Source organism: Rhinolophus sinicus, chromosome 7 (assembly GCF_057876585.1).
Source record: "Rhinolophus sinicus isolate RSI-liver-muscle chromosome 7, RSI-T2T, whole genome shotgun sequence".
Taxonomy (NCBI): Eukaryota; Metazoa; Chordata; class Mammalia; order Chiroptera; family Rhinolophidae; genus Rhinolophus; species Rhinolophus sinicus.
The window spans coordinates 47,308,266-47,425,610 of record NC_142507.1 but is presented as its reverse complement, the minus strand read 5'-3'; the positions used below and the strand labels follow the sequence as shown (position 1 = coordinate 47,425,610).

General features: G+C 41.6%; 1 protein-coding gene across 2 annotated transcripts; it reads right to left on the bottom strand.

Annotated features, from left to right (window-relative positions):
* Nucleotides 1-2,772: 2,772 nt before the first annotated feature.
* SLC22A15 (solute carrier family 22 member 15) lies at nt 2,773-69,513 on the bottom strand. 2 transcript variants are annotated; one of them, XR_012491608.2, is made up of 12 exons: nt 69,106-69,513; nt 55,347-55,559; nt 35,492-35,624; nt 34,657-34,821; nt 28,148-28,277; nt 24,110-24,325; nt 20,107-20,247; nt 18,153-18,238; nt 9,505-9,625; nt 7,993-8,069; nt 5,795-5,983; nt 2,773-5,453 (listed from the first exon to the last, which is right to left on the bottom strand). XR_012491608.2 is itself a non-coding variant. In XM_019730336.3 (12 exons), exons 1-12 carry the CDS (start codon nt 69,190-69,192, stop codon nt 5,364-5,366), a joined length of 1,644 nt encoding a protein of 547 aa, XP_019585895.1. In that variant the 5' UTR covers nt 69,193-69,505; the 3' UTR covers nt 2,773-5,363. The 2 variants fall into 2 exon arrangements, 1 of the variants encoding a protein (XP_019585895.1); XM_019730336.3 differs by having other exon boundaries at nt 7,997-8,069; nt 69,106-69,505.
* Nucleotides 69,514-117,345: the final 47,832 nt, after the last annotated feature.

Sequence of the window (117,345 nt, the reverse complement as noted above, 5' to 3'; positions counted from 1 at the left end):
GTCATCCCGTCTTTAAAAAATGCCAAGTTGTTTTATACGCTTGGTCTTGTTCTGCTTCTGTTATGTTCTATTGATTACTTGTCTATTGCCGCACCAATACTATAGCTTCAGAAATTTAGACATCTAGGAATTCAAGTCCCTTCTGTTTGCTCTTAGCTTTCAGGATTATCTTGACTAGTTTTCAATCCTTACTTTTCCATATTAACACTAGAATTATTTCGTTGGGCTTCTATGCAGAAATCTCGTTCTAGCCATGTTCTATCTTGTTCTATGTCCCAGCTAAAGTCTTGTGAAGATTTAAATCGCCCCGAACTGTCGATATCTGGGCTGAAACTGCCTCAGCAAACCGAATGCCTCCCCCACTGTGGACCCAATAGAAGAAAGCCGATGTGTCTGCTCTACCTCACTCCCACCTCCCAAATTCCATCCGTATCTGATGGAAACTAAATTGTGCCTAGAAGCCTAGCTGGAAGGGACTTTGGGAAATGTACATTTTAGCTTGAAAGCATCTGCAGCACAGCGTAGTGAAGAGTGGATTTCAAACTGTGGGCTGTAACCTATTAGTGGGTCATGAAATCAAGTTAGTGGGTCACAAATGGCATTTTAAAAATGAACTAGAACAGAATATAAGTTGTCAGTATGCCTAGCAAGAATAAGTATTGTTTCATGAAAGTTTTATAAATGTGTATGTTTACACACACACACACACACACACACACACACACATGAACATTTTAAACATACAATCATGTATGACATGTTTCAGTCAACGACAGTGGTCCCATAAGAGTATAATGGAGCTGAAAAATTCCTATCGCCTAGTGACATCACACCATCATTAACAGAGAGGAATGTTCAATGGGTATTAGCTGCTTAGAAGCAAATCTATGATGAAAACAAGCAAACCACCATGGACACATTTCGGAAAAGAGTGACACCTCCTCAAGGAGTGCCTCACGCAGGTCCTTAGGACGAATTCCAGAAGAAGGCATTGCTGTCATAGAGGACAGCTCCCTGCCAGTCATTGCCCCTGAAGACCTTCCAGTGGGACAGGACATAGAGGGGGGGAGACAGGACACTGATGACCGGGCCCTGTGTAGGTCTAGCCAGTGAGTGTGTGTGTGTCTTTGAAGTTTTTAACAAAAATTTTTAGAAAGTGAAAAAAGTTTTTTAATAGAAAAAAAAAGCTTACAGAATAAAGAGATAAAGAAAGAAAAGCTTTTTGTACAGCTGTACAATGTGTTTGTGTTATTACAAGAGTCAAAAAGTTAAAACAATTTAAAGTTTATAAAGTTACAGTAAGCTGTGGTTAATTTAACACTGTGGCCCAAGTGTACGTGTTTATAAAGTCTGCAGGAGCGTGCAGTCATGTCCTTCCCATCCACTCACCCCTCCTCACTGACTCACCAGAGCAACTTCCGGTCCTGCCAGCTCCGTTCATGGTACGTGCCCTGCACAGGTGTACCACTGTCTATCTTTATACCACATCTTTACTGTCCCTTTTCTATGTTCAGATATGTTAGATACACAATTACTTACCGTTGTGTTACAGTACTCAGTGCAATAACATGTAAGGTTTGCAGCCTAAGGAGCAATGGGCTGTACCCTACAGCCTGGGTGTGCAGGAGGCTGTACTGTCTAGGGGTGTAAGTGCATTGTGATGTTTGCACAACATGAAATCGCCTACGGGGCATTTCTCAGAATGTATCCCTGTTGTTAAGTGATGCATGACTGTATAACTCTCTCTCTCTATATATAATATATATAACATATGTATCGTTTACATATATAATATATATTTACATTACATATGTTTGTAAGGGGAGGAGAGAGGGAGACTATATATATATATATACATATATATACACACACACACACACACACACACACATATATATATATGTCCCCCCCCCCCCATTGTGGGTCATGATAAAAAAACTTTGAAGGCTGAAGTACCAGGAAGGTGAAGAGACACTATTTGCCAATTCACCCATATGTACCACAATATCCCTTATTTTGCTAAGGAAATTTCCCTCTTATTCCTCGTCTGCTAATAGCTTTTATTTTGAGTAGGTGCTGAATTTTGCCAAATACTCTTTATGTATCTATTCAGGGAATCATAAGGTCTTTCTCTTTCAATGTACTGCATTATAGAAAACTGTCCAACACGCATTATTGCTGCATTTTTCTAGTTCTGAGAATATTTTTATAGTTATTTATTGTGTCCACGACTCCCTAACTTCGTCCCTGTCCCACATAGCACTCTAAACTTCTTGCAGAGTCTATATTTGCCCAATTTGTCAAAGATGCTACTATACATCCTGCCACATTCTGTGTGAACAAAAGGCCTACATTTTGTGATTCTTTATTAAATTCATAAGAAGCCAAAACACCTATACTTTATTTAGTTAAAAAGGTCCTTTATAGTTATGTTTCGAATTTAAGAACCAATAACCTAATAAGAATTTACAGCTATTGGAAAGCTATATTTTAATCCTGATACAATAATGTTAAGTATTTCAATGTTTTTGTTAAGACTATAACTCTACTAAAAGGATCTTCATCAATTTGACCTCCATAAAAATACCCGTCCAGATTATATTCATTTAAGCAGCGCCCCAGAAACTTTCACTGGCTTCTTATTTATGTGCTATATTTTGTTTATTTACTCATGTTTAAATACTAAAGCACATCTGTATTGCTTGAAAGCAGCCACATGACAAATTTTGCATTTTCAATGGGCAGTGGCTTCCACTCACCAAATCAGGAAACTACAACACAGTTTCTTTTAATATGTCCACTGGTGCAAAGGTTCTTGAGAAGCTGTTACAAGACCTTTGACCTTGGAAACCCGGGAGTTTCTTGGGCGTCTTACATTTTTCTTGCTGCGTTTTAGGAGAAAAGAAATTTAATTTTGAATACAGTAAAACAATTTTTAAAAAGAATACCTTTTACAAATCATTTGCACAAACAAAAAACATGTTACCTATAAGTTAAAAGCCTTTCAATAATTTAATCAACACAAATATACACAGGTACACATTCTCTACAATCGTTATACTTTAACAGTTAATATCAAAAGGGAAACAATCTGTTTTTATAAAAGGAAGGGGAATGAAAAAGCTGTAATTACCATATTACACTTTGCCAAAAGACCATCTAGAAAGAAACAAAATTCTGTGACACATCTGACATGAGTGGCTGATAGCACATCTAGCCTTACTAAGCAACATGTGCTCAAACTGTGTATCTCTCCCTCTTTTCTTCCATCCCATAGCTGGGAAAAGAGGATACCCAGGGACAAAACTAATGGAATCCTCATATATTTAGCCAGGGGCAGAGGGAACTCCCGTGCCAACAGACAGATAAATTCCCAACTGGAAATTCCCAACAAAGCCTCAACACTGGTTGTCTCTGGGTGTTGGGACTTGTGGTGATAAATTAACTTCTAGTCTCCAAATTTTCTATAATGGGATGTATTGCTCTTACAACACAAAGAGAGTTCCCACCAACCCCAAATCACAGGTATGCTAGTATGTTGTTTTACTGTGAATGCTCCAACCATTGAAGAAGAACTTCGAAGGGTCCTTGTAAGTTCTCCCTTTCTTCCTCTCCTGGTGGTGGGCAGAGTCTCCGTTTTCCAGAGAAAGAGAAGCAGGATTACACAGTCTGGGGGTTGGGGTCAGATCTGCCCAGGCTTTACAAAAATGATGCTGGGAGGAATTCCACAATTTCCCTGATGGCTAGAAACCAGGATACTTACTAACCCTTGCTGTGTCTAGGCCCATGTTCTGGGCACAACAGAGGGAGATAAAAAGTAATGGAGCCGGCCCCTATCTAGGAAGAGCACAATCCATAAACAAGGGCATAAAGAACATAGGAATAGTTTAACCTATACACAGGTCCAGGCTGATACAGCGCAAACTACAAGGAAGAAGGTGGGAGAGTATTGGAGCCAACTGGGAGTGACGCCTCCAAGATTTCCAGAAGCGGTCACAGTGATGTCTTCTCCTTACCGCTAATGCAATTTCTTTTTTCTCGACGAGATTAACAGAAATGGAAATTCTGAAAACACAGGAATTTTTCCAGTTGGGGAAAGCGACCCAAAGCAATGCTGCCCAAGCTCATTGATTGCCGGTTAATACTCAGGGTTGAGGTTACATTCAAGTTTCACGGTAAAACACATATTTTCAGCACATGATTTTAAGAAACTAGGGGTACGATTTATTTGAAAGTTGGTAGTCCTTAATGAAAAGCCAAATTTTCCTATGACGTTACTGTGCCTTCTGCATTTGACTGGACAGGCAGGGGCTGATCTTGGATAAAAAGAGTTCAAGTTCTTAAGTGTTGCCTAAGTCCCTCATGGCACAATCCTGAAAACAACTGAAATAAAACACCGTGGAAGATAGTTTTCTTCCTTATTCAAAATGGCACCTCCCCTCCCCGCCTTCTAACGTCCAAGTGCTCACCATGTCACTTTGTGCCTTCCCTCCACCATCATCAAACTGCATCATATACTGGGCACGATTCTGAAGTTATTGCTGGTACTAGGGCCTGAGATGGAAATTCTTTTGGAGGTGCGCCCAAGTGGGGAACTGAAGAGATTATGCAATTGGAGTGGCGAAGGGAGCTAACAGGGAGTTGCAGTCACACCTCTGACGCTGAGAAAGTTGCTTTGGTACAATTGGCTTTTCCTAGAGGATCATCTGTGAGAATAAAGGCACAGGTTGCTCAAGCCACTCATGAGGCTGGGAACCAAGCTGAGGACCCAAATGTCATCAGTTCCACTGAAGCTGGAGGGCCTTGGGCCACACAGATGACCTCTCGGTGCTTTTCCTCTGGCACAAAAAGAAAACGCTCACACCAACCTGCCTCAGAAGATTCCTGGTGAGGAGCCACTGATGAGGGTAGATGTCAAATATGGTATGAACATGAATCTTAAGGACCTAAAGATGAAATCTTAAGGGTGTTTATCTCAGCCCACTAAATTAGCGGGAAGAAAGTTTACATACATGCTTTTAGATCACGATGAAGGACAAGCAACATGATGAAACTTCTAGAAACAAATCAGCTTGCCACGCTGGCATGTAGGTTTGAGCTGTCTGGCCAGAGGTCGTGATTCTGCGCTAAACCTGAATTCTGGACATTTAACAACTATTCCCTCAAGACAGTGACGGCCTCTCCCACGAAATCTCTTCTCTGACTTGCTCTGTGCCTGGAAAAAAAAAATCAGTCTCCATGCGGAGTACCTCCCATGTCGGCTCCAGCCTGTCTTCCTATAAGTCTCTTCAGTTTCCTGGGAGGACCTGCCTTAGCCAGAGGCACAAAACATGATCTGCTTCCGAGGAGGATTCTGGGGTTCTTCACTTAATCATCTGAGTCTCTTCATCTGCGTCGTAAAATTCTTCCTCTTCCTCACTCTCACTCCCGACAGCACTCTCCTTGTCCGCAGACTGAAAACAAGAAAGGAGAACAGGGCAGCGAAAGGACAGCATGACATTTCTAAAATGAAAATTACTATCCAACGTTCATTCCACGGACAACTGTCTTTTGATGGCATCGAGTCCCTAAGAATTAGCTCCGAAGGTGTTCTAAGAAAGCGAATGAATCATCGAGTATCTTGATTTCTCTGAAAAGCAGCGGCTACTAGATCCCACCTTTGTTTCCAAGCAGTTTTGCTGGGTTCTATTTAATCTAACCAGACATACTTCTCCCACTCCCACCCCCACCCCCACCCCCACCCCATCATCATCTAAGTGGTAAATCTCAATGGTTAGGACTAATACTTCCATACCTGTGAGGGATCCAAGGTCTGTAAAGACAGAGCTTCCTCCCCGAGCCTCCGATACGAATATACCCGGAGGTCAGAAACTGTCTCCAGCAACGGAGTATTAAGGGTTTCTGGCAGTAATAAACTCAGGAGGCCGGAGGTCAGGCCCGTGGCTCCAAAGACAATGAAGGGTAAAGACCACTGCACGTATTTCTGTAGGGGCGGGGAGAGGAATGGAAACCAACAAAAACTCAGTATTAGTTTCCTTGGAGACGACATCCGCAGACTTATGACTGAGCGACTGTCCTGTTTACTATCCAGTTCGTATGTTCCCACTCGACTGCACTGTCACCCACTTCTTTCCCCATAGAGAATTACCCTGGGAATTCAGTGATTCCTCAGGCACCCAGAGATAGGTGCGAGTAAATCACATAGCCCTGGTTTGTGGATCAGAAGCAGCAGACAGTTTTGTGTGGAGGGTGGCGATTGTGGGAGTAGCAGCCAAGCCTCTGTGGCCTGAGTCTGTCAGGAATCAGGGGCTCAGGTTCTATACCTCCCAGGCATGTAGCTTCTAACGCAGCGATCTCCCCATACTCTTCCCTTAGGAGACACCCCAGATATTGGCTGGTGATCAACTTGAAAGTTCTCAGCCCTGGAATCAACCAAACAGTCCCACAAATGCTCGCTGATTCGCTTAGTACCATAAATGAGAGGCATGGGGGGCGGTTAAAAGTGTAAACGCCCTGAGAAGAAAAGGAGAAACCCAAAGAACCCTACACATACAAAGGGTTGGAAACTACCTGAACTGAACATGACAAGAGGCCAGTGACACAAGCACTTGCTTTGGAGATCCAAAAAATATTCTCAGGAAAATTGAAATCGTGTTTTTTACACACAAACAGGTTCAAAGATAACACCACAGAAAAACAGACAGACAAACAAAAAATGGTCCTTGCAGGATGGTGCCCTGGGGCCTGAGCTGATAATAACTTTCTTGAATTCCTGCACAGGAGTTGCTCAGTATTATCTCCTTGTTTGGGCTTCCAAATTCTGTGAGTAGGACCACTACCGGTTAGGCTGTCCCCTCAGGTAATAGTGTGCTGATTTTTCAAAAGAGAAGAGATGATGGTGGAGGAGAACCTCTGACCTTAGGCCATTTACATGCAGACACATGTCCAGCATTGCGAGTGCTGTTGTTGAATAAAAGGGAACAGAACACTTTCACCTCTCCTCAATTTAGTAAGAAATCAGTAGAAACACAGTGCTGGGTATGACAGTGTTTTAGGCTAGCCATCCAAAGGTGGGTGTCTTTCATGATAGACCCCTCCTGTGAGACACATTTTGCAGAATGGAACTAATGACTCCTTCATAAGGGTCCTAGAACCTACCATTAAGCACGAGACCTGGAGAGAGAGCCTCAGAAAGAGGAAGTGTATCACAACTCAAAAACAGAAAAAGCTACCATGGCATTTCAGAGATACCCTGTCCTAGGAGGTGGTGAGTCAAGTTGCCTGAGTAACGAACAGGTTCAAAGTGCCACACCAGGTCTAGTCACCCTTCGAGGAGTCTTGGCTGGGAAAGTCACAGAGCACACCAAGCAGAGACACGTGTAGGTTCTGTCACAGAACCTGAACATTTCACGACTGGAAGGATGGCAGGGCTGTCATTTAAGTCGAGCGCCTTTGTTTTGACTATAAAATTTAGAAAATGGCAACAAGTATGAAGAAACACACGTATTTCTCTTCTCGTTTTCTTTTCCAAGAGGTGTGCCTTTGGGGAAGGCAGCTGACGCCTTTTTGCCATCCGCTCATCTGTAACACAGGGTAACAACAATGCCTACCTCATATGGTTACTATGAAGATGGCCTAAGATGGTATATGTAAGGAGCTTAGCACAGAGCCCAGCACACAGCGGAAACTTAATAAATATTCACTAATGGACTAACTTGTGAATGGGGACAGAAAGGGGGTGAGCTGGCATTAACTCCCCAATGAATACAGACAAACAAAACATCAGAGCCGTGGGGGTGAAAGCATCCTCGGTAAGAGTACATGCGATCGGACTGATATTTAATCTAAAAGGATCTTTAATCTAAAAGGCACAGGTTCACATGTGTGGTCGGGCTGATCCTAAATAGCCACTGTTCATTATCTCTTTCTACTCAAAAGCACAAGCATTTCCAAAGCAGAGAATCAAGAAAAACAAAACCAGGAGGTACAAACCAACCAGTGAGGGGACGAAGGGAGCGATAATCCCACCAACTCGGGAGAACATGGAACAAGTCCCAAGCCCCACATTCCTGAAAGGCAAAAGAAACAGTTAAAGAAAAATCAGTAAGTTCTACGGGGACATTTAAAGACCCTGGGGATAGTGGGCCTAGGATAATATATCCCAAAGTAGAAGCACAGGCTCCTATGTAGCAGAGCTGACTACCAGGACTTTCTGTGGTGGGGCAAATGCTCTATGATTGCGCTGTCCGACGTGAACGTCTCTGCAAGCTAGACACAGGCAGCGACTGAGCGCTCAAAAGGACTACAAACGGGGAAATGAATGTTTAACATTTCATCTTAATTCATTTAAATTTAAACAGTCACATGAGGCTAACAACTACCACATTGGACAGTGCGGCTCTGAGCACGTGAGTATTTCTTGCCCAACGTGCTCATGGGTTTTTTATGTTTTAGGTCTCCAGTCAGTTAACACAGCCATAGGGGAGCCAGGGCTTTGTGGCCTGAAACACCTGCCCATTTATTGAAACTCAACTAATTAACGATGAAAGGGTCAGGCTTATACATAGGAGTTGACTGAGCTCATATTCTTAGGGAACCAAGAACATTATCTTCTTGGGAAGTGTGGGTATGAAAAAAGTGGGAGGAAGCGAGAATGGTAATGGTTATAAGTAGGGTGACCATGCATCACCCCACCACCCCAGACTAATTGCTAATTGCTAATAGCACCCACATTCCAGAAAGCAGGTTATGGGCACAAGTAGGAAATGACTAGCCAATTGCAGAAATATGATCTCTTACTAGGAAAAAGGTGAAAAAAACCCATTGGGCTTCCTGTGTGGATAAGGGAAAGAGAAGGGTCCATTTGGAATGAGCCTCAAAAAAAACTGCTCACCGAGGGAATACTGGCCTAGCCCACGGAGGCAGTTCTGGGAACCCCTGCCCTACAAATTTTGGGGTGTTTTGTTTTCAGACCTATTTTCTGAGGGGAAATTTAGGACAAAATATGTTCTTTTTTATAAAAGCAGGTCCTACTCATTAAAAACCACTTTTAAGAACTAATGTGTAAATTGAATCGTCACGCATTACCATGTGGAATTATCTTCTTTAAAATGTGTATGTTTTGTGCTCACGTGTAGGCTCGGTGAGAACAGGGACTTCGTCTCTTTGTCTGCCGTGTGCCTGACACAGGATGGGTGACTGAATAAATGAGGTCCACCGAAATACAATGACATCCGAGCACTATTTGGGCGACAGGATAGGTTTGGAGCAGAGCACTTTGCTCACCATTTACAGGGGGCCTCCAGCTCCAGCTCCAGCTCATTTTCCTCAGCCCAACGAGCAAAGAGCGGTCTACACAGACAGCTTACAACTGCTTGCTGAATTGTTGCTGGCCCGTACTGACTCAGCTCCAGGTGAAGTAGGAACTGTCACCTCCGTTGATGCAAGCACCCACACCAACATGCGGGGTGTGTGAGGGAGAAGGTGGCTGTGTGTGAGACGTACCTGATGACCGTAGGGTAAAGCTCAGAGGTGTAGATATACACGATGTTGAAAGCAGCACTGATGGTCAGCTTCCCCAGCAGAGACAAGGAATGGCTGTTCACCACTGCAAACACCCCTGTGTCTGAGGAGGACAAGGGCCACACCTGTGAGGGCCTTAGTGGAACGAATCTTTTTTTCAATGATACATTTAATTCGGAAGGAGTAAGAGGCATTCAGGGTGATCTCAAACAGCAAAGAGGGAAGATGACTGAATACACATACAGAAGGTTTCGGGATCACATCCTACACACGTGCGAACATGTTCGCAATGCTCTGGCTAGCCCCACGACATCGTAGATAGTGGCGGTTGGTAAGGGTGATTAAACTTGCACTCACCGCTGCATGACAAAGCCCCCCTGAAAACTTTTCTACTGCAGTAAAATGAGTTTCAGGGAAATCTTTTTTTTTTTTCTTTTTTTTTAATTTATCGGGGTGACAATTGTTAGTAAAATTACATAGATTTCAGGTGTACAATTCTGTATTACATGATCTATAAATCCCATTGTGTGTTCATCACCCAGAGTCAGTTCTCCTTCCATCACCATATATTCGATCCCCCTTACGCTCATCTCCCACCCCCCAAGGGAAATCTTAAGTTTCAGCTACCAAGGGTGTTACTTGCCTCTCCTTTCTTCCCAACCTTGCTCAACAATCAATGATGTACAGTGGCGGTCAGCATGACAAGCCCTGGCTTATGAGGGGCGTTAAGTCTGATAGACAAGGGAAGCAGAGCTGAGGGCCAGAAAAACTCCTACCTTCGCTTTGCATTTCTTGGTGTTCCGTTGGAAAGACAAGAAATAATCCCATGAAATTACTCCCAGAAGACACAAAACATCAATGTTCATTCAAGAACAAGACTTAAATATGGGAACTCTTGTTCATCCTTCTTCCTCCCCAACTTCTTATCTGACTTACTAATCAATAATGACAGTTGACGGTCTTAATGCAACGTTTTTACGGAAAATGCAAAAATACATTTTAGGCCAGTTCATTGCCCTATCAAAAACATTATCAATTATCCTGTGGTTCTTTTTCGAATGTATTTAACCTCTCCTACTATCCTCTGCCTTCAAAATAACAATTCTCTTCTGAGGGAAACATAAAATGGTCCTCAACTCTGTAGTAGTTTCCTGGCTTCGTTGTCAAACATCTCCAATGAGTGACGTGCCCTTCACTTCCTTACGTGCAAACGCCCCGTAAGTCACCACGACCTGGCTCCCAATGCAATGCCATCCTCTCCTGAAACTACTACTCTTCTAGGTCAACAGTGATGTCTGATTCACCAAAGTAATTGCCTCTCATTCTCCCTGACATTTCTGCCAAATAGAACACGCCTGTCCCCTCTCTTGGGGACAATACCCGCTCCTTCCTTTGACCTTCACTGCCTCTATCTCCTGATCCATTCAACTGGCTCACTCCAGACACTCTCCTGCAGTTGCTGACGTTCCCATCTTGTCTGCCCACAGTCTATTTCGAGTTACCTCAGGCTGAGGCTGGCATCTTGTTTGTATCCCTGTCCCTCCCAGCACCTCCCATAGCTCGATGCGCAGTGGTACTCATTAAATATCGGTGGAACAAATCAGCAGAAGGAGTACGATAGGGATTAATTTAGTGAAAAGAACCTGTGTTCGTGCTCGCTCAGCTTCTCAGGAAGGAGGCACGTGATACACTCCATTCTAAAATATGTTTCACCTCCCCTGCTTGACAATGACATAAATCTTCATCAACTTTAAAGATGGCGTCATGAACACAGTGGCCCAGGCACTGCCAAACTCGACCATCTGGGGCTTTCTCCTCTTCTGCCAGGCTATTTGGAAGAAGATGCTAGCCATTTTAAGTGCTGAATATGTTATTTTACACCATGAGGTGCTTCTGGAAAAAGAATCCCACCTGTCAGCATTGACCCCTGAAATATGTGTCTGGACTTTACCACTTCAATTAATAATAATGAGGAACATTCAATTCACCAATTATTTTCCAGAAAAGTGAGTGAGTCAGGAAAAGGTATGGAGTGGCATGGAAGCAAACAGAAATGTGCACATCTGCTTGACTGCAAATAGTCTCCGGGACTGTTTTCAACCCGAACAAGATGGCATCTTTCAGAATTGAATGGAGACACGCTAAAACATCCTTAACAACAGGTTACGGATGGCCATCCTGAAAATTGAACTCAAATGGCACATCATAGAAGGCTTGTCATCTAAACACCCACAAGATCCAAGGCTAGAATAAGTCTCCCATGTAGGGCTCAGGACACGTCCAGCTGTGGCCCATCTGGGGAAGCCGGGACCAGCCCCGTGACCTCAGTGTGCTCCCATCAGCCTAACACCTCATCTGATGCTTGAAACTTCTCTCCAGTGTTCTTGCCAACAGAGTCTGCAGTCACCACTTAAACTTGGAGGAATTCACTTTTGCCCAAGTTAGTCCATGTAAATTTCAGACAGCTCTGTTTATTAGATAATTATTTCCCATTCTTTTTGAGACTCCTGCCTGTGGAACTGCTGGGCGTTGGTCATCCTGAGTTAACGTTTAGGAAGGCTTTGCAGCCACTGGGCTGGTTCCCTGCATTCCTGACCTTTGGTTCTTTACCAAAAAATCAGATATTATTGGCTATTACCAATGAATGTTCACAGCAACTGTTTAGAAAAAAGCGCGACTTAAAAGGGAAAATTTAACTCAATTATCTTTGCAAAAAAACAGAATTCTCAAAATACTTGTCTCCTTCAAAGTACTGAACTCATGAGGTTGTATGTTTATTCCTATGATGCAGTTATTAAGGTCATAATTTTTGGAACTAATTATCTGGAAGTTTTCTCAGAGCTGATTTGGCCTCAGCAGGACAAAATGTCTCTCAGTATGTTACAGTCACATTTCACTGACCCAAAATACTAAAAATTCAACTTAATCATCCACTTCATTCACTGGGTGACTATAGCAAATGTTTTATTGTTTGTGCATACAGTGTTTCCCCGAAAATAAGACCGGGTCTTATATTCATTTTTGCTCCAAAAGACGCATTAGGGCTTATGTTCAGGGGATGTCATCCTGAAAAATCATGCTAGGGCTTATTTTCTGGTTAGGTCTTATTTTGGGGGAAACACGGTAGGTAAAAAAATCTTTAAAACAGGGGGTGGCCAGTGAGCTCAGTTGGTTAGAACATGGTGCTAATAACACCAAGGTTGCAGGTTCAATCCCTGCATGGGCCACTGTGAGCTGCGCCATCCTTAAAAATGAATGAATGAATGAATAAATAAAAAATATTTTTTTTAAAAATCTTTAAGACAGTGGTAGGTCCTCTATTATGATACATAGGTTAGGCCAAAAAACACAATTATTTTGCTTCCCTTTGGCTTTTTTTTTTTTTTTTTTTTTTTTTTTTAATATCACATATGCACACAGTTCTGTCACTAGAGAATCACCATTTCTAGAATTTCACATGAATAATTGTTTGTAGACTTTTGTGTCTGGCTTCTTTTAGTTAGTATAACACTTCTGAAAGGTATCTCTATTCTTATGTGTATCAGTAGGTTTTAGATCATTCCTTTTTGCTGGTTGAGTAATATTTCATTGTATGGACATACCACAAGTTGTTTATCCATTCTTCAGCTGATGGGCATTTGGTTTTCTTCCAATTTGGGGCTATTACTAATAAAGCTACTATTTGCATCAAAGTCTGTGTGGATCTGTGTTGCTGCTTCTCTTGGATAAAGTTGAATCATATAGTAAGTGTATGTTTCACTTTAAAATAAGCTGCTAATGTTTTCCAAAGTATCTGTACAATTTTGCATTTCTATTGGCAGTATATAAGTGTTCCAGTTCCTCCTGTTATCATTGTCAGCATTTGGTATGGCCAGTATTTTTCATTTTAGTCATACTAAGAGGTGTGTAGTGGTGTCTCAGCATGGTTTTAATTTCTATTTCCCTAATGTCTAATGAGATTGAACATCTTTTACCATGCTTATTTGCAATTTTTATATCCTTTTAGATAAGTGTCTGTTCAAATCTTTTGCCCATGTTTTCCTCATTACTGAATTGTAAGATTCTATATTCTGGATACAAGTCCTTTATCAGGCATGTAGTTTGCAAATATCTTTCCCATTCTGCACCTTACTTTTCATTTCATTAATAATGTTTTTTAAAAAACAAAAGTTTTTAATTTTGATGAAGTCTTAAGGTGAATTTCTTTTTCCTTTCTGTGTCTTCTGTGTCCTTTATAAGAAATCTTTGCCTAACCTAAAGTCAACAAGATTTTCTCCTATGTTCTCTTTTGGAGGTTGAATAGATTTAGCCTTTACATTTAGGTCTACTATCAACTGTGAGTTAGTTACTGCATACAATATAACATGGTTGAAGTTAAATTTTTGCATATGGATATCCAATTATTCCAGCATAATTTGTTGAAAACATTGTCTTTTCCTCATTTAACTGACCTATCTTTGTTAAAAAATCAATTGACCGTGTGCATTTTTCTCTATATATGTTATGACTGAATAAAACATTTATAATAGGTGAGTAAAAATCTCATCCCCTCCTCACAAAATAAAAATCAATTGACCATATAGGTGGGTCTATTTCCTACTCAATTCTGTTCCACTACCTATCTCTACAACCGTTTCTATGCTAATATCACACTGTCTTGAATGTAACTTTGTAGTAAGTTTTAAAATCAGGTAGGGTAAGCCCTCCAACTTTGTTTTCCTTGATAAACATTACTTTGGATCTTCTAGATCCTTTGCATTTCTATACAATTTTAGGTTTCAACTTGTCAACATCTATCAATAAAAAGAAGCCTGCTGGAAATTTTGTTGGGATTGTGCTGATGATAGATCAATTTGGGGAGAACGGACATTTTAAACAACATTTTCTGATCCTTTCGTATGGTAATCTCTTCATTGGTTTTATTATTATTACTATTACCACCAATGCGTTTATTTGGTCTTTAATTTCTCTCATCAGCGCTTTATATTTTATAGTTTTCTATATTTTGTAAAATTTATCCCTACATATTATGTGTTTTTAATTTTACTACAGTGTCGTATTACTTTATTTCAATTTTAAATTACTGTGTTAATACACAGAAATAACATTGCATGTCACATGACTCTGCTAAACTCATTTATTAATTCTAGTAGATTTTTTTGGTATGTTCCTTAGGATTTTCAATGGAGATAATCACGTGGTCTTGTAAATAAAGTTTTACTTCTTTCTTTCCAATTTGGATCCCTTCAATTTCTTTTTACTGCCTCATTGTAGTCTCTTGTAATTTCAGTACCATGCTCTACAGAAGGTGTAAGAATGGACATCTTTGCTCTCGTCCTGGTCTTAGGGTGCAAAAAGGCCAGGTACGAGGTCTTGTTTATGAACAGTATTCTGTTTAGAGCAGGCACTAGAGAAGTCAGCTGAATAAAAAATGGGCAGGCCGAGACTGACAAAAGAAATGAGACACAAAGGCTCCACTAGAGCTGAGTCTGAGCACACGCCCTTCAACTATGAAACTTGTTCATCTAGTCACGTGCTGGGACTTCCCAGTATTCAGATTCTCTGGCAGGACCACCACTGCCAGAAACCTCCTTGCCAACCTCCTTCCCTGGTGCCACCCTTACAACCCAGGTTCTTGAACCCTAGACAATTCCCATCAGGCCTGTCCACTGAAGACTATGAACTGGCCAGCGTTAATCCTCTAACACCACAGCTTCACCATTTGCAATGAATACTTTGGTTCTAAAATTCTAAGAAGGCAAAACAGCATTTCGCAACCAACACTGACTTAAGAGTCATAAAGACCTGAAATCTGACTCCCAGGTGTGCTACTTACTTGCTGTGCAACTTTGGACAAGTTGCTCGACCTATCTGAGCTTTAGTTTCCTTATAAAATGGAGATAATATGTAATACCTTCTATATGTGAAAGGACCCAGCACATAGTTCTCTTGTCTTTATTAAGACACTTAATAAATGGTAGCCAGGAGTGTAAGCTTAATTAGGGTCCTTCAAGCAAGATAAAATGTATGATGACCAATCTGTGGAAAAACTTAGTGGCTACCTGGTAACATTATCCCCAGAGGGAGAACACTCATCTGGAGGCCAGCCAGTGTGCAAATATGAACTGGACAGAGCACTTTGTCTAATAATTATAAACCACAGGCTAAGAAACACCAAATAATCTATTTTCTAGCTGTCTGGCTGTCTCTTCTAGTTATAGCTCTATGTCTGTGCCTCAGACATAGAGAACCACAGTTATATATAGATACTAAAAAAAGGCTGGTAGGTAGAGGGACACCTGAGTTGGCAGAAAGGAGAGAATTAATGCATGTTTGCTGAGGGGAAAAGAGAGGGGGAAATGAGCATAAAAAGCTGTGAGTGGTCTCCAAGCTCACACAAGATGCTAACAGAATTTTTCAAACTACGAAGCGTTGTTTTAAATATGTGTTTATCAGAACTTTCACAACATGTAGCTTACAGCTCAGAACCTTTAAAAAACTGAGATTTCAAAGAAAGCCATGGAAATCTGTTAAAGAGTAACTATGAGAGGTTCAAAGAAAGTTTAAAAAACAAATGTTTCTGAGCTCAAAAAAGAGAAGATTCAGGATCAGCTAGACGGCTCTCTGCAAGTGTAGAAAGGATTATGCGAAAAAAGTAAAAGGGTGGCCATCTGTTCTCTGTCTCCAGTGAAGAATAAAATGAAAGGAAATGGGCTCAATTGTCGTGGAAGAGCATCATTCTAACATTCTAATGGCTATCAAAAATAGAAACAATTTTGCTAAAGGACATTACTGAATTTCTTTCCCTGGAAATCTTCAAAAATAGACTAGATGTCCACTTTTCCAACTATCAGAGAGTATCACGTTCCTAAGGCACGTGGAGTGTACACGACACTCAGCTATGTTACGTTTCTTACACTCTGCTATGCTAGGTGTCCACCAAGGGGCACAATTGATAAAGGATTGAAGCTGCTCTCTTAAAACAGGCTGCAAGTGAGCAGAGTAAGGCCAGGTCTAGATCCGCTTCACTGTGGGTTTTTGTAGAAAGGGCCATGTGCAGAGCCCTAGGCTATAGGTTACCTGCCGTGTACAGGTTTGTGGAAGGGAGGAAAGGCACTGATGGGCCTGGCTTGCATAGGTGTGACAGATTACAGGTATGCTGATAGTAACAATAAAAAGTTTCTTTCTAGAAGGTGACATACAGAACCCTGGAGTACTATAGGTAGAAAACAACTGAATTTCCAAGTTGTCTATGAAAAGCAAAATCTGCCGAACCGAAAGCTACAATGATCTGAAGCCCACGGCTGTCTTGTCCCAGACAAACAGAAGTGGGCACTTAGTCCCACAAGCCCCCGTTGGCGCAGCAGCTCAGGAGTCCCTCTTCCCTGGCACTAGCAAAGAAAAGAATTCGCTTAGAGAATAAGAAACAGCCAAACTTACTGAATTCTCTAGGTTCCATGAGTCCATAGAAAACACCAGAAGTCTGTTCTAAATGTTGGGTAAAATCCTAACGCGTGAAACAAATGCGCCCAGATTCAAAGCAAAGAACTGCAGCGGGCAACGGAGAGCATGGCAGGTGTACTGGAGGTTACAGAACTGGAGCGCGTGGCCCTGGCATCTTCCACGACATATCGGCACAACTGAACCGCAAGGCGAAGCAACTGCCAAAGGAGCGTGAATATGGGAAACGCTCTGATGGGAAACGAATTCTCAGCTGCATTTCCAGTAGTTCTCAAACCTGGACATTCAACCGTCTCATGATTCCCACGGGCAGTACAAGCTCTGAGATGGAACTCGATGAAAACCGAAATGCCCCCCAAACAGGGCTTTTGTTGAACCATATGCCTCAGCAGCAGAGTTTGTTATCCCTCACTCCTTATCACTGAACATCACTGCCAAAACCACAGTTCCTGATGTGACCGGTAACTTGTATGCCTCAGGTGTGCCAGTCCAAAAAACAAGCGAGAACCCATGCTATCTACAGAAGTGCCATACAGGGGCAGGTAATATTAGATGAGGAGGACAAAAGGGACCTTTTTGGAAGCTATGTTTGCATAGCAAAGCTATAAATATATGAAAATACCAAAGTTCCCTACGGATGTTTTATTCACACTTTATATAAGACTGAGAAAATGTCAGTTTGCACCAACCACGAATATTCTTCTTATTGCTGCTGCTATTATTATTGGGAATATTGATAGACTGGGAATATTGAGGGGTGCCAAAGCCACCTTTCACAGCCAGTGACACTGATCTCCCTCCCATCTTGTGATTGGCTGGAATGACAAGTACAATCTGTAGCCTTGGCTGGGGTTTCTTTCTGTGCAGCACTAAACGGTCCTCCTCATCATCAAATAAACAACTCTAACAGCACCAGTACTGCAGCCCAGACACCCCAGATGGTAGCTTAATCGCCTGAAAGAATTAATAGTGCACCTCTAAGCACATTATTCAGCCAGAGAACAGTTTAGGCAATGGAAAGAATCTGGCCCATTATACCCCACACAATTGCTAAATAATATGCAATCATAGAAATGAAGCATGGCATATGGTAATCTCTCCACGATATTGAGATTCATTGTAATAAAAGTGCTGTTCAAAACCCTCATGGAGAAATTCGAAAGGCATACCTTTCTTTTCTGGAAGAAACATTACAATGAGACAAGCCAGTCCTCCTAGGCATAGAAATGCTGCCAATGTCCGCTTCCGACCAAACCTAAATAAGAGAAAGAAATTACGCATTTCTCTTGAGAATCTTACCAACTCATCTGCTTCTTCCTCCAACTGTCCTTTTTAAGTGTCCTCAGTTTCATTATACATGTTCGTCTTTTCTTAAGGAGTGCATGGCACATGTGACTGACCAGGGCGTGAAATAAATAACCATTGAAAAACAAGGGGAAACCTTGCTGGATGGCAGGATTAAATAACGTGTGCGGGGGGGAAAAAATCATTCTCTCTATTTCTGTGAGTATTTACTATGTTCCAGGCATTGCTTCAAATGCTTTCTATTATCTTACTTAAGCCTAATAACAAACCGTACTGCTATATTCTCTCCACATTCCAGAGAATGAAGCTGAAACGTAGAGAATGGAGCCTTCTAGCTCATTTTTTAAGTTTCGGTGACTTGATCTTAAGCAGTTAAACATTTTAAACACTGTAAAACAAGCCCCTCTCTTAAAAATACAAACAGAACAATTTTCTTGTTAGTAGGTCAGAATTAAGTGAAATTTATTGCACGCTTTCTTGAGGGGGGCAATTTTCAAATCAGAGCTCTAGACTTGGAAGAAAGATATTAACATTCATAAGACCCCCTTTCCAGGGGACTGCAACTCACTAGGTCCTCGTTAGGAACTTCAAAGTGACTTGTAATTTTGATGCCAATTTTGCTAGGGGAATGTTATAATCCCTAGTTTAAGGAGGAGTACATGGAGGCTTAAAGGTAACTGGTCAAAGTCACAAAACTAACACATGGCTGAGACGAGATCTGAATTCAGGTCTGTTTGATCCCAAAAGCAGTATTCCTTCCTTCTGCTTCAGATTGTAATCCTAACTCGGGGGGGGGGGGGGGGGGGGCGGGAGACCAGAGATGACTTGAGTTCTGCAGGTCATTTTGCTTAATTTAACAGTACGTATCGAATGCCTTCCACGTGACAGGTCCCATGCTAGGCAGGGCCCAGGGATGCAAGGACATATAGGATACTCCCATGGGCAGTGTCCTATAACACTTTCGGTGGTGGTGAGACATGTACCCCGGAAGCTGTAACTGCACAAAGGAGGGGTGTCTGGCACACTGCGGATGGTGGGGACAGACTTCTGAATATACCGCCTAACCTAGCTCTTAGACCATGATGAGAGGGGTCAGCAGAGGCAACTGGGAGCCTCCCCTCCCCGCCCCCCAAGAAAAACCCTTCAACTGAACAGAATCCAAACCTACCCTTCAAAATGTGCCATGGTCACGATAACAGCTCCAAGTGTAAGGCTAAAGGAATGCTGGTTTCTAGAGAACAAGAACTGGCACAATTCAGCCGATTCCTGGCTCACATAGAATGGGATTTTTAGTTGCCCTGGTCATGGCTCAAGAACAGAAGGGAGCTGAGAAAACTGAAGAAAGGGTGCTCTACAGCACTTTTAAAAAGTATTTCAGAACTGTGCCCACTGACAATGAGCAGCGAAACAGGATCTATTCTTCCCCTCCACCAAGTCGAGCGAGTCTTAAGAGGTAAGAAACGTCTTTCTCGTTCGTCCAGTTCTTTGTCCGGTGTACGCACTTCTAAATGACAGTTACTGGCTCTGTGGGGCCCCACTACATGGAGCCAATAATCCCATTTGTGGGGACTAACGAATTATGCACAGATGACTCAAACGCCTTTCAATATTGGATTGAAAGCCCCCAGAAAAACTCGTAAACGTGAAACCCAAGAAACACTGTGCTAAAAAATGAATTCTGTGTTTGGTCTGAAAAGAATTCTAATCACTGTGGAGTAATTGGCAGATATCGAATATGGTCAACGGCGGTGATATTTAGGTATTTACATATGTGAGAGTGTATGTATATGGTACACTCCAATATTCATCTATACTCACCATTTTTGGTTAATCAAGTAGATGCAGAGGGGGTAAGATGGAATCTCTATGAGGCCAGACAGGGCCAGATTGACATAAATATTTCCTCCTAGGTCACCTGCACTCAGAGTTAGGCCATAATACACCAAGCTGCACACAAACCTGCAATTGGGGGTGGGGATGGGGTTAAAGACAAGAAGGACAACGGAAAAAGCGCATAAGAATTTGCCAGAGAAGATTCAAATACTGGTTCAATATAATGCAATCTGTTTCAAGCAACAAGCTTGACTCTCCCACTAATTAGGACTTCTATCCTAATCTAAATTCCTATCGGAGGAAAAACACCAAAAAAAATAAAGGGGCCTTGGGAATCATTTGTTGAGATGTTAGATGAAGGAAATCAGTGGCCAGCTGCTGAAAAAGACACTGTGCTTTCATCAAGCATTTCTGCATTTCCTAGAAGACAATGACTCTATTCTGACTTTATTTAATACAATTTATAGGACAGTTGCCCGAGGCAATTGTTGTGACATTGTCAAAATGACTCTAGCAAAGAACTCGCATGGAGAAAGCCAAGAGAACAGGAGCTGAGAAGTGACTGTGCCATCAGTGGGTCACCTGAAGGCCAGAAATGACTGGCACTCCAAGCCCCAACCAGGTTCTCACCCCCATCCAGCATTCCCCAGGTGCCTATGCTGCAGATGGCCAAAGCAGGCAAGAAAAGACAAAGGTGATGGCAGAGGCAGGATCCTCCAGGACAATCAACTAGGGAAGGGCCCTTCATTTATTTAGTTCTGCAAGCCATTGCCGAGACACTTAGGGAGCGCCCCCTAGTGGGCCGGCATGTGCCTGCCGCTGAGCCTACCTCCCACAGGGCAGGAACTAAGGAGCCCAGGAGCTAAGCCAAACAAAGTGCCATCTTGAAGCTGCAAGGTGGGGCTTCCTCAGACAGAGTGAAAGGAATAATAGCAACTTGTTGTGTCTAGGAAATTGCATCATTAAAAACAAAACAAAATAGGACTGAACAAACAAACATAAAACCCTGAAACTAGGCTTTACTAGTCTATGCCTCCATTTCTGGAAACCGTAAATCCCTACATAACACTTGGGCTTTGGCAGTTCGCCAGTTTTTATGTTTTTGCAACTCACTTTGACAAGTGTTTATGAGGAGGAAGTTCTCATTTAGAAGTCCTTCTAGTTTTCCTTAGAAAAAGTCCAGGGAGCTCTGGCTATGATGAAGTCAAATGGGAAAATTTTCTGTCCATCTCTGCCAAAATAAGTAAGTGTGCCCAGTGCCCTGAGCTATTAACAATGGGCTACAGTAACCAAGGAGAGAGGTGGGGGGGAGGGAAGAGGGACCCCTGGAGCTGGACTGCTTAGTGTTCATCCATCTCCAGCAAATGAGCCAGGGGCAGCGGCTACTTCACATTACTTCTCACTGGGTCGAGCTGTCACTCATCTACTAAGGACAATGAGCAGCATTGTAGTCAGGACGTCACATGTAAGGATGCAAGGTGCCACCGAGTTGTCTCTTTTCCCTGTCCCCTAGCGCCTTACCTGTAAGCAGCGGGTGAAACAAATTTAAACCCATGCAGTTTTCTAAACTATTTTAAAAGTCCTTTCTACCTGCCGTAGAGACCCTGCTCTGACATAACTCTATTCCTGATGTCTTGCATGTGTTAGTGTGTGTCTACTCTGTATGGAAAATAGAAATCCCAGGGAAGTAATGCCAGCCATGGAAACACACACATCTATTTACACCAAGCTGTGATGGTAGCAACCAGAGCCAGTTTTGAATAAACAAAGCCAGTTCAGGATACTTGAGAAAGGTAGTTACCAGCTGGTGGTGAGAGAGAATGAGAGAACCCGGGTAAGGAAAGGAAAGCACATGGTCCCAAGGTGGAGACTCTGCCTGCAAGTTTCGTTGATGGCAGAGCTGGTCATTGAGATGAGCGACTACAGCAATTAAAATCATTTCAATGCTCTTTATGGGCCCCAAACAAAATTTAAAATGCTTGCATAATATTTAACAGTATATTTAGGGCACCAAAGAACTATTTAAAAAGGCACTACAGTGGGAAATAATCAAAGGAACAGATGTTAAACACAGAGGTATAATTTTACTCCCCAGGTAAGGCTTTCTTCAATGACAGATCCACAGAGAAGACTTTAGAATTTTATAGCATCTTCAAAAAGAACAGCAGTATGTGAAATGACATCGTCTCTATTACCGTGTATTTTAACACTCTGAGCCCGGGGGGAAAGAAGTTATTTGAGAAGAATTCCTTTGGATGTCTGTATACAATAGAAAACAAGCAGGGACATTCTCCCCGATTCTAAGTTTAGTTTATTTGTTCATTTGTTGTTGTTTTTTTATCTCCTGAAGGTCAGAACCCCAAAATGAATATGCCTCAAAAATATGAAAAATAAAAGAGGGGCGGCCAGATGGCTCAGTTGGTTAGAGTGTGAGCTCTCAACAAGGTTGCCAGTTCAATTCCCACATGGGATGGTGAGCTGCTCCCCCTGCGACTAAAGATTGAAAACGGCAACTGGACTTGGAGCTGAGCTGCGCCCTCCACAACTAGATTGAAGGACAACGACTTGGAGCTGATGGGCTCTGAAGAAGCACACTGTTCCCCAATATTCCCCAATAAAATTTATTTAAAAATAAAAAACTTAAAAACAAGAAGTAGGGGCGTCCTTCAAGGCAGAGGGTTTGACTGTCTGCATGGTATGCAAATGCAGAGTTTTACGAAGCCCAAGGCACCTGAACATAGTTTGTAAGTATTTACTTTACCATAGGTAGGAACTCAAATTAGCTCTTATGCTGTGTTGTCAGGTGTGGCTTTAAAAGGGTCCCTTAATCTCCATGCCTTCAAGCTTGTGTCCTCAGTTCAACATTTATTATACCACCTGTGATATTCCAGCACTGTGCAGGCTCCCTGAGGAAGGCAGCAGGTGGTGTGACCTGGCCCTTGACCATCCAGGCGGCAGCCAGGGCTTGATTGCGTAAGCAAAGAGAATCACGATACAAAAAAAACATCTTTGCAGCTTCTTCTTCTCCATGTACTGTTTGTCTCAGCTTTATACATAAATCACTTTCATATAAAATTGCTCTCCTTCATCTCCACGTGATAATATAGGTTTCCACGTAGGCTTCATGGCAAATACATACAAACTACAGCACAACAGTCCCTTAGGCCCGTAAATATGATGTTCACAGCCAACACTGGACCAAATAACACCTCTGGTACCCTAGCAGAATAGGCCATGTTAAGACACAGGTGCACTTCACAAACTGTATGTACTGCCCACCCATGTCTCCTCTTTCCACAACTTCATTCTTTCAATAGAACCATCTGGAACCATTTAATGCAATTTACATGAATGCCAAGAGCACTTTGAGAGACAGTATGTAATAAGCTAAACTTGAAAATCAGGTTCACAGAGTGTTAATCCAGTCATTCCCTGATTTGCCTGTGTGGTGTTGAGTCCAGTCACTTCACACTCCCAGGACCCCATTTGTCCAAGGAATAACATTTAGCCATCCGAGTGGGTGAGTGGGAATGCCACACAAAATACAGCCCAGGGCATTGCGATTACAATGTGCTATCCAAGTGCTTGATGCCAAAATCACAGGTACATTGTTAAAGTCCTATTTAGAAACGGTTCTGTTTCTGCTATGCTAGCTTCTTGCTTTCCTTCTTTTGGGAGGGGGGACGAAAAGGGGGATGTAAATATTTATACCAGATACCTCAGGAGCAAAGATGTGTTTCTGACATTTGTTTACTAACGTTCAGCAAACCTGTGCCAGGCACCACCATTTCCTCCTTGAGAGAGAGGATGCGAAAACAAAGGGAAGCACAAAGCCAGGCACTCAGGGACCGGGGTGGGGGGTGGAGGGTGGGGATTCCTTCTGTGAAAATAGCCTCATGCTGACAGAAGTGGTAAAATTCAGATTATCAATAAACCTTTAGCAACCCGAGTCAAAGATGAACTGTCACCCAGTAGGTAGAATAATTACCAGATGAACATCAGGGTCAGCGTGTGACCCAAGAGGACCCGGTACCGGAACAGGTCCAGGAAACTTCCGGTCTCCCTGTGGCTCCTGCTGGCCGGATATGTCAGTGAGAATGTACACTTGAGCTTGCGGTTCCTCTTGGCAATGAAGTACAGAGCAGCTTCCGCCTCACTCAGGCGACCCTGGGAGTATAACCAACGAGGGGATTCAGGAATGAATCTGAAAGAGACGTCATTAAAGGCTGTATATTCATATAGGGACGCGTACAAAGAAAGGAGACAATTCACCTACGGTGGGTGGTCTGTGTTGGGTCTAAAGCCTGACTCTCCCACTGGCATAGGGAAGAGAGAGAGGGCCCATTTACAACAGCATGCCAGCGTTAAATGGCGTCTGCTGGATGAATGGAAACCAAGGACACGCTTCCAAAGTGACAGTAAACATGGTCAACAGTATGCATTTACTTTTAAGCAAATGTTTACATACGGATGGTAAGTTAAGTCTACCACACTAATAATACAAAGCACAGGTCAGCGATATGGCTGTAATTCACACCCAAGCGTTGTTAGAATAATACTGCACAGATAGTCAGTTTTTTGAGTTCTGAAAAAGCTTCACAAAGAAGATAAAAAATCTTTACCTGTCAAAAAAATAACGATTTTTTAAAAAAGTGCTTTTAACATAGTGATATGTTACTAAGAAGGTAAAGATTATTTTATATGACACATAAAAATTAAACAGGGTTTATCACAAGTGAGCTGCTTTTGAGAATTTACTGCTTCAAAATAATTGAATCAGCTGACACATCTTATGTACTATGTCGTGAGGATATTTCCTGATCCTCCAAGACCTTAAAGAATAAAAGTTACCTTTTGGTTGACTTCCATTTACAAAGCAATAGTAACTCTCTGCTACAACTACAGAGTATTATTGAAGATTTATATCTTCCAACAGTTTCAAGACTCAGACACCACAGGTATCTTCTCTTCAGTTCTGCAATACGCTTTTAGAGGACTTTTCAAAGACAAAACTGTGGCAGGAACATGGAACCCTTGTTTGCTAAACACAACCTCAAGTACCTTTGGATCTAATTTGACATTACTGACCTAAAATGAAACTTGTATAAATAATATTGGCTATTTGAAGTGCCTCTTAGAATTCGCCATGCTTTTCAGTACGGATAGTGAACTGACAACAAACACCACAGAATTTGGGATTTCATAGACAGCCAGTCCGTCAATAACCCTTTACTGGGCACTTTCGTTTTGTATGGAGCAGTGTAATAGGTGCAGAGAGGAAAGAAAATAGAAACAAAAAGGCAGGAATGTTCCCAGGAGTTTTGCTACTGAGAGCCCATTCACATACCACATTTAATCGTCAAAAAAAGCAGGAACAAATGCCTTCTGCAACATCCTGAAAAATCCTTTTACTTACTTCCCCATTGCCATTTGATTAGTATCACTGATACACAAGTAAATAATCAAGTAAAATATTGTTCTGTTGGAAGTCAGGTCTGCTGATCAGCCATTGGATCAACGGACCCTCGCCACAGGGCCATCCGAGGTGCCATGCAAATTTTGTTTGTTTAACTACAAACAAAAAGAATAACAGAAAACTACTGGCATGACTACAGAGAGTATACTCAGAGTGGAAAAATAAGTGGAATACTAAAAAATATCTGATAATAATTAAAACTGAGGAGTGAGAAAGAACCAGCACGAATAGCCAAAAAAGTGACAGGCATTATCTTTGGGTAATTTAAGTTATTTTTCCCTCCCCTTAAACTTCTCTGTGTTTTCAGAATCGTTTAAAAACAACAACAAAAATTTTTTTTAAGACTTTATAAATCATTTTTAAAGATGACTGTTGAGAGAGATTCAGACTTTAGAAATTTAACTCTGAGTTAATAAAACTATACAGGGTGCCAAAAAATGTATACACATTTTAAGAAAGGAAAAATCTGTGTTAAAATTGTAATAATATATACTGATAACAAAAGATGAACATAAGTCATGTGTATACATTTTTTTGGCACCCCCCTGTATTTCTACTTGGGAAAGTTGGTCTTGATTATGCAAACTTAGGACCTCAGATTTCTCCACAGTTTGAGAAGCCAACCAGCTTCTCAGTAACAAAGGCTCACCTAGTTGCCCATGGCCAGATTTGGGACTATGATTTCCAACACATGGAGATTATGCAGACCAAATAGTAAGACGTGTTTCTACAAGAAAAAGCAGGACTTTGAACACGCTACTCTTTACACAGCCCTGGTGCCACCTTCAGAAGCTACGGCGCTAATTTAACAGTGTTGCTTCTGCTCAAAAGTGTTCTGTGAACTTCTTAAAAAGTGAAAAAAAAAAAAAATTTGCAAATGTTTTTAAAAATAAAACTATTCAACTTCAAGCATTGTTAAAATTAGGAACTTTGAAGCTAAGTAATAATGGTTTTAGTAAGACAAACAAACAAGGTATGACACTAAAATAACGTGACTTTGTCTTATATTGCTGATGGTTAATTCCAAATGTGTTTATGCCGACATTGGCCCAGTGGATACGAAGGAATCTACTGTGTGGAAGGCCCTGCGCTTTGGTGCTTGGGGAAATGGAACCTGGCAAAGAGCCTGCTGCAGTCAGGGAGCTCCAGGTGTGTATCTTGGGAAAAACAAGCAGCTCAGTGTGCCTGGAACAGAGTGTGGGAAATGGAACAGAAAATTAGGAAAGATAACTTGGAGGCCGATTGTGGGAAGCCTTCCATTCCAGGCCCAAGGGAATAAATATACTTCAATTTCACGTGTTCTTTTCTCTCTGTTTCCTATTTTCTATGACCCAAATTCATTTCCCAATGAAGAGATGTCCCCCGCTAGCACTAAGCAGTAAGAAAGTCAGACTACACACTCAGAAAAGAAAGGCAGAATGGCTGTCATCCATCAAAGTCACTCCACTAAGGAAGGAGAGGTGAGGGCCGGATTGGACTGAGAAATATGAGATTTTTAAATACTTCAAAAGAAAATTCGTTTATTTACCAATATTTACATGAATTCTTATTACTTCAAGGACTATACTAGGCACCCATATATTCCCAAAACGTGTAATACACAAGCTAATAAAATATTGTTAGTCTCCCTTCCTGATACAATTATCTCACTCCAGTTTACACAACTGAATGTATTTAATAAATTTTCCTTGTTAAATATAGGTTAGCTATTTCTACCATATGCATTTTTGCACTTAACAACTCTCTTACGTTCCAACCTGAACAAAGAACAACTAAATTAAAGATCTGAATGAACATTCTACTACAGGTATCCCTCGCTTTCTGGCACAGGAAAAAGCTGGTACCACCGGCTGAGAAACTGTCTTTATCCCAAAGATTTTAATGATTAAAATCAGAGGTCTGCTACCTCGGGAGAAAACCTTTCAGAAGCACATTAAAACTTCATAAGCACATTACAACAGCCCTACGTTGGTGGCTCGCCTTTTAGCATTTAGAGCACCACAGTGGGACCCTTTGGGTGAGTCATTCATAAACCCTGCCCTGACCAGGAAATTGTCCTTTTACTGAGGTGAGCCCACGCACACTAAGGGTTTCTCCCGTGTCTGAAAATCTTCCCAAGGCCACAACTCGAGGCCCTGAAATGACACTCGTCTGTAGGATGAGGCTATTATACTACGTATTCAATACGAACAGAGTGTTCTACAAAATCAGACCTCAGTCTCATATTTAGCACATGATCTGATCCAGCCTGAAGATCTTGAAGCTTGAGGCAGTAGGTTAAAAAAGAAACGGGTACCCTAGGTCACCATTTGAAGGATAAAATGCAGTCTACTGAGAGGTTACTGTAAACAAGGGATACCTGCAATCTGAATTATTTAGCATCTCTCTTCCCAGTTGCTGCCAAGCTTTGGAGCGCTTGCAGAATTTAGTTCTTCACCCCAGTCAGTTCAGGTAAACTCCTGAAAGGGAATAACGTTGCTCATTGACCCATCGTCGGAAGACACTCCTTCTGCTTGTTGAATTAAAACTACACGAGGAAAAAGTACTTACAGAGATAAGAGAAAGACCACTGTTCCCTCCAGGTTAACCAGCACGGCCAGGGTTCTCCAGGAGCGGATGAAGTACCCCAACAGGGCGTACTGGGCAATGCCAACTGCGAAGAAGAGGCCGCCAATCGACCCTAATTCGGGGAAAAGAGACTGTTATTGAAGAGGCACCATCTTCAGACCATTTCCAACCCAAGTCACAGAGCAAATTCCTTCCTTGTGAGATGCCATCAGAAAAGAAAAACCTATACAACTACTGAGCATCAGATGATACAATAGAAGAGAGAGCACCAAAGGAGGGGACTAGGAGGAAGGAGAGATGACAAATACAAACCACCTGTGGTCAGGATGCATTTGAAGGGTGTGCCATGTGCTTTCTGCACTGCACATTGTACTGACCTCTGCCCGGGCCCATGGCTCAGGCTTGGAAATATGGCTTGTTATCTGGCGATAAGGATTTTAGGCCATGAGATTATTGCAATACTGGGACTGCATCTTTGTCACAGAAGTTGTCCCTGAAATCCTTATTTTAAATCACAACCTACCTCTCAGTTCTCCCTATTTCCCTTCCCTACTAATCACCACGAGATAGATAACGTTTTATATTTATTTGTTTCTTGTCTGTCTCTCCCAAAGTAGAATATTAGCTCCACGAAGCATGGATTTTTGTCAGCACACTGATAGGAAAAAACAAAATCAACCATGGGATTGTTAAGAATCCTGTGTCTTTTGAAATAAATGCTGAGATGGGTATTAAACCCACTGGCTTGCCCAATATACTTGCAAATTCTTTACCACTGTCACACTTTCTATAACTGCTACTATCACTACTAGTAAAAATAACTACTATTTATTTATAGAATAGCAACTATTTATTGAGCATTAAGCCTTTTACATACTGTGTTTCCCCGAAAATAAGACCTAGCCGGACCATCAGCTCTAATGCGTGTTTCGAAGCAAAAATTAATATAAGACCCGGTCTTATTTTAATGTAAGACTGGGTATAATATAATATAATATAATATAATATAATATAATATAATATAATACCAGGTCTTATTTTAATATAAGACCAGGTCTATATAATATAACGTAATATAATATAATATAATACCGAGTCTTATTTTAATATAAGACCAGGCATAATATAATATAATATAATATAATATAATATAATATAATATAATATAATACTGGGTCTTATTTTAATATAAGACCAGGTCTTATATAAGACACAATCTTATTTTAATATAACACAAGACTGGGTATCATATAATATAAATACCTCTTATATTAATTTTTGCTCCAAAAGATGCATTACAGCTGATGGTCCAGCTAGGTCTTATTTTTGAGGAAACGAAGCACATTGTCCTGTAAAGCAGTTGCCACTATTCGCCATATACGGAGGGAGAAAATAGCTCAGAGAGGTTAGGTACCGCCATCTAAGGACACGGAGCTGTGTGTGGAGTGACTGGGGCTCGTACCCTGGTTGGTCTGACCAGAGAGACTGCATTCTGTTACATTCCTCACTCAGAGCCCCCTTAGAGGGGAAGGCAGGCTTCTGTGGGCATCCCACGGCAACAGAACTTTGTTAATCCTATTATAAAACTTTTCTACGACAATCCTGCCAAACAAATGTTTTCTTTTATTCTTGTTCATAGATTCCCAACCTACAACTAGAAATAATAATAACTTGTGTACTGTTTACTTAGTGAGGCAAAAGGGACAGCTGACACGACAGCATGTTCAGCGGTTCTCGGAACACCAACTCAGAACGCGTGGTCCGGTAAGTAAGGGAATGGGGACACTGTGATTTAAGACAAGCGGTAGCTATTCCAGGTTCATTACAGTGCATCAGATAACACCTGGTTTCCAAGAATAAGGCATTTTGTCCTTGCTCAGAACAGTTCTGAGCGCTCAGTAGCCACCGACAACAATGCAGACAAAAAAGAAGCGAGTCCATGGGATGGGACCTTTTCAGAGGGACCAAGTTCAGATCCTACTTCTGTTCCATGCTGCTGTGTGACGATGGGCAAATCACTAAATGTCTCTGAGCTTCAGTTCCCTCATCAGTGAAAAAGAAGCAATGCCTACTACGAAGGGTACTTGTTAGTTTCAGGTAAAATGATGCATGCTATACAAATGTCAGTTATATTGTCCTACTATAATATGGATAGAGCCCAGTATATCTAGTAACCTCCCCCCGAAAGCTACCTGAAAGCCTCCTGTGGTGAGTGTCTATTACAAAATATTGTCTATCTAGCACCCCTAATCCTAAGCACACCCCTTGGTTGTCTTGGAGAGCTGACCTCCCCTTACTTCATCCCTGCAGTTCGAGAGGGGGGTACCAATCAGAGCTCCCCTAGCTGCACGGGTGACCCCCAGCCTGGCCAATCAGAGCTTTTATCCAGGATTTTAAATACTGGGCGTGGTGGTGAAACCTGGGAGCTGCTGGGCACCATCCCTGACTGAGCAGAGGAAGCTTCTTAGACAGGACGGGGAACAGAGAGGGGAAGCTTCTGACTTCCAGGTTCTGGCCATCTCCAAGGACAGGCTCTTCTGGGTTCCATCATGTTAACCAAATGATTTCCCTTTATCCATAGATTCATCAGAGTTGAATCTCTGTCACAATCAGTAAGATCTGCTATCAGTTGGATCTGATGGGCGAGAAGAAATGATTCAAAGGTTCTAGTTTGATGATTTTAAATTCTGTAATGACTTTACCATAGACAGAGATCCCAGAAGATAATGGAGATTTTTTCAGATGAAAGAAAGCAACTCTTTTTATTTCAGGAGCCAACAGACGTTCCTATCTAATGTCCAGCAAGAGGTTGCACATGTATGCCTGGAAATGATAACAGGGATAAAGTGTGGAGATGTAGAGATGGGAAGGTTCTAGGATATATGGTTAACAAATTTAATTTAAAAAAATGAACATTTCAAATTACCACTTTTGCACACTGTAATTCTGGAACACTACAGATGGTCCTGTTAACTGTTTACGGGCCTTCGGATATTTTTGCTTGTTTTTCAGATGTTTGCTTATTTTAAATTAATTTCAAGTCTGTGGCTTCCTGCTCAGCGTGCACTACTCAAAGTCACATGTCAGCAGGTTAGAAAATAATGCATGGTGATGACTTTATTTTAGTAAAGGGCACCAATGATCCATCCAGTTTTCAAGCATAAGCCACGAATTCTCCTTGATTCCTCTTCCTCTTGCCCTCTCTGCTGATTCTTTAGCAAGTCACGTTCCCACCCAAAACCAGCTCAAATGCACCCTCTTTCCTCCTCCCCCAGGACTCCCACCTTGTCTCAGCCACCATCGGGTTTTGGGGCCAAGCACCACAGCTTCCTGAATGACCTCTCAATTTCTGCTCTTGCTATAATCCATTCTTCACACACGTACCGGGTGATCTCTCTGTATGTAACATCCTATCTCCTCTCGTTCCTCTACTTAACTTGCCCAGTGGCTTCCCACTGCACTTTGCGTAAAGAAACAAATTCCCCATTTGGCCCACCATGGGCCTTACATCATCTAGTCCCTTCAATACGAGCTTACTCCAATCTCCTTCTGCCTCTCCACACTGCAGCTGCAGGCGTCTTTTCAGGTCCTCAGAGAAGCTCATTCCTACCACAGGACCTTGGTCCTTGCCATTCCATCTGGCTGGAATGCTCTCTCAGAATGTCACACGACTAAGTCACCTCCTTACTCACGTCTTAGATCAAACACCTACATCAAGGTTTTCTCCAACGATCCCATTTAATGTAACTATCCCCCGCAATCCCTGTCTAGGCACTTACGCTGTTACATTTTCCTCATTGTACTTACAATTTTCTGATATTACCTCATATTTGTTTGATTACCTGATTAAAACGTAACCTCCATGAGAGCAAGGACCTTCCCCCACCCACCCCTATTTTGTCCACCGTTTTATCCTACGTGCCTAAAACAGCGGAGTCTGGTCTGTGGCAGGGTCTGTTTGATAAATGAATGCTGTGGAACAGATATGCAAAGGAAAAGCTCTGGCTGGATACATAGCAATATATTAATCATTGTGGGGAGGACTGGATATATTCTTTATACTTCACTTGTACTTATTTCTGGATTTCATTTCATAGTGGACATCAATTCCTTTTGTGGTAAGATATTAATATAAGGACAAAGCAAATAAATATATTAACGGAAAATTTTTCATAGCTTTAGTATTTTATTGTTTAATTCCCAATAATTTTCAATTACCCTCATTCTTATTAAGCGCTACACTGCAAATTGGTTAAAATGGATATTTTCAGTTTATACGTATACTTTTCTACTCGTATACATACTTTACTTAGTATTTCATACAAACTGCAAATATTATTTCGTAATCAAGCATAAGCTTCCAAATTCCTTTGTTTACTGCTAAACAATTAGGCTACTTCCAATTAATCCCCTCTTGCTAAACATTTAGCCCCACCCCCACCCCCACCCCCACCCAACTTCTTACAGTTCATTAGCATATTTGAAGCCACAGGAGCATATAAGACTGTGCTGGAGAGAACCAAAACCAAGGCCGAGGACAGCAGTCTGCGGAAGACCCCGGAATGTGGGGGAGAGAAGGAAACCTCACACACAAGAGTTCCAGGTATCGTCAGAAGCATCCTCCCATCCTGGGAGCAGGTCAGTGCACTGGCCTTCCGGGAGCTCTCTCAGAATCACTGTAATTTCACATTGAAATTTGCAACCAACTGGTTCCACAGCTGCAGGTTTTTTTCCCTTTCTCCCTTTTTTCTTAGTTACAGACATTTTAATCGCCTCATCGTAACCCAGCTTCAAGGGCAAGAATGGGAGGTTAAAATAGTTTCAGAGGAATCCTCAATGGCTTTAGGAAACTGGCAAGGGTACAAACGACCAGGAGGTTTTTCTTCTTTTTTTACCAAAGCATGAAACCGGGCAGGAATAATCCTAGATGATCTGGAAGGGAGGGGGCGGCGTACGTGTTTTATAAAACAGCGTCTTCTTCAGGGAACAACTAAAGCCAAATGTGAATATTCTAAGAGAGGAATGTGCTAGGTAGGTACTGGAAACAGCACCCGGGACGTAGGTACTCGTGACGTCCTACGTGAGCACAATTTCGGACTCAGGAACACCCTAAGCACAGGACGGAGTGCCTTTGTGTCTTCCCTGGATGACGTGGAAGGTCACCATCATTACTAATCTCTTGGAAAGTCCCAGCAAGTCTGACTCCATGTCTCGAAAAACTGCCATTCAAGTCTCAGTGCTAACTGACAACTCAGAGGAAGTTTTCTCACTGGTCCTAGTTGAGGAGCTGGGCTGGGGAAGAAAGCAGCCTATTTTCAAGGGCTTTGGGGGCTGCTCTAGATGCAGTGAGTCATACAGCACCTACCGTGCAGGCACTGTCCAGCTGGGATGCAGCTGGTGTCTCCTGCTCGCCAGCCTGCTTCTAACTTGTCCAGCCCTCTGTGTACTTCAGCTTGGACAGCAGTTCAGTGGTTATACTGAAGTTCCAAGAAGAGAGTCCTTGGGGAACAGCGGGACGACCTGAGCCTGGGTGTCAACCAGCCCCAGGTGACCATCCTGGCCCTATCAGTCATGAGCATATCACCTCACCTTCCAGAGGCTCAGTTTCCTCATCCATGAGATGCAGGGAGAAATTCTTAACTTGTAAGCTCTGGGAACATTACAGATCTGTGTCAAGTGCCTAGTGTGGTAGCTGGCATGTAGCTGGCTCAGCAAATGGCAGCTGGCACTCTCTCATCTATGCCCTCACTCAGACACACGTCTGTAAATGACACGATCAACTTGTGTCCCATATCGGTCCAAGACCCTCAATGGGGCTCAATAAGTGTCAAATGAATGAAAAGCAACACAAACAAAAAGTTACCATGGCAAACCTACAGTCCACAAAGTGGAGTCTCAGATGCAGACACTGTCCCAAGACATTATTCTAAGTCAAAGAAACTTTTAAAATCAGTTATTTTACTACACTGAGAAGATGATGGGAGAGTTAAAAATAATACAGACTGTGGCCTCAATTTTGAAACTTAAACATCTGTGCAGAAATGCTCCAGTCGTACTGTCTGCTGACTTGAAGAGAACAGTAAAAACGAGAAAGGCCTATGAGACTAGGATTAAATAAAAAAACCAAGAAGGCTCTGAGAAAGAGTTTCTAGTATTGCCTATCTCTGAACTATTTTTCAGTTTAAGGTAAAAAGCAGTTAGGCCCTTCTGAGGACATCGGCACTCACCATGATATGCAGACAATCGGTGAAGCTCAGGGGCCAGCTCTCCATCTATGAGGCAGACCCAGGGGAGACTTTCCAGAGGAATACAAATAAAGTGACTCACTCAAGGGCATACAGAACAAAGTCAGGAAAGCAAATCTATTATTCTTAGTTGGATAGAGCATCTTAAGTCCAAATGCACTTTTAGACTCTAGGGTTAAATCGGTTCCCTACAAGGTTTTGGGGAGCAGCTCCGCGTCTCCGTAACTGCAGAGATTGAAGCAGTACCTGCGAGAGCCCAGTAGGCGGTGCCCACACATTCGTTCAGCAGGACGAACGCCACCAGCGACATGCCTCCATTCATCACGCCCACCAGGAAGCGGGTTATTACAAAGAACTCGTATGAGGGGGAAAACCCATTTGCAATCGCGAATAAGATATCAAGGGCAAATCCTAGAAAGAGAGGAACGGCATTCAATACTCCGGAGGCAAAACAGCATTTGGGGAAAGTAATCAATTATATCCATTAGTTTATAAAGATAAATCTCTGTAAACTTCACTTTTCTGAGCTATGGTTGTTTTTTTGTTGTTTTTGTTTTTTTAATGGCTTCTTTTAAAAATTATAAATAACAACTACGGTTTTCTTTCTTTGCTACAAGTTAACATCTGTCAATCACGCCATTTTCAATTATTCACAATAATGCTGGAAATTTAAAAATCCTAGCTCTCACCCAGCTTGTCAAGAGAACTATACTGTGGCGCTCATTTGAAATGAATCAACACACAAGATATAAGGAAATGGATCTAGCAGGATTTCTCAATCTTTGTTCTCCTTAGAAACATGGCATGAATTGGAATTTGGGGGCTGCAGAAAGCACTGTCATCTATGAAAAGCTTGCAGTGCGAATATCTGGTCTTCTGCAGTGACACTGGTCACTTGAAAATGCTCGGCCAGAATCAACTCTGGCTGCCGTTTGGCCTCTTGTCAGTGTAATAAAAACCAGTTCTGGGTCCACATGGCAATTCCCTGAGAGCCTTAAGGAAAGAGTCCCCTTATCATTTCCCTGAGAACCTTAGGGAAATATGTTCCCTTATTCAGTTCATGAACACTCTACTCAATTACCTGTGAGATAGACTTTTTTCCTTCCGAAGCGATCCGAAAGCTGACCAAATGAGATGACGCCCACAAACACACCGCTGAAGAAAAAAGAGCTTGCTGCGCTGACTTTGTAAGATCGGTTGGCAATTAAAAACCACTAGAGGAAGAAGAAACAGAAGAGAGACAATTAGGTCACAGAAAAGAAGGGCAAATTGAGTTAGCTATTAAAAAACAAGAACAAAACAAAGGTACAACAAAACAGGTACACTGCAACTTCTCCACCGCATTACCCACTATTAACCAGAATTCAGTAGAGCATCCATCTTGGAAAACATCCAAAGAGAGTCTGTCTTCAGAAACATTAGAAATCATTGTTATTGTAAAGTGCTCCCATAGTACTGTATACACATCTCATTAGAGCCCTGGACACAGGACGTAGTAGCCAATTATTTATGCATCTGTTGACTAGGTCCCTCATCCCAAGACCCAGTGTCTCTAGGTAACAGGAGCCATGTCCTATTGATTTCCATTTCTCTGACACCTAACATACTACACGGCATATATGAGGCAACAAACAAACAGCCCTTTTCTCCAATAGAGTAATGGGTTTAAAGTCCCTTAAATACTTTTCCCAAAAAAATTAAACATACAATTACCATACGATCCAATAATTCCATTTCTTGGATATATACACAAAAGAATGGAAAGCAGGGACTCAAGCAGATATCCGTACACTAACGTTCATAGCAGCATTACTCACAGTAGCCAAAAGGTGGAATCAACCCAAATGTCCATCAAGAGATGGATAAAGAAACAAAGTGTGCTATATACACATGATGGAACAGTATACAGCCTTAAAAAGGAAGGAAATTCTCACATATGCTACCACATGGATGCACCCTGAGGACGTCATGCTAAGTAAAATAAGCAGAGAGTCGAACAAACTCAAAAAGAGTCTGGAGGCTTTGCTAGAAATGAATGAGAAGGATTTATTACACAGCTAGGCAAAAATCGAGAAGTGTTCCAACTTAGAAAGAAAAGTTAAAAGTCCTTATAGTAAAAAGCACATTCTTGAGAATTATCAGTCCTGCATGCTTAGCCCTAGGGTTGGTCTGGGATGGTTATCAGTCAGGTTGATGGATGCCAGGTCCTTCAAGGGGGAATCAAGAGGTCTGGGTATGTGGGCCCTTCAGGGGTCAATTAGAAGGTTATCTAGAGGTCCAGATGTACATCACGGCATACACGTAAGACTGGAAAGTTCAAAACGTTTAAGTGCCCAGGCTAATTAGAACAAGAAGAGACTCTTTCTTCATGCCTCAGTCTTCATAATGGTAATAATTTTAGCAGCTTGGTTAAAGTGACTCCCTTTTATATATTCCCCACCATCTCTCTTTCCTCACACACAAAAGGCACAAATATTGTACGGTTCTATTTATGAGTGTGTAAAAAAAAAAAAATAGAAACAGCCATTGTAAAACCTAGTTGAAGCTGCCATCCCAAAGGAACTGTCTTATTCCTCAAACCTTTGGAAAGTTCAAACTGGGCAAAACAATCTTCGGACAGGGCTTCAACCCCAGACAACTGTCATAACTACTGACTGAAAATTAAAGACATTCTTTAGAATGAGCATCACTGTGTTAGCTTATTAACACTCATAGAAATTGCTTCTGTATATTCATGTAATCGTTCCCCTTCCCTTTGTTATAAACACCCCTTGCCTCCCACTCCTGATCAGAACACTACGTGGGTTTCTGCCTGCATCAGGGCGTCAAGAATTCTATTCAGTGCTATTCTTTTGGATCTTGAATAAAAGCTTGTTGCCTCTAATTATATAGCCTTTTTATCTTTTGGTTAACAAATGTAAGCAATGTACAGTAAGAAATACATATTTGGTCTTCATCCACTGTTCCTAGCACATAGCTCCCGAACCCTGTGTAATCTCCTAAGAGCCACAGGGGCATTTGTTGTTATAATCATTAGTTTTGTTCCTAGTTCCTAAAAATCTTCAGAGCAATAAAGGTAAAATCTTCAGAGCAATAAAGGGGCTCTTAGGCTTGTCATTTACAAGCCCCTTTCAACCACACCTGAGTATATGTTAATGAAGTGACTTTTGGAAAGCCCCTGAGATGGGAGCCGGCTGCCAGAGGAACCAACCACGTGATCAGAGGCTTGGAACGTTCAGCCCTACCCCCTAGGCTTCCATAGAGAGGAGAGGGACTGGAGGTTGAATCAATGGCCAATGGCCAGTAATTTCATCCATCATGACAATGTAATGAAGCCTCCATTAAAAACCCAAAAGGATGGGGTTCAGAGAGCTTCCAGGTTGGGGACCATGGGGAGCTTCTGGCACACCCACAGAGAGCATGGAAGCTCTGTGCCCCTTTCCACATGCCTCGTCCTATGTGTCTCTTTCATCGGGCTGTTTATGAGTTATATCCTTTTATAATAAGCCAGTGATCTAGTCAGTATAATGCTTTCCTGAGTTCTGTGAGCTGCCCTAGCAAGTGAATCTAACCCAAGAAGGAATGCCATTATCTAAAGCCCTGTCTAGCGACGCGTTAAGGCGATCTTTGGTTATAAAGGTAAAAGTCAACCTGTGTTGCAGAGGTAACCTCAGAGGACCAAGAGAATGTTCATCTTGCCCCTTTGCAGCTCCTTTCATAGAATCAGCAAAGACAGGGTGGTGAAAAGCCCCTCCTTGAAAACTTGCAGCAAGGCACCTCTGTTGGTTGTTCCTTCTTCACCTTTCAAACCACTCCTCTCCCAAGCTTTGACAACCAGTCACTATGGCCCAGAGCAATGTAGCTTCTCTTCTCTTGTATTTTCTGTGAGACTGAATCGATAAAGATCTTGACAACACAGCTTCTGTACATCTAAGCGCAGCAACAACAAAAACAAAATTCAGGCATTGGAAAATAAACAAGGATAACGGCCCCGCAAGACTGCTGTGCTTTGCTTCTAAAGTCTCCTGTTCTTCACACGTGATGCTCAACAAGGTACAATACCCTTGTTTTGCCTAGCCCTTAGGAAGTCACAGCTCTTAGTGGCCGCCGTCATTTAAATAAGAGTGATGGAAGCCATACGACACAAAAACGAACTATGCTCCTGACATTTTTCATTTGGGGATTCAATAAATATTTGATTAGTTTCTACTAGGGGTTAATAACTATTCGAAAGACTGGGAATACAGATGTGAATGAGCTAGACATGGTCCCTGCCCTCACGGCGAACAAGTGCCAGTGGAGTAAGATAGGCATTACACAAGTAAACACATAGGGAAAGACTGGGGGGAAACCCCTTTAAATAGGGTATTCAGGGAAGGCTTCTCTGGGGAGGTGACATTTGTGACGTTGAGGGTAAGTGCAACGGCCCTAGGGGAGACACACCAGTGCGCCTCTCGTGGAGATGGTATGAAATGAGGCCACAGAGGTGGGCAGGCATTGGGGCATGCAGGGCCCTGAGCCATGATAAGGAGCCGGGGTTTTATTCCAGTGCAAAGGGAAGATGCTGAAATACTGGATTTATGTTTCTAACGCTCACTCTGGCCACTCTTAGAAAATGCAATACAGTAGGAAAAGTGGGAGCAAGGAGCCTGCTGCAATAGTCAGAGAGGTAATGGCAGCTTGGACCAGGATAGAAGCAATGGTGATGGAGAGAAGTACATGAACTTGGGGTGTATTCTGAAGGCAGAATGGGCAGGACTTGCTGATGAATGAGACGTGGAAGGGGGAGGAGAGAAAGGAAGAGTCCAGGATTATACCTACGTTTTTGAGCCACTCAGTGGACAATGGTGACAGTTATTGAGATGGAGAAGGCTGCAAGGAGATATCAGATACGTGATGAGAAACTCAGAGTTCTGTTTAGACATGCAGAGATTGAGATGCCTATAAACCATCCAAGAGGAGATGCCAAGCAAGCATTTGGATCTGAGTCTTGAGCTCAAGATTGGCTGTGAAGAAGAGCCAAGAAATGGGACAATATTTGACAGATATGTGGGGTCAAAGATTATTGGTATGTTTTTTTTAACATGTGTGCATGTTGATGAGAGCGACCCAGTACAGAAGATATCCTTGCAGGAGGAAAGCAAGACGGGATGGGCATGACTGTGCAAAGCAGAGAGGTCAGCCTTTCACAGAAGCAGGGAGGTAACACCACAAAAGGGAGGCAGGCAGCCTGTGGGTTCAGAAGCAGGCAATGAAGGAACTCCTACCTGCTTGCTTCATTTCCTTTTCATTGAAAATATCAAATGAGGTCAAGAGTGGAAGGGGTGGAAGTGGAGGGGGAGTCAGAAGTCTAGGGAGGAAGATGTCGCACAGGATCCCCTCAGGAGTGGGACACGGCCCATTCAAGGGAAATGCGGTAGGACTGCCAGGCTAAGCTGAATGCACCTTTGAGCTCTGTAGTTACCGATCTTACGAGGAGGAGATGGGGGGTTAAGCATACACAGAGTTGGGGATTTCTCAGGGAGGGATAGTGGCCGCGGGGAGTTGTGGGGATTTGCAAAGCAGTGAGTATTATAGTGAAATATAAGCTAGTTAAGGAGAAAATGAAGACATACCGGGGATGGACGGTGGGGAGTGAAATAACGTCACCATCAGGAAAACCTCTGACATTCTTAACCTCTCTGTACTTTCCATTCTTTCCCCAATTGAAGTTTGCTTGTCCCCTGAGGAAATCACCTACTGAACTAGATCCCTCTCAATTAGAGGCTCTAAATATCCACTCTTCTTTTCTTTTCTTCCACGGTAATAGAATGTTTAGCCAGGAATATGGCTACCAAGAAGGAAGACTAAATGTCCCAATCTCCCTTACAATTAGGTGTGGCCATATTATCAAGTTGTGCACAATGAATGTAAGCAGAAGCATCACGTGGCAGCTTCCAGGAATTTCTCTGAAGAGACAGCTGATCTGCCCTTTGCTCCATCTGTATTTCTACTATCCTAGTGCTTAGGACGTCCCTTTACAAGCTGGAGCTCTATCTGGGGTCATGAGAGGATGGCCACATATCAAGTCAAAAGCGGGAAGGAGCCTGGGTCCCTGAGGACACTGGGGTAGGGCCAGGCATTGGCATATCTTTTAGGGTCTCCAGATGATTCTCATAGGCAATCAGGTTAAGAACCCCTGTCCCGGCCCTGCCATCCTCAGTAACTGCATGACTTCTAAGTTTGGATTTTGAAGATCCCACCCCCTAGTTTTCCTACTCATTTCCTTCAGCACCCCTGCCCCACATTCTCCAACCATTTCAAGACCTCCAATCCCCCAACTCTACAGGAAGTACGACCTGAGTCACTAAAAAAGATTAAACCGTGTTAAGAAGCCCTGATCTAAGGATTTGTTAAAAAAAAAAAAAAGAAAAGAAAAGAAAAAAACAAGGAGTAAAATATATTTTAAAGTTTCATATAAAAGAGATTAAAAGAGTTTTGGAATTTGAAGAAATAGCGTTTTGTGAAAAACTAATTTATTTTGGATATGTGGGTGAGAAAGGCCTGTGGTGATATTTTTCCAGGTCAAAAAATGAATCAAATATTAAATGTCAGGTTGGCCTAGAAAAGAGAGGACTGTAGTTATCAGAGGGATATCCCTTCTCTTACAGTGGCCAGTAAACAAGGCCTAATTGTACTTGTTTTTAATACCTTGGTGCTCAAACACTTGCTTTTAATTTTTTCGCGTCTTTGGTGTTCCTTTTGGAGTTTTCATGCCTTTAAAATGGGGCCTGCAATTTTGATTATCCTGCAGCTCAATTTCTGCTAGTGTGTTTGTATGGCCAAGATGTTTAGACTGACACTCTTCTGTTTTGCGCTTTGTAAGGAGTGGTTGACGTGTCTACTCCACAACCAACAATTCTGTTGCCCACATTTACAGAACTTCTCCAATCCATCAAAAAGGCTATAACACCAACCTTCCAACAACTGCAGAGCAATCACCTTGGATGGCAGTTTGAGGAAGAAATGGCCCAAGGGACGTTTCACTAGCAAACCCCAAATTCTGATTCTCAGACTGCCAGTTCCAGTGTCAAAGTAATTTCTAGTAATTTTTTTTCAGATCAGTGCTGGCTGGGCTAATGCATTTCCCTGTTTCTCCCGGGATATATTCAGGAACTGGGAGGAAAACTGAAAGGCACTGCCAGGTTTTAAGAAAGCACATGGGAGAATGTGAAGCTAGTAACCAGAAGATGTCCCTGACAGATCTGGGCGAACGGGGTGGTTGACTCAGGAGCTTGAGGACTTGGGAAATGTGTTAACCATCAGCCACATTCCCGCCTCCTCTAACATGTGCTATTTTCACTTAAACGTTTGGTTTGGTTTCCAATCTTAAAAAATTTTCCAACATAATTTACATATTTATCATTTACCTACAATGTGAACTCAAGTTTTATTTTGTCAAAGCTCAAACAAGATATACTAGGAGAGTGGTCCTATAACATTTGAGAAAATGTATTGGTATAACTTGTTTTTAAGTTTTGGAAAGACATCACCCACCAGACGAGACTCAACTGCTCACTTATTTTCATATCCTTTTGGTCAATTTTTAGTACCAAGGTAAAACCCAAAGCACATATCACCAGGACAACAGAAATTAAACTATAATAAACCTAAAAAAAAAGAAAAAAAAAGATGAGCATGACATTCTTGAAAAATGTGTTTTTTTATGAGGCTTTAAATCTTAAAAATCATAAATTTATAAGTCACTCAAATCCTTAATTGTCTCGAGATTATTAAAGTGATGATTCTCCTATACTCTTTACATGACAAGCCAAATTCTAACGCTACAGAATGAATGCTCTTTTTTTTACCAATTCATTTCAAATTGAAAAATCACTTGCAAATTGAAAAAGCAGAAACTTTCTTTTCAGATACATTAAAGAAAATGAAGAATATAAAGACAAAATAATTTCAGTCCTTCAGACCTAGCCAAATACATTTTTGATTTTTACTTACACCATGTACAAGAAAAAACTCAAGGGCCTGCCCGGTGGCTCAGGCGGTTGGAGCTCTGTGCACCTAATGCCGAAGGTTGCCGGTTCGATTCCCACATGGGCCTGTGCCAGATGGCTCAGTTGGTTGGAGCGCGGGCTCTCAACCACAAGGTTGTCGGTTCGACTCCTGCAAGGGATGGTGAGTTGCACCCTCTGCAACTAACAATGGCAACTGGACCTGGAGCTGAGCTGCACCTTCCACAACTAAGATTGAAAGGACAACAACTTGACTTGGAAAAAGTCCTGGAAGTACAGACTGTTTCCCAATAAAGTCCTGTTCCCCTTCCCCAAATTAAAAAATAATAATAATAAAAATAAACTCAAAATGGATTAAAGACTGAAATGTGAAACCTAAAACAATAAAACTCCTTGAAGAAAACATAGGCAGTAAACTCTCTGACATTGCTCTTAATTTTTTCTGATATATCTTCTTGGGCAAGGGAAACAAACAAAAATAAGTAAGTAAATAAATAAACAAATGGGACTACATCAAACTAAAAAGTCTTTGCATAGCAAACCATCAACAAAATGAAAAGACAACCTACTGAATGGGACAAGCTATTCACCAATGACACATCCAATAAGGGGTTAAGTTGATATCCAAAATTTATAAAGAACTCATAGAACTGAACGCCCAAAAACGAACAATTCAATTACAAAATGGGCATAGGACCTCGATAGACATTTCTCCAAAGTGGACATACAGATGGCCAATAGACATATGAAAAGATGCTCAACGTCACTAATCATTAGGGAAATGCAAATTAAAACCACAATGAGATATCATCACACTCCTGTCAGAATGGCCATCATCAATAAATCAACAAACAACAAGTGTTGGCGAGGATGTAGAGAAAAGAGAACCCCCGTGTACCGCTGGTGGGATTGCAAATTGGTACAGCCACTGTGGAAAACAGCATGGAGCTTCCCAAAAAATTAAAAACAGAACTACGAGTATGCACCCCTATGTTCACTGCAGCGTTACTCACAATAACCAAGAGATGGAAGCAACCTAAGTGCCCATCAATAGTCGACTGAATAAAGAAGAAGTGGTACATGTATACAATAGACTATTACTCGGTCATAAGAAATGAAATCTTACCATTTGCGACAACATGATGAACCTAGGGGGCATTATGCTAAGTGACATAAATCAGACAGAAAAAGACAAATACCATATGATCTCACTTATATGAGGAATCTAAAGAACAAAATAAAGGAACAAACAAAACCTTAATAGACTCATACAGAGAACAAAAAGATGGTTGCCAGATGGGAGGGGGGTTGGGAGACTGAGTGAAAAAGGTGAAGGGACTAAGAAGTACAAATTGGTAGTTACAAAACAGTCACGGGGATGTAAAGTGGAGCATAGGGAATATAGTCAATAATATTGTCATAACGTGTTTGGTGCCAGGTGGGTGCTAGACTTATCTGAGACCGCTGTGCAAATTATATAAATGTCTAACCACTACGCTGTACACCTGAAACTAGTACGAAATAATATTGAATGTCAACTGTAATTGAAAAACAAAAAAATAAACAACATCTGTGTTTTTGTTCATATGCTTACCATAATCACCAGACATAGTTCACACATTCGCTTACGATACTGTATTCTCACAAAGGATCTGAGGGGCCTAGCATTAAAAGCACTGGAATCAGGCACAAGTGGGGACAGACAACCACAGCAGGTGCCTGGAAAATAAAGATAAAAGGAACATAAACACGGCAAATACCGGAGTGAGGAGCCATGCAGAACCTTCTCACTCTGAAAGAGGGAAAAAGGCAGGCAAGCAGAAATGCAGGGAGTTGAGACAATTATGACTTCTGACTGGGTAGGAATGAAGCACCTGAGAGCTATTTTTGTTTAATATTTGAACTCTTACTATTTAGAGGCTGAGAATAAAGGACATCGCCCCAGAAAGGATAAAGTGTTGGTGTACGTCAAGAAGAGAGAATGGAACAGGGGCCAACAAGTATGGGTGTGGGTGTCAGAGGTCATTACAGGTCAGCCTGGGGAGGGTGGGGGCATCAGAGAAGAGAGTGGATTCAAGCTGGTTATAGAGACCTGGGCCGGGTCAACCATAAACAGGGATTTGAAGCCGCTGGCGTGGATGAGATCAACCACAGAGTGAGTGAGGCTTGAAGACAAATTTTAAAGGAAGCAACAAAATGTGTCTCGAAATCATCAATCTTTACGCTTCGTGAAAATGTCACACATCCAAGCAATCCTTACTCTGACCTGACAGAAATATGATAATCTGAAAAATGAAAGCATTGCTTTAAAATGGGCTGCATGCTTTTGAATCCTAAACATGAATTAATACCTGAGGACTAAAAATATATATCAAAGCTATGTCAAGTAGAAAGGCTGCAGCACCGTTTAACCAGATAATTAATAACCAACCAACTTTTACAGAATATTCTCCTCTAATTCTAACCACCACCATTTAGAATAGGTACATTACCATTATCATTAGTCCCAACTTTACGATGATACGACTGCAACCCACTCATTATTACACCCAAGTAACCAGTGGAGCCCGGACCTGATGCCGAAATATCTGTCTCAAAATCTCTTCCTCTCGGTACTATTAGCTCGACTTAGTCAAGTCTTAGAATTCTGGAGCTAGCCAGTAATCTAACACTATATTTGAGTGTTTTAAATCAAAAGCACTGAAATTACAACATGCTGGGTAGAGACTTTCTATTTTTTAACCCTTAGCATGTGTTCCACTCAAGAAGCGATAAAAAAATTAACTATTAGAAGGAATAATAGAAACAAGTAGGTCCTGTGGCTTAGGGCAACAGAACCAGGGGTTGGGAGAGAGGGAGAAGGAAGAAAATGAAGGTTCCATGTCATATAGGAAGTTAAGGGTACCTGGCCTGTGGGCTTGGGAAACATAAGGAGAAGGCTGGGGGTGAGAAGCAGAGAATAACGTATTTTAAAATCAACTTCCAAAGTGTTTTGGCTTTTTTTTTTTTTTTTTATGGCGATTTATCTCGTTCTACAGTGTATGCTTTAAACACAAATACTTAATAAAACTTCTATTTTTTTAATTAAGCTTTTATTATTTCCTGCCTATGTGACATCCTGGTGTACCCACATGACAAATAAATCGTTCTCAGGTTGCTTTTTCTTTCCTCCGCTGACTAGCACTGAGCTGCCGTATTCTTCCCCTCTGTACTAGAACACGAATTACAAGAGGTGTTTCTTAAGTTGGTCATGAATATCCGCAAGACTGAAGAGCAAGAGCCCTGAGATTTTAAGACATACGCCCCCCTCTGCTGTGAGCAACCTTTCATTGGCTCTGTCAACGTCACAAGTTTGTCTCTGCTTCTGTTTTCCCGTGATCTGAACAGCTCATTTTTCCCCCACCTCTAATCTAATGTATGGTGACGTTTCATGGAACAAGAGTTGAGAAACACGTTGAGAAATGTGCTATCACTACAGACCACTTTAATGGAAGGGGCAGTGGATGGTAACCAAAGACCCATTACGGGAAGCTTTTTCATGGCTGGGTCATTTCCTTCCCCAAGAGGCTGTGCCCCTCCTGCCCTCGTTTTGGCCCACGGCAGGTGAGTGACTCTGCATCACCCACATGAATAATGCAGAACCATGGGCAGGGGAGGGCACAGCTCTCCAAAGGAAAACAAACATTCCTCATTCCTCTTTGCCAAGAAGCCTGGCACTTCCGGGACCAGATTACTCTTCCAGCCTGTGCCCTCGTCCTCCACATCCACCCCCTCCCTGGCCTCACCCCCTCCTCAGTGAACCCCCATTCATCCATGACACACCTTAAGCAGCTCCTCTCATCTGAAGGCCCCCCTGATTCACTCTCCTTGGTGCCATATTCCTTTGTGTTTGCTTCTAGTAATATGACGAATGGTGAATCATTTGTTTACTTGTCTCTCTCCTACGACACCGTGAGCTTCATAAAAGCACGTTTGTATCCCAAGTGCTTACCTGACGGTGCCAGCACTAACTAAATATTTGCTGAATTATTTATGTAATAAGAGTGAATGCGATAGTCTTGCAGGCCATCTTCATAAACAGTATCTCAATGTCACGACTTCAAGCATCAAGTTGTGAGTTTAGGGACACGCAGGGAACTACCTCACTGGTCATCTTTTCCTTGGAGCCACTGAAAGACATTCTCATCAAAGGGGTGTGAGGGAGATTTCGAATTTGAAGGGTTTTCCTTCTTCCTATAGCCAATCGGACATATGGAATACTTTGGTTTTCTCTGTCGCCTCTACATTCATGAGGAAGAAAACTAAGGAGGGGGAATAAACCACAACGCTGGACAAGCTGTAAAGACAAAAATCTGTGCCAATGGCACATATGCGTCCCAGAGCAAGTGAAGCTGTGTGGCCCCTGAAAGCACTTTCACTGCTCCACTCGTGTCCCCAGGCAGGGATAAGAACTTAGTCATGAATGACACACAGAACAGCAGTGAACCCATAAGCCAGGCGGGTGCCATGGCCGGTCCGATGGTGACACCCAGGCCCCTCACCTAGCTGCTGTGTCTCTCCTAAAAGATGGGCTTGTTCACAAGCCCAGGGTCGATCTCTAGTCCCAACTCTGGCTTGCCTGAAAGGGGGACAGACCCCGTGGCTGTCCAGAGCATAGCCTGCCTGATCATAAAGAACTAGGAAGACGAAGGCAGCTTCCCCCGGCTGTCAACGGAAATGGGCAAACAAGACTGGACTCGAACTTATAGATCGAGCATCCATGTCCTCCGAAGTCCTGCTGTGATGAAAACCAAGTCATATTATAAGTGCCACAGTCGTACCCGGACTCCCAGCATGTCCGTATTTCAAGGCTGCGGAGCTAGAACAAACAGTAGCTCCCACACCCCTGCCGCCTGTTCCTGAAGGCTCTGCACCAACGGGGAGCTGGTAACTGTTCTGCGAAAACTTCTCAACAGTTCTGATAACAATCCCAACCCAACTTCTGCCCTGCACTGTCCTATATCTCCTATAAGAATATTTACAGCTTGGGATAGAAAAATCTCACTCTGGGAGACAATCAGGTGATCGGAAGCCTTCTGTGATTAGGGAGTACTTGGACAGTGTGTTTCAGGAACAGTTTCATGGTGATTAACTAACTCGCTTCATTTCAGTGTAGTTGTCACTCTGAATTACCACTTAATGGGTGAAGTGTACAGGCTATAACAATCAGTAGTACAGATGTAAGGAAGAAGGCATTAAAAAAAAAATTAGCCCCTAAAGCAATTATTGCAGTGAATTTTTCAAATAGTTTTAATACTCTGTCTTTTGACCCCAGGGTACGGCTTGGGGAAAATATATTAATCTCAAGATAATAATAAGTCAATTTCAGTTGTCCAATATCTACAATGATATTAAAGATTCTAACCTCACTCTTTTTGGTTGCAAACATTAATTAAGCACGGTAATTGTGTCTCTCCGTGATATTTGCTGCTTTCTGAATGAGTCAGAGCTCAGGGAATAATTTGAATATGGCGGACAGCAATTTGCTACATAAATTCACCCCAATAGCTATTAGCTCATTTTAAAATAGTCAAGACTCCTAGATTAGAGGGGTGTGGATTTTTTTTTTTTTGCATTAATACCAAATTAATCACATCTACATAACCTTTTATTCACCCTCCCCCAAAATCTCCACGAATAACCTCTGCAAGGCCTGACCCAAATGTCATGAGGCACAGGGTGAGAGTTTTACAATGTGTATTATTAACACAATCTCCTTAAACTCCAGAGTCCTGCAGCCTCTATCTTAATACTTCTTTGCAGGGGTTGTTATGAGAGGTCAACAAGAGTTTATACTTGTGTTTTTAACTCACATCTTATATCAAATAATTTCAATAAGAACCGCAGATTACCTACATACCATATATTGTACATTAAGGATATTTACCAACTGATTGACAAGTTTGGGTACCAGTTTCAATATTACCACTCCGGAGATTTGGAGGGACACCTGACAAACTAGAGAGGTAATCAAAATGGAATGAACGCTAAGAAATTACGTGGAGAGTTTGGTTTGGGATTGCACTCCACGGGCAGCTCCTAAAGGATGCCGGCTACAGAGCACCTGATGCCATCACCTCGCCTGGCACTGCTGGCCCCGGCTGCAACTTGACCATCATGCTCACTCTTCTTCCCTCTGCTGCTGTGTCATTTTGGTGGTGGCAGCAGGAATCTTGGAAGCCAACCATACCACCCATTCCAATCCACTCCAGGACTGGGACCACCCACAGGGGCTCCGATGACCAAGGCAGAAGTAGAGTGTGTGCCCTCACGTGTCACTCAGGGCGGACACTTCATTTGTACTTTGAATTAAAATAAAACGACTTCGGGGAAAACATGAGGTTCTGCGCTAAAAACATAAAGCAGAGGAGCCTCTTCCTGGATCTACCTGGGGACAGGTAGAGGAGAGGAGGGGTGAACTATTAACATTAGGGCAGCAGCCCGCTGGGATCTGAACATGTGGGCGGGCGAACTGCTGAGGAGCCTGGGAGCTGTTTGTTTTCTTTAATTCTCCTTTGTCATTTTTGGTTATATGTGGAAACCTGTACGTTTATTTGGCCTTGACAATATTTTTTCTAAGCTGTACTTCCCCCCCCCCCCGCTTTTTTCTTTTTTTAATTAAAGTACAGTGAAATGCAATATTATATTAGTTTCAGGTGGACAACATAGTGATATCACCATGATAAGTCTAGTAAAAATAATACAAAGTCTACTACAATATTGATTATGCTGTATATTACATCCCTGTGACTTATTTAATAACTGGAAGTTTGTACCTCTTATTTCTACTTCATCTTTTCCACCCCTCCCCTCTGGCAACCATCCATTTGTTCTCTGTATCTATGACTCTACTTTTGTTTCGTTTGTTCATTTGTTTTTTTAGATTCCACGTGTAAGTGAAATCATACAGTATTTGTGTTTCTCTGTCTGACTTATTTCACTTAGCGTAATACCCTCTAGGCCCATCCATGTTGTCACAAATGGCAAGATAGCATTCTTTTTTATGGCTGAGTAATATTCCGTTGTATGTATGCACCACCTCTTCTTATCGATTCATCTATCAATGGACACTTAGGTTGCTTCCATATCTTGGCTACTGTAACTAATGTTACAATGAACATAGGGCTACTACATCTTTTCAAAGTAGTGTTTTTGTTTTCATCAAATACCCACGAGGAATTGCTGTATAGTAACGTAGCTCTATTTCCAATTTTTTGAGGAATCTCCATATTGCTTTCCACAGGGGCTGCACTACATTACAAGCTTAACGAAATCATTACTACCTCTGTGGTACCTGTATGATTTTTTCGTGTGGGCTCACCAGCCAGAATCCTCATGAGTAGGATACAAATATCCTAAGAGCAGCATCACCTTAGGGAAGGCCAGCTCGAGACAGATTGCTTGGTGGGCTGCCTCCCTGCCTCCCTTCCTGCTTCTGTCACATGCTTCTGGAAAGGCCACGGAAGTCAGTGGCCACACTCCTCCATTTACTAACTGTGTGACATTGAGTTAAGTCACCTAGCGACTCTGAACCGTGCATTCATATTTTTAATTTGCAAGTCAAGATACAAACATTACGATGATTTGTTCTCCTCCCTTAGAATTCACTCTGTCAGAGGGAATATCAAGCAGGTGACTGGCAGCTCAGGTAGGTATTTAGTTTGCTTGGCTTTCAGCTCAGTGTGTATGCACCACATGCTGTCATCCCACGGTCACTTTGCTAATCTTCTCTCCAATCCACCATCCATCCACCCATCCACTCTTCCCACGCAGAACTGAGCTCCTCCCCAAGTTCTCCATGAAGTACTTCTGGGGCTGCCAAGGACGACTGGCAGTGGCAGAGATGTTGGGAGCCCTGGACCCCACTCCCCTTCAGTGACAGCAGCAAAGCATTGGGCTCTTTTATATACTGAAATGCCAACTGAGATACCATTTAAAACTAAAGGTTTCCTTCCATTCATGAAGGGGGAAAAATAGGGTAGAAAAATCACCGGTGTAGTGGAAAGAATATGGGCTCATCAAATCCCAGACCAGCGGCTTATAAAGTATGTGATTTAGGGCAAATTCTTTAAATTCTCTACAAGTCAGTTGTTTAATCTAGACTGAGATGGAGAGAGGTGAGTATAGAGAAACAGACACAGAAATACAAGATGACAGAGAGAAAGAATGAGAGAGAAAAGCGAGAAGGAAGAAAGGGAAGGAGGAAGGAAGAGAAAGAGGAAGGGAGGGAAGGAGAGAAAAGGAAGGGGAGAGGAAGGGACACGCAAAGTTACAGTCTGACAATGACAAGTGGCAAGAGAGACCACTCACAAATACACCCCAGGGGTAATAAGAGGAACATGAGGTTACCTTCTCTCACAGGTAGGTGCCATCTTAGCCCTTTCCTCTTTTTCTTTTCAGAGCTGCTGTAAAGATCTTCAGCTCTTGCCAGAGAAGCTAGTTAATTCCATTTCTCCTGCATCTACTGACTCTTGGGACCCGCAGCTCTCTGGGCTCCCTTGCCTCCATATCGAGCCTCTCATCGAGCTCTGCTCACGGTGAGCATCCTAGGAAGCAGCAGAGAAGGTGGTGCATCCATGACCAGGGCACCCATTCCTGTTGCGCTGGAGTGTATGGTCTAACAGCACCATTCCTCTTGCCTCAGGGCCTTCCCTGGCATCAGGCAAGTAGTAGCCGCTCAACAAACATTGGCTACCAATGGTGTCCCTCTTATGATAGCAAATAGGGTTCCCAACTACAGGTGTCATTAGTGTGATTTCTATTCCACTGAAATCTGCGGAGTGCCTATTGTGCTGAAGCAGTGCTGCTATGTTATTGAAGTAGTAAGCACATACTGTGGGATATTCTGCATAAATGTTACTTAAGGCAGCATTCACCCCAGTCCTATCAAGGTTGCATGGTCCAGCAGTGGTCAGCTGGCCTTCTCTTCAGAAAGCCCATTCTCCAGAGGAAACTTCTACAAGGGCTTTTGTAGTCCCTGCCCCTATCGACAATGGGTGTTTTGCTTGTTCTTGTTTTAAAATAGCGGTCTGGTGACTAGCAATGACAAATAGAAAAATAGACTACCCCTGGTGAAATCAAAGACATTCACGATATATGGATTAGCTCAATGTATTTTAGAGACGCTCACTACCCTTCCATGAATTTGGAACAATCCAGTGTGGTCTGCACGCGTTAGCTACAGAGGAGATTTCCTAGGCTAAAACCCCTCTTTGGTCTTGAGCCATAGGAACTCTGGAAGATTCTGCCTGCTTGATGCTGGCAGGGAGGGGGACATCAGCACACTGGCCATGAGAACTGGAGTTTGTCTCTAGTGACCTATCATGCAAGCAAAGTTTGGAACACCCATAAAGCCACAGAGCTAAGACTTCTGAGGCCTACAAGAAAGTTAATTTTGTGCTTCTTTGATAATACAGATTTGGTTAATAAGTGTTCACATGTGTGGCAGAATTTGGTCTGAGATTTACTTTCATTATAATGTGGTCATGGGTTTGTTGCTGAGCAGACCTATAGCTCTCACCCATTTCAAAATCCTTTGGGGGCAATAAAGAGAAGCAGGGCTTTTTGGAGAAATGGCTAATTCCACAGGCAGGGCACGAAGGTACAAGATGAATCTGCAATACCTTATAATGCCAAAAATTTTTGAAGCACTTCAAAAAATGATGGGTATGTCAAAAGGACACAAGAGGACTTTCACCTCCAGGAAGACGTAGTAAACATAATTTTCCCTATTGTTCCCATTAGGTACCACTAAACACGCTGGACATTATATATGAAACCAACAGACGATGACACTGAAAGGTGGAGAGAACATCAGTGAGGGACCCTGGGACCTGAGGAACGACACAGTGATGGGTTCCCTGGGTTTCTCTTTGCCTTACAGATCCCAGGCTGGGTGCCAGAGAAGCCGGTGATTCAGAAATGCTATGAGGAGTGACAAAAGAAGCGCCACCAAAGCCTGCTTTCTCTAGGCAAAGGCCCAGGAAAGGGGCAAACCTTTTTTTTTTTTTTTTTTTTTTTTTTAATGTATGATAACACTGTGTTAAGAGGTTCTACAAGGGTGTAGAAAAATATTTAAGATAATTATATTATAAACTGGGGAGGGCAAAAGGATGTTAAGTGAGGGAGAGTTTCTGTATGTCACTCATGATTTGATGTCAGTAGACCGTGAAAAGTTATGTATATACAATGTAATGCCAAGAACAATCACTAAAAATCTATACAAAGAGAGACACTCAAACACACTAAAGACAAGTCAAAGTAACCTACAGGAAGGCAAGAAAAAAAAAAAGAGAAGAAAAAAAAAGAGAGAACAAACAGAAACCCAAAAATCAAAATGAAAGAGGTATATCCTAACATATAAATATTATATTAAATGTAGATCACCTAAATACACAAATAAAGACAGGTTGGCAGTGTAGATTTTCAAAACCTGACCCAATTATACACTGTGTACAAGAAACAAACTTCACATATAATGGTATAGGCAAGTTGAAAGTAAAAGGAGGAAAAAAAATCTGTATCATGCTGACGCTAGTTACAAAAAGCAGGAGTGGCTGTATTAGTATCAGATAAAGCACATTTTTGAACAAAGAAAATTATCAGGGACAGAGAGGGACATTATAAAATAATAAAAAGGTCAGTCCACCAAAAAGACATAGCAACTATAAATACATATACACCAAACAACAGAGCTGTAAAATATGTGAAACAAAAACTGAGAGTAATGAAAGGAGAAATCAACAAATCTACAATTATAATTAAAGACACAGACACTCTTCTCTCAACAATCTATAGAACTAGACAGAAAATCAACAAGGATACAGAAGAACTCGAAAACACCATCAACCAACAGGATCTAAACAATATTTATAAAACACTCTACCCAAAACACACATTTGTGCCAATGAGACCTATACCAAGAGAGACCATATCCTGGGCCATAAAATAAACCTCAACACATTTAAAAGAATTAAAATCATACAGAGTGTGTCCTCTGACCACAATAAAATCAAACTAGAAATCAAAAAGAGAAAGCTAATAGGAAAATCTACCAATACTAGGAAACTAAATAACATACTTCTAAATAATCCATGGGTCAAAGAGGAAGTCTTGAAAGGAAACACATACATTGAGCTAAATAAAAATGAAAATACAAGGTATCAAAACTTGTGGGACACAGCTAAAGCCACCCTGAGAGGGAAATGTATAGCACTGAAATGCTTACATTTGCAAAGAGGTAGGTTGTCCTCAATAATCTAAGCTACCACCACTAGAACCTAAAAAAGCAAAAAGCAAAATTAAGCCAAAACAAGCAGAAGGAAGGAAATAATAAAGAGCAGAAATCAATACAATTGAAAATAGGAAAACAATAGAGAAAAATGAATGAAATAACATGCTAGTTCTTTAAAAAGGTCAATACAATTGACAAACTTCTATCATGACAGACAAGTAAATAAGAAAGAAGACACGAATTACCAATATCATGTAATAAAAGATGGGGTACCATTTCGGACTCTGAAGACATCAAAAAGATAGTAAGGTAATACTATGAACAATTTTATACGTATAAACTTGACAACTTAGATGAAATGGACCAATTTTTTGAAAAGCACAAATGACTCAACTCATTACACAAAACAGATCATTTAAATAGCCTTTTAACTATTAAGGAAATGGAATTCATAATTTTGAAAGTCCCCAAAAAGAAATCGACAGACCGGGATGATTTCAATGGAGAATTCTATCAAACCTTTAAAGAACTAACACCAATTCTACACAATCTCTTCCACAAAATAGAAACACTTCTAAATTCATTTTATAAAGCTCATATTACCCTAATAATACCCAAACCAGACAAAGGTAGTATGAAAAAAAGGGAACTACAAGTCAATATTCATCATGAATATAGAAGCCAAAATCCTTCACAAAATATTAGCAGGTAGAATACAGCAATATCTAAAAAGAATTATATGCCATCCAGAGATGTGAGGCTGGTTCAATATTTGAAAATCAATCAGTGTAATCCACCATATTAGAAGATAAAGAAGAAAAAATAAATCATACAATCTTTGCAATTGAGGTAGAAAATTGCAAACTGATGTACATGACGAAATTCAATACACATTCATAACAAAAACTGAAAAAAATATTTGAATGTAGGGACATCCAGGGTGGTAATCGGCAAATAGATAGGTTGTGGGATGCAGGTGAAGGAGACAGAGTATTTCAACATTTTCACAACCAGTACTGGTGCTTTCCAGCTAAGCATAAGCTCTGGCCCTCTCATCTTAGGGTTTCTCTTCACCATACTGTGTACCCTCAGTTTATTTACCGCTGGCTGGCTCAGAAGGTACTGCCCTTACCAGAACCTTCTTGGCCAGCAAAGCCCCCTTCAAAGTTAAGGCTTCCTGGCCACGCCAGGTGGTACCGTCTGTATGTAAAGTTTTACACTCAAGGTACCCCCTGTGGTCTACACATGGGACTGGACTTCAGCATGGTCTGTGGATGTTATAGATGGGTCACTACCTTTCTCTCTCTTGACTTTGTTAGTTTTTGTGTCTGTAATAAAGAAACATGAACGTTTTAGTTCACTTTTTAAAAGGACACTATACATCGAAGTCTGGCTCTTCTGGAGTTTATCACTTCCTTCATTGAACTAGCTTGGTAAGACTTACGCTTCTCCCATTTACAGGAGGAAGGAAGAAGAATGTGTTTTCAAAGGATATTCTCCTTTGACTCTCAAATTTCCTGGAAAGTTATTTGAAGATGTGGCTGAAATTTAAATCAGCAAGACAAAAAAAGTGGTTCCATCTGGACAAGGAGAGTGTCCATTTAGTGATCAGAACGGCCTGTTTCTCTTTCACTCTCCATCACTCCTGGGCTTACCTCAGAGGCAATGGACGTGAAACTGCCGCTGAAGTGCACGTGCTTGTGGATCTCGCTGCCGTTGGCCGTCAGGAGCCAGTGCCCAAGGGCCTGGTCTTCACCAGATGACTGGTTGCCATGGCTCTGATTGGGCAGGAGCTCTGCCAGGTCCCAGTGGTACGACGGTGTGGCCCCGACCAGTGCGATGAGGATGGCTTCCGTGGCCACGTAGAGCTGGGGGAGCAAACACAGAAAACTATCAATGGTGGAAACGCAATCAGCAAGCTCGCAAACCTTGAAAGATCGGTTCCTTGCTTTCGTGATTTTATGAGCTACAGAAACGAGACACCTCAGGAACAAAGAAAAATATCAAAAGGAAGCTTCACTATCTCCTGCTAACACAGTTGTCAGCGATCCCACTTGCAAAGCCCCTGGTACTTTCTCTGAGGGTTTTTTCTTCTACATGTGAGATACGTCTGCAGCTGAGGACACCACACAAGGTGATTAGACTCTGGCAGGTGGGGGAGAATTACCAGCTCTGATTTAGGAGACTAACATTCCAACTATTTTCTCTTCACCCCTATACCCTCAGTTCAGATAAGAAGTCACCAGGGTCCTGGCTTCACGATCTAAACAAGAAAACTTTTTGTGGCATAGTTAAATGTCTCAGAAAACTGTGTGTGGATATATATATACACACATACATATATATGAAGCACATATACATATATACATAAGAGTGAGAGCAAGCACACAAGAGTGCCTTATTAAAGCAGGTGAGCATAATAGAATATGTACTTGAGTAGGTACTATTTTTAAAAATAGTATACAGCTTATAATATGATTTAAAGAAATTCAAAATCCTGGGGACATTCAATCCATAACCTTTGGCTGTACTTAACCATTGCTTAGTCTAACCACAGTAGTCGCCCCACAGGAAAAAAAAAATATTTTACTCATCCATTTAAGAAATATTTTTTCAGCACATATGCCATTTGTCTCTGACTATTCTGGGCTTTCTAGCTACTCACAATTGGGCTTATAAGCTGTTGAGCCTGGTGCAGCCTTTTTAACGCTATGGATTTCCATTTATATGAGTTCTCATTGTTGGATGATTATTCCAACCTGAAAACGTACTAAGAAAACACAGAATTAGTCTTCTCCACAGTGAGACAATCTTATGGTAAGAAATTATCCCTATTAACTTAGAACTTGATGCCTTAAAATGCCTTTAAACAGAGTTATGTATTTAAAAAGGACAAAGCGTGTGATTTCTCTGCAGCACAGAGTAACACACCCCCACTGGATGGATGTGTTGACTGAGGCACAAAATGGTGGGCAGACTTGCCAACAGCTTTATTTCCCTTCCTCAGCCACCTCCCAGCGCCTTCCACACCATCCGGTAGGGGCATATTCAGCTGTTAAGGGGATAAGCTACAGCACCAAAGGCAGAGTAATTTATCACAAGTAGATGATGGAATTACTGCCAGGGAAAGAGAAAAGAAGTCACGACACTGTGTGTGTGTGTCGCAACAGAAAGCTAATGTACAACCGGAGATGTGATTTTCCCACTCTTGGGAAGGCTGCAGGAGATAAGACAGCCCCAATCTATTTGGAGAGGGGTGACTGTGGGCCTCTCAAGAGGTACGAAGCTGCCACCAGTCAGTCTGCATGGGAGATTTATTGTAAAGGGCTCAGGGAAACATGTTTCTAGATGTGTATTGCTTCCTGGCCCCTATTTGCATACTATTAAGGTAGTTTTAGAACAGGAGGTGGTCAACTTATCAAAACAGAAACCTTAATGCCTACGAGAGCAGGCAGATGACACATCTAGCAGCAGCTGTAATTCCAAAGCCACTTGTACCTGTTATAGTCACTGACCCTCCTGATCTTTATCCGCTGAAATTTACTGATGGGTAAAGAAATGGGAGGGGGGGCGGAATGGGGCAAGGGAATGCAAGAGAGAATGCAAAACCACGTTCTGGTAAGAGCACAGCCTTTAGTCCGGCCAGGCAAACTAGTTACATCTTCTCTCTAAATACGCTCCTTTCTGCTTTTGCTCCTGCCAGCCCCTTCACCTACAAAGCACTTTCTCCTGCTGTGAACGTCTGGACCTTTCTCATCCTCCAAGACACAACTCAGATGCCACCTCCTACCATCCTGCCGTCCCCTCCAACCTCTCCAGAAGCGGTCTCCTGCTTCTGCTCTCCTCCCCCACCAAAAGCTCCCTCTAGACCTTTCTTAGAGCCCATATCATGTTTTTTTCCACTGCATTATATTTATGTATGTGCTTGTCTTATTTTTCCTATTGGAATAAACCCTCCCGGAGGGCAGGATCTAAGTCTGATGCACCTTTGGGGTTTCAAAGCAAATAACTCAGGGCCCAAATATGTGGCATCACACACTCAACCTGTGAATGAATGAATAAATGACAAGGATGCAACACTAAGTATGACAGCAAACACTTGTCTCATGCTAACTATGGGCCAAGTGCTGTCCCAAGTGCTTGCTGAAAATATATGAACACGTCGCATTCTTGTCTGGATTATTCTAGAAAAAGCAACGTCTTAGGTAAAAGAGGAAATGCTCCAAAGGGTCCTCTAATCTGAGGCATGCTACATTGTGAAGGATGCCTTTCTCGGCAGAAATTAAAATGTGTAGAGAGCAGTTGAAAAATAAAAAGGTGGCGCTCGTACCCTAGTTCACAATGTAGGGAGCAATGACGTCTAGTTGATCAGGATTATCTGTATTAATCGGTAGCATTCCCGGCAATCTATAGCCTGGATAAGCACCTTCCACGTCTCCCATCTCCTCTGCCCTCCTCCCACGCCTCAAGGTTTCCATGCCCACCCCACACACGCACACGTGCACACATACACAGGGACCTCGGCTGACTACACAGGGTCACGGCTCTATGTCCCCAGAAACACGAAGCTCTTGTATGCAGTGCAGCCAGCATCAGCCATTCTGTCTTCTCTGACACACGTGATCAAGCTTGGTTTCAGGACAGGTAAGGGACACAGAGGAGGCAGGTGGCTCTGCCACAGAGTGACAAACGCCAGGAAAGGGCACCCTGAGGCTTAGGCTCTACACAGAGACTCATGTCAGGCCCTTTACCCCAGAGTCACACACAAAGGTCACGTGGTCACAGGAAGTCAAAGATGGTTTAGCACGTGTCTCGTCATGAGGATGTGCCACCGACATGCAACACTGGGGTGGGTTTCCACGGCCGGGTTTCTTCAACTGCGACGATGTCACAGAGCTCACGTCCTGCTTCTTTCCCCCCAGAGTACAAATTTCCTCTCCTCCTTCTCTGCTATTACTCTACAACTACCAGACACACATCCACCCCCATATTGTTGTCTAATGAATCGCACCCATCAGCAGACGGGCCTTCAAGGCATGACGAAAAAACCACCATCCATTCTCCTTCAGAGTGGGACTAACAACACCTCAAATAAATCATTATCTTCTCTAGTGCTACCTCCAGGGAAGGAGAACAAGGACCACAGATGGCTGGGGTTTTTTTCTCCCCCTTTCAATGTAATTATAATTAGAAAAGTGACTAAAACGCACTGGGGGATTGAAATTTTTAAAGTTTCAAAAAGTGAAGGTTTTAAAAGTAATTTTATACTCACAGCACATTATAAGCTTTTATAATACTCAGGAAACCAAAAAAAAAAAAAAAAAAAACAAAACTCCCGTAATTATCTCATCACAATATCCTGTGCTATGAAGTCATGGCAAGAAGGATGTTTCTGTTGTAAGCAGGAAAAACAAAATACAGAACAATTAAGTGAACCGTTCAAAATTACACACAACACTAATAGCAAAAGCAGGATGACACATGGGAGCCACCACACTTTGGGGCCAGAGGTTTTTTCAGAGGGAAAAAACAAAGCAAAACAAAACAAAACCAAAAAACGGGAAAAATCAAAGATGAGTTTATTCTTATCATTATTGTTCGTCCTCCACATACTTAGTCCTCGGTTAATTCAATGATGTAACCAAAAGCATTACATGAACGAGACCATATCGTGAAGGCAACACCAAATACCCAGTGCCTAGCTCAAAGTGAATATTCCAGGAATGTTTGGGGGGGTGACTTACTGAGACTACCTAGTTTTTTGAATTTAAAAAATTTAGTTGTGCCCTAAATAACTGGTGTTTCTAAGCCCTGTTTCTTCACTGACTCTGAATCCATCCACATAATGCCACCAGATCAGTCTTCTGGTCAAAACATATTAATGGATAAATGGTAAATGTCCTAGCATTCCAGATCCCCACCACGTGGCCCAATTGCTGCTAAAGCTGCACTCAAGCTTTCGGTGCTAGCCTCTTCAATTCCCCGGACATGACTTCCCATTGTGCAGTGGGAAAAGTACATGGATTCTATACCTGAGTCTGAACTTCAGCTCTAGGAAACTTGCAGCAAATCCAAACCTCTCTAAATGTCATGTTTTCTTCCAGTAGGAATGGACACTAGTAGTACATTTTTAACTGATTCATTTGTCTCTAACCCATTCTGAGGGTCAGATGGGATGTTTCGTCAGCCAGCAGGAAATTGTACAATGCCACTCAAACAGCCTGTATCAGTGCTTCCCAAACTTTTATGGGCACAGGCCAATTCCGTCAGCTGGGGAGCGCCCTGAGATTCTGCATTTCTAAAGAATTCTGCTGAGAGCAATGCTACTGGTCTGTGCCACACGTTGTGTGATTATTCCCTCTTCTATGTTTTTTCCCCAATTTTATGTTTCCTACCTGAAATGACCTTCCCACTTCTTCCTAAACCCAAACTTCAAAGTTCAGCTCAAGCTCAGCCCTCTTTCTGAAGGCTTCAGTAAACCATTCCAGACCACGTTGAGGTCTCCTTTCTTAATTCCCCAACATGTAATTCCTGCATTAGCTCCTGGGGAAATACTATTTTGTATCATTATTTAACAGTGTAGATCAATTCTAATTTTCTAATGATTTGTCATCTCCTAAAGGAAAGAAACTCTTATACCTCTGTAACCTTTCAAGAAGCCCAACACACCACTGTGTATATAATACCCTGCAACAGATGTTAACTAATTCCTTGCAGAATGGTGTAGCAAAAAAAAAAAGTGATGGATTAAAAATCAGTAATTCTGGGACCTCATCTTGCTTCCAACCACTAATTAATTGGACACATTGTTTAACCTGCGTCTGTTTCTCTCTCTTTCTCCCCAATAAAATGGGAATACTACCACCTAAGCACCTTCCTTCTGTTATTTCAGTTTAATTTTTTAAAAATGTTAGTGAGTACCAACGCTTTGCAGCAGATTGTCTTATGAGCCTCAGGTGATAACAGGAATGGATAAGAAACAGTTGTTTCCTTCTAAGCACATACATTCAAGTCAGGACAACAAAGACATACAGTTATAAATACAAGGCAGACTTTGACCAATGCTACATTAGCCATAGGAGAAATGAAGTTAATGACAGCACAAAGAAAACAGATGTTAATTCCAACTTAGGGTAACAAGAAAAAGGTTGTAAATGTGACACCAGACCTAGGTAGGTAAAGACTGCTAGGGGTTTAACCAAAACAAAAAGCAGGGGAAGGAATTTTTAGGCCAAAGAAACAGTCCAATCAGAGTCAGGAAAGTAAAGAACATATTTTTAGTGTTCTCTGAAGATATATTACAGACCTAGCTCAGCCCTTCCCAAACTTGAGTCATCTGAGTACCCCCATAAGAGCTTTACAGGCCTACTTTCTGTTTTCTATTATTTACATCATAGTCTTCTTTGAAATTGGTTCAAATTTTTTAACTTACCTAAATTTACAGAGAAATAAAATTTTATATCACTGCAGACATGACTGGCCAGATGGAACTATAAACACTGTGTTACAATGCCAAGTGTTGGCTAGCACGCTTTTATTCAAGGTGGGCCACAAGAGATGTTTTCGGGCAAGATCTGGGGGGGGGGGGTGGGCAGGGTAAAAGCAAAGGAGCATCCGCTTGGTTACCATGCTCAGAAAGTTGGGGCAAGTGCCTTTGTGACTCACAAACATTGTCACTTCTTCGCTGCCTCACCTTGTTGGTGTGACACAGCAGCTGGACCTAAAACTGTTCCCTGTTCCCCTGGATCCTCCTTCAGTTTCATGAAGGATGGAGGCAGTGAGAATGGCACAGATTCCTGTCAGTTCTGATAGGTTCCAGATATTTCTTCCCTTCCAGAAAGGCTGCCCTGCAGACTTCAAGCTCCAACATCAGACACAAAGCCTTTTAGGAACTGCTGAACCAGCTCCCACAATTGCACGTGGTCAAAACCCCATAATAAAGTATTCATTGATTACATATATAATCATATGCATATAGATGACACATATACACGCATATATACACCTACATATGTCTCCATCCTAGGAGTCCTGCTTCCTGCTTCTCTGGTTGAACTATGATTGACACAATTTAAACAAATATGGCAAAATATTAGCATTTATTAAATCTGGAAGTAGGTACATGCATGTTTGTGATATTATTCTCTGTACTTCTTTTAAAAGGTTTCATAGTTTAAAAAGAAGTTTTGTAAAAATAGTAAATGAAATGAAAATAGAATACTAAATTCTAACTAGGTAATGTTTTCTGCCAAAGTCTGGACCTTCTTTAAATCTTTAGTTCTAATTCATTCCCTTTGTTAAAAAAGAAATATCTGCAAATGTGTTGAGAAGTGCTAGCACCTAATAAGACTTCCTTCTTAGATAAACAGAAGGATTAAAGAATTGAAAAGAGAATAATCCTCTCACTTGATGAGTTAATGCAATTTAATACTATTTCCATATACAACCTACATCTACTGTGCAGGCCATTCTTTGGGATGTCAGAGAAGGCGTAAAGATAGAGGATTACAGACTCATAGAATCAAAACAAAGGTGAGAGGATATTCTTGGAAAGGGTAGAGATATGTCTTCCTCTTGGACACCACAGAGAAACATAACGATAGGTGAGGATAAAAATTAATTTTGAGGCCAAAGGAAAGGATGTTTAGAAAGTTTATACCTAGTTACTTCTAGTTTCTTCATAAAGTTGGAACAAAGACTACCTGGGGAGAATGAGAGGAATGGAGTCAGGAGAAATTTGGACTTGAGAAGAGAGGTAAACATTCAGCTGGGAGAAGTGAAGGCCAGAGCTCAAGCACGACCCAACAGCATGGGCTGTGTGTGTTTCAGAACTGAAAACGAGGAAACCGACCTACATTTGCAACAAAAGAGAACTGAATAAGCCAATTAATTATGGCATAGCCAGGCATTGGAACCCTCTCAAATCTGGAAGTAGGTACATGTACGTTTGTGATACTTATACGTTTGATACTAGGTACGTTTGATAATACATGTACGTTTGATAATATCTTATAATGATTAATAGCTTATCATTACTACTAATAATTAATCATCTTATTACTGGGGTGTACGGGTTGGTCTTAATGTGATATTATTATGAATGGCTATAGCCATTAGAAAAAGGTGTAGTTGTTTACTTATGAGCACAACAAGTCATTCACAACATTGTTGAGACAAAATTAGGTTAAAACACAAATTTTCACAAAAAAAATAAATGTATGTATTTGTATAATAAAAAGCCTGAAAGGCCATACATCAAAATGTGAGCATGTTTTACTTCTGGTGGTAGAATTTCTGGTGATTTTTGTTCTGTTTTAGTTTTCTATATTTTCTCTTTGTTCTACGATCCCATGTACGATTTGTTGAGTACCACACGATTCCCATGAATGAAGGCACTAGTTTCCGTTTGAGCGTTGGGGTCAAGGAAGTCAGAGAGGCAATTCCTGAGTTGTGTGTGTCTTTGGATTTGACGACTCTTCCTCCTAAGGCAGCCTCTAAACATTGACACAATGCCAGCTAACTGCCGGGCGTGGGGCAGCTTTAAGAAATCCTAAACTTGCAAAATAAATTAGCTACACTTTCACGATCCAGCCATTTCCAAGAGCACAGTGAAGACGAGGGGCCATCTGCGTAAGTGCACTCAGCCATCTTGCAGCAGACTGACCGCATTCAAGCTGAGTGTTCTTTCTGCCATAGGCACATTGCCTGTCTTCATATTTTTAACGACTTTTTTGTGCTATCTTGGAAGGTAATACTATCTCTATCAGGGCACATGTCAAGCAGCTGTGGGTGACCCTGGCCAGGCATGTTGCTGGCGATTTGGGTGCTGTAGAGGTGTTGGGCTAGTTGCTTCCCAAGACACCTCCCAATTCTTGAGATGCTCCATGCTCAAAGGCGCTCCCTAAACCTTCAGGAGGCCCCTGTATCTCCATAGCCACGGATGGAAATCTGAGGGTCTGATAAATGTGCAGCTTCATCTGGGTTATACCAGGGGGCAGTGTCTGTCTACAGACAACAGCAGTTTCCTGGGGACGTGGGGGGCAAGTGTAGCTACGGTCTCTTTGACCTAGGGTGTCCCACTCATCTAAACTGATGGAAGGAGCACCAGGCAAAGAGTGGTGTTATCATCCAATTCCCAGCCATTGTCATCCAATTCCCAGCCATTTTTTATGGGTGGACAGAACTAAATCTGAGGGTAAGGGCAGTGCCAAACTTGCTCAAACTAGCAGAGAACCCTGGGAGAGCACATGCTGTGGAGTCGCCATACGGAAACTCTTACTAATGCTATAGGTTCTCATCATGGCTGATCCCCTGGCAGTGGTGAGAATCCCCTGTGGCATGCAGGCTGGTCTTAATGGCTGTGATGCAATAAGGTGTTCAGTAGAATTTATGGGGTGAACTTCATCATTTGCTTGTGGCTGAGAGGTTAGAACCACCAACTACCCACCTCAGTGACAGCTCATCGAAAGGTCGTATTCCTACGAATCTCCTGGGGAGAGTGGGCATGGTGACAAATGCACGCCGGGAGGAGATGTTAGTTGTGACAATTAGGACAGCGTTTCCACACAAAGTTTAATAAAGCGCCTGAACAAAACTCACTCGACCTCACTCTCCTAAGTGTTAAATGACCACAATTCACAGCCATAATCGGTGAAAGGAACAGCAATACAAGAGTGAGCTGTTATTCTCATATAGTGAACTGTAGCCTTCCCTCCTCGCTATACATATCAGCCTTTCTTTACTGTTTTTGTTTTTAATTTAACACAGAAAATCAAACAAATAAAATAAGATTCACAAACCCACCACCACAATGAACAAGTCACATTCTATCATATTTGCTTCAGATTTTAAAAATGGTATTACAGATCTAGAGGAAATCTCCAGTGGACACCTCGCCCAACCCCCTCCTTCCCTTCCTTCCCAAGAGCAATCAATCTCATGAACTGGGTGTGGATCCTTCTATTCCATGAGTTTCTACTTTTACATTGTTCGTATACATTCATAAACCAAACATAGTATTGTTTTGTAGGTTTTGAAAATTTGTAATAAGAGTATGTGTCACATTGTATATATCACGCTTGTTATCAACTATAATTGAAATTTTTTTAAGTGTTCAATCATTGACATCTATTTTTTATTCTCTAATCTTTTTTTCCTCAGTGTGTATATTTTACTTTATTTTAATTTTTAAAAATAAAATTAAAAAAATTTCTCAAGTACAGCTGGCGTACAACATTATATTAATTTCAGGTATAGGACATTTATATAACTTACGAAGTGATCCCCCTTAATAAATCTAGTATCCATCTGACACCATACATAGTTATTACAATATTACTGATTATATTCCTTATGCTATACTTTATATCCCCATGACTATTTTGTAACTACCAACTTGTACTTCTTTTTTTTCAATTTTTCAATTATAGTTGACATCCAATATTACTTTATATTAGTTTAGGTGTACAGCATAGTGGTTAGACATTTGTATAGTTTATGATCCCCTAATTAGTCTAGTACCCACCTAGCATTTAACCTGGTGTTGTAGAGATTTGTCCACATAGCAGTGTATAGATCTAGTTCATTTACTTTAACTGTTACATTCTATCAAGTTTATACTACATTTTAATTATCTGGTCCCTTTTTGAGAATCATTTAGGTGGTTACTAATTTTTGTTATTACAAACAGTGTTGCAATAAACGTCCTATACATATTTCCTCAGGCACATATTGAAGAGATATTATAGGACAAATCCCTAGGAGTCCAATGCTGGGTTTTAATTTTATTAGACAGTGGCAAATTGTTCTCTAAATGGGGTAGTTTCTCATTTTCATCACACTTGTACTGTTAGACTATTTAATGTTTGCTAATCTAATAAGTGTGAAATGACATTTCATAGTCACTTTAATATGCCTCTCCCAGGTGACCACTTGAAGGTAAACATCTTTTCACATGTTGATTGGTATAGTTTCCACTTCTGCAAAATACCTGTTCAGTCATTCCACTTTCTAAAACACCGTGAAAATATATTTATTACGTGGATGATGTGAATGCACTGGTAGTTCTAGGATAGGGAAAATCAGGTTGGGGTTATTAAGCGATGACATAAAAATAACGCATCCTGGAAACACCAGAGGACCGTACTTCAAGCTGAGGTGCACAGAAGCATCACAGTTTGGCTGTGAAGCAAATGCTTGTTACAGGTTACGCGTTCCTGTTGGTTCATGGATGTTTTAAATTCTGTGCAAATTATACTACAACCTATGATTCACGATACTAAAGAAAATGAAGGCGCTCTGGCTTAGAACAAAGAAATAGGGTTCGTTTTCACTTATGTCTAAAGGGATCAAGAAACAAAGAGCTGTATTCCAACCTTCTTCCTCCAGACAGCCTGCCAAACAAGTACACACAAACACAAACACAAAGTACTGCTGACGGCGTCAACTCTGAATCACCATTGGAAAATAGAAACAGTAATAAGGTAAACAGAATTATTCGTACTTAAATACCACAAATAGCGCTGACCCAAGGGAGGGCATGTATATTTGGGAGACACAATTTTTTCTAACTGTAAAATTGTAAATCTTTCTTATTGCTTGTTCCTAAGACAACCATATTTACACAGGCATTTTTCCCCCCTTTATTTTTGGCTTATGTGCTTTAAAACCACTTATCACTATCATCGGGGCATTTGTATCTTATCATGCCCAAGAGAATCTATAAAAGCTGCATCTATTCTTCATGTACCTAAAAGTTGACCACTAGGGAGATGCCAGAGATTGTGTTTGCAGTAGCGTGAAGGACAGTAACTGGATATTGAGGTAACTTTTGAGGAGCTAAATGACAGTATCAATAATCCAAGAGAACAGTTAACCTAAAGACCTTGAAATCTGGCTTTGTAATGTGGATTTGTCCTCTTAATTTGAACTTGGATGTGTCTGAAGCAAAGGGAGTTAAAACCATTTTTAAAATAATAATATTCTCAGAAGGAAGAAAAAGCCAACGGATCTGTAAAGTTTCCATCCCTGGCCCTCTGGTTTTGTGTTCCTCAGCTGGGTTTGGTCATTACCAAACCTGTCCAAGTTACCTCTCTGGCAGGGCTCCCTCTCTCTGGCAGTGCTGCTAGCAGTTGGTCTGTACCATCCTTAGGCAATGGTACACAAGTGCTTTGGTTTTAAAATCAGACAATGTCAACCTCCTTCCACGTAAGTCAACTCTGAAAGGGCTTCTGACTTTTTCCTCTGTCGGAGGAGGTAACCCTCACAAAAATGATGACAGCATCATGTTACAATTATGTAACGGGACGTCCCAGTACTCCCACTCTGCAGGCCAGCTCCCCCAGCCCAAACCTCTCCGACAACAGACTTGGTGGAGAGGTCTCTGGGGAACTCCACTCTCACATCCAGGATAGCTTTGGGCGACCTGAGGATCACCTGTCTCCTCTATCTCAATGGGACGGTTAAGTCCTCATAAACACAGAACAGCTGAGAAGGGTTCACTTCTGCCTGGCCTGGAACAACCCATTTGTTGACATAGCCACAGCTACTGGCACCTCCCCAGCCCACACCTATAAGATAAGTAGTCACTTCATTCCCAACACTCTAAGACCTGGTTTTTCTACAGCAAACATTGACCAGATGTCAGGCAGAATTCAATGAAGAGTCACGGTCATGGGCTTAGACCTGGTTGGTATCAAAGTCTAACCAACTGGTCAACCATAAAGGAAAGGAAGGAAACATAACAGGTGCTGACCCCTTTTTAGTGCTACACTCCACTCAAACGACAAACTTATTCCCGGTTGGTGGATGCCTGGCTGGGCAGGGAAGAAGATAATGACACAGAAAGTAAAACGGAGTACATGGATGAGGAGGTGAAGAGGTGGGATTGCTCAGAGAGCTAGTTATGTTCCCGGAATTCTTCGTTAGAACAGGAAAAGAATTTTCTCAAAGTGAAATATTACAAATTAACATCAGGCAAATATTGACCACGTGTCAGGCAGAATTCAATGAACAGGCATGGTTACAATTCTATGCTTTCTCTATTAAACACGTTGCTTCCTCCCCATAAGCAAAGGACATTTAAGCTGAAACAATGACCTTGAAGGAATTTCAGAATACTGCATACTTGGCAACTGAGAACCTGTTTTGCTAGAGAAAGAACTGACTTCATCTATCAGTCCGTCATTTGAACGGTTCTCCTAGCTGATGATGAAATCAACCAAACTTCTAAACAATTTCATGGAAAAAGGGATCCGTAAGTCAACCCTTACCTCTCCCCAGCCCAATCTTCCTGTTGAGCAGTTTTCCTTACGCAAGATTTAAGCAACTGACAGACTGGTAGTTAAACTCATGATCACCCTGTACTTTCCTCAGAATGACTATCATTGCATGTTAATTGTAATTATTTGTTTGTCTGCATGCCTGACCCCACCCCCACTAGAATGCAAGCTTCATAGGAAAGGGCTTTTGAATGTTCATCACCGTAGCCCCCGCTAAGCACATAGTAGGCACTCATTAAATAGCTGTTGAGTGAAGGAATGAACAAAATGACTGACTCGTGGTAAAGACTACTAAACGATTTGTAAATAAAATGTCTTTATAATATTGGGAGAATTGATGCAAATGGACCATTTAAGCTGCAAAGGAGAAGCAACTCTTGCCTGGCAAAGTGTATTTGCAGTGACCTTCAGAATACAGAACCCACAGTTTTAGGTTGGGGTGTGCAAGTCGTCTGAGAATTCTGTACAATGAAGAAGTGATTCCATGTTATAACCACACATCATAAACGGCATGATTCCACTTATAAAAGTCTCAACCCGAGGCTGGCCTCTGGGCAGAAAGACCCAGCAGAACATAAAACGGAGAAATAAACCCTATACATTGACAGCCCCTGGAATACGAAACCCCCTCAAATCCTGGAAAAGGTGCCAAGCAGATACCCAGAGCTGAAGGAGGCTGCTAGAACTTTCGTCAGCTCAGCGGGTGACCAGGGCTCTCCCAGTGTTCTAGATTCCAAGGTGACAGTGCCACAGGTTAGAGCAACAATTCCCTTTGGCATTCACAGCCTGTTACAGGTAACAACAGCATTTTGCATGCCTTATTAACCAGCCCGCCGGCTAAAGTATACCCCCCATCCCTCCCTGCCCCCACCCATCACTCACTCACACACACACACACACTCTTTCCCCACTGGAGGTGAGGGGGTGAGTGGGCCTGGCAGAACCGCCAGAGGGGAGCGGGTCTGAGGCCATCCAGCGTTCCGGGGCCCGCCCCACCCTCGCGCCGGGTCCGGGCGGGGCAGCCTTGCCACATCACGGGCGTTCGCTGAGCCTCGGCGTCCCGGCCGGCGTGGTGGGGGCGGGGGGACGCCTCGGCCGGGGACTTGGGAAGCTGTCGGGGCGGCAGGGGACTCACCTGCAGCAGCACCGACAACAGGAAGCACAAGTACATCTGGAAGATGCCCATCTCCCCCACCGCCTGGAACGCCTCCTCCACCTCCATGGCGCGCTGCGCGCCCGGCCCCGCCCGCCTGCCCGGCGCCCCCAAGTCCGGCGCGGGGCTCCCTCCCTCCGCCGGCGCCGCCACCCGCTCCGACCCGCGGGCGGGCGGGCAGTGGGAGCGCGCAGCGCGCGTGGGGAGGGCGCCGAATCCCGGGCGGCGCGGACGACGTGCGATCTGGGGCAGGATGCCGGGTACCCTGGCCTCTGCGCTTCCTGTTACAGAGTTTTTTTTCTAAGAGGGATTGGTGTCTGCGCCGCTTAAAGTGAGAGGAAGAGGAAGTGGCTCGGGGTGAGGCATCCTCTCGGATGGAGACACCCGCGAACAGCAGCCGCGCCTCATCCATGGCCCCTGCTTCTTGGGGCAGGGGGCGCGATAACTGGTGGGCGACCTGGTGGCCGCTCATTCGTATTTGCCCTTTTGTACAAAGCGGTTGACTATGGTAGGTGGGGAGCAAGTGTTCTAGACCCTTCGGAGAAGAGTGCGGTTTAACATTTCTTTCCAGGCCTCCCCTGGGCTGGCTGTGTGGTCAGGTCACAGATAAGCAAAGCCTTGCACAACCTGAGATCGATTTGCTTATATAAATAGGTACAGAGGCAACACAAAAGAGGAAGGATTAATCCGTGGGACACGAGGCGATGGCTGCCACGGTGTTGGAAGGGTAAACAAGTCTGTCAAACTGGAAATGTGGGGAAAGACTCAGCAGTTCCAAGGTACACCGATCTGCTCACCTGCCTTAATCCGCTCATCGCTCCACCTCCTTAGGTTGGTTTTAACAGCTACACAGTGTTCCATTATCCAGGCCATGGCCTGAAAAACAATACTGGATAGAAAGAGGCAACCAGCTAACGTTTCATATGGGATTTTACATCTAAGAGCGTGGGATAGGTCGATAATTTTCTATTCTTCCTACTGCCGCTGTCTGGATTTGGCGGTAAGATTATAATAGTTTATTAAAATGAATTGGAAGTGTTTGGTAAAACTCTCCTTGAAACCATCTGGACTGGGCTTGTTTTTCAGGGAGAACCTCTATTACAGAGATGATAGATAGACAGATAGACAGACAGACAATCACATATTTTTATAGCTTTGTGTTCTTGAATTCCTCTTATTTTTTTCCAGAAATGTTTCTATTTTAGCTAGTTTTTCTATTTTTTGGAATAAACCGGCTCATCTTGTTCTCTTTGGGTATTTTAAAACCATGCAGTAGCTGTATTTATGCCCCACTTTTCAATCTAAATACTGTTCATTTTTATTGTTCCGTTCTTGTTAGTCTTGCTAGAGGTTTGTCTACTTTATTATTTTTTAAATAGCTGCTTTTTATTTTGTGATGTTTGTTTTCTATTTTACGGATGCTATCAGTTCTTTTCTCTCTTTACTTTTATTACTCTGTAATTCTCTTACTAGCTACGTGACTTGAAAGTTCAGTTTCCTTGCTTTCAATTTTCTTTTTTTTAAGAATAATTATGCTTAAGGCTATGCATTTCTCTCAGGGTACTACTTTGCTCTGTCCCATAAGTTTTGTCATGTGGTACTTTCGTTGTCTTTAGACTTAAATGTTCCATGACATTGTAATTTCCTCTTTAACTAATGAGCTATTTGTTAGTGCATTTTTTTTAATTTTCCAATTAAAAGTTGTTGCTACTTTGTAGCCATCTTTTTATTGCTGATTACTAACCTAAATGCTTTGTGAACAGAGATGATATTAAATCTTGAGTTTTCTTGTGACCTAGTATGTGGTCATTTTAGAAAAATATACTAAATGTATTGAAAATATTCTCCCTTTGTTTGGGTATAAGGTTTTCTATACATTAGATTAAACTTGTTAATTTTATTCGAGTAGTATGTATTACTACTGGATTTTTTTTCTGCTAGATATAATAGTTTTAATAAATGTGTCAAAACCTCCCAAAATTATTATCATTTTTTGAGTTTTTATCAAGTTCTTTTTATTTCTGTAGATACATAAAAATACCAATTGAATCATTCCTTTTATCGTGATAAAAATGGCTCTTTATGCTTTTAGTGCTATTTGTCTTAAATTTTATTGTATCTAATGTTAATATTGTTACATCAACTTTTTACTGTTGTTATTATTTTCTTTGTAATCTTTTTATTTTCATCCTTTTGGTTTTGTTATGTTTTGGGCATGTATCTGGAAGGAAGTTTCTTTTGTCTATTCATTTTGATAGTCTCTGTCTTTTAACAGGTGAGTTAAATTCATTTATGTTTATTGTGATATATTTGGAATGATGTCTACCATTTCGTTTTGTTTTTCTATTTACCAAATTCTTTTTTCTTCCTGCCATTTATCTTTTGCTATTTTGAGGAGCTACAGATTGCATTATTATTATTATTATTATTATTATTATTATTATTTATTATTGTAATTACTCTCTCCTACATTTTTAACATCCACATAACTATACACTGTTCTACAATGTTTATAGTAATTTAACAAATCTATTCTCTCTTCAAACTCATAAAGGTCTATATAAGACTCCAAGAATGCTTTATCTGAGAAAATGTAAGAGGACATAAAAATATTATGTTCTGGAAAACTTCGTTAGGTGACTCAAGAAATAACTATTGTGGTGCCAAAACACTGATGGAAGAGATTCATGTAAAGTGTTTTAGTAAAAAACTTTCATTGTTAAGAAAAATTATCCTGCACTTGGAAATAATAAATCAAAAAGCAGACGATAGTATGTTTTTCAGTGTGGTAATGAAGCATTGTTTAGCAGGCCCACCCTGGAATTATATAATTCTGTAAAATTACCTGTGTTTGACTTTGCTGTTTACTATGCATTGGAGTCCAGATACTGTGCAGTTACATGTAAATTTGTAGATATTTGTTTAGTTGAGATGTAAATGATTATGTTTAGTAGGAAAGATAATCTGTTTTTTCATTGCCCTGTAAAACATTAACTTGTTTTGTATCTAATATATAGTAATCTTATTTTACATTCTGTTGTTATTTTCTTTCTAGAAATAAACAGTTGCTCAAATGCTCTTAGAATCAGCTTTACCATCCTACTGGTTCCCTCATCAACTAAAATAAAATCTCTGACATGGGTTCATTCTGTATTTGTAAGAGAGTCATATTTTTAACTTTTGAAAGTTTTTCTTTGACATTATGACATGTTGGAGTGAAAAAAACTATAAATTAAAATTTTACACAGTATATAGCTAAATTAATAAATTATGTGTTAAGTAGAAATGGGGTTATTTCATCTTACTTCCTAAAAATTTATAAATTTTAAGTGAACCAAGTACTCTTCTATATATCCATTGTTGGTTTGCCTTACATTGGGACATGCATGCTAAAAGGAATTGGTTATTGTGAGAACAGAAAGTGCAACCTGGGTAGTGCCAGAAATGAGATCTGATGGGTTGACAGAGGCTAGGTATGCAGTATGAAGGAGTCTGACCTTTTTCCTTCAGGTGATGGAGAATCACCGATGTGTTTTAAGCTGGAGTAGTGTGACTTTTAAAAGAGGATTTGGCAGCAGTGGAAAATGCATTGACACCAGTTGAGGCATAGTGTCATGGCAGGACCCAATGAGGGCCTTAGGGTGTAAACCAGAACAATGCTAATAGGGATGGAGAAATGAAGTCAAGTTTAAGGTAAAATCTGCAAAAATTGATAGTGATTGCATTTTACAGAGACAAAAAAATCAAGGATGTTTCTGGCTTTGATGACTGGGAAATGGAGGTACTACCGTGTTTCCCCGAAAATAAGACCTAGCCAGACAATCAGCTCTAATGCATCTTTTGGAGCAAAAATTAATATAAGACCCGGTCTTATTTTACTATAATATAAGACCCGGTCTATAATATAATATAATATAATATAATATAATATAATATAATATAATATAATATAATAAATATAATATAATAATATAATACAATATAATATAATAACATTAATATAATATAATATAATACAATACAATACAAGACTGGGTCTTACATTAATTTTTGCTCCAAAAGATGCATTAGAGCTGATTGTCCGGCTAGGTCTTATTTTCGGGGAAACACGGTATTAACTGAGATAGGAAACACAGAAGGTGGAGTAGGTTGGTGGTGCTAGGTTGAAGGGCTTATGACAGGAATGATGGGGTGACAGGCGTTGCTCTTTTAAATAGTCATTGCACCTTTAAGATCCTGCCCTTCCCCCTTACCTCACCCAGGCCCAGCTGGATTTCCTTGCCCTAATTTACAGTCAGTGCCAGGGCTTCTGAGCATGCACTGAAGGAGGAGTGGGCTAATTAAAGCTCTCCCGAGGCTCCAGGTATTGCACCTGTGGCTCTTAGCACAGAGTTCCATTTTGAGAGCATTTACTCCCCATCTGACCATTCTTTTCTCATTTTTCTATTTCTTACGTCCTTCTCTACCATAATTTTATAGTGCTTGTATCTTTCTTTTCTAACTCAAGAATAATGAAAATCTGGGTGTTTTTGTTTTTTTTTTAAATAATAAAATAATGTTTAGAATAGGGTATCTATCAAATACACACTTTTTGGGCTACGAGAGGAAAACAGGTTAACTTTACCTGGTGAATTACATAAAGCTTTGAAGCAAATATATTCAATGATTATCATCTTTTTAATCTTAGAACCTGCATCCCCTAACCACTGTGTCATGTCTTTTGCTTCATTGGTAATTTGGTGTCCCAAAAGGCTACTGAAATTTGGTGTGCCAGGTAATACACTTCGTGTATGTTTCCTGTGGTATCAAATCCTTGGAAATCAGTGTTGCATACCAGCCTGCGTGTACCCAGAGTTACTGTGTTTTCAAAATATTGGAAGAGTATTTTTCCTTCTGCATAAAAACTTCATGCTGAGATAACCTTTTGTTGTTAGTATGTCACAGCAACTTACGTAAAGATAGCCAAAGTGCAAATACCTCTGTCAACATTAAGTTGATATAGACACAACAAATATGATGGGAATAATCAGATCACAAGAAGCCAGAACCTGTGGTAGATGCCTGAAAGGAAGGAGCAAGAAGACAAAGGAAGGGCCAGCCCGGTGGCTCAGGCGGTTAGAGCTCCATGCTCCTAACTCCGAAGGCTGCCGGTTCGATTCCCACAGTGGGCTCTCAAGCACAAGGTTGCCGGTTCAACTCCTCGAGTCCCGCAAGGAATGGTGGGCTCTGTCCCTGCGCCCTCCACAACTAAGATTGAAAGGACAACAACTTGGAAAAAAGTCCTGGAAGTACACACTGTTCCCCAATAAAAGTCCTGTTCCCCCTTCCCCAATAAAATCTTAAAAAAAAAAATGTATAAAGAAGACAAAGGAAGGAGAAGCAAAAAGAATTAGCAGTGAGGTGAATATGCTTCCATCATCTGGCTGCTCGAACCAACAACCATCATTACCAACAATCATCATTCAGAAACCATCCTGAAGTGGGCGAAAAACATATAGTAATACAGATCTAAATTTAATGTGGAGCAATTGGCCATTTCCATGTCTCTTAACAGTAGAACAAAAGCGTATGAATAGCGGTAGTTCTCAAATTCAGCAGTTACGGAGAGGGCTATGAAATATGAGGGAAATTAGCCATTAATTATGTTTGAATTTAGATAGTAGAGTGTTTTGCTTGCTGAGAGTCCAATTTTACATGTTGTCCCAAGAGGCACTGAGTTTAGATAATAGGACATTCATATAATTCAACAAATTCATTTCTGAGTGCCCAACTTTAATGAAAATGTCAGTGCTATTGTTGCTGTTACTGCTGCTATTTCTTTCATAGGAGATTACACAACTGGGGAATACAGGTTGAGATGATGAATTTTTTTATACTCATGGCGTCGATAAATTGTGGCTATGATTCAGTAGGGTGGATGAAACTGTGCCCTTTACAAGGACAAACGTCTCCAAGTTCCCCAGGATTAAAATCTAGATGCTGTTGGAACCACCTGCACCACTTCAGTTGGTTGAGTTTTGCACAAAGATGATGATAAACCTGCATATCAAGAGTCTTACCCTCAACTGGGATTTATAAATTAAAACCAGGAATGTACATTGCTTTCAGAAAATAGCGAAAGTGGAATTCAGAGAATCAAGTTGGATCTACTCCGTCTCAGAAAGGAAAGGTCCCCAACCCTAAACCATTCTGAAACTCACATTCAACAAATGCTGACTGAGCCACTAACTACACTGGGCTTTGTTCTAGGTTTGAGGGAGACACTAAACCAGCAAAGGTGGCTCCCTCTCTCTGGTGGTGTTTGCATTCCAGAGATCACTTCCTACTTGGCTGCAATACTGGATGGGATGGGTGGGGTGAGAGCCAGGAGAAAGAGGACTAGTTGTTGACTATGGAAATTTCCCATTGCTCTGTTATCTGATCATGAAACCAACTCCAAATCAAAATGTAACAACATGAACCAAGTAGATTAGATTATAAAGGAGTGTTTATAATCCATTAAGTCTTCTTCAGTCTAAGGGCTTTTCTGGTGTTTATCTGCCTTAAGAAGAACGTAGCCAAAATTTTACATTCATGCACAAATTCATAAAGAGAATTTGCATGATTTTCAGAACCAAATTAATCCCTAATTTACTGGCATACAGCTATTGGAGACAAAAGATCATATTGCATTTTAAACACTATAAACTCATCTTCTTCATCAGTCTTCATTTGCATGAGAAGAGTGTCTTATTCTCAGCCAAACAGAGCAAATCAAATCCTCCTGTCAGTTTTCTGTTCCAGCATAAGATTTTGAATATTCTCAGTTTCATTTTCTACTCCTATCAGGGCTGAAACTGATTATTCCTTTAACCTCTTTTTAGCCACAGGACCTTTCATAAATCTAATGAAAGTTAATGGTTTTTCTCAGGAAAAGGAGGGTGCGGGAGAGGGTGCCCTCATACACACACGTTTTGCATACCAGTTTTTTTTCAATCATTGAGTCCAACTCCCACGTTATAAAAATGATAATGTCTATGGGAGGTTAGATAATATATTTAAGATGATTAAGAGACACACCAAGTCACACAGTTAGTTAGTTGGAAGAGCAGTACATAAAACCAAGTTCTCAAAAGTTGGTGGGTTTTGGGATTGGGTTGTTTGGTTTTGGGGTTTTTTTGCTACCTGAAACCACTCTCAGGTATAGGCCCTGTCTTTGAACCATTTTTCTTATCTGGAAATACTAATATTGAAGGACATTGTCTTTGCAATGCATTTGCACTCTGATTCCTTTGTAAACTGTAAGTGTGTCCCCAGATCTACAATTTTAAGGTTGGGGCTTTAGCTGAGTAGGGCCTTCCCTGACTGCCTCCCAAGCCAGGGACTCTAGCGGGGATACCTAATAACTCAGCGGCTTGACTGCAATCACAGACATATGCAGAAAGAGTCCTCATCTGCTGTGTTTGAAGCTCAAAACTGGAATAGTGCTGTACGTTTCCTTTGTGGGTCATTCCTTACTCAACACCATTCTGCTTTTGACTTGAAAAATTGGGCCACGGAGCTCCTCCACCATCAGGCGTGTTTCTTATTGGGCTGTGAAAGTTTAGCCTATGGCCAATGACAGTTTACACCTACTTACGTGCTCTGACAACGCAGTAAAGGCTGATTTGTCTCTGATGTGCTGTCCGCAGCACTTTTTGCAGACAAAGCAGTAACCGGTCCTCTCGGAGGTACTTTCTTATTTCAGATGATGATGGGAGAGGATGATCCTCTCTCTGGGTTGTTAATGATGTATCCTCAGCCTGGTCTGTTAAATGACTGTGTTCCTAATGAGGTGGCATTGCCATCAGTGTTCCGGTGACCAGCTTTCCTTTTCTTCTATCTTCCTCTCAGGGTGGAGACGTGCTTATGGAAGATAAAATAAAGAACTATGGCAAGTGGAAAAAAGACAAGCTATTAGGAGCAAAATGTCTATGGCATAAAATACATGAATACAAACGAGAATAAAGATATTTGGGTCATTTTTGTGTATGTCTTTATTTTTACCATTGCTCTTTCCAGCTGTATGTGTATAGGACATAAAAATGGGCTCTATTGCATGGCGATGGGTGTCTCTTGAAACAAGAGCATGGAAAGAGATCTCCTCAAAGTTAATTTATTGGATGTAAAAGTTTTTAATTCATTGGATGTAAAACTACAGCTGATAACTTGATATCACTTAGGCAGAGAAGTTTTCTGTTTAGTGAAGTGGCTTGCTCAGGAAGTGGAGGTCCTGACGGAGAAGGTCTATTTGAAACTGGATGGGGCTCTCCTCTGGCTCTGCCAGCAGCTGACCAGCTGGCACCGAATATAAGCAGGATAGCTTGGTGCACTCACCTGAGACCCCCGTTTCTATTTTCCTTCATCGGGGAAGTGCTAAACACACCATCTCTAATTCCCTTACTGGCATGGGGCAGGCAGTGCAGAAATAAGTGAGTTTTCAGTTAAAAATTCTCTAAAATATATATATGTCCAATCATTTTGAATTTTAAAGTTTAAGCCTGACAGTAGCGTTTTAGGAACTACAGTAATCCATGAACTAAAGTAATGGGAGCCCCATGGGTCCTCCAGTATATAAACACACCTGAAAAGCTAATGAGATGGGAAAGTTTACAGTTGAAAATTCAGTTTTGACACCATTCTATGTGGGGTGAGTATCTTTAGGGAAGACCTATCCCTCTTTGATGGGAATGCAGAGCGAGGTGACAAGCTCCAGCTCTCCTTCTACCCGAAAGTGCTTGATTTGATTGAGACTCAACATAGCTACCGTGTTTCCCCGAAAATAAGCCCTAGCCGGACCATCAGCTCTAATGCGTCTTTTGGAGCAAAAATTAATATAAGACCCAGTCTTACTTTAACATACTATAGGACCGGGTATAATATAATATAATACTGGGTCTTATATTAATTTTTGCTCCAAAAGACGCATTAGAGCTCATGGTCCGGCTAGGTCTTATTTCCGGGGAAACATGGTGTGATAAAGATTTTCATCAATATGGGCAATGAGCTCCCGAACTTGAATGTTTTATAATTAATAGTTATCTTTTCATTTTAAGGGTACCTTAAAAAAGTGCCCTGAAAACTCCCAAAACATGGTTAAAAGGAGGGAGGAAAGAGATCATCTGGCCAGCAATTAGGAGAGTTTTGCCACAATAAGGCTCAGGACTGCTAGACCTCAGATACAGGTGGGCCAACACTCAGGTGGACCTGAGACATTAACCTGTTCTGAGGAACAGTGCAACCTGGTCGCCCCTTCAGCCCTAGGCGGTTACTCTGTCCTCGGAGACCAGGAAGTCTTGTGCTTTTACAAACAATGCCAATAAGGGCAGAAGTGCGCCTGGAATTCTACCACAGTCATACCATCCTCTCTACTTCCCCAGCACCTGTCAAGATGACTGTAAACTTTCTTTAGCATTATACCGGGGATGCCAAAAAAATGTATACACATGACTTGTATTCATCTTTTGTTATCGGTATATATTATTTCAATTTTAATACAGTTTTTTCCTTTCTTAAAATGTGTATACATTTTTTTGGAACCCTCTGTATATAGTATGTTCCCCAAGACAATTTAAAAATATTTCATACGGGGAAACAAAAGTATAAAGTTACATGAAACAAAATGTTTTACAGAAAAGAGGCCACGGGGCTGGTCATAGCTTTTTTGGGAGAGGGAGCTTACTGAAAAGCAACTTTTGATATGATTGCTTATATTTTCTTTTTTTTTAAATCTTCCACTTCTCATTATATTCATTTTTTTTTTCTTTTAAATACATGGGCATATGTATAATAACTTTACAATCCTGGTCTGCTAATCTGCTAGTTCTGTTATCACCTCCTTTCTGGATTTGTTTTTGTTGACTGATTTTTCTCCTGGTTATAGATCCCAATTTCCTGCTGCTTCTCATATATAGTCATTTTTTATTGAATGCTAGAAATTGTGAGTTTTTTATTATTGAACCCTGGGTTTTGTCATCTTAGTTAAAGAGTGTGAGACTTTGTTCTAGCAGGCAGTTCATTTATTTGTGCATCCACTTAATTTTTGAAGCTTGTTCTTAAGCTTTGGAGTGGGTTTGGAGTAGCCTTCCTGCGGGGTTAATTTAGTCTTCCTACAAAGGCATGACTCTTCTGAAGTGCGTTGTGACTGTCCCAGGTGTTCACTGTGGACTTGTCACACTTGCCCTTTCTATACCCTGGCATTGCTCTTTCTGAGATCACCAACGACTTACGCGAGTCCAAAGGATACTTTTCAGTTTTCATCCTATTTGACCTCCTGGTGGTGGCATTCACATCGTTACCCACTCCCACCTTAACACTTTCGCTGCGGTGTTCTCTCTCTAGTCGAATGATATTTCCATGCTGCTGACTGCAGCATTTGACTTTACCCCACAAGCTCAGGGGTCCAGAAAGGAAGTTTAGGAAAGCAAATGTACATTTTTCCATATTTTTGTGTTTTTCAAGAATGAATAACAATAGGAAATTTTCATACTTTAATCATTTATTTTAATAAAATGTAGCACATTAATGGTATTTAGTTAAAAATATAAATACTGTAATTATTTTCTGTGGATTTTTGATGCATTTTGGAGAACAAACTTGAAATCAATTAATACAGTGAAAACGTTAAAACACTGCGATTTCTGTCTCATGATGTTCTCCTTGTTTTTCTCTTACCTCCACGGCTATTTTGCTAGTTCTCCTTCAATTCTTTGACTATTCCTCAGAGCTTTTTCTCAAGCCCTCTTCTCATTTTACTCGATTCTTTCTCTTTCCGTATGGGATCTCATTCTGTCCCACAGATACCATGACCATCTATTTCAAAATGTGTGTGTGAGTGTTGTCAATCCCAGACCTCTTCCAAGCTTCCGACTCCCCCATTACCAACCACTCCGTCAATATCTCTTCTTGGATATTTCAAACACACCAAGTTCTAAAGAGACCTCTTGACTCCAGCCCATTGGCCTACGCCTGCTCCTCTTTCAAGGTTCTTATCACATTGAAAGGCACCATCCAGTTTCTCATATGAAAACACCTAGGAGTCATTCCTGAAGCCTCACTCCCAATGAATATAAATCTTCAAATACAATCATTTTTTCCTTCTAAATGTCTCTTTAATCTGTTCAAGATCCAATAAGAAGCTGTTGATCCTGCACACCAAGCGTGGTTCTAGCGCAGAAGAGAGATACGTGACATGTTGACGTAGCAGAGCTGAGGGCCTCAGAGCACTGTCTACTGCCAGATTGTTTTGGAAGAAGCAGAACATTTTCCCTATCCATGGAGAACAGTTTAGATAGTATAAGGAATCAGTGGACCTGGGGAGGTTTCAAAGGGGGATAGAGGGTGTAGCAGAAGCCTGGGTGAACCTCTGACCGTAGGTCAGATGGGACCAAGGATTTGTTGATGGATTCCAGAGTAGATATACAACCAAGGAGATCAGATTGCTCAGCCTACATGCACCTTGTACAAGATATCAGCATACCTTTCTCCCCACGTTCAGATCAATACCAAGGAAGGAAAGATGTCCAAATTGACTGATATCAAATTTCCAACTTCCAGAAGAATGGAGGCTTGAAACCAAAATTCACGTATAGAAAAAAAATGATATTCTGCTTCTTTGCAAAGGATTAAAAATCATACCCAATATATGAACTACATCATTGATAAAGACTTGATCGGTAACCTAAATCGTGAACAAGTAGAAATGCAAAGATTAAGTAGGTTCTGCAATTAGGGAATCTCCCTTGCCACCATCCTCATCCAAGCCACCATCAGATCTTGCCTGAATGCTAGCAATCACCTCCTAAATGTTCACTCACTGAAACATTTACTTACCTCCAATCCCATTCTCCACACCAAAACATGTGTGATCTTCTAGAAATGAAAACTTGATCCTATCACTCCTCTACTGATAACCCATTAACAGCTTCTCTTTGTTCTTCGAGTCCAAATTCATTTAGCAGGGCCTCCAAGGTCCCAGGCTATCTGTCTGATTACACCTCCAGTCATCTGTCCATTCTCATTTTCCTCTCTACACACTGGACTTTTCTCATCTCCTCTACTGTGCTAAGTCCATTGGACTCCCTCTGCCTGGAATGCTCCCCTTCAGCTCCCCTCCACTCACACACCAATCTTGCCAACTCCTATTCATCCTTCAGTTCCCTGCTTAAGTGCCACTTCCTCCCGGAAGCCCACTTCCCTTGCCCAGATCAGTCTGGGTCCTCTTGTGAGCCCCTCTTATTTGCTGTCATTTTACTACCACTGTGCTCCATGAGTGCCAGGGTCTCTCCTATACTCAATACTCAGGACACATGTAGCCCCCCAAACGGGGCTATCTAGTACAAAGAGGTCATGCAACAAATATCGAATGAAGGAAAAGAGTCGAGAAAACTAATTCCCACCAAACTGTTAACTGATAATGGTTTACAGTGCTTCCTGGAGGGTGGAGGATATCCAGAGAAAACTTCCAAACTTAAAAGAGCACATCTCTACTGGTAATGCTCTGATTACTGGCATATTTCTTAGCTAGAAGCTTTCCAGCTCCTGACATGTCCATGCTGTGCACTTGGAGAACAGAGATGTCCTCCATTACCCTTGAATCCCTAGGTCATCTGTTTCCTGTCTGCCTCTATGACTTTATCTTGTGCCATTGTCCCTCCTCTCCCACTGTGTTCCATCCAGAGGGGTTTTGTTTCTATCCCTGGAACACACTCTTTTCCCACCTGGGTTTTTTGAGTGCTGTCCCTCTGTGTGGGATGCTCCCTTCACCTAGACCTTGCCCTTTACAAGGTGAGCTCCTCAACACAAATGCCACTTCCCAAGAGAGGCCAGCCCTGTTAGCCCCTGTCACTGCATTCTCTCTGTCTCTTGGGAGCATTTAGCCACACTTGGTAACTTTATGTGTTGATTTATTTACTTGCTTTCATGTCTCTCCTTTACTACCCTGAAAATGAAGGCAGGACCTCATCTATGTTGTTCACTGTTGTTTTGCCAGGGCCCATCCCAGTGCCTAGGGTATAGTTAGTACTCAGTACGTACATACAGTTGTATTTATTAACGGTCACATCATACAGAGCTTGACAAGGAAAATTGGAATGTTTCTGTTAACACTATGGAGGTTTGGAAAGTCAGACATAAAAGTTCATCAGAAATATAATAGCATCTGATCTGATGGATTGCTAAACTAGGGGTGGAGGACTTTGGGAAAGGTGGGCCAGGAAGGACAAGGGGATGGAGAATCCAAGGCTAGAGAGTGGGATAAAAGGTAAGGAATGGAAAGGTGCGGGAGGGTTAGAGCACTTAACACTTTGTGTTCTCCCAAACTCTTTACCTTAGAGATTTCTATTTTCTATGCTTAAAGGCTGTAAAAGCTAATGTGATTGAAAGAAAAAATATTCAGCCTCTAAGTTAATTTTGTCATTAGGATCCTGTCTCAGCTTCCTTTTGTTGCCATAACAAATTGCCACAAATCCCGTTGCGGTGGCTGAAAGCCACAGGAATTGACTCTCTTGCAGTTCTGTGGACCAGAAGTCTGACGTGAGCCTCCTGGGGCTAATCTCAAGGTGTCAGCAGGGCTGGTTCCTTCTGGAGGCTCCTGTGCAGAATCTGTTCCCTGGCTCTTCCAGCTTCCGAGGCTGCTGACATCCCTTGGCTTCTGTGACATCACTGCAGTCTCTGCTTTTGTGGTCACACCATCTTCTCCTCTTCCAGAGTCAGGTCTCCTGCTCTCCTATTATAAGGATCCTAGGATCACATTTAGGGCCCAGTATAGGATAACCTTCCTATATCAAGGATAATCTCTCTACATCAGGATCCTTCACTTGACCACATCTGCAAAGTCCCTTTTGCGATATGAGGTGGCATTCACAGGTTCCAGAGATTAGAATGTAGAATCCATTGTGGGCCGTTACTCAGCCTATCATGGGTCCATTTCAAGTTTGAATTTCTGTCATACCACCTCTATAAAAAACAAACAGGTGTTTTACTTGTTTTTGGTTTGGTTTATTTTGGGCACTAACAGGTTCTTTATTTTTCTTTAGAGAGCTCTAGCAATTTTTAATGCTAATCAAACTCCAGTTCTCATTTCTCACAGACCCAAAACTTAGTTTTTTTTTGTTGGTTTTCTTTCTTTTTTTTTTTAAAGAATATTTCTTTTTTTTCTTTTTTTCCAAGTGTGTTTTTCCAGGACCCATCAGCTCTAAGGCAAGTAGTTGTTTCAGTCTAGTTATGGAGGGTGCAGCTCACAGTGGCCCATGTGGGGATCGAACCGGCAAACGCTGTTGTTAAGAGCTCTCTAACCTCGCTCTAACCAAATGAGTTAACTGGCCACCCCCAAAAACTTACTTTTTACAAGAAAGAGAAAGTGTATCGTAAGCCAACAAAACAATTTCAGTTTTGTTTCACATCAGGCATCTCTTTTGAAAGGTGCCTCCTGTGAAAGTACACTTAAATATTTACCAGATTAAAGAGTTGTTTTAGAGATGACAAAATGTAAAACTTTCAGAGATTTCTGTTAGCAAAGGGCTGAGCAACAAATGTTTTAATATGTTTCTGATCTTAACAGATCTAGTCCCATATACAGAGATGAAGGAGAAATTCACTGTAAGAAGTGTTATGCATTTCTGCTTTTATTCTACAAAACTGGTCCTTGAAAATCAACTTAAATAGAGTCTTCCCTGTAGGCCTTTACCTCACAACCATGAAAACCTGTTAAACCAGGTGAGTGTCAAGTTACTCTTAAGGAAAAACTTTAATGACCACTCCCAGAGGGCACATAATTTGAGAGCCTGCGTCCAGGGTCTCAAGCTGCTCTTTAAAGGAGATCCTAGTCTCAGGCCATGCAGAGAGGGAGCCATTTCTGGAAAGAACCCCAGGCTTCTCAGCTCAGTTGCCATGGACATAAATTAGTTTCAGCCCGGTCAGTCCAAGCATTAGATTTAAATACATAATTTAAATTTTTCTAGCAGTCACTTTAAAAACAGCAAAAAGAACAAGTGAAATTAATTTAGTGATATAGTTTAAACCGATATATCCAAAACATTATTTCAACATGAATAAAGAAAATAAATAATTATCAAAAGACTTTACATTCTTTTAAAATATTTGTGTATTAAGTAAGTCTTGATTCTGGTGTATATTTTTACTCTTCCAGTTTGAACTGGCCACATTTCAAGTGCTCAGTAGCCATGTGTGCCTAGTGGCTACTGTATTGTTGTAGCCTTTTTGGATGACTCACAAAACTTTACTTGGTCAATAGTGAGTCTTCTCCAACATAAATGCACTCTTTTTAATCCTTTATATGCTTTCTAGCTTTGTTGTTAATTTTGCTTATTAGATATCTTGTTAGCTGTAAATCTTTGCTTTTATTTTCTTCAATGGGAGGAAATAGGGACGCCAAAGAAATGAAAGACAGGTTGACAAACTGGCCAAACTATCACAACAAATAACAAAATCAAGAGAGAGAGAGGAAAGAAACCAAAATGATCAAGAAGAAAAACAATGAACATCAGAAAAGGCCTTAATAAGTTAAGGAAATAACAAGAAGAATTAAAATAGAATGTGTAACTGTTGATTCTGTAGTATGGTTTCCATCTCTGCTGTAATGTTCTCATGTATCTTGTTCTTTTCGCCTAATTCCTTTAGCATATTAATCATAGTTATTTAAATTCTCTGTCTGATAGTTTGAATATCTGAGTCATCTCTGAATCAGGTTCTCTGATTGTATCTTGACAATGTTTTTTTCCCCTCTTGACATTTGTGTCTTATAATTTTTTATTGAATGCTGGTCATTGTGTGCAAAAGCACAGTTGAGAATAACATTTACGTCCAGAAATAGATATGCTTCTTTTTCTGACAGCCCACAGATATGGAGGGCTGTCAATCTAGTCAACTGTTGAGCTTTGTTTGGTACCTTACATGCACCACTAGATTTATGTTCAATAAAGAAAATCTAAACACCATTGAAAGGTGATAAACTGGGAGAAGAAGATATTTCCAGTATCCAACACTAGCAAGTGCTATATATCTAAAGTATATAAGAAGCAACTTCATATCAACAACAACAGCAGCAACAGAACAGGAAACCCAATAGAAAATGGGCAAAATATAGGTATAGACAATTCTCAGAAGAGGATATTGGAATAGCTAGCAAGTATATGTAGACATAATCTCTCCACTTTTCACCAATCAGGTTGGCAAGAATTAAAAAGTCTGATGACACTGAGTGTTGACAGAGGTGTGGAGAAAAAAAGTCCTCATGTGCTGCCAGCACACCAGTAAACTTCTGAGCAAGGGACCAATGTTCAGTGAAATTAGGTAAGCAACCCATTCTTGGGGATACGCTGCTGGGAAACTCTTGCATAGGACAAAAATAGAAACATTGCCCAGTACATATTAGGCATTTAATAAATGCATATTGAGTGAAAGTGTGAAAGTGTTCATCATAGCATTGTTTTTGGTAAGTGGAATTGAGGCAACGCAATCATCCATTCCTAGAAGTACAGGAACGTCAAACTTATATGAGGGAGGCTTTTGACAATAGCTAACATTGGCCAAACAACTGCAGCATGCGAGGATCTCTGTTAAATGCTTGTGTGTATTAACACAATTATCCTCACAACAAGGCTATAAGGTATTTATTTTGCACAGAAAAGATTAAGGCAGTTTACGCTGGAGGTCATGTAAGCAATAAGGCAGAGCTGGGTTTGAACCCAGGCATCCAGGTCCAGTAGCCTAGCATTGAACCACCTGTGACAAGGGGCTGCCTGCTCTGTGTACTGTGTGTCTCTCCTGGAGACCTGCCCCATGGTCTGACCACTCCCACCTCCCCAGCCAGTCCTCTAGGTTATGGCCCTTCTTTTCTTATTCAAGGGGAGATGGTTTTCTGTCCAACAGATGGAAGCATAACATAACGAGGCTCTGAATGGTTAGTCCCCTGTATAGTTAGAGAAAGGGTGTCCTCCCAGGCCTTTCAAGTCTTTATGGTCCTGTATTAAGGAGCTGGGACCTGAGGCATCCTCTTTCCTAGTCTTCTTGAGGCTCATTTTCAAATAACCAAAGCCAATCCATTGAGTCCCTCCTGTAAGTCCCTTTCCCCTGGGCTGCAGGCACATTCAGTCTTAACAGGATCTCTCAGAGACACTCTTTGTGTATCTTTGTGTGTGCCAGCAGGTTTCAGACCACGTGAGTGTCCATGTGGTACAGTGAGACCCTCAGAGGTGCCGTAGGTCTGACCTCCACTAAAAGACCCCAGACTACAAAACTTTGGAATGGTTTCATCTTATCTTTATAAAATTTTCTATCTTCTCCTTTGTATATTCATTATCTCTTTTAGCCCTGTCTCTTTTATCCCTTGTCAGGGTGTTTCCCACTTGGCAACATTCTTGAACTGCCGGCCATGGGCAAGCAGATGACCTAGCTTAGTAAAATTGTGCCTGAAGAAGTCATTAGGTCCTGAGCCAAATACTGAAGGACGATGTGGATGAGCTTGGTGCAAACTATTTTCAAATTCAAATTCAAACATTTGCCGAGTCATGAAGTGCCCACACTCTGGCCTGCTCAGTGCTGTGTTTCTTACCTCATCCTCAGGACCCCCCTGGGAACCAAGTAAAAGTATGGCCATTATGCAGACACAAGCTCAGGGTGAGTAAGGGCCAAAGGTCAAACAATGAAAAGGATCCTGAGCCTGGATGAAGCCCAGGTCTTTAGGTACAACTTCCTGCAAATCCCCATTCTTTTTGTTGTTGCTGATTTGTAAGCTCTCAATGACCAGTTAATTAACCTCTACTTAAATGGTATTTAATTTCCTTGCTTTTCTAAAAACAAGTTACCTGTCATTTGAAACACTCTCTTACTTTCTTCAGTGGCCTAGTAGAGATTAACGAGCACGTGGGAATTTCCTGCAAGGAAAAAATTCCTTTTATTACACAAAACACAGTTTAGTTCTTTTCAGGCAGAGCTGTTTCCGGCAGTCAGGGAGGAGGTGTCTCCATTCCTTGGAGCAAGTTTGTTTGTTGATTTCGCAAACACTATGCACTATGTGCCAGGCTGTATCCTGGTCCCTCTGCAACATATTAGCTCACTCAGTCCTATAGCAGAAACGAATAACATCACCCCCCTCTTACAGATGAGGAGGCTGAAACTCAGAGAGGTATAGCTACTTGTAAGAGGCACAGGCAAGATTTGAATCCTAGAAGTTTGTGTCTCGAGTCCAGGGGCCTAAGCACTGCACTACGGTTCCCTCTTTGCTAACTCATGTCCTGTGCTATGCCAAGCAAAGTAAAACAATGGTACGTAAGAGGGGACAGAAACGGGAGAAGCCAGGAGATCCTTCTTTCTGGATGGGTTGAAGGAGCTTAGGCCAAACAGCCTAAGATAAAAGTACCCTCAGTGCCTCCATCAACTGAGCGGTTTCAGGTCTGCCTATCAGGAAAGACCTAGGATCTCTCCAGTGTACCGAGCCAACCTTTTCATTTACTTATGCCATTGGAAATTAAAGTGACAGATTTTACCCTACAAAGCCTCCTTGAGACTGCTCAGCCATTGTTGGAGTTAAAATCATTATCGTGGACAGAGAAAGGGACAGAAGCCCTCAGGGTTTGTTAGCTGACACTGCTTTGGTCTGAAGCAAATTCGTGTGGAGGAGAAATGTGTGAGCCCTTTAGATAACCTATAGCAAAATGACTGCCCACTCTGGCTTTTCTCACTCAAGCCACCTGCCTGGCAGTTTAGAGGAAGGATCCAACTGGGTGTGTTTAGAACACAGACGTAAGTAGAGCAGGCTGTTGAATCAGAAAAACATATCTCTCATAGGGAGTGGATTGATGTGCTCAGTTCATAATCATGAAATAGAAAGAGAAAAAGAAAGAATTGCGTTTTACTTCTGCTTTTAGAGTTCACAGAATGAAAAACACACTCAATTTTCCCTTTATCCACCGAGGGAAGCAGAGGGGTTGTAACGGCCCGTTCTCAGCACAATGTATTCAAGTTCTGCCCTTTCAGAGTCAGGTTCTCATGTTTGTGGATTCTCACGACCCTCGCTTTCCTCTTGGTTCCAGCCTCTGGATTAGTTAGGTCGCAAGAAGAAGAATGGGGTAAAACTAAAACGATGAGGGACAAATTTGTTCGCAAGTTTCATTTTTAAAGGTTGATGAGACAGAGTTTCAAAGAGGATCATGTGGTTTCAAACAGGAACAGAGATACATCCAAGTTTCCCGGGTGATTCAGAAAATTCTAGAAGCCCCAGGGCTGGGTCTCTCTCTTAGCATCTCTGCTTCCCTCCTCTCCCCCGAGCCCTCTGCTTCTTTTTCCTCTCTCTCTCAGGGTATCTCTGTGTCTCTGTCCTCTTCTCTCCACCAACCACCTTTCTTGTCCTCTGTTTTGTAGAGTATAAACTTCACCTCCTCATAACATTAGCTTCCGGGTGATTTTTGAATCAGTTTGACATCAGAGCCTCCCGTACCTTCAGTTCAACTGCTAACTCGCTCAGTCTCTCAGTGTCCCAAAGCCTAATTCCTCTAAGAGCCATGTGAATGGTCCATCTTTTCAAGGCAACATGCATAAGCCACAGGCTAGTCTGTCCATCGCTCATCAGCTGCAATAAAGTATGAAACGTGTCTGCTTCGGTTACAGGGACTGGATGGAGGTGAGACTTTCCCTTAGATGGCATGTGGGTGGACAAGCTCTGTCACCAAGTCCCTTACAAGACCAGTGAAGCTCAGTTAGAATGAACACACTTTGCCTGGAGCCACTCTTTAAAGGTAACTTCAGCATTTGTGCCACTGACCTTATTCTGCATTAAAAAGTGATCCGTGTCTTTATGGTCCTTCCAGAACAAAATCCTTTGGATGGACTCCAAGGGACATGCTTTTGATCTTAACTTCAACCCTGGCTGAACAGTCTTATGGAGATTTTGTAGCGTAAAATCTGTCACTTGAATGTTTAATAGCATAAGTAAACACAAAGTATGGCTTGGTACTACGGAGAGAACTTGGGCCCTTCCAGTCAGGCAGACCTGGGCCATTTGCCCTTTGAACTATGTGTGAACTTTCTCATCTGTAAAACACACATAATACAGTAATATTTTCCTCACAGGAAGATGTGAGAATTAAATCCATACGGAAATGCTTTTCATAGTACCTAGCTCCTATTAAGTATTCGATAAATGGCATTTGTTTGCAGCTTTATTGCTTTTCCTAGGCTATCTTTTGGGACTTGGATGGCCTAAATTTTACTGAGAGGAGGCTGTTAAAATAAGTAGAGACTTGGTAAATATTGTCTCCGTTCTAGTAAGTGCATTTACCCTCTGGCCAACTTCTAAAACCCTCAACACCAAAAAGAATAACAATAGAAAGAGAACCAGTTAACCAATAACCTTGTTATCAGTCAGACTTCTTAGCTACCAGCAACAAAAATCAATTCTTGCAGCCATAAGCAAAGATATACTGAAGAGATATTGGGTCGCTCATTGATTCACTGGGAAAGCTGGAAAATCGGGGTCAGAAAATGACCAGGAACAAATGGAGGAGAGGAAGTGAGAGCTACCACCAAGATAACACGCATGGAACTGCCAGAGAAAACTGCTGTACAGCCGAACAGTGGATGCGGGGCCAGTTCCCCCTCTGCCCTGGTCCCTAATGCTGCCACAAGGCACTGCTGGCCTGGGAACTGCTGGGGCTGGCTGTAGAAATAGATTCTTCACTGTCCCTCGTTCTTTTTCCTTTTTTTAAAAGACTTTATTTTTGTAGAGTGGTTTTAGGGTTACAGAAAAACAGAGAAGATACAGAGATTTCCCATATACCCCACCCGTACACATGCACAGCCTCCTGCCTTACCAACACCCCCACCAGAGGGGTACCAGTACCCCTCATTGGTTAAACTGATGGACCTACACTGACACGCCATAATCACCCAAAGTCTATAGTTTACCTTAGGGTTCACTCTGGGTAGTGTGTATCCTATGGGTTCGGACAAATGTGTAAGGACATGTATCTGCCATTATAGGATCATACAGAGTATTTTCACTGCCCTGAAAACCCTCTGTGCTCCCCCTATTCATCCCCAGTTCTTTGTCTCACTCATTCCGTCACTCCAGGCTCTGTGGCAGCCGTCTTGGCCACCATGAGGGGAGACATTACCAAGCAGCTGAGGATAGAGGGGTCGGGGGCTGGAAAGAGCCTGGCTCTTGGATGACATTGTTGAGCCACTGAACCCACCCTTAGACCTGCCTTCCTCCAGACTTCTCACGGTTTAGGTTATGATTTGGGTTATTTTTAAATATGATGCTGTATAAGTTGTTTAAAGCCAAACGCACCTAACTGATATCGTCCCCTTAAGCAGTTGGGCTCAAAAGCCCTGACCTATGCCTTGGCTCCCTTTTTGACCTGTTCACCACTGACAAGAAGAGCCTAAAATGGCCAGGTGACAGCCTCAGTTTCTAGTTAACTGGGACTACAGATCGCTTTATCCTGGACTGTTCCAGCTTTGGATTCTAACTCCTCTTCATCAGTGGGGACCTGAAATATAGGGAACATAAGCAGGATTTTCCAAGTGACAGTGAGACATAACTCCCATTCCCACCTTCTTGACTCCCAGATACATATATCCTTGCTGTGGCAGAAATGACCCCATATATTGGCCACTGGTTGAGAGAACAAAGTGCATCTCCTAGGACCACATTGTAACGTCACCCACTCTTGTTTCTAGTGAGGCTACATAGCAGAGCCTTTGATGGACTGTTCCACTCCTGTGTTGCAGGCAGCATATAGTAGTGGTTATGAGCACAGGCTCTGTAGCTGGACCGTCCGGATTCAAATCTCAGTCCCCCCTTCCTCCCTGAGTGACCAGAGGCTGTTTATTAACCAGTGTCTTCTCAGAAATTGGTATTTTGGTAGAAATTACCTCAGAAGGCTGTTAAAAGGGAAAAATGAGTTGGCATATGTGAGGTTCTTAACACATCACCTGGCATGTAAATGCTGGTTGTCATTGCTATTCTCTAAGGCCAGCTGCTTCTCGGTGCTGGGGAATAAGTCCTGTGAACCCCATTCCATTACTTCTTTCAGACCATAGTGAGTGTCTGGGTCAGAACCAGTGCTGTGTGGGATATTATTGCAGTATCTGAGGTGCCATTACTTCTACAGGTAACAAGGAGGGCAGAAGCATGGCAGGCAGGGGAAACAATTCTGAACCCAAGGCACAAATCTACTCTGGAGAGGGTAAATTTCTGCTTCCACTTGAAGGGAGGAGTCTAATGTTAGTGGGAGAGGGGCTTGGCTGGCCCCCTGGGGACTATGGCCCCCTGGGGACTAGGATCCAGGTAGTTAACACTGAGAGCAAGTTGGACACTTGGAAGTGGCAAAAGCCAACAGCAGGGCAGAAGGGAAGTCCCTGATGTTAAGTCTAGGGATATTTCAGACTCTGCCTTCATAGTCAGTGATGGTTGTTCGAGAGCCTGTTGAGCCAGCCCTGGGGTATCCGGAGGAGGAGGGTGACCAACTCACAGAGCACGAAATCTCACCCACCTGATTAAAATCTTTCTCTTTGGAAGGGACTTCTGGACCATTTCCAGGGATCTACCATCTACTTCTCCAAATCTTCTTGCTATCAATCCTCCAATCTGTGCCTTCCTGACCATCCAACCATGTCATTGGCTAACTGCTTATGAAGCAGAATAGATCCTGACCTCAGGCCATCTCTCCTTCTACCATGTTTCCTCGAAAATAAGACCTAGCTGGAGCATCAGCTCTAATGCGTCTTTTGGAGCAAAAATTAATATAAAACCCAGTATTATATTATATTATACCCAGTTTTATATTATATTATGTAAGACTTGGTATTATATTATATTATATTATATTATATTATATTATATTATATTATATTATATTATATTATATTATAATTATACCGGATCTTATATTAACTTTTGCTCCAAAAGATGCATTAGAGTTGATGGTCCAGCTAGATCTTATTTCGGGGAAACACGATAAGAAAAGTGCTCTGGTGTCCTTGAAATTCTGCCTTCTGGAGTGATTTTCTTTCCTGATTATCCTGCAGGGCCCCCCAGAGTAGAGCTATAATGCCCCATCCACTTCCACTGGTGTCACCGTATCATGCAGAGCCATCGCTAAACAAGGCTGGCTTTTCCCCCCTCCTTATCCAAGGTCCCATAGGAATGGATTAAAGAAACTCACCCATGGAGAAGGATCTGCTCAGGTGACTGTTAGATCTTCAGGACCTCTTTAGACTGCCCTACGTATTCCGTCTCCCTGATGATACGTTGTTGCTGGCATGCCAACTCTATGGCTAAGAGAAGGTCAGCTCTCACCCTTCCACAAGCCAGGTTGCTTGCCAAAAACCATGTAAATAAAGGTAAATCCATTTAACAAAATAAAATAAAATAAAAATCCCTTGACTGTGTAGAGCAGAGTTTGGCAACTTTTCCTGTAAAGGGCCAGACAGTTAATATTTTGGGCTTGCGGCCATACTCAACTTTGACACGGTAGTGTTAAAGTAGCCATAGATAATATATAAACAAATGTGCATTTTCACTCATTCATCCAGACACTGAAAATTGAATCTCATGTAATTTTCACATCATAAACTCTTCTTGTCAATCATTTAAAAAATGTAAGAATCATTCTTAGTTTGTGGGCCATACAAGAACAAGCAGTGGGATGGATTTGGCCTGTGGGCCAGTGTTTGCCACCTGCCGGTGTAGAATATTATATTTTACAAAAGGATTTCGCATGCCCAAATGTGCCTCACTTGTTTCAGAGACCCACCCACTAAAGCAAGTAGGGAAGAAATTATTAGCCCCATTTCACAGAGAAGGAGAAAGTCTCAGAAGGATTAAGCAAGGTACTAAGGATCACAGTTAACAAGAACAAGAGATTAGATCTAACCCTCGTCTCCCGAATTCTGCTTTTACACTATATCAGCTTCTCAGGGAGACATTCACCTTTATGACAAATTTTAGAAAAACTTTCAGCTCCTGGCTGTGTCTACACAAGGAAGGGACTGCTCCCACAGGTGACACGAGAACTCTCATAACTGCGGATTTGGTAGTACTCTCTCCATTTGACATTTGGGGGTGGTTTATATTCACTGTAAGGAAGACTATGATGGAAATATACCTCCTGAGGCTCCCTAGCCCCAGAAATGTGACCGAGGGATTAGAGCCTCCTCTGAAAGCCCTTCTGATGGCAGCTCCAGTGCTTCCAGCACACCTCCTCTCGAGGCCACCTGGCCTCTGCTTACTTTTCTATCTATTATGGGTCCCAAAGGCCCAACACAAGGAATAAAGAAGGAAGTAGAGAGAAAACAAGAGCCATAGCTGCAAAGTGTGGGCGTGTGCCTCACCTACACCGTGGAAACTGGAATTTCTCCTTGGCATGTTGCCTGTGTGCGGGCTATTGCATCACCACATTGGCTGTCGGTTCCTGGTTATGGCTCCATGATTTGAATACCAGCTTCTGCTAGATGTGAACCTCTGAGTCATGGAAAATAGTACGGTTCACATTCAATTAGGAAGTTATTTTACCTTCAACGTTATTTTTTTTAAAAAACCGTTAAAATGACCAATCTGTAGTTATAAATGTATATACACTATTATATAACTATTACATATGCACAAGCAGAACAAGATTTAGAGACATGTCAGGACTTGAGTATAGGTACTGTCTTAGCCTGCTGAGGCTGCCATGACAAAATACCACCAACCGCATGGCTTAAACAACAGACATGCATTTCTAACAGTTCTGAAGGCTGGGGAGTCCCAAATCAAGATGCTAGCCAGTCTAGTTTCTGATGAGGCCTCTGCCTGGCTTGTAGTGGCCCCTTCTCCCTGTGCCCTCACATGATCTCTTCTTGGTGCAGCCGGGGAGAGAGAGCCCAAGCTCTCTGGTGTCTCTTCTTATAACAAACGCACTAATCCCATCGGACCAGGGCCCACCCCTCATGACCTCCTCTAACCCTAATTACCTCCCAAAGGCCCTGTCTCCAAATGCCATCACATTTGGGGTTTAGGGCCTCAGTGTATGAATTTTGGGAGTGACATAAACACTCAGTCCATAACAGGTACTATTTTCAGTAATATTTATGAATATGACATTTCCCTTTTTCTTAAACTTGGGGGAAAAAGCCAGGCATTCATTCATTCACTAGCTGGTTATTTTAGTTAGTTTTGAGCATCTTCTGTGTGCCAGACCTGTGCTCTTTACTGGAATAACACGCTGAGGACTCCCAGAGCAACCTGCAACACAGCGTAAACATCCCCTTACCTCCTTTCTCAGTGGCTCCCGTCACCTACTCTTTTCCATGTGTCGGTATTGAATAAATTTCCCAAGGGTTTTAAAATACTTTTTCCCCTTAGATCTCTACCTTTCTTTTAATGTGGCTCAGCAAACAGAAAATGCAACTCTTACATGCACCCCACGCTTCCCAGTGTGATGTCCCAGTAACTCTGTTTTTGCAATTAGGTTTTACTTCCGCAAAGGAGAGGCCCTCTCTGCTGACAGGTAGTGCCGTGTTTCCCTGAAAATAAGACCTAGCCGGACAATCAGCTCTAATGCGTCGTTTGGAGCAAAAATTAATATAAGACCCGGTATTGTATTGTATTGTATTGTATTATATTATATTATATTATATTATATTATATTATATTATATTATATATTATATTATATTATATTATATTATAATATATTATATTATATTATATTATATTATATTATATTATATTATATTATATTAGATCCGGTCTTGTATTATAGTAAAATAAGACTGGGTCTTATATTAATTTTTGCTCCAAAAGACTCATTAGAGCTGAATGTCTGGCTAGGTCTTATTTTCCAGGAAACATGGTATGTTTGGCTATTAGATGCTTAATAATTAATTGCTTAGATTTACAATTCTTATTAATTCTAGCAGGCATCTAGTTCACTTATAAGATTGATTCAGATTTTAAATGGCTATCAAAAAACATACATTTTAAACTCATTATCTTCATAACATTGAAATTACGTTTAAAATAGGCATACAGAATGTTTTCCTGTACCACCACTCTGATAAACACAGGGTCAGAAACTCTGTAGCTCTGGGAAGATAATAAAAACAGTTGTTTTTATTATAAAAATGGTCCTCACACACCGATTGGAGGAAAAGAGAAGGTTATGTCCATATCCCAGCTGTTCTCACATACACAGACTGCTTCGTTCCTTCCTCTATTTGTTCTCACAAGTCTCCGAGTTAGTGATTCGCAGACATTGTGTTATGGTGCACGTGTGGGCAGAATCAGGTACGGGGGGCATCGTAGGTGCTTGTTACTTCTACGGCTTTTAAGTATACAAACAATTTATGTTTTCCATAAACTAAGGCAGAGACAAGGTTTCCCCCTCAGTACCATTACTATATGGAGGCAATAGAACATAACATGTGAACGCACTCTGGTTCCGTACTGCTCAAGCTCACAGCCACACTCTCCCCATGACACGCGGAACAACTTTAGTCAAGACACTACAAATGAATAAGCCTCCATTTCTTCATCTATAAAATGGGGGTTGTAATAGGATTTAGGTTGTAAATTGTGAGCATGAAATCAGAATACCAGCTTCTGCTAGATGTGAACCTCTGAGTCATGGAAAACAGTAAGAGCAGAGTGCTTGGCATATAGTATATATTCAATAAAGGTTAGCTAAAATAACACTATTTTTAAACGTACTGTTACGACTAATTATTGTTGTTGTTGTTATTATTATTTAAAAGGTCATCTAATATAGTGATGAAGAAAGAAGCTTTCAGTTCAAACAAACCTGGTCAGGATGTAGCTCTGCCACTTACTAGTTCTGTGACCCTGAACAACTCTCTTAACTTCCCTTAGCCTCAGTTTCCTCATATCAAAAGAGTACATAGGGCATCGCAGAAGTTAAAAGGGGAATAAGTCATGCACGCAAGAAAATGCTAAGTGCCCGATAGGAATCGTTCAGTAGATGTTATATCAACGATCGTGATGACAGTGCCCTCTTAAAAGTGAAAGTGAGGCAGGAATTGGGTTTAGGAATGTCAGATCCATGATCCATTTGGTCAAGAAAATATATTAGTGATAAGGGAGTGGTTGTCCCAGCTGACTTGCGAAATAATGAGTACAGAAACATGCCTGGCCAACTCTTCTCAGACAGTCCCAAACCACCGGAGAATCCTGGGCTTAGAATCCTGGGACAGAGTGAGACTGCATATGTGTAGATCAAAGCTGGGAGTTAATTGCTTAATGACTATGTTGCTGATTTATATAGTATTGACTCTACTATACTTTTTTATGGCTATTTTAGAAAAAAAAAAAAAAAGTTTGCTGTAAACAGTATGCCCTGTTACCCTGGCAGCAGCCTCATACATCTCATGTTTACCTCGTCTCTTGATTGCATCATTTTCTCTTGTGGTTGACTTAATCTCTTGTTGTTTTATAAATTTAGTGTAACCTAAGTGTACAGTGTTTATAAAACTCTATAGTAGTGTAACGTCCTAGGCCTACACATCCACTCACCCCTCCCTCACTGACTCGCCCAGAGCAACTTCCGGTCCTGCCAGCTCTGTTCATGGTAAGTGCCCTGCACAGGTGTACCACTGTCTGTCTTTACACCGTATCTTTACTGTCCCTTTTCTATGTTCAGATATGTGTAGAATCACAAATACTTACCGTTGTGTTACAGTACTTAGTGCAATAACGTGTAAGGTTTGCAGCCTAAGGAGCAATGGGCTGTACCCTACAGCCTGGGTGTGCAGGAGGCTGTACCGTCTAGGGGTGTGTAAGTGCATTGTTAGGTTTGCACGACAATGAAATCACCTAACGGCACATTTTTCAGAATATATTTCCACCGATAAGCAGGGCATGACTGTACATAGAAACAAGACCAGCCGTCTAGAAGAAAGGCCTCACACAGGCAGTGCAGTTTTAATTAGTTGAGTATGGAGACTAATTAATATGCAAATGAGGAGCTTACCAATATTAATCATCTGTTTTACTAGGCAGCTCTTACTAAAGAGTTTCTAACGAGTTTGCAAATTAAGTTTCTTTGACATTAAAAATCAGCTAAGTGCCTGTCGGAGAATAATCTCTTCTAACTCAAGAGCAAGAAGGGGGTATTTTTTTTTTTGGATGGAAAATAGCAATGCTTAAAACCAATTCCCATGTTGGCAAGCACCGTGCAAGAGTTCTGTATCAACTCTTTCCAGGCTTTAATTGAAACCATTTCGGCAAGAGAGACACCAGAAAACAGTTGGAACAAAAGGCAAATAAGAGTCACGGTGATTTAAAGATGCGTGACCTAGGAAGCTACATCACAAAATTTGTTTAAGTTGGTGACTGGTACTGTTAAAACCCAAAAGAGGTTACGTACATTTTTAAAACTCCTTTTTATGGCTTTTAGCGTACTCCTATGGTTCTCATCTTGGAAATGTGGATGATTGGGTTGGACCCTGATTTATCAGGGATGATTTGAAGTATGGAGATGAATTACAACAAGGTTTTCCTGAGGTCACTACTTTTAGGATTCATTTTCATTCAGTTTGTAATGAAGTATATGGGCTTCGGTTCAATTGTGTAAATAATTTTCAGTGTCAGCTAACTCCATTCTTGTGCCATTTAGCCATTAATACAAAACAACACAATGCAAATGAATACAATACTTTAGGTTCTCTATTTCCCGGAAGACTGTCAAAAAGGAAACTGTAAAGGAGACAACAGACTGAATGCACATCTCTGAATATCTGCTCCACTGATCAAAATACACAGTTGCCCTTACAAAAATGTTTTTTCTCTCTCTCATCCTATCCCTATGGAAATTCAAAGGAAGCTTTGACGTGATATACTTTCAATCGACTCACAATCAATGTCTCTTCTCAAATTTTTGCACCTCCTCCCCCATGCTTTTTCTATAGCTATCAGCTGAAAGTTACTGGATTAGACAAACTTGTGACTGGCAATCTCCTTATGTATTCATTAATTTGTTCAATTAATATTTGTTGATGGGGTTGAACTAAGGTGCTGAGTACCTCCTGCTGTATCAAGTACTCGTGGCATGCAACTATGTATTATTAGCAGTTTCAAGGGACTTAAGGCCTACTAAGAAAATAAAACATGTTCCCAATAAGCCCCTGTTGAAGAATTGTGTGATAAAAGTAATGAGAGTCGTTCATGTATCTCATGTGCTTCTGCAAATGACTGAACAATCTTGAGAAAACAGTCTGCCTCACTCTCTTTCCTAATACAACAGAGCTACATGAGAGAAAAGGACATGATTGCTGATTTTACGCCTTCTAAGTGTTTGTAAGTTTAAAGTAGCTGATGCTTCAAACACCGGCGAGTGTTCCCACCTTTTCCATCTTACAGGAAGACCTTTCTTCAGTCTATGGGTATGTTTACTCCCTGATTGACAATGATGATGAGCCAATGACTGGCGTTCACTTAAAGATGTCTAGTCCGGGAGCTGTGGACTGTATTGCTCAGTCTCTGCCATAATCTTTGCTTGTCCAAAGCCTTATTCCCTTTGGTCAATGTCTATGCTAAATGTCATGGCTGGTGGAAAACACCACGAGGTTCAGATTCACTTAAATTCATGGCACAACAAAAGTCCTTAATCAAAGGCACAAGATAGATTTTGAAGAAAAAAAAAAACGGCCAGAAAATTAATCCAAAACACGCTTTGGTTTGGGCTTCTGTGTAAGCACGACTTGGCGGCAGGTCTGGACTCGAGGTTCTGGGAGTTGCAGGAGTGGAAAATGGAAACGGCTCATCCACACCTGCTTTTCCTCCAGAGATGAGGCTTCTCCTCTCCCATGACACCGGAGGCCTGTTCACATTCAGAGAAAGAAGGCTACAGACACCCCTCCTTGAGGCCAGGGCTGCAGCAGCCTGCTCCCACAAGTCTCCGTCACCAAAACTCTACTAAGTGTTTTACAAATAACTATGTGATTGGATGTAAAAGACGTATTTCTGTGTCCTGTGTGAATTCCAATCCTTTGCTCTTGAACAGCTCTGTGCAATAGAACTTTCTGCGGTCACACAAAAAATTCTATAAATCTGCATTATCCAATACAGTAGCCACTAACCCCATGTGGCTATGGGGCACTCAGAATGTGGAACTAAATTTTAAATTTTAATTTAAATAGCCACATTCCGTAGGCTAGTATCTACCGTAATGGACAGCACAGCCCTGAAAAGCGACTTTATCCGTTTGGATTTCCATGAATGGACATGAATAAATGATCACCCAATGATAACGACACAACTTTGACTTAGGAACATGAAGTAATTCTCTTAATTTTAACATCCATATATAGAATAAAAGTCCGAAACTCTGCCACCCAGTATTCAGGTGGCATCTTGGGCCGTGTCTCCTCAGTATACAAATAACAAGATAAAAAGAAAATCAGTTTTGAAAACTAGATGTTTTACCAGATGATTATCTAGGTATTTGGAATATCGGTAGATAATTATAGCATCAGACTTCTTCATGTTCTCAGTCAATATTTTTAGGCAATTGAAAACGATGCATTCTGACCCAGGAAATTTCAAGGAAAAATACTTAGGCCTTCAGCTACTAATGAAAAAGTAAGGCTTTAACTTCTGCTGTCTAGATTGAATATGTAACTGACCAACTGCTCACTCTGATTTGTTTTTCATATATTATACATCTTTGTTTCCCACCCCTAGCCATAGACAAGTAATACTTCAATTTACCAGTCCTCCATCTTAGGAGCAAAGTAAGGTATGATAGGACCCTTTAACCAGGACAAAAATTATAAAAATAAAGTAAATGCAAATTATAATATTAATAAACTCTAGGTAAGCAATTCAAAGCGCTGTTTGGATCAGACTCCTGAACTTGGTGACACATCTACACTGGAGCTAAACTTGCCATTACCTGAAAATTATAGTATCAAGTACTGTTGGTGATGTGTTCTAATGAGAAACAAAGACAATCAGCTCTTGTGGGTATGGTACTACATGAAACTAAGCACAACTAATGCAAAGTAGCATGCAATCCAAAAATATTTATTTTACTTTCTGTGAGATTCTAAAATTTAGTGTACAGTTCATGTCAGGGAGAAAATATCCCCAATATCTACGACAGAATTAGAAGTGACCAGAGACTCCGTGGGTCTAATTCTGATGGCTGGAAAGTGAGCTCTCCTGAGATGTTAGGCCCCCTTCCTCTGGCTGACCCATGTTGGTCAGCCTAGACACATAAAACAAACTAGTATTTTGTCCCTTTTAAATCTGCCACCATTGGGTTGATGCCATATTCATGAATATGGTTGACTTAGACTAGGCTGAAAAATCCAGTTGTTTAGGTAACCAGGGGTTCAGTCAAATTCTAGGCAGGAGCTTAAGGACTCTTGCTCCTGTTGCTGCATTAATATGGCTCCTGGTAATTCGATCCGCTTGTTTATACAGCCTGCCTCACTTCATAGGATTCTTGTGAGAATCAAATGAGCTCCCAAGAAAGTTAGACTCCTGTGGTTGAAAGAGCAGTCAGATGATCAAAACTACCTGAATTCTAGTCCAGGGATTTGACTTAATTTCTTTGCATTTTTGTTTTCTTATCTGCAGAGGGAAGGTAGGAATATCTGGTCTGTAGCACTCTTGGACTTGCCGCGTGTATGACCTGAGACATCCTACAGGAACACACTTTCTACTTCCCATGTTATTATAGACGGGGATTTCTGGTCACTGTTTTCTAGATGAGATTCGTTTACTTTGATTTAGTCCCTCAGTCACCAGTTGCGCGAATATTCAAAAGGATTGGCTGGGATTAGTGGTGTGGTCTGTAAAGGTGAAATTGAGTGAAATGAGAAGAACCATAAAAGGCCCGAAATCCATGGCCTTCACGTCATTAAGCAGGAGCAATATTCATCAACGTGATCCATCTTCAGTCAAATGCAGCCTTCTGACCTTTTGCCAGCTTAGCCCTGCTGTTATCAGCCGGGGGCCCTGCTGAAGGGCAGAGGGAAGGAGCCCCAGGTTCCCCACGTAGCAGATTATCTCAGGAATAGTCAAAAAGGACTGTAAAATAAACCACCCCCAGTCTTGTAATTTTACTTCAAAAAGCAAAAAAAGCTCCCAGATAATGAGCATTTTGCTCTAATAAGAACTGCAGGATTGATTAGGTTCAAACCGTTAACAGACATCCTGATGGTTAATGAAGCAGCATTGAAAAATGCCTCTTGATTCTCTAGAAACTTAAATCATACAAAGGCAGCATGGAACGAGAAAAGAAGTGGAGATGGAATAGATTAAATTGTCTGCTAGTTAATATACTCCAGATAATGGACCCAAAAAGAAAGTGTATTCTTTGAAAAGTTAATATTTATTCAGAGTTATCTCTGCAGTGGGCAAGCCATAAACTTCGATGATTGTTGCAAAAGCATTCTTTGGGGTAACATGTTTTTCTGTGACTCTTGAGTGGGGGACGAAAGCTTCTGCCATTTTAATTCCTTTGTTAATGTCTTTATGAATGCAATTAACACTTCATTCACGCCTCTTTGTTTCTGGATCCCATTAGGATGTGGTTTATGCCAGTTTCTCTCTCCCAGGAGACAGCCACATCACACAACATTTCACTCAGCTGTGTGGCTGAGCACTGTCAAACTCAATTTACCAAAGGCAAGAGTGAGCTGACACCATGCTGTGGCAGTTGTCCTGATGGGAACAAATGACTCATTTCATTCCAAGGGGGAACCCACCTTTCTCTGAAAAGCACGCTTGTACTCAAGCGTGTGGAGGCAAGGAGGTGTGGAAAGCTTCCTGGCTGACAGAGCAAAATCACTGCAGGTCAAGAAATGCTAAGAACCAAGGCCTTCAAATAAGGAAAGCCAGCTATTGTAGGCACAACAGGCTGCTCGCATCTTCACCAAGGCTATAGGGAGGGCTGACCAGGCAGCAAGTAAGGGAAGAGCAACGGCGTAGGAGATCTCTTCCCTCCAGAACATAAAACGCAAGTGAGAGGCGAGAGAGGAACAAGCAAATACATCAACCAGGAAGTAAAGCACATAGCTGAGTCCTAAACGAGAAGGGTAGACCAGAAGAACATTTAGGAGTTCGGGTCTCTGGGTGATGGCGCATTGGGGAACGCTTTTCTGAGGATGCAGGACTTACAGTAAAGCAGTTCCCCGGGCTATTCTACAGAGATTGCCAGGAAGGAGGGAGGGGGGAGGGTAGGAAGAATTGCAGAGACGCAGGCATTAGCAAAGATGCAGAGGTCCGAAGTGAATACAAGGGCTCCTGTTCATGAGAAATTATTTTCCCTTTATATTGAAGTCTCTCCTCCAATTGATGGCATCATTTCTATTTCAAATATCACTGTGATATTTGCTTAACAGCCAAAGGCACTGCGGATGAATCTATCTGAATCGTACTAAGAAATACTATATGGAAGGAGATAGAGGAGGTCTGAAGGGACAGCACAGACAAAGGAAGAAGAAAGGAAACTCTGCCCACCAGTTGGGGTGACATTTCTTTTTTCTTTAAATGAAAAATAATTACCTATAGGCCTTGTACCTGGGCCATAATTTTAAGATTGGTTTTCTTTGACAAAGATAAAAGAACAGAATTTCTAATAAGTGTTGCAGAGCATAAGATACCACCAGGAGAGGAAGTAAAACAGCCTCTAGCCCCAAGTCATCTGTGTCTAACGTTAAAGGTGTGCCAATAAATCAAAGACAGTATTTCATTTGCAGTTTTCACATTATTTAATGATATGATGATGGGTGGTTTCCTTTTCTCTGAGTTTCTCCAAAATTCTAGCCTTTGTTCCATTAGTATATGTCCTGCTTACCAAGATCTTTCTCATGTCTCTCAACCAGACCTGGGCTGTCACTGCCAATATATTCTATTATAATATGGCACAGATTGGCCAGCCCCTGTGCATTAAAGCGTTACAGAAGTCATGCCCTGGCCCTTTTTTGCGTTGAGGAGGGTTTTGTTTACATTTCATCGCATGTGACTGCTCTTCGTGTGAAAAAATGGATCCTGTGTACTAACTACAAAGAACGAATAATAACTAACCTACCACTGCTAACCAAAGGTTAAAGTGTTGGTAGTTTTAGTTTTAGGAGGGGCTGTTTCTTTTTCTGAAGCAAATAGTTGTCAATTGTCAGTTTTGGAACTGCTGTGGGATTTATTGGAAGAATAACAACTCATGAGAATTACTAAATTAATGCCCAACCATTGAAAGGGGAAAGAAAAAAGATGACAGTCTGTGTGTATGGGTGGGGGAAGGGGAGAGAGATTCTGAGGTTCAAAAACAATTTTACTTCTGTCCTTGTGTGTGTGTGTGTGTGTGTGTGTGTGTGTGTGATAGAAAAATGTCACTCTGCCTTCCTTGGCCTCAAGCCACTAGGTAACTGTGTAAAACATAAACAGGGTCTGTGTTTTGCTGCATTTGAGAAAGACGTAAATGTGTAAATATGACGGAAGAAGTTTTCCTTTCTTTCCCCTTCTCAGGGATGGTCTGACAGCCCCAGGCTGGAGAATGTGTCTCTCCCAAGTGCTCTGTCACCCCGGTAACCATGGAGACCATGACGATCGATTAGATGCCATCTGATCTCAACCTCATAAAAAAAAGGCAGCAGATGGCAACCAGGCCACTAGACCTGTCTCAAGAGAGATGCAAAGGAAGAGAGAGAAGGGAAGGAAAGAGGGGAGAAAGGAGACAAGGTGGGGCGGATTGGTGCAGGGAGAAGCATAGAAGCCCTCTGGAAAAGAACATTTTAGAAAAGAGTGGAAATAGAAACAGAAAACAAGGAAAGCAGGAGAGGGGAAAGAGGAGGCACAATGAAAAAAATGAAACTAAAACCCATCTGTGCAACGCACCTCCATAGTGAATGGGAGGAAGAAAACCTGACAAAGAAAGCTAATCAGCTCTTTCCTAACTTTCCATGTGCGTTTATCGGACTCAGAATGCCACAGAGCCTGTGCCCCCAAGCTTCTGGGAGGGGCCTTCACAGCATTGTGCTGTGGCTTTCCAAAGCAATATATAATTGATACATCTGCCAAAGAATCCTGAGACCTGGCTGGCTAAATGCAAGTCCTGATCAGACAGGGGCGTCCCCATGGCTTTTCAGACAACGGGATGTGTCAGTACCTGATCAGCTCTTCACCCCATCTCCAGCAATGTTGTTACCCTTACAGAGCAAGTGCTATGTAACAGGCCAGCCGAAACCCAAGGTGAACAGAACAGTTCAGACCGTGCCGGCAACAAGAGTCATAGCCAGTGTCCCAGAGTCACATAATGGCTGATATTTATAAAGTGCTTGCGATGTGTCAGACACACACATACGGTGTTCAGCTTGAAATACCATTTGGTTAACCTGCCTTTTTACAAGAATATATTACAAACACCTTCCCATGCTTTTAATTTTTCTTCTATTTCATCATATTTAATGGCTGCACAGCATTCTACTATCTGAAGCTGTCATAATTTATTTAACTACTTCCTTTTATTGAACTGATTTATTTCCTGATTTTTGCTACTATAAATAATCCTGCGGTGATGGTTCTTGTATGTCACCCTTTTTGGTACTCCTCTGAATTTTCTTTTAGGATGAAAACGTAATTGCTAAATCAAAGGGTCTGTGTCTTAAAACTTTTAAATTGAGGTGTAACACATACACGTCAAGTGACTCACTCTTAAGTGTACAGCTAGTTGAATTTTATACATGTATATACAACTGTATAGCCACTATCCTGACCAGTGTATTAAACATTTGCAGTGCCCCCACAATGCTCTTTCAACACCCCTTCCTAGTAAATACCTACCCAACGTTCTTGAACTTCATGTAAATGAAATGATAGGGTGTGCATTTTTTTTTTTTTCTGGCTTCTTTCACCCATGCTATAGTATATCGCATTAGTTTATTCTTTTTATGGCTGTGTTGTAGTCTATTTTTTTGAAAATACTTATGATTCATTTTACTGTGATGGACATTTAGGCTATTATGAATAAAGTTGCTATGAATATTCTTGTACATAGCTTTTGGACTGTATTTGTTTTGTAATGTAAATTACAAGTGGAATTAGTAGGTCACAGATTGGCATACGTTTAGCTTTACATGCAGGGCAATATCTTTAAAAGAGTTTTTGGGGGCCTACTTTTAAATCGGTCTCCATCAGTTGTACCAATTTGAACTCCAACCATACAATATTATGAAAATGCCCCTCCCCTCATATTTTTACCACCTGCAGGCAGGCATTCTCATTCTTTTTACTCTTTGCCAATATGAGAGATGAAATGGTATCTGATTGTTTATGCCGTGTTTGATGACCAGATAAGTTAAACAATTCTTGCTATGCTACCAGACATCCTCATTTGTTTCGTAAATTGCCCATCCATGTCATTACCTTATTTGGTAGTATTAGCTTCAGGATAAGGCAAACCGGGAAAACATAATCCATATAGTCTGTACAAATTCACTGGCATTGTCAGAAAAATGCTTTGACATTTATGACCAGAACAAATTTACATTCTTTGCATAAGTTGACACCCTGCTCTATGTACTTCCGAAGGCAGCTAACATTTACCGAACACCTATTACTGAGCAGCACATTTACTCTTTAGAACAGCCCTATTCATTTAATTCTTATAGCTTCATTTCACTTCAGTAGTAGCATTTAATTTTCACCAATGCTCTAAAAGACACTTCGTAGTCTGCTATTTTCACAAATGTAGAAATCAAGGCTCCCACGGGCCACGGTCACACAACTATGTAAGTAGTGGGACCGGGATACAAACCCAAGACATTGCAAGTCCAAAGCAAATTTTTTCTCTGTTCTCTAGATACCATTGCCTCGGGCAGTGAGTTCCATTTTTTTTCCCTTCACTTTATAAATCCTAAGAGGGCTTCTGAATTCCAGAACCCTATTAACTTTCTTCCAGCACCAACACATATATACCATCCTATCACCAAATTCCAAAGTAGTGGCCGGGTCACTGTGCTATGGAGGAAAAACTGATAATACGGAAAAATCCATTTGCATTCATTGCCCCCATTTTCTAAATTTTTTCTTTTGTGTATGTATGTGTAGTGTATTTTAAAATCTGAGTAATGATTTAATCCACCCAGAGTTGGAATGAATAGAAGCAGAGGTGGATCCAGGCTCTCTTTTAATAAATTATTGCTTTTGGGACCTGAGGCTTATATAATTTAAGAGACTTTTTAAAGAAAAAGAAGGCAAGGTTACTAATAAAAAATGAAGGTCAAGAATGAGTGTTAATTTAGAATGAGTACATAAATTGCTATAAATCACACATTTAAAAAATATTTAAATGCTACAAGCATCACAAAATAAGATTTTAAAAAATCCACAATATTTTTCTTACCTGCCTGATAATTCTGCAGAAGTTTTCCCTCATTTTCTTTTGGCTTCATACTCTTGGATTACCTCTTGACATGGCAAAGATTTTGTAGTATTTTCTGTCTGGAGAATGTAAAGATAAATCAGTCTTTTCTGTAGCACGGAATGTTTACATAAATGTTTAGGATTAAAGTCAAGTTTTAGAAATTTCAGCCAAACTTTTGTCACATATATGTTATCATATTTCAGAGCATTTCCAGTTTTTGTTGTTGTGGTTGTTTAGCACCTAATTTTAGATGTGTTTTGAAATGACGGTGCTCACTGTAAACTAACTTGTTGCTAATGTCCTAATAGTAGAAATGGATTAGGAGTTACACGATCGTCAACATAAACATTCATCTCAAATCACAAAGACATTTCAATATTTTTCAAATATATTCATATAACTCACTCTTCTTCATTAATTGGATCAGTAAATGATTTAAGAGCCTATTTATTCATATTATTTCTATTAGCAATGGATCTCTTCCCCTTAATGCTTTACTATGTTTGGAATGATCTGATATTTTGGGGTACGATTCCCTTCTAGATGTCAGAATAATTTCTATTACCTTCATTTGCAAATATAGGAAAAATAACTTTAGTGTATGTTACAAAAACACAAAAGTATAAGCTGCATCTTCCTGTGTATTCCCAATAGGAGAGAACTTCATTATGACTAGGTGTCAGTACAGACTGAATCCTTTGTTTACAGTTGATAGGAAAGGATTTTCCACAGACTAGCTTCCAGTTCCATTTCAAACCTCTCTTTCCCTCCACTAAGGTCACAGAAAACATTCGTGTTGTGATACAATATTTAGATCTGCCATTTAATGTTATGACATCAGATGTGTTTCCATAGTAATCTGTGGGAGTATTCTGGAAAGCCACTCCCACCACAGGATGGCTAGAAATCGTTACACATGCAAGTGACAGGGAATCACATAAGTACATCCCACTAAACCCAAACTCATGTATTTCCAGTTCCATTTGCCTTAGCTGCCCCCTTGAAACCTGATGCCACCTGATATGAGGGCAAGTTTGGAGCAGAGAGAGCAATCTGACCTACCGTGACTTACTCTGACTTAGAAATTTTGCTAAAACACATGACAAGTGAATGCAATGCTTGGGTTCCTCCTAGCAAAATGAGGGGGCACCACAGCTTAACCTCATCAACTTCATGATAAATCCACATCTGGAGTTTGGGAAGAGGACTTGGGGGGGGGGGCTGATACTTGGAGAATAAGATAAGGACAGGCCTGGGGGGGAGTGTAGATGCAAAGTGGTTCTACTACGTGGTTCAAATACTGTCTGTGACTCCCTATCCTTAGGATATCAGAGTCTTCCAACTCCCTGACATAGACCTAGTGGGAGAATTCAATCAGGGACTGTCCTAGACTAAATGAAGTAAGAACAAAATTGTATTTCCAAAATTGTCTTTTGTCCCTTTTTTTTTTTTGCTCCTTTTGCTTCGGCACAGTCCACTTTTCCTTTATTTCTGCAACCATTTAGTAACTTCTAAAGATTTTCTTCTCTCCTATAAAAGTTTGCTCTTGAAAAGGACTCAGATATCTGTTATTCCTTTATTCACAAATGTTTATTTTGCATGTACTATGGATCAGGCACTATTTTAGTAACGAGGGCTAAAGCAATGGGTGAGACAAAAATAGCCCTACCTTCACAAAGCTTATATTCTAGAGCTAGTGGAACAGAAAGTAAATGAATATCTACTATAAAGCAACCAATTACTTTGTACCATCTTAGTGTTCTCAAGGGAATTTGCATTTGAGGTCTTTTATCTCTTATTAAGAGATAATTAAGAGACTGACTTCATTCCTGAGTTACCATAATTGGGGGAGTTATTTCAGACAGAGAAGAACACTTTTCCAATTTCATGAAGGCTTCCATTTTTACTTATGCACAAAAGTGGCCTTGCCTTCCACAAATTTGATTGACCCTTGTCCAGCCCATGCCCTGCCAATGGGAACTGTATTATTATCAGAGCCTCTAGAAGTCTCCTGATGAAGGCATCTTGAAGATCATTTTAAACTGTATACCAGGTTCTATCTACATTCTCTCCAACAAGTCATATGCTAAGGTTGACCTGGTAGATATCTGTTTATAAAACTTTAGATCATTTTACCTAGTCAGAATCAAACTCTCCTGAGTGATGATGATGACAATTCTGTAGGTGCAGTTCAGCTGAATTATTTCATAACTTAGTCTTTTGCATTGTAGAGGATGCCATTTTGGTTAGATCACAATGCAGTTTCTCTTTTGATCCATTAGTCAACATTACATTGTTTATATAGGCAAAATGTTTTGTCTTTGTCATTAGTGCTATTTAGACGTTTTTAGTTTTTGACAACTTGTATTAGTTCAGATTCCTTTATTTGCAAACAACAGAAAACCCAGACTGGCTTGTAAAATAAGACACAGTCCAGCTCACAAAACCCAAGTCCAGATGTACTTGAGGATTTGAGGTAGGTGGGTCTTGTGGTTCCCACTCCATTTCCTTGCAGTTCTCTCAGCTCTGCCGTTTTCCCACTTGCAGCCTCAGCCTCAGCCTGGTAGAAAGACAGCTGTGGCAGTTGGCCTCACATCCAGGAATAGTGACATCCAGTGACGCTCTTCTCATGGCATTCTCTGAAGAACAAGGGTATTTTCCCCAGAGGCTCCCAAAAAACCTCTCTTTTTGCCTTGTTGGCCTAACGGATCACACAGTCATTTCTGAACCAACCACTGGTAAGGGGCTGAGATTACTCCTGATCAGATCAGATCAGGCCCTGCCCTAGATTGAATGGAGGTGGGAAGCTAGGTTTGGATCCACTTCCTTCGAGGCACATGGGCTTCCCGGCGAAGGAAAAAATGCCAGACGGAGCCAGAGTTCTGACGGGCAGGAGGAAATAGGGACAGATTCTGGGGAGGCAAATGGCAATACCCCCTTCTACTTTGGAAGTCATTCTAGTTGCCCCAGTGATATTGCATCAATTTCTGAACTTATTTCCCCAGTTTCCAGATAATAAGACCAGGCTCATTCGTGTCAGTTGACCACCATAAAAAAGAAGCTAAAAGGATATTCACATCTTTTGTCTAAGAAAACAAGGCTGGATGTGTTACGTACACGACTAAAATAAATCCCCTCTTTTTTTTTTTTTGGCTAAATTTTAGTTTTTGAAAATACTTCACAGGCCTTAACTATCACAGTTTCCATGGAAAGGTTGGATAGATTTTACTGAGTATACTTGCCACAGTTAAAGAACCTTTCCCAACTTCACCTCAATGTGTACATAACGGGGTCATCGGTTTTTTGGTTTCACCTGTACCTTAAATGTCTTGGTCATACTCTCTGGTTCTCTGCCTTCCACCTTCAGAAGCATTTTCCTTCTTGAATCAAACCTCAGGTGGCTCCTAGCATTTCAAGGAGATTTGCTGTTCTCTGGCTCTCTTCTTTGAGAGGTGGGACACAAATGAGCTGTGCAGAAATCCTTAATTTTATGTAAATGACCCACCTTCTTTCCCTGAGGTGTTATAAAAATTAGCATTCTAAAAACATTTTTATAAAATGCTCCCTTGAGATGCAAATGACAGTGATGTCAGTCCAGCAGTTTCTCTACAAAAGTTTTTCAGTGGGAGGAGGGAGGAAGAAAAAGTCACGCACATGCCTCTGATATTTTTCCAATTTGGGAAAATTTTTAAAATATATACATCACCATAGAAAGTATTTTGGCTTTCCCCATCAGCTGGTTCACAGATTGGGCCTGTGTTCACTTTTCCCACTTGGCTCGCTGTTGGCTTAAACAGGGGGCCTCACTGGGAAAGTTTAGCCTATCAGAGGGAAGCTTGTTGAAACTGAAAAGTGATAAACTAGGTCTGTATTTACTCTATTATGACCAAGGATACTCTTCACATCCTTTTGATGTGCTAATAGTCCTTCCTGGCAAGAATTATGTAAACAAACAAACTATTAATTAAATCAAGAGCAGCAGTCCCCACAGAAGTACAGTATGCAGATTTGCTGGTCCAGATGGACTTAGCCAGACAGCGGCCAAGTCTGCAAGGGATGCTCGCAGGGTCAACTCTGCATCTTCCAGCAAAGACTACGGGAGTCTTGTTTCCACTCACCCCTCCAGGACCCCTGGCTGCGGGGCACTGAGCACATTGTTCCAACTACCCAGGAAGATCAACTACAGATCCCAGTGGCTGAACATGGGGACTCAGGAAGGCAATATAGAATTTTCCAGAGACCCTATGAATTCCTAAATAGTCGTTAGAGTTCCTGGATGGTTTACAACTCTCTACAGAGATGGAAGAAGTTGTACCGCATGACGACCCAAAAGCCAAAAAGATGATGTGTTGTGCTCTCACCTGAGGCTTGGCCGGCTGAATGCATTTCACTCAAACGGCTACTTGGTCTAGGACCTACCATCTGTAAATATGGTGTGACTATTACTATTGCTGGGTGACTAATGCTAATTCTGGCCCAACTTGGGCCTGACAACACGTGCACACACATGGGGCACACACCCTCAGAGGGACATGCTATTTCTTGGTCCCAGCTGTGTTCCAGTTTTATCCCTGGCCCAAACTAGCCCCGGCTCTCCTCCATGCTTTATCGTGCTGGCAGTTTCCATCTCACTGGCTGCCCACTCTTCCCGTTGGGTGACTTTTCAGTGCACAGCTGCCTACAGACATTGTGTCGCACGTGATTTTTTTTTTTCCCCTCTCTCTCTCTCCTTCTCTCTAGCGCTAGGTTTTTTTTTCTCCCTCCCAAGAGTAATCCCTGCTTGCCTTTTTTCTGTCCAAGCTTTTAATTGTTTCGGTCAGGCTTTTTCTCGCTTTCCTCTCTGAGACGGCACTGAGTGCTGTGTTTCACACTTTGCAGTGCTAATGTTGTGAAGTGTTTTTCCATGTAAACCTCACGACTCCCACATCTCGAGCTGGACCCTTGTGTGAAGTTCTGTCCTCTTGTTTTTATTCCACCCTGCCCCCATCCAGCCTTGGACGTGGATGGAAAAATGCCCCTTTCTCTTCCCGTGGAGTGTGATAATAAAAATGCCATGGTGAATTTCCCTCATCTTATTAGCTTGGGGAAACCTAAAAATGGCACTACTGGACATGTAGTCCTTTGGCCAAATTAAGGCATTTTTCTTACTTAAAATGAATCTTTCTAGGAGGGGTCCGTTCAGCGTAAATGAGTCACCTGGGCTTTCTAAGGAAGGGTTCTGAGAAGCAAAGGATGTCAGGAGAACATTCTAGAATAAGTTCTAGGGTGGAATCAAGGTTGGGGAGGTAGGTGGCAGAGGAAGGAAGGAAATGCTCTCCACTGACAAGTCTCACCTGTCTCCCACCTTTGCTGACGGCCAGGCCATCCTCGCTGCATTCGCTTCAGGATGCAGCAGGGCCCCGGCTCACTGGAGATGCAGGACTCGCTCACCCTGAGCCCTGATTGACCTCAAGACAGTTGGTTTTGGCAGGATTCCTGGAGTCTGCAAAACAATCAGTTAATCCAATTAAAAAAAAAAAAAAAAAGTCTCTCTCGTTCTGGGGATTTCAGTTCTCTTCGTTAAACTGACCGGTTATTCTTGGAACTGCCCAAGTGTGTCCCTGAGTAGTCCGGTTGCTTTGCTGAAGAATCACAAATGAACAACATGAAGTGTCCTTTTGTTCTTGTGTAACCACAGCCTTAAAATATTAGTCTCTGTTAATGCACAAGCAAGGCCTCTGGGAATATAGCCGAGTAGCTAAGAATGTAGGTGAGGGGTCACAGGAGTCTGGGGTCAATTCCAGAAGCCTCCCTGTGTTCGCTGCGGGACCACTCCGTGTCTCCATCTTTTCACTTGCAAATGAGATAACAGCAACAGCTACCTTGTAGAGTTCTCTCAGGGTGAATGATACAGCACTGCAGGGCTTACACAGTGCCAGTCAAACACTAAGCATTCAACAGATGCCAGCCACTCTTTTTAATATTAGTAGAAGGCCAACAGATCAGTTATTTAATAACTAGTACCTTGACAATCAAGAAGAATGACAGCATCTTCCCAACGAGACTAATTTATTCCCAGAGAGTAGTAGCGAGGGAAGAAAACGCATCTGCCACCTTCCTGACCCAGCTGTGTATAAGGGTAGGAGATAGGAGGAAAAGGGTCCTTTGCCCCAACATCCTACAAACCACCACTGCATATGTAGAAAGCAGCACCCACCCACCATTGACTGTGGCCTTCTGGAGGAAGGAGCAAGGATGGGGGAGTGTGGAGCTTTCTGAGACTGACTGGTTCCCAGTCCATTACTCTCAGGATGATGACCTGTGTCCACAATGCACACATATGTGTATGGCCTCAGCGCATGTACATGCACACGGAGTCTGTCCCCCTTCGCCCCCCCCCCCACGCACAGGTTAGAGCACTATTGTACTGGATGTATTTATTCTTGTCTTCCTTCTCATCTCCTGCATCCTTTGCAGTCCATTCGGGCATAATTATTATTGCTTTGCTGGCTCGGTTCTGCAGCTCTCCAGAGTGGAGCAGATGTCGACAGCTCGGAAAAATCCCATGCTATTACACAGCAGAACAAATGAGGATGTCAGAAAAGGCTCTTCAGTCTAACAAGAAAACAGAGGAAAGAGACAAAAAGAATAAAGCCTTTGGAGACCAGCAGACTCGCTCTGATTAGATCTTCTGCTAACATGATGCCCATTCTTCGTACTAACAGTGGTTTAATATGTTGAAACGATACAGGGGAAATACGTCTTGCGGGGGGGGGGGGGGGAAGGAGGGAAGAGAATTTCGTCCGTGGCAAGCATGATTAAGACGGTGTGGGCTTCCTAGGACAACGTGACTGCAGCATGAGACCGTTGAGGACAGGCCCAAGCGTATTTACCTACAATGACTGACATTGTCTCATTACACTGAGCAGCGACTGCTTTCTCCACCACTGGTTGAGTGATGGGCGCTGTTCTGATGGGTTAGCGGGCTAGGTGCATGACAGAGTGCCAGGCTCACTGCGCAGCCATTGTTTCTTCTTATTATAAAAACATTTTACACATATATATATATACATATATATATATGGTCGTGAGTCCACAAATCCTAGTTATCCAGAACAAAGATAAAAAAGACTCTAAAATGTTGGCAGGGTGGGGAAAGGGAGGTCTCTAAGCAATCAAAGGGGTGTACCAAAGACCATGGCTTACAGATCTATAAAGTCATGTGCTGACTGCGTAGCTGGTCAGTTTCTTGTTCTGAACCTATTCACTCATCTTCTTCTTATAATTCTAACTATGACTGGAATCGTTCTCTCTTCCACCAGATCACAGCAGACTGGAGGAAATAATTTAGAAAGGCTACCTTTGGGGTAGGGAAGATGGAGTGACAGGCTGTTAGAGACACATAAAGTCCTGACAGTAGCAAAAAGTGGTATCTAAGTTGACATTGAGAGGACACAAATGCTACAACAAAGCAGAGAGCATTATTATGGTTTTTCCCCCCTTATTTGTTCTTAAATCCTTCCACGGTGGATCTGAGGCAATTGTCCATGGGCTTTTGCTATAAAGATAAAAAGTAGCCCATATTTCAAAAATCCCTGAGGAATAAAAGTTAAAAAAAAAAAAAAAAAAAAAAAAGCAACTCCCTGGAGGGGAGCAGGTTATCAATGTTCATTGTTGAAATGCAATAAATTGAAAACCCCAGGAATTTCCCCTGCACCTAAAAATGCCCAGACTCTACAGTCCAGATGGGAGGACCTGTCTAGCAACAGAGAATCCCTCAGTGGGATGAGAACTGAAAAGTCAGCTGGGCCAGTGTTGGTTCCTGACAAGTGGTCAGTCTGCCTGCGCTCGATGCCATCTAGGGACGTTCCCTCATGAGATGGCCGTCCACTGTCAGAGTGCTCTAATTATTAGAAACGTCATGCTTGTCTGAACCTAAGCCTAATTCTTTGTATCTTAACCCCACTGGCCATGGCTCTACCCTCCAGGACTGCAGAGAAGGAACAATCTCAGCCTGTCAGACAGAGGAGGCCAGGAATCGTAACACCCAGCCTGTCCCCCCATCCCGCCCCATGGGCCCAGCCCCAAATCTTTTCCCGTTCCATATGTGACATGATTTCCAGTCTCCAGCACCGTTAGCTGATACATGCTCTCTTTTCTCTCTTTTATAAAAGGGACTGATATCCCGAAACCTAGCACAATTCTCTAGGTCTGAGCTAAAGGGCCCACCCACAGGCAGCCTGGAGTGGTCAGACGCTGTGTCCATATCCTGGCTCTATCATGGGATTTGGGACAAGCTATTCAATCTCTCCGAGCTTCACTTGATCTGTAAAATGGGGGTAATAGTAGCTCCTCAAAGGCCAGGAATGAGAATAAAAGAAAGAATCCATAGAAAGAGGTTTGACATAGAGAAAGCACTCCGCCAACATGGGCCATCATTTGGAGTAAGAGAGGGTGTCGCCTCCCTTAGATCCTACCCAACCTTCCACTACAATCTAAGCTTCCAGTGCACTAATGATTCATTTTGAGCTTATAATCAATTGAAACATCTCTAGCATTTTCACATAGGCTATTGTCAAAGCACATCTCTCTGATGCTTATCCCATTTTATTTGCTTGTTTATTTTAACCAAGTGTTGGACTTTACATTTATCCCCATTAAACATAATCGTATTAGATACGGTCCGTTGTTGCAGTCTGTCACATCTTCTCTGCATCGCAATTCTGCTGTCCAGTGTATTAGCTATCTCTTCCAGCGTTGTGTCACCCACATATTTTATCACCAGGCCATCAATATCTTCATCAAAGTCATTAATAAAAATACTTAACAAGGCAAGAAGGGCCAGAAACCTGTGGTGTGAAAGATCCTTTCTCTAGATCAGTAAAGATTCAGTAATTAGTATCCTTCATACCATCAGTTACTCACCTACCTGACCTGGCCACCATCAGCCCTTGCCTAGAAGTATATCTCATCTTCAAGAATGGAGACTTTATCTGTCAAATGCATTGCTGCAACCCAAAGGCATTCTGTTGACATAATACCTGAAAAACCAGTCTGGCAACTCTCTCAGAAAGAAATGTGTACATCTGAGAAAATGCACTGTCTCCTTGCCTTTCACCTGGGAACGATGCCCAACTCACCAGACAAGAAATCATCCAAACTTCCTGTCCTTTATTTAAATGATCACATTTTTTCCTGTGGCTGAGCTTCTAGCACCTTTCCTCAAAGCTTCAGCCCCTTGAGGCAGAGAGCAAGTCTCCTAGAATATAATTTATCTGACCAGGCCCCTGGACCCCAAAAGTTTCCTTTGGAACCTGCATTTTTGCCTTGGGCTGCCATTGTTTGTCACCGAGATATCTGTGGGAACCTTACCTTCTCTAACTTGAAGTCACTTGGCTGGATAGGGAGTAGGGAAGGAACTTAAATGCTGAAAGAGTCTGTTTTCTTTCTGTCATCTGTTTATATTATGCCAGTGGCGATACTGAGCTCAAGCAAAGGGCATATTTATTTGTCCTTGGCAAAACATAACTAAAAACTCTTTTTGTTTTCTTTGTCTTAAAATTCCATGTGCCTCTTAGAAACCCTGAGGGCATTAGCAACAGAAAGCGAGATGGCTCACCACAAGGCAGCCTGCAACGACACTGGCTTACCAAGGGGACCCTGTTCCAGCCACTAGGGTCCTGACTGTCCCCCAGGGCCATCTCCCATGTCAGATCCCACAACCATTGGAAAGAAACAATGGTTAGGATCTTGGAGTTCTAAGTTTATCAAATGCCACCACGTACCATATGCGTGGCCTTGCGTCAGTCTGTAAGGAAGGGAATATGGTAATGACCTCAGAAGGGTTGTGAAGACCACCAGGTATAATGGTTTTAAGGGCCATGCACAGTGCCTGGCACACAGCCAAGCTTAAACAGTGGCCGTCCACTATCGCCTTCTGGTTTCTGCTTTGGTTTTGTCCCTATTTGGTTCTGCTCTTGTCACCCGTCCCTCGTCTATCCCCTCTCAGTCCATCTTAGCTCTGTCCCAAACTTTAATTTCCAGCTTACCCTTCAGAGACTGCCCCCACCCCCAAACTGGCTTTTGACAGTCCTTTGTGTATGTTGACAATTCCTTGATGACTCTCGCTCTGGAAACACAGAGCAAATATGTGCATAAAATCCTATCCCCTATCTGAAGGGCCCAGGTCCTCATTTATGACAAGTTCCAGTGAATAAGGGATTCCAGTCCTAGAATTGTTTCAGAAATGTCCAAAGCCATAGGGTCTGGGATCAAACCCTGGCTTCTTCGCTTTTTAACTGTATGACCTTGGGCAAGTCAGTTAACCTCTCTAAGTGTCTGTCCTCATCTGTAAGGTGGCCATAATGAGATAGCGTTGTTGGGAGCACAAACTGTTGAGCATCACGCCTCTACATACTAAATGCTCAGTAAATATTAGCTGTTATTATTATCAGCATCATTATCACCATCCTTCCATTTCCTAACAGTATCTATTTTCTTAATGGATGCTCGTAACGCTTCCATATTTGCTCTTGGTTATGCACTCCTCTTTCCTTCTGTTTATGCCCATTAAATTTCTGAAGTTCATAGTGAGGTCTCTGAAACCATATGGGTCATACGACATCATGTCATCCTTTCTTTGAGAAAAGGTATATAAACTACAAAGCATGGTGAGAATGGTAGATCCTATATCACGATAAATTGAGAAATTTCAATCATATTGATCAGATTCCATTTTTAAGCGTTCACACCAATCCCTCTGTCTTCCTAGCGTTCTTCTAACAACTGTATGGAGCCATGTGTTTCCATATTACACCATGAGTCCTTGAGGGCAAGTC

Excerpts from the sequence above, each read along its gene's own strand:
- SLC22A15 (XM_019730336.3), bottom strand. The coding sequence starts at position 69,192 with ATGGAGGTGGAGGAGGCGTTCCAGGCGGTGGGGGAGATGGGCATCTTC. Across the intron at positions 34,822-35,491 it reads GAAAAAAGTCTATCTCACAG|GATTTGCCCTTGATATCTTA; the intron begins GTAATTGAGTAG and ends CTCTCTTTCTAG. Across the intron at positions 5,984-7,996 it reads CTCCCTTCGTCCCCTCACTG|AAATACGTGCAGTGGTCTTT; the intron begins GTTGGTTTGTAC and ends CCGCCCCTACAG.